Source organism: Oncorhynchus tshawytscha, linkage group LG10 (assembly GCF_018296145.1).
Source record: "Oncorhynchus tshawytscha isolate Ot180627B linkage group LG10, Otsh_v2.0, whole genome shotgun sequence".
Taxonomy (NCBI): domain Eukaryota; kingdom Metazoa; phylum Chordata; class Actinopteri; order Salmoniformes; family Salmonidae; genus Oncorhynchus; species Oncorhynchus tshawytscha.
In genome coordinates this window covers 63,162,285-63,306,463 of record NC_056438.1, presented here as the reverse complement: position 1 = coordinate 63,306,463, position 144,179 = coordinate 63,162,285, and the positions used below count along the sequence as shown (strand labels likewise).

General features: G+C 42.6%; 4 protein-coding genes and 2 long non-coding RNA genes across 14 annotated transcripts; 2 read left to right on the top strand and 4 right to left on the bottom strand.

The window, feature by feature from the left end:
• The first annotated feature begins 2,511 nt into the window (after window positions 1-2,511).
• On the top strand, window positions 2,512-5,407 carry LOC112260612 (zinc finger protein SNAI2). The gene is made up of 3 exons (XM_024435860.2): window positions 2,512-2,763; window positions 3,055-3,576; window positions 4,198-5,407. Exons 1-3 carry the CDS (start codon window positions 2,685-2,687, stop codon window positions 4,377-4,379), a joined length of 783 nt encoding a protein of 260 aa, XP_024291628.1. The 5' UTR covers window positions 2,512-2,684; the 3' UTR covers window positions 4,380-5,407.
• Window positions 5,408-84,251: 78,844 nt separating this feature from the next.
• On the bottom strand, window positions 84,252-87,522 carry LOC112260611 (ubiquitin-conjugating enzyme E2 variant 2). Of its 3 annotated transcripts, none has more exons than XM_024435857.2 (4): window positions 87,256-87,522; window positions 85,712-85,881; window positions 85,266-85,391; window positions 84,252-85,112 (listed from the first exon to the last, which is right to left on the bottom strand). In XM_024435857.2, exons 1-4 carry the CDS (start codon window positions 87,308-87,310, stop codon window positions 84,966-84,968), a joined length of 498 nt encoding a protein of 165 aa, XP_024291625.1. In that variant the 5' UTR covers window positions 87,311-87,522; the 3' UTR covers window positions 84,252-84,965. The 3 variants fall into 3 exon arrangements, with proteins under 3 accessions (XP_024291625.1, XP_024291626.1, XP_024291627.1); XM_024435858.2 differs by having other exon boundaries at window positions 85,733-85,881; window positions 87,256-87,511; XM_024435859.2 differs by lacking the exon at window positions 87,256-87,522 and adding an exon at window positions 86,104-86,256.
• A 303-nt stretch (window positions 87,523-87,825) lies between these two features.
• LOC112260610 (DNA replication licensing factor mcm4) lies at window positions 87,826-101,700 on the bottom strand. Its single transcript, XM_024435856.2, has 17 exons — window positions 101,551-101,700; window positions 100,874-100,980; window positions 100,632-100,787; window positions 100,099-100,262; window positions 99,869-99,970; window positions 99,636-99,731; window positions 99,391-99,486; window positions 98,987-99,125; window positions 96,986-97,206; window positions 92,266-92,386; window positions 91,009-91,268; window positions 90,264-90,629; window positions 89,923-90,050; window positions 89,297-89,504; window positions 88,739-88,967; window positions 88,291-88,424; window positions 87,826-88,131 (listed from the first exon to the last, which is right to left on the bottom strand). Exons 2-17 carry the CDS (start codon window positions 100,935-100,937, stop codon window positions 88,039-88,041), a joined length of 2,577 nt encoding a protein of 858 aa, XP_024291624.1. The 5' UTR covers window positions 100,938-100,980; window positions 101,551-101,700; the 3' UTR covers window positions 87,826-88,038.
• Window positions 101,701-103,070: 1,370 nt separating this feature from the next.
• Window positions 103,071-104,602, top strand: LOC112260608 (CCAAT/enhancer-binding protein delta). The gene has a single exon (XM_024435855.2). It carries the CDS (start codon window positions 103,312-103,314, stop codon window positions 104,233-104,235), a length of 924 nt encoding a protein of 307 aa, XP_024291623.1. The 5' UTR covers window positions 103,071-103,311; the 3' UTR covers window positions 104,236-104,602.
• Window positions 104,603-104,825: 223 nt separating this feature from the next.
• On the bottom strand, window positions 104,826-126,364 carry LOC112260609. 7 transcript variants are annotated; one of them, XR_006084343.1, is made up of 9 exons: window positions 115,063-115,917; window positions 114,246-114,697; window positions 112,205-112,281; window positions 111,916-111,965; window positions 110,948-111,017; window positions 110,547-110,771; window positions 107,098-107,190; window positions 106,382-106,472; window positions 104,826-105,304 (listed from the first exon to the last, which is right to left on the bottom strand). It is a non-coding gene; the product is annotated as an uncharacterized LOC112260609 (long non-coding RNA). The 7 variants fall into 7 exon arrangements; XR_006084344.1 differs by having other exon boundaries at window positions 114,246-114,336; window positions 114,500-115,916; XR_002955036.2 differs by lacking the exons at window positions 114,246-114,697; window positions 115,063-115,917 and adding an exon at window positions 126,029-126,364.
• A 4,963-nt stretch (window positions 126,365-131,327) lies between these two features.
• LOC112260607 lies at window positions 131,328-141,204 on the bottom strand. The gene is made up of 3 exons (XR_002955031.2): window positions 140,133-141,204; window positions 138,034-138,137; window positions 131,328-134,092 (listed from the first exon to the last, which is right to left on the bottom strand). It is a non-coding gene; the product is annotated as an uncharacterized LOC112260607 (long non-coding RNA).
• Window positions 141,205-144,179: the final 2,975 nt, after the last annotated feature.

The window sequence follows — 144,179 nt, the reverse complement described above, 5'->3', positions numbered from 1 at the left end:
ATGTAATTGCATTCAGCTTTGTAAGTGTATTGTGTTATCATGTAATTGCATTCAGCTTTGTAAGTGTATTGTGTTACCATGTAATTGCATTCAGCTTTGTAAGTGTATTGTGTTACCATGTAATTGCATTCAGCTTTGTAAGTGTATTGTGTTACCATGTAATTGCATTCAGCTTTGTAAGTGTATTGTGTTACCATGTAATTGCATTCAGCTTTGTAAGTGTATTGTGTTACCATGTAATTGCATTCAGCTTTGTAAGTGTATTGCCATTCTAATTATCAGTTTTATACACACTTGATATAAAGTGGAACCAATTTGAGGATCATAGACCTGAGAGTTAAAATGACCCTTATGTGAATGTGAACGCTATTAATTTTATGCTCCACATAGAAAGCCTTCCTAGTCATGATGTCATCTCACAGGTAAGTGCTTGATCCTCTTTTCACAAATTAGTTCTTGTCATTTCAGGTGATTTTCAAAATGATTGTTGATAATATTTATTTATAGAAAACATCACTTTTCTGCCCTGAACATGACCTGATTAGATTGAAGAGGATGCACACCAATATGCTTAAGCATCACATCCCCCTACAGTACAACCTGTGAGTAATGTAACCGGTGTGAAATGGCTAGCTAGTTAGTGGGGTGCGTGTTAATAGTGTTTCAATTGGTGACATCACTCGCTCTGAGACCTTACCCTGCAAGGGCTGCAGCTTTTGTGGAGCGATGGGTAACGATGCTTCATGGGAGTTGTTGATATGTGCAGAGGGTCCCTGGTTCGAGCCCAGGTAGGGGTGAGGAGAGGAAGCAATACTGTTACATTGGTGCCGTGACCCGGATCACTGGTTGCTGTGGAAAAGAAGTAGGCAAAAGGGGGTTGAGTGTAACTGGTGTGAAATGGCTAGCTAGTTAGCGTGGTGCGCACCAATAGCGTTTCAGTCGGTGACGTCACTCGCTCTGAGACCTTGAAGTAGTTGTTCCCCTTGCTCTGCAAGGGCTGCAGCTTTTGATGCTTCTTGGGAAGCAGTTGTCGATGTGTGCAGAAGGTCCCTGGTTCAAGCCCAGTTAGGGGCGAGGAGAGGGAGGAAAGCAATACTGTTACAGTAACACCTGTATATTGGGTATCCATGTTGATGTATATGTTGAAACCTGCAATTTTGACTTGTGTTTTCTCAATAAAGCTTTGTTTTAAGTGCAGAATAGTTCATCCAAAATCCCTTTGTGAAACATTGTTGCTTTCTTACCTTGTAAAAAGTAGGCAAGTTTACTTTGTGTTTTTGTTGTTGTTTTTTATTTAGAAAAAACTATATATCAGAAAGTACAACATAACACTCACCAACATTCAAACATGCAAAAATACAAACATAAATAAACATATGGAGCCGCACATCCATTTACAGTGTGTTGTCAGACAAATGTTGTTCAAGACAGCTTCATCCAACATGCTGGAACATTAGGTCGGTGACCACATTGATCAAATATTGAGCTATCCAACTAATTATGTACAATATATAATTTAGCCAGTAACAAAGACAAATTATTTGTCTCCAATTAGGTTTTGAAGATAATATAATTAGTTCACAATTCACTTTAAGTTAGCACCAAAATAAGATAAAACAAATCGGATGAATTTGCCAATCTTAATTCTTATGCTAACTATTAATATTCCTCCTTTGTTTTATTATTTTTGCCAAATAAAGCCATTGCCAAGAGTTAACTGGACACAAGAGGGCGTAGGGTGATACGTTCCCTTCCCCTCCTCAGTCTCAGCAGACTCGGAAGAGGTAAATGTGATTATGTTGTTGAGATTGACCTTGAAAACCAACTGAAGTTAGATTGACATTTTAAGGAAGAATACTTTATTGGATTATTGGAAAGGAAATGTATGACTTTCTGCCTGCATACACACCGACGTCAGAGGACGCTTCCCTGAGGAAAATCACATTCAATGACAATGTGAACAGAGTTTGTTTTCACCTTTTACTGCTTGTAATTTAGCTACATGTCATTATTGTATTGGGGAAATGGGAAACATATATTTTATAGGCCTGAATAAATAGAAAATCAAACGTGTGTATGCTGTAGCACATTAGGATCAATATAATGTAATACCATGCAGATGTTTTTACAATTCTATCCCTTATTAAATGAAATGAGTCCTCCATGTCATTGCACCATATATCCATTTCCATGCCTTCTGAGCTATGCAACACACAACGCTCATTACCAACAATCTGCACATTCCGATGATTGCACTGGTATGCATCCTTAGATCAGAGCTGTGCTTAGTTACACGCCCAAACACCACTACCACCACCACTAGTCCACACACCTCCCCACTCCACACACAAAACACCTGTTTAGTGTTTAGCAAGAGGGTGGGTCTTGACTCCGCCCATTACACATGTACGTGTAAAAAAATGTTTTTAATTGGTTTGAAGACCCCTGCTATGTAAATTCGTTTTGTGAGACTCCTCCCATGCACCTGATAGGGAGTATTTACAGCTCTTTACTGCTGCCTGCTGTACTGTTACAACAGCGCTCTCTGCACTACACGATGACACTTCACTGGACTACGCAATAAGGATTTCCGTCTCTGCAGTGATTTGTCGCGCCCTGAGGGGACCGTTATATTTACGAAAAAAGTTTTATACCACATTTTCAGTCGCATTTATTTTTCCAAGATGCCACGCTCGTTTCTTGTCAAGAAACATTTCAACTCATCTAAGAAGCCAAATTATAGCGAGCTGGAAAGCCCTATAGGTAAGCAACAGCCTTTTCTAAATGAATCGCTCAACCGATATATGGGTTACACTGACATGCTACAAAGTTTACAAATTGACTGCGGTCAGGCTATTATCCTGATATGTAGTTTCATTGTATCTCTATGTCAAAGTTAGTGTTACTTTGTAACTTTCTAATCCGTGCAATTCAGTGAGGCGATGTTATTCAGCTCTTTTTGAAGGAAATTATAAATTGACATATTATTATTACTGTGAGGTAAAAAGGACTTTTAATCACCTAAATGAATGTTTTCTTTATTTCAATTTTCAGTATTTATTTCACCGTATCTCTACAAGGGCCTTCCATTGCCAGTCAACCCTCAACCGGAGATCCTTAGCTCCGTAGTTTACAACCCTATCACCGTATGGACTACGAGCAGCTTGCCGTTATCCCCGCTTTCAAGTGACCTGTCTCCCATCTCTGGATACCCCTCATCGCTCTCTGACACCTCATCCAAAGACCACAGCGGCTCTGAGAGTCCCAGGAGCGATGAAGACGAGCGGATGCTTACCAAACTAACAGACCCTCATGGAGTGGAGGCAGAGAAATTCCAATGTAGTTTGTGTAAAAAGTCATATTCTACTTATTCTGGACTGCTGAAGCATAAGCAACTGCACTGTGACGCTCAGACGAGAAAATCATTCAGTTGTAAATACTGCGAAAAGGAGTACGTCAGTCTTGGAGCGCTAAAAATGCACATTAGAACTCACACTTTGCCTTGTGTCTGTAAAATATGTGGCAAAGCTTTCTCAAGACCGTGGTTGCTTCAGGGACACATCAGAACGCACACTGGTGAGTGACTAAAGATTGAGTGCCATACTGTACTGTAGCCTATACTTGGAAATATTGAAGAAGCTGCTTGGTGGGCTATTCCAATTTAGGATAACTGTGCAATTTATGGGATATATTATTTATGATAATGGGTTTTAACAGACTGTACATGTATTTATCATATACATATTGCAAAGTGTATTGCAATGCTGAAATTCCCTATGTGCCTGTCAAAACAGTTATGTGATAAGTGGTAACTCATGTTAAAGAAGGGGTTTTCACACCACTTTACAAGACTTGGGACATGCTTGTGTTGTTCCATGTTCTGGTTCATACTCTTCACTAAGTAGCCTAAAATATTCCTACTCCTATGTCAAGCCATATCTCATGCTTGACATAAAGTCAGGGAAGAAGGAATTTGGCTTTCCTCTAGTGATTCCTAACTTTTACAGTGCACTATAAGTGTAACTGTATAAGTCCATGCTCTAGTTAAGTTATTACAGTTTATGACAGATTATGGAGCAAATAGTTCATACAGTATTAGGCCTATGTCAGTTTAGTGGAGTGGATAGTTGTGTTTGTTTTGTATATCTTATCTGCCTGTGAATACTGACACATTTCTTCTCCTTTCCCCTCTGACAGGAGAGAAGCCCTTCTCCTGCCCCCATTGCAGTAGGGCTTTTGCGGACAGGTCCAACCTCAGGGCACACCTACAAACCCATTCGGATGTGAAAAAATACCAATGCAAGAACTGTTCCAAAACCTTCTCCAGAATGTCTCTTCTGCACAAGCATGAGGAATCTGGTTGTTGTGTAGTACATTGAGACTGCTGGAATGGGAGACAGTGTCACCGCCAGAGACCTCTGGTACTTTTTAGTCCTCAAAAACTGTTCAGGGGATATTACATACTGAGGCTTTGTTACCAAATATGCAAGACTTTCTTTGACTGACTGCCGGAATGACAATCCATTTAATTTCAGTGTAAAATCAAATACTCTCTGTCATGTGCTTTTCATTTTAAGAAGGTTTTTTTCTCCTATTGCAATCAGTGTTGAACTATACAGTATGTTAGTTATACCATGTGCCATTCTGTCAGTACATTTCATGTACTTTTGGGCAGGGCGCAACTTTGTTTTTAGAAGTGGGGGGGGACATAATTATCAATATTTTTTATCCAGTCGGATAAACACTCCAAACAGCCTACCCGACCGCTTGGAGGCGTCTGCATGGTCCATAAGCACACTGTTGCCTCGTTTTGTATCACATACATGTATCACATGTATCACAAAACTGGAGGGGGGAAAAAAATATGCATGTCCCCCCCGTCCCCAGGGAAAGTTGCGCCCATGCATTTGGGAAGTGGAGAGATATGAAATAATGTGCCTTCTCAAAGATTTTGATGTTCTGACCAATCTCTCTTAGAGGATATGTTTCTGCTTATGTCATATTCTTTTTATTTTCTTAAGAAACCACAGAGTTATTCCAAGTGGACATGGTTTATGGAAATAAATGATAGAGACAGAGCAGTGCACAGCCAATGAAATATTAGAAGCCATCATAACTTAGTGAACAAGTGCAAAGATGTATTTTTAGGGTGAAAGTATTACAATTCCTGCACAATCATGACACAGCAACTGTTTTGCTCAAGATAGCAATACTTTTATCAAGTGACTCACTTCGCCTTGGCAATTATGTAGTTTTTCTAAAAAATATATGTTGCATTTATATTTTTATATATTTGAATGTAAGTGTGAATAAGATGATTGTATTTTTGACAGTGTGAATTGTGATACTGAATGAATGATTTGATTATTTTTAAGATGCTTTTTAAAATAAAGGTTCATGAAATGTTTGTAATGCTTGATTTTATTTTTCTGTGCAAGGACTGTGAATAGTTTGTTATCAGGGATCCATCGTGGCATGGTGCCATGCACTTGCTGGATATTCTAGAAAATGTGTGATAAAATGTCTTCTTTATTTAACTTTATGAGATTAGTAGTCAAAGAAATATACTAAATCACATGTATCACATCATGTACGATGTCTATACCGTAGATTTTTATCAGTATACAAGTTCAAATATTTGTATTACTTTCTCTGAAACTACAAGCCTAGCATTACTATGGTAACAACCTTTTTGTGGAGTCATAGACAACTTTATATGGTAACTTTCCAACTGCTTCAAAGATAAACATACAACAGCAGAAGTCAGGCTCCTGCTCCAGTCTGCTTTCATGCTTTCATTCCATGGTGGAGGTGTAGAAAGAACGAAAGGTGACTCAACCCAGACTCAAGGCTGGACCTGCTCCTTGTGAACCTGTCCAAACAAACTTGAAATTTAACACATGCTGGCTATATTGATCAACACTCACTTGTTACACCCTTTGAGGGCCCACGGCCCTTCATTTTCCTGCCTGCAGCCAGTTTGACTTTTTAAATGGAAGAGCTGATGTCTCGTGGACAGCTATCTATTGTAATTCTAATTGGCCAATCAACTGGACCCCTCAGGGTTCTGTCTGTCTCTCTGTCTGACCATGTGGTGAATGCTCTCAGCCAGTGTGTTGATTGAATCTGTCTTCCTGCTAATGCATAAACTGATGTCTAATACTGAATGCTTAATTCACAGCAATCACTGCAGAGACACTTGAATAGTTTAATTCCCAGATTTGCATTATTGCTTTGACAACCTCCAAGGATTCTGGGATGTGTGCCACCAACGAATTCCTCGGGCTACATCTTTTACAGTCAATCAATCTATCAAATGTATTTATAATGCCCCTTTACATCAGCAGATGTCATAAAGTGCTATACAGAAACCCAACCTAAACCCCCAAACAGCAAGCAATGCAGATGTAGAAGCATGGTGGCAAGAAAAAACTCCCTAGAAAGGCAGGAACCTAGGAAGAAACCTAGAGAGAAACCAGGCTAAGTAGTACAATACCTAAAAGCATACCATTTGCACTGAACTCTCTCTAACAAGCCAGACTTTTTCAGTGTTCTGTAATTCCCAAAAGCTGCTGACCCGAGTGATCTGACTTGACAAACAGACACTTGTGCTCCTTCCTGGGTAATTTTGAAGGGCTGATGAGCTGGTCTTTCCTGTAGGTAGATTCTAAATCCATACATACACTATGAGTCATCATCAAGCTATTCCAGGTGCTATCCTGGGCTCCTCTGATTGGATCAGGTATGAACCAGGTGGCTCCAGGCTTTTATGTCAGACCTCTCTGTGAGAGAAGCAGGTGCAGGCACTGACATACACCACATAATATTATCTTATAGCTGTGGGGAATACAGTCCTGATTTCATGTTGAAATATCAGTAACATAGTGTATATGAGAGAATACGAGGAATATGTCCCCAAGAAATACTAATTAATCAGCTGCTCTTGGGTATACTCGAAATGCCACCATAAGATAAAAGCATGGTTTCTTTCTACTTAATGCACACTGCATTGTACAATGTTGTATTTTCAATGTAATATTTCCATAACTTGCCATCTCCTTCTCTTGTGAAATAGGGCCTACCATTTATTTTTATTACAATGATTATTAATAGCCTGGCTGATTTATCATCTGTGAAAAGGACATGCAATGCTTTTCATCCTGGCATGAATATTTAATGTAGCAGCTGTGGTGGTGGTAGGAGGAGGAGAAGAAGAGGTTTGCAGCATATGGCTATTATGGTAACGTGTGAAATCAAATATTTGTGGGGGGTGGAAACTGTTAATATCGGTAATTATCCTGTTGTGTAGGGGAGAGTGGGGTAAGCTGAGCCACCCTTGTTGCTAGGAAACCATACACAAAATTAATGATTTGACCAAAGATGTAGGTGGGGTCATCATTTCATGGAGTCTGTGAAAAAAGAAACCACATGGAAAAGGTGGTAAGCAATTTAGGTTAAAAAAATATATTTTAACCAAGTCTATGATTTTATTGTGTTACAGGATTCATGATGAATGTATCTAATCCAAAGTAGATCATTTTAAGATTGTTCGATACATCATTTGGGGTCTTCATTTTGAGGTCCTCAACCTAGCATGATAGTGCATCTTTTTATTTTATGTATTTTTATTTAACCTTTATTTAACTAGGAAGGTCAGTTAATTAAGCACAAATTCTTATTTACAATGATGGATTAAAAAAAGGCAAAAGGCCTCCTGCGGGGACGGGGGCTGGGATTAAAAATAAATTAAATTCAAATATAGGACAAACCACACATCACGACAAAAGATACAACACAACACTACATTAAAAGAGACCTTAGACGACAACATAGCATGACAGCAACACATGACAACACAGCATGGTAGCAACACAACATGGCAGCAGCACAACGTGGTAGCAGCACAACGTGGTAGCAGCACAACGTGGTAGCAGCACAAAACATGGTACAAACATTATTGGGCACAGACAACAGCACAAAAAGCAAGAAGGTAGAGACAACAATACATCACGCAAAGCAGCCACAACTGTCAGTAAGAGTGTCCATGATTGAGTCTTTGAATGAAGAGATAAAACTGTCCAGTGTGTTTGTTGCAGCTCATTCCAGTCGCTAGCTGCAGCTAACAGAAAAGACGAGCGACCCAGGGATGTGTGTGCTTTGGGGACCTTTAACAGAATGTGACTGTCAGAATGGGTGTTGAGGATGAGGGCTACAGTAGATATCTTAGATAGGGGGGAGTGAGGCCTAAGAGGGTTTAATAAATAAGCAGCAACCAGTGGGTCTTGCGACAGAGATGACCAGTTTACAGAGGAGTATAGAGTGCAGTGACGTATCCTATAAGGAGCATTGGTGGCAAATCTGATGGCTGTATGGTAAAGAACATCTAGCAACTCGAGATCACCCTTACCTGCCGATCTATAAATTACGTCTCCATAATCTAGCACGGGTACGATGGTCATCTGAATCAGGGTTAGTTTGGCATCTGGGGTGAAAGAGGAGCAATTACGATAGAGGAAACCAAGTCTACATTTAACTTTAGCCTGCACCTTTGATATGTGCTGAGAGAAGGACACTGTACCGTCTACCCATACTCCCAAGTACTTGTATGAGGTGACTACCTCATACTCTAAACACTCAGAGGTAGTAATCACACCTGTGGGGAGAGGGGCATTCTTCTTACCAAACCACATGACCTTTGTTTTGGACGTGTTCAAAACCAATTTAAGGTCAAAGAAAGCTTGTTGGACACTAAGAAAGTTTTGTTGTAGAGCGTTTAACACAAAATCTATCTGGGGAGGGGCCAGCTGAGTATAAGACTGTTTCATCTGCATATAAATGCTTGAGAGAGCTTACTGCTGCCTGAGCTATGTTGTTGATGTAAATTGAGAAGAGAGTGGGGCCTAGGATTGAGCCTTGTGGTACACCCTTGGGGACAGGCAGTGGCTGAGACAGCAGATGTTCTGACTTTATACACTGCACTCTTTGAGAGAGGTAGTTAGTAAACCAGGCCAAAGACCCCTCAGTGACACCAATACTCCTTAGCCTGCCCACAAGAATGGAATGGTCTACCGTATCAAAAGCTTTGGCCAAGTCAATAAAAATAGCAGCACAACATTGCTTAGAATCAAGTGCAATGGTGACATCATTGAGGACCTTTAAGGTTGCAGTGACACATCCATAACCTGAGCGGCAACCATCCTTGTAGCTGTGGGGGCTAATATAGTCAAAATATTTGCCTTGGTGTAAGTTGAGCCAATGGTCATAGGGTAAGTTGAGCAAATTGAAACGTTTTCTTCCCATGCAAGGCATCATTGACAGGATATGAGGTAACAACAGTGCCTGTCCAATGTTAAAAGTGTTTTTTTTTAAGTACAAAGAGTTTGTTAGGTGTTACGCCTGGGTTAAAAGATGCTTAAAATTATTAAAACACAAAAAAAGCTTTTTGGAAATAAAGATGGACGTTTTAAAAAGCTAGCAGTATTATTTAATTCAGTACAGAACAGTAAACAGTGCCAAGAGACCACTCTTGTTAGACAAGCTATGTTTTCAAAACTGTAATGTTTTACATGAATTCTGATTATTTCCAGGGATACACAACATCCTGAAATATATGTAGATATCTTTGTTAGAAAGAATATGGAGTGATGCTGAATGTAAAAAATGGCTCAAGTTACCCCACTCTCCCCTATAATTACCAAACCTGAAGATTTAAACAATGACATAATCATGCTCTGCATGACAAGGTTGAATCCATTTGATTTTAGGTGCTTTCAAAATAAATTCAGGACTCTTATTTGTTTGTTCTAGTATATGGTTAACCAATTCAAATCCATGTCATTGTCCTATAACATATGCTCTATATAAACACCACAGAATGTCTGACACAAGAACTAGAGCACTGACACACACATAGGGCACTGACTGCTTGGGATGGTCAGAGAGATGTGAGGGGGGCACATTCTTTGAAACCTGCTGACTTAATGGTGACTGAGGAGTATGGTTCCTCTGTGACCGTCAAGTGGAACAAATAAAGTTAAGGGTGTCCTCTGAGGCCTGATTGTCCAGCCAGCCACAGCGTGATCTACCAGCTCCTCTCCAAACCCTGGCTCAGAAGAATGACCTGATTGTGTATTCTCTGTTACTCCCTTCACCCGCCTGCAGGGATGCTACCCTGGCCTGTTTAAAGACCTCACACATCTTGTTAAAGAGCAACAAACAAAAAAAACGTATCTAGTTGAAAACAGCCTATGTGGCATCGATATGAGTCAGAAGCATTTATTCTATTGTCAAAATTGACTACAATGTGGTAATAGGATCATTTTGGTTACAATGTCAGTCTCGTTCAATACTGAGATTTGAAATATTATTAGGAAAAAAGGTTACGTCTCGGAACGAAGGGATTGTAACAATTTTCCTTGGGTTGGGTTTATGTCAGTACTGTCCACATGCCCAAAGCTGGCAGCAACCAAGTAATCATCAGTTCAGAGCACAGCTGCATACCCAGCACACTGACCATGTTAAATTTGGTTTGCCTTGGGATATCCTGATGGGCCTAGTTAGGGACCATCAGTAAATTACACAATGTACATGGGACAATATTTTACATTTCAATAGCTACAAATTTCAATGACATACATTTCCACCTCAAGCCAACTGTAAATGAAAGAAATTCATATACTGAAAAAAAATATGAAATCCACATGTAAATCCACATGTAAAGAGTCCTAAGTTTCATGACCTGAAATAAAAATCCCCAAAATGTTCCATACTGTAACGTGGACGCTGGGAGTCGGGAAGCAAGTGCAGGCGGTGAGTTTAATAATAAATGGAACATGCACCAAAACAAGAAACACAAGTAGCATACAGACATGAAACACATAGTCAATACTGACTGGGGAATGGAACTAAGGGAGTGACAGATATAGGTGAGGTAATCAGTGAAGTGATGGAGTCCAGGTAAGCCTAATGATAAAGCGCAGGTGCACATAATGATGAATGCCAGGACCGGTGGTCAGTAAACTGGTAATGTTGAACGCTAGAGGGTAGGAGCAGGAGTAGACGTGATACATACACACAAAACAATTATTTCTCTCAAATACACAAATTAGTTTACATCTGTTTGTGAACATTTCTCCTTTGCCAAAGTAATCCATCCACCTGACAGGAGTGGCATATCAACAAGTTGATTAAACAGCATGATCATTACACAGGTGCACCTTTGTCACACAACACAAAGCCACACATCTCAAGTTTTGAGGCACCAGAGCTGTTGACAGAGAATGTCATGTTTAATTCTCTACCATAAGCCACCTCCAATGTTGTTTTAGAGAATTTGGCAGTACGTCCCACCGGCCTCACAACTGCAGATCACATGTAACCACTCCAGCCCAGGACCTTTACATCCACATTCTTCACCTGTGGGATTGTCTAAGACTAGCCACTCGGACAGCTCTGGATCAACGTGTACGACAGCGTGTTCCAGTTCCCACCAATATCCAGCAACTTTGCAAAGACATTGAAAAGGAGTGGGACAACATTCCACAGGCTACAATCAACAGCCTGATCGACTCTATGTGAAGGAGATGTGTCGTGCTGCATGAGTATCACAACAGATACTGACTGGTTCTGATCCACACCCCTACCTTTTTAAAGGTATCTATGACCAACAGATGCATATCTGTCTTCTCAGTCATGTGAAATCCATAGATTAGTAAATGTTTTCAATTGACTGATTTCTTTATATGAACTGTATCTCAGTAACATCTTTGAAATTGTTGCATGTTGCATTTATATTTTTATTCAGTGTATATAAATATTGAAATAATTTCAAGGGATACTTCTGGTTTTGTCAGTGAGGTCCTTTATCTACTTCCCCAGAGTCAGATGAACTTGTGGAAATTATTTTAATGCCTATGCGTGCAGTTTGAAGGGAGTTACCAACTAGCCTTATAGCAATTGTTAACTAGTGTTAGCATAATGACTGAAAGTCTATGGTATCTGCTAGCAGATACCCATAGACTTCCAGTCATTGCCCAAACGCTAGTAAGCATTGGCTCACGAAACTACCTTCAACTTCCTTCAAACTGGACACAGAGACATAAAAATGATATCCTCGGGTTCATCTGACTCTGGGGAAGTAAATAAATGGCCTCATTACCAAAATCCTGAAGTATCCCTTTAATGAGAGAACTGAAAGGTGTGCAAAATGAAAATACTGTCCCATTTAAATTGTGTAATATATTGACGGTCCCTAACTAGTCCCACGGATACGCTATCCAATATCAAACCAGCTTTGTCATGGTCGCACACCAGCCAGTTGAAGCTAATTGGCTAAATAAGTTGGCTAGCTTGATAGCAAGCCTAGGCTATTTCCAGACACAGGACCTGGTTAGACCTGGTTAGACTGTTATCTAGAAGGGTGAGTGACTGTAACTGTGTATTGTTTTGGCAGAGTGAATGTACAAATGTGTCCGACGTACGAAAACACGCACAATCAAAGCACACCTCCAAGACCCAAATCTCGTTCTCAGTTGCATTTTCTAATGAGAACTATTAAAACTGAGGCTAAATCACTATATTCAGCCCCCCTTTCATATCAAATTGCACTATTACTTCCAACTGACTGTATGGATAGCTTTTTTCAATACATATTTTAAATTATTTCTGCTGAAAGTGGTCAACGTGTCTTGGGCTATGTTTACACAGAGCCCAATTATTATTTACATTTTTTCCACTATTGGAAAAAATGTAAATAATAATTGGGCTCTGTGGGTCTTTTGATCAATCACTTCAGATCTTTTCACATCAGTTATTTTTCAGGGCTAATTTGATTGGTCAAAAGACTCAAATTGGGCTGCCTGTGTAAACACAGCCTTGGTGCCTCAGACTCTTCAACTTCCAGCAATGTAGCAGGCTAGGTGTTAAACTTGATGTGTACATCCATGATTGTGAAAGTGGAGTGATGCCCTTACAACCAGGTCAAGGAATAATTTAGGTCAACATGTCGTTACAGAAGCTCTAAGAAGAGTTGGAATTGATGACGAACAATGCTATGTTGTTCCATTCAATAGGAGGCTACTCTGATATTTCCAAGATGCAGTTTCATTCGAACAGAGGTCAACTGTCGAAGGTCCTGTGATCATACGTAGTTGATTGTATTTCCTCCTCGATGTGCAAGTCGCAAAATCTCATGACTACAGCAAGAAAAGAGAACATTTCAGTAAACAACATATCCCTGTGGCCTTGGAGTGTTTGGCAGAGCTGAAACATGCCCTAAGTTAACCAAGACTTGTTCTTCAATGTTGTAGGCCTATTGATTAGATTGGTAGTGGCGTTTGAATAATGATATTGATTGTGATGGATTCTTACATCTATTTTAGTTCTATATGTTAAACAGGTTGAACGTAGACAGACTACAACTATTAATTAAGGCTTATTGAAGCCTTTATAACCATTTTACGAGACATACGTAGATGATTCAGAAATAATTCAGAACAAAGTTATGCTAAATAAAGGGTGACAAAATGGTAAATGTCATAATGAATTATGTATCTGACAATACTGTTAAATCATTCATTACAAAAGTTCTGACTGCTTCCATCTTTTAACCTGCACTGCTTCTGTGCTGAGTTTGATATCTTACAGTGAGACAGACTTGCCAAACATCAGTAACCCCCCCCCAACCTTGACAAATTGGTCTGATCCATCATGTGATCATGTGACTGTGACAACCCGAATCACATGTCACTTAACTAATTAGAGTGAATCTCATCAGAATGACATGTTCTTCGACTGCAGTATATCAGCTACCATCCCATCTCAACAGTAAATCCTAACTGCACAAAATACCCAGAGCAACTGATTCATTACTATTCATTGTGTTTAGTTAATGAAGTTTACTTTTAGATTAAAAGACACACAGAAATGTGTATTCTGGGATCTTTCAAGGTGAACTTCATTCAACTTCAATCAAGGTGTTTGGCAGTGAGGCCCTTCCACAGTATGTATACCTCTACTATTAGAATACTGACACACAGACCCATTAGATAGGCTACATGGAGCTTCACAATAATGTGTTCTCCACACATAGGTGATACAGTATGCCTGCTAAATGTGTGTTTGCCAGTTCAGATCTCACAGAGGACTATACCACCAGCCGCTGTGACTTGTACCCCGATAATTGCATCAGTTCATGTCCAAATGGGAAATGAAAACAAATTGTGAGAAATAAACCATGTTACTCTCAATACATATGCTATATTGTTTATAGACTACTTCTGCTGTTTCTTATGAAAAGATTTCAGGTTATTTAAGCCTTGTTCACTCTATAGGCCTTAATGCTTAAATCAGTTTTTCTTTTCAGATCCGTTTTAGCCACAGCAGTCAACTAAATAACAAGTTACAAGTGACAAATTGGACTTGTGTGTGTTCAGGCAGCAGTTATTTGCTGACATGGCTACGCTTAGTTGGCAATGTAACGACAGGTGTGTGCGCAGTGGTGTAAGCTGATTGGTGTTGGTACTTGTGCCTCCTCAACTCAGAAGTTATGTAGCAAGCTCAGGTAACAAAAATGCCTGCCATGGACGTTTCCCATTTGCTTTGAATGTTCAAAATCAAAGTATAAGAACACTTTTAAAGCCTCAAAGGATAAGATGATCCAACTTTCAAAATGAGTTATTTTTGTCTAGCCACAGCAGTCAACTATCTAGCTAGGTAGCGGTTTAGCTTTCTAGCACATTATCTAATTTGTTTCTAAACGATGAACAAGCTAGTTAGCTACCACATATTCTTGTCAAACTGTTAACAGAGTAATTAGCAAGCAACAGGATATACCAAATAACAGTCTAAAACCCACTTTAGGGCAAATAAATCAGATTTGACCTTTCAGAAAAAGTCACATGGCCAGGAATCAGATTAAAATCTGATTTCAAACCACCTATGGAGGTGGTTTGAAATGTGGCATGAAATATCTGATTCCATGTTGCTTTTTGGCTGTTCAGACTGCAGGCAAAATAACAGATCGTAATCAGATCTGAAGAAAAAATTGATTGGAATCACTTCAAACTGCCAATGTGAACAAGAATTTAGTGAAAAACTATTCTTGAAGTGTTTACATCCGTCTGCCAATGCGGTGAAGCAATACACATTATTTCCGAGCACATTGAACGTAGTATCTCCACTTGCAAATTCATCTTCTGCACATCTATCACTCCAGTGCTTAATTGCTAAATTGTAATTACTTCGCCACTATGGCCTATTTATTGACTTACCTCCCTAATCTTACCCCATTTGCACACACAGTATATAGATTTTTTATATTTTGTTATTGACTGTACGTTTGTTTATTCCATGTGTAACTCTGTGTTGTTGTATGTGTCGCACTGCTTTGCTTTATTTTGGCCAGGTTGCAGTTGAAAATGAGAACTTGTTTTCTTCGTCCATCATCATTACATTTTAGCGCTGATTATGTGGGTAGCTGCTTGAACACAAACCTGGTCATACAGTGACAGGGGTACAGGAGTGTAGCTGGGGCACGGTGGAGTGTGTGAGAGCATCCCCAGGGAGGGAGGCCGAGCCAGTGATCTAATTATAATGAATCAGAGCTAGGGAGAACTGCCTGGCTGCCTGGCCACTAGCCGCTTAGTAAGTGGTTCTCCTTTCCATTCCACAGCAACAGAATGCACAACTACAATTTACAAAACATTGTGCAGCAAAAATGTGTTTAGATTTTGATTCAGAATTAGCTAATGTTACCTTGAGATATTTGTTTGCAAAAGGTAACTGAATGTCATAAGCTAACATAGCTAGGCTAAACAGTTCCTAAAGATTTTCAAACACAGCATAGCATATGAACAGTGGGCAATTTATAATTGTTTAAGTAGACATTTGGATATGGATAAAATTTCCTGACGGAAATGGAGTTTGGCAGATTGATGCTTGCTAGTCTATAGAAGTAACAGGATCAAACCCCAGGGGAGGTCCCCTGGGAATAGTTCCCAGTCCCCGGCTTCCCGGCCAATTCCAAGGTACCAACATCAAAGAACATCTGTTCAGAGACAACAATATTACAGCATGACCTCTCTTGACTGAATGGGTAAATAGTGAAACAGAATGTGGCAGGGGCTTGAGAATCGCCAGCCCTGGAGACCAGCATGAAATCATTGGACCTCAGAATTGGATCAGGTGCAATTAATGTTAGAGCTCAGGTGCATCCTGTTTCCATTGATCATCCTTGAGATGTTTCTACAACTTGATTGGAGTCCACCTGTGGTAAATTCAATTGATTGGTCAACTGTGTGACCTGTCTATATAAGGTCCCTCAGTTGACAGTGCATGTCAGAGCAAAAACTAAGCCATGAAGTCGAAGGAATTGTCCGTAGAGCTCCAAGACAGGATTTCTGCAGCATTTAAGGTCCCCAAGAACACAGTGGCCTTCATCATTCTTAAGTGGAAGAAGTTTGTAACTACCAACACTCTTCCTAGAGCTGGCCACCCGGACAAACTGAGCAATCAGGTGAGAAGGGCGTTGGTCAGGGAGGTGACCAAGAACCCAATGGTCAATCTGACAGAGCTCCAGAGTTCCTCTGTGAAGATGGGAGAACCTTTCAGAAGGACAATCATCTCTGCAGCACTCCACCAATCAGGCCTTTATGGTAGAATGGCCAGATGGAAGCCACTCCTCAGTAAAAGGCACACTTGAAGTTTGCCGAAAGGCATCTAAAGGACTCTCAGACTATGAGAAACATGATTCTCTGGTCTGATGAAAACAAGATTGAACTCTTTGGCCTTAATGCAAAGCGTCATGTCTGGAGGAAAACAGGCACTGCTCATCACTTTGCCAATACCATCCCTGCGGTGAAGCATGGTGGTGGCACCATCAGGGTGTGAGGATGTTTTTCAGCATCAGAGCCTGGGAGACTGGTTAGTATATAGGGAAAGATGAACGGGGCAAAGTACAGAGAGATCCTCAATGAAAACCTACTCCAGAGCACTCAGGACCTCAGACTGGGGCGAAGGTTCCCCTTCAAACAGGACAACAACCCCGAAGCACACAGTCAAGGCAACGCAGGGGTGGCTTTGGGACAAGTCTCTGAATGTCCTTGAGTGGCCCAGCCAGAGCCCAGACTTGAACCCGATCGAACATCTCTGGAGAGACCTGAAAATAGCTGTGCAGCAACACTCCCCATCCAACCTGACAGAGCTTGACATGATCTGCAGAGAAGAATGGGAGAAACTCCCCAAATATAGGTGTGCAAGCTTGTAGCGTCATTCCCAAGAAGGCTTGAGGCTGTAATCACTGCTAAAGGTGCTGAATACTGCTAAAGGGTCTGAATACTTTTGTAAATGTGATATTTCTTTTCTTTTTTTTTAACATTTGCAAAAAAACAACAACAATTTAATCAATTTTAGAACAAGGCCATAACATAACAAATGTTTATATTTTTTTATTTTTTTATTTCACCTTTATGCACTGTATGTAACAAGAATAATGTCACAAATTTGTAAAACTTATGATATGTTAGGAATTCTATCTAGGTGGCTAGCTGGCTAATGTTAGCTAGGCAATGGGTTATGGTTAGGGTTAAGTTTAAGAGTTAGGTTAAAGGGTTAAGGTTAGGGTTAAGGGAAGGGTTAGCTGACATGCTAAGTAGTTGCAAAGTAGCTAAAAAGTAGTAAGTAATTGAACGTTTTCTAATTTTCTAAAATGCTAAAGTTGCCCATGATGAGATTCGAACTTGCAAGCCTCAGGTTGCTAGACGTTTGCATTATACACCCACCCAGACATCCCAACTAACCACTACTTTCATTTTGCTTTAAGTAACCATCTGCCTTATGTAACTATACCAAACGTAACATCTCATACTAATTTGGGTGTCGTGGACATACATTTACTATGTTACGTCTAGCCTATGAGACCAGGCTGGTTACTGACATTCTTAGTGCAATATGTGTTGCTCTCTTCTGGACCAACTGCAAGTTATCTACATCCCTCTTTGCCGCATATGACCACACTACTGGGCAGTAGTCCAGGTGCGACAGAAATAGGGCCTGTACGACCTGCCTGGTCAACTGAGATGTCAAGAAATCAGAGCAACGCCTTCTCATGGACAGACCTCATCCCATTTGATCAACCATTTAGTCTATGTTTTGACCATGACAGCTTGCTATCTAGGGTTACACCCAACAGATCCCAATAAATACTAAATACTACTACTATTATACAGACTCTGGGCATTGTGTTGAGCAGACAAGTCCCAACAGGACAGATACCTCCTGAGAAGCTGCTTCTAGTGGGGCTTGGCTTCGCAGGATTCATGCACCATCAACCAGATGGTCACACTTCTTCAGGAACAACATAATCACAGGTAATGTGTATTTTATTTTATTTAACCTTTATTTAACTAGGCAAGTCAGTTAAGAACTAATTATTGTTTACAATGACGTCCTACCAAAAAGCAAAAGACCTAAATAAAATGTACGAAAAAAAAAATATATATGTATATATAAGACAAAACACACATCACGACAAAAAGACAACACTACACAAAGAGCGACCTAAGACAAGGACATAGCAAGGCAGCAGCACATGACAACACAACTCATCATGCATTCAAGGTGATTTTTACTTGGAAAGCAATTAGATGCTATAGGATAGTGTACATGGTATAGTATAATGCAATTGTAGATGTAGATACACATCTTTAAGTTTCTTTGATTGTGAACTGTGCGTTTTCACATTCAAGGAGACATGATCCTGTTAACTTATTTTTATATTTTCCATTACATCAAACTTTTTCAATTGCAACAAATAGTTCACTCAGAATGAGTTAGTCATTAATTGTTTTTCAAAAGGGTTACAAGGACATGCATAACAAATAGAATATCTGAATAAATGTAACACATATAACCCAGTACAACAAGTTATTAGTCAGGTTAAACATATTAGGCAGATGCCTCTACAGAGAAACTTAATTAGACCTAATAATATTAGTACTACTAGAGAGCAGAGCTTTTACTGTAATTGCTATTATCCTGTTTCCTAAGAAAAGTGGAGAGTTGCAGCACTCTTATGTTTCTACGATAACAAACTAAAGGGGGTGGGGGGGTTACATATTTCTGTTCTACAAGTGGACATGTTGCAATTACAACACTTATAAACAGTGCATCAATATTACAATGAAACTTCCAAGAGATAGTTTGTCTTTTCAGTTAGTGGTCACAAATCTCGACTGCCATAAATATTCTCTTGTCATTGCTGCATTCCTGGGCCTACCACAACCTTTGAGGATTTGAGAAGAGATGACGTGGTCTGGCCTGGTCTGCTGTCTCTGCATCACTGCTCTCTCATTCCACTGCCCTGACCTCGAACGGAACCTGATCAAGCTGTGTCGTGAGCTGCAGAGAAAACAGACTCTGATAAGGGATTTGGGGAAGACAGATTGATGTAGAATAAACTCGGGCTTTATAGCCAACAACAAGTGCCATTTGGAATGTATGAAGAGATAAAGGTAATGACTTTCTGATGAATACTAATTTAAGCCTCTTAACTGAGCCTGTTCGTTTCCCTGTCTGTAACCAGGGATCATTGGAGATCTTTATCAATTAGACATGATTTTTCTTCCACTGTGTCACTACAATGAGTACAGAAGTGGAGACGATAGAGACACGAGGGCTTGTAGAAACTGGGGACACGTCATCATCCCACAACAGTCGCACTACTTGCCACAGATAACAGGAATGTTCCACTAAGACGACAGAGGGACTGGCAGGGCAGGCTGAACACAGGAGAGGAAACACCTTCTCCTGACCCATCAACGCCCAAACCTCCACGCCGCCCCACTGAGTCCTCCTACTAATCCCAGGTCTGGGCTATCTTCTCTGGTCAGCCAAGACAAATGGCTGTGTCTTCTACGGCTGGTGGTGGTGAAGCAGCAGGTGCTGTGGCTGTCAAAAGGCCCTTCACACCTCCCTTCCCCCCACTCCCTTCCCTTCTCCTGCTCACACCCCTGTGTGTATCTGTCCTAGCCACCAGCCATCCTCACTGCAGGAGGGGGGAGGAGGGGGAGGAGAGGGACACTCCAGGCCACTGCTTTGTTATCAGCATGCTGCAGCTTTGAAGTGAACAAGTGAAGGCCAAAATCTGGACTGTGTTTACTTGAAGGCATGAAGGCAGGCAAGTGAGGCATCCTCTTGTTGTTGTGTGTCAGGAAGGGTGAGCTGATAAAGGCAGAGGGGTAGAGTGGCCCTGGCTGTGGCTGTCTGTAGTATGATGATGACATGCTGAGGTAGGACAGGAGGAAAGGATAGGAGAGACCAGGGCCCATATTTATAAAGCACCTCAAAACAGGAGTCAGTAGATTTAGGACCAAGTTTTGTTTTTTAGGTCATAATGAATCAAATTACCTGGACAGGAGAGACCTGATGCTAGATCAGAACTCCTACTCTGAGACATTTTGTGAACACGGGCCTAGGACCAGGCAGGGTTGTGATGAGTACTGACTGGAGCTCCTCTTACTCACTAGGATGTGGTGGAGACAGATAGACAGGCAGGGGAGTTCACATTGGGGAGTGTTGCCTAGGTGGACATGATTCATAAAAAGGCAGTTACCACCACTACATTCAATGATATCAATGTTAAGAAGGCAACATCGAATATTGAAACTCTACCTGGCAACTGTACTCTATTGTGTCAACGATATAGACTAAACAATCCTTTTCATTCGTATGTATTTTGCTGTCAATAGAACATGTCCTATTCTATTATCCAATATGAGAGTGATTAGCTACTCATGGTAAATAGGTTAGCATTTGAAACATTCTGTATAATGAAGGCAATATCATAAAACAAGTAATTATATCCACTTTACTCCTATAGCAGAAGGCACAATATCCCTAGTGAGGGTTGATAATGAGATTTCCCCCCTTCTCAGTAGCCAAAATGTAGTATTTTTGTTGTCGCCTGGGGAATGCAGGAAACATGTAGCCTTGAGACTTCAATTTAATTATTTTAAATTATTGAATGTCAGTGCTTTATATTTACATACCTTGATATAATTCCATCATTAACAACAATAACATTGGTGTAAAATTGAATGAGATGGCTTCATATTTCTTATAGCTTCAGTTTGGACACAGGCTTGATGATGTCAGACAGCTAGTCTGAGGTCAAGGGTCAGATTCCACATCATCCCGTCCTGGTCATTAGGCCTTGTGAACGCACCCCCTCCCCCAGATACCAGCGCAACACATGGACCCTGTAATCTCTAGTGATGTCATCTAGGGGTCTGGACGTTCTTGCACCGCAAAGGCCAGATAGAACCATAGAAGCCCTCCAATCCTTGTTCACTTCAGTTGCTATTGCAGACGTGCTGCAAGCCCTCAGCGAGTTGGGTGCCAAGAATGTATTTATTTATTTTAAAATATATATATTTCACCTTTATTTAACCAGTTAGGCTAGTTGAGAACACGTTATAATTTACAACTGCGACCTGGCCAAGATAAAGCAAAGCAGTTCGACACATACAACAACCCAGTTACACATGGAATAAACAAACATACAGTCAATAATACAGTAGAAAAAGTATATATACAGTGTGTGCAAATGAGGTAAGAATAATTAAACCGAGCGTACATATACTTTAGGATGGCCTCTGTCATGGGTCTGAGCTGTTGAGGCATATCTAGATGTTGAGGGTCATCTCATCTGATGGTATATTTGAGTTATTTATGCTAATACCAAGCATTCATTTCCAATTGTTGATTCTGTATTCTTGTCAGTCGTTTAATTTATTTTATTTTACCTGTATTTATACAGGTTTTTATCATTGAGATAAAATCTATTTCAAGAGAGACCTGGTCTAAACGCAATCTAGTGTCACTTTGCTTTACAAACTACATTTTCATTGGCTTTAGTATTCTTATTTTGTTCTTTTTAAGTAATGTGTTGCCAAATAATAATTCCGTACATTTTGATACCACCACACTGTAGAACATACATTCTACATGTTAAATGAACTACCGTCAAGAGAACTTTACATTATATTTTTGTTGCCATTTAGAAAAGAACAAAGGATTGTGAATTCCCTTCAAACAATGCCTGATGAACAACAATATAAACCAGAGCTTGTAAAAGTGACAGTGAAATGGATTTCAAAGGGATCCCAGTGACAAGGGAGGAATCATCAAAGCCATAATGTCAATCTGATAAGACTTGTGCTGTTTTCATTTGTGAGTGTTTCTGCTTTAATCTCCCGCAATTGCTGATCTTCCCTTATCATGTGCAACACCGTCTGGAATTCCAACAGCTGATAAATGTCTTTGTCAGTAATGTGATGTGAGGAAAGAGTTAAACAAACAGACAGAAATGTGTGGAGCATAAAATATTCACAGCAAAAAAGTGATGTGTGGCATGTAGTTTACAGAAGTTCGTTGAAAAAAAGAAGCAGAAAATATGTATATTTTTGATGTGTTTTACGACTTTAATATTCCATAATGAAAGCAAAAGTATAAACTTATAAATAAACACAACATTAGCAATTTGGCTTTTAGAGTGAGGTAAATCTCCTGTGCGTTGATGTCAGGAGAAAGTAGCAGCAGCAGAAAGGCAATAGCTGACCTTGTCCTTCTCTGCTGTGGGTCTGTGGGTTTTGGTCCAGGGACAGGAACTCCCAGTACAGACACTGTGTCTGCGATCGACTCCACTACTTCACAGTAGAACGCTTTGTTCCCTGCCACCAAGGAAAACTTAAGACAACAAAAACACACACATTCTGGAAAAATGAACATTTGAGAATTTAAGAAGGGCCCGTTTCTCCTCAAAGTGTGCTTTGGTTTGGGTTTCAGTGGTAAATAATATTCCCCCTTTAGAAAGAGTAACATTTGGGAATTTCAGAGAAATATGTCTGCAGATAACATATGACCATGTTGTTAATAACCAATTAATCTAGGTTCATGGCCAGAGGTGATCGGTTGTGATGTCATGGCATGCCTTGATAAAATAAATGTTTTGGTATTACGAAAGGAACCACATAACCACATAGTGTCCCCAGACATATGCACTTTAACTATGGGGGGTTAGCTAGCTATGGCTTGCATGAGGAAATACCAATTGAAAACCACAGCACAGTCAAATAATGGTAGGGAAGCATGTCACTAAAACAACAACTCAAAGAGAATTGTAAGAAAATTGAGAAGTAGAATTGTACAGATAAAAAGATTTTTAAAAAACATTTCGTGAAAGGTCAATATAGGTATAGCAACTGAAGTTTGTGAGCAATAGTTGATTCCCTTCCATTTTGGTGTGTTGTTGAAATTTACCAAAAACGTGGCTGGGTGTTACAAAAAAATGAGTTCTCCAATCGTGTGTTGCTGCTGTTTCCTGTCAAGCTGAAACATGGCTCATTACATTTTTTTCAAGAGCGATGAATTCATCCCCTGAAGCTAAACAAAGTCTTCCCAAACTCCACCCTATTCTCAATAACAGGGTGAGTCATTCCAGCATAAACGCACAGTATGTTCCTACATTTTTAGAAAGAAAGGTGGGTAACAAAAAGATGCTATCCAGAACATAAGAGGGTTCTTTGCTGTCCACATAGGATAGCCCTTTGAAGAACCTTTTTGGGTTCCATGTAGAACCCTTTCCACAGAGGATTCTACATGGAACCCTTTCCACAGAGGATTCTACATAGGTAGAACTTAAATCCTTTTTTCTAAGAGTACATTGCCTTCAGAAAGTATTCCTACCACTTGACTTATTCCACATTTTGTTGTGTTACAGCCTGAATTCAAAATGGATTAAATAAATACAAATTCACCCATCTACACACAATACCCCATAATGTCAAAGTGAAAACTTATTTTTGGAAATGTTTGCAAATGTATTGAAAATGAGATACAGAAATATATAATTCACATAACTATTGCGATTACAGCTGTGAGTCTTTCTGGGTAAGTCTCTATCCATTGCACACCTGGTTTGTACAGTATTTGCCCATTATTCTTTTCAAAATTCTTCAAGCTTTGTCAAATTGGTTGCTGATCATTGCATTTTTCAAGTCATGCCATAGATTTTCAAGCAGATATAACTCAGCCACTCAGGAACATTCATTGTCTTCTTAGTAAGCAACTCCAGTGTATATTTGGCCTTGTGTTTTATATTATTGCTGAAAGGTGAATTAATCTCCCAGTGTCTGGTGGAAGCAGACTGAACCAGGTTTTCCTCTAGGACTTTGCCTGTGCTAATATCCATTCCATAAAAAAAATGTACCCTGAAAAACTCCCTAGTCCTTAATGATTACAAGCATACCCATAACATGATGCAGCCACCACTATACTGGAAAATTAGTAAGTTTATAACTACAATGTTGTTGATCCATTCTCACTTTTCTCCTATCACAGCCATTAAACTCTGTAATTGTTTTAAAGTCACCATTGGCCTCATGGTGAAATCCCTGAGTGGTTTCCTTCCTCTCCGGCAACTGAGTTAGGAAGGACGCCTGTATCTTTCTATTGACTGGGTGTATTGATACACCATCCAAAGTGTAATTAACCTCTGCTCCCACCCCATCTACCAATAGGTTATTTCTTTGTGAGGCATTGGCTGACCGCACTTGTCTTTGTGGTTGAATCTGTGTTTGAAATTCACTGCTCAACTGAGGGACCTTACAATAATTTTTTATGTGTGGGGTACAGAGATTAGCTAGTCATTCAAAATCCTGTTAAAAACTATTATTGCACACAGTGAGTCCATGCAAGTTATTATGTGACTTGTTAAGCAAATTTCTACTCCTGAACGTATTTAGGTATGCCATAACAAAGGGATTGAATACTTCTTGACATTTCAGCTTTTCATTTTCTATTAATTTGTAAAAATGTCTAAAAACATAATTCCACTTTGACATTATGGGGTTGTGTGTAGGCCAGTGACAAAACATTGAAATGTAATCCATTTTACATGTAGGCTGTAAAACAACAAAATGTGAAAAAAGTCAAGGGGTGTGAATACTTTCTGAAGGTACTGTATACTGTACAGTCCTACCATCATAAAAAATATATATAATACAATGTTGTGAAATCAACACCTTCGCAAGAGGTGTGTCACCTGCACTGATCTCTGCATGTCTTCTCTGAGTTTGCATAGCGAGTTGATTGGGGCGATAAATAGTTGGTTTATGAATCGTCCGGCACTCCCTCCCCACCCGTGTCTCAGAGCAGGTTATCTCCTCCAGCAGCAAGCTGCCACACGCCTCCTGCACCTGATTGTCTCATCTGCACATTCCAGACAAGAGGGCCAAACAAGCTGAGACACAGCACCCCAAAGACACTGATACACTTGTTCAGCCAGCCATCCGCAGGTGTACCTGCCCTCCTTTTCTCTGACTCTCTGCTGCTTCACCAGAGGTAGACGACTGGGCGTAGCTTGGTGGAGTGGAAGAACACTATGGCTAATCATTGAGAAGAAAAGAGAGGATGACAAATGACCTTGCAACCTCAAGGAGCGAGGTGGAAAAGCCAGAGGCAGCTTCTTTTTTTTTGTTGCTTCTGTTAATTACTTCTTTTCTCCATTCATTTTTATTTGCAAGAGTGCTCATTCAAGATTGATATTGTATGTGTTGTACACAGTGTGTTGAGAATTTTCATCAGGCTACTGTGTGTAGTAACCATCCTATCACATTTCAAATAAATGCACAATTGCCCTATGCAGTATGCGGTCTGACTTCCCCAGTTAGGCCCTTCGACTCTGAAATCTCCAATGGGATAGGCATAAAGGCAGGCATGAAAGCATGTGCCATTTAAAAAAATAACATTTTATCCGACCAATTGCACAGATCTGAATTTAATTTAATCAACCATCCCAAGCAAGATAAGGTTATTTCGCTGGCTCAGATGACTAGTAGATGAGAAGCATAACTTCTAGGCAGAAATCTGCCTCTTTTTCTTTTTTAGCTGAGTTCATTCATACACCTCCTCCTCCATTTCTGCCTCAATAGATTCAAGCATTTCTCCACTGTGCTGTTTACTCAGCCATTGAAGGAGGAAATCACAGGAACTGCGGCATTTTGATGATGTAATTGGCAGCAGATGGAGAGGGAGATGGGGATAAAGAAAGAGGATCGCTAAATAATATCTGTTTGGCATACATGTACCAGGGAGTTGTCAGGACATGAGGGGCAAGAGGACTCTTCTAAGACATCTAGCTCTAAGCTTCAATGCCCCAAAAAATGTACATAATATATTATACTGTGGCCTAGGGTGTGTTGGGGAAATCAGAGTTTAACTTGGTTCTAATATGGAGGCTTGCTACGGCAAAATAGTTGTTTTTTTGAGAAAGATTTTGTATTATCTCCAGCTGATCGTGGCTCATGCAAGGAAATGTAGAAAATGAACTGGATATGCTAATACAGCAGAACCACTATGTACTGGGCATAGAGTGCATTATCCGCCATTCCTCATTCACTCGTTAGCATCAGCTGAGCTTGAAGTAAGATTTCTCAGAATAACTTCTCAACCAAACTTGTCTTCTTGGAAACGCCCCCTATTTCTTCCAGTCCAGGGGCAATCCCCATATTTTCCCTGAAAGCCATTGCAATACCATGAAAACACCCCAAAAACAGGGTCAAGTAGGCTCTTTTCTATACCCTAGCCTGTTGACAATGGAACACTGAATGAACAACAAGCTGGGGCTGAGTAAGAGGATGGAGTGACTGAGGACACAGGCTGAGACCTGCTCCGGCATTAAGTTATGCCTTTGTAAAGGCTGAAGCACTTGCCTGTGGCAGGTGCAGGGAGCAGACATGACGAAGCTGAGCCGCTGAGCTGTTCCTATTAAGAGGTACCCAACATGTGGAATTGTCAGGACAAGTTAGAAACTCAGTCAGCAACCACCCGGTTCAATAAAAGGCCACTTGCACTTCCAAGCTTCAGCAATAACAATGGGAAAATCCCAGGATGTTTAACTTCACCAAACACTTGAAGGTTTCTTTTATTTGATCAAATAAAATGTTATTTGTCACATACACGTGTTTAGCAGATGCTATTGCGGGTGTAGCAAAATGCTTGTCATGTAATGTGAGTAAATAACACATAGTTATTACATTGTCTGGGAATGCTTTTACAATGCACTCTACAACAGTGGGGAAAAGTAGTATCTTACTTAATTTGTGTCATCTAGCCATTTGCCAAAATGATATATATAAAACTTTTGGATACTAAACAAATTAAGACAAAAGTCCAACAACAAAGCAGGAAGAGTACCTTCATGACCTTCACTGATCCAGTTCACGCAAGGGCCACTGTAGCTTAGTTGGTCCACTGTACTTCAACCCACATGTTCTCATCAGTGGTCACTGTAATATACCCATTCTATTCACCTAAATCTAATGTGCCATTCAGCTGACTTTGAATACCCAACATGTAATAAAGAAACAATTCAAATATTGTTGCCATCTCTCTCTGTAGTTACTGTGCTGTGAAAGGCAGGCACCTGTACCTGTACGGTGCAGTGAACCTCAAAGCTATGTAAGCAAGCATGTCCCATCGTGTTGGGAGGGATTCCTCTAATCACAGCCTGACAGTAATGATCTTTATGGAGCTGACTCTGAGGGGGAAAACACGAGTGAAAAGGTTAAACAAGAGCAATGTTTGTAGTTAAATAATATTTTAGAAGAAGCAGTGATGTGATTCATAAGGTGTTACTGTATACTCACAATTCATAATAGTGTGTTGTTATTTTTAAGTGCTGTGTGATGGACTTTGGGTTACAAAGCTATTGTCACCCTGTCTTTCACAGGCCCGTAGCCTAGTTGTTTTTGGGTTAGGGTTAGCTATGGCTAGGGTTGAGCCTATGTGTGGACATGAAGCTAGGGCTAGGGTTGGGTTTATGTCAGGGCTCCAGACTGCAACCATTTAGTAACATTTTGAGACCCATTGACTTGGCTGTGCGAGTAAAACATTTATTTGGTCGCACCGGTGCAAGTTGCACATTTTACATTGTCACCTCAATCAAAGCATCCTATTTTTTTGGCCAGATAAAATCCTGATTTGATCAACTGTATTATCCTCATGATTCCTGTAATGAAAGTGTCTGCCCTGCTGCTGTGCCTGGGCCCGGCTGCTGTAATGAGCAATCCTCAATTGCAGGAAAAAACACAACTTTGGAAGCAACTACTGTTGTCCATGTTAAAGAGAGGAGGATCTCAGCTTTCTGTAAGTATATTTTTTTTTCTCAACTCTCAATATTGAGTTCAAAACACACTGATTTACAATCGAGATATGGCTTTGAAATAAGGAGTGCACAAAATGCGAATAGGCCATAGCGAGATCACTAGGCCTCATTGGTTTATAGGTCTACTACTGATGCAAAGGTTTATTAGGACACCACATTTACTGTTAGATTAATACATAGGTACAACAGGTGTTATATTTAGAGAACGTTTTTTGTTGTGACCAGGCTGAGACACCAACTGAAAAGTGGGGAAAATGTTAGTCTGGAACCCTGGGTTATGGCTATGGCTATGACTATGGCTAGAGTTGTGCCGGGGTGTGGACATGAAGCTATGGTTAGGGTAAGGGTTATGGTTATTGCTGGGGTTGTGCCGGGGTGTGGACATGAAGCTAGGGTTAGGGTAAGGGTTATGGTTATTGCTGGGGTTGTGCCGGGGTGTGGACATGAAGCTAGGGTTAGGGTAAGGGTTATGGTTATTGCTGGGGTTGTGCCGGGGTGTGGACATGAAGCTAGGGTTAGGGTAAGGGTTATGGTTATTGCTGGGGTTGTGCCGGGGTGTGGACATGAAGCTAGGGTTAGGGTAAGGGTTATGGTTATTGCTGGGGTTGTGCCGGGGTGTGGACATGAAGCTAGGGTTAGGGTAAGGGTTATGGTTATTGCTGGGGTTGTGCCGGGGTGTGGACATGAAGCTAGGGTTAGGGTAAGGGTTATGGTTATTGCTGGGGTTGTGCCGGGGTGTGGACATGAAGCTAGGGTTAGGGTAAGGGTTATGGTTATTGCTGGGGTTGTGCCGGGGTGTGGACATGAAGCTAGGGTTAGGGTAAGGGTTATGGTTATTGCTGGGGTTGTGCCGGGGTGTGGACATGAAGCTAGGGTTAGGGTAAGGGTTATGGCTATGGCTGGTGTTGTGCCGGGGTGTGGACATGAAGCTAGGGTTAGGGTAAGGGTTGTGGTTATTGCTGGGGTTGTGCCGGGGTGTGGACATGAAGCTAGGGTTAGGGTAAGGGTTATGGTTATTGCTGGGGTTGTGCCGGGGTGTGGACATGAAGCTAGGGTTAGGGTAAGGGTTATGGCTATGGCTGGGGTTGTGCCGTGGTGTGGACATGAAGCTAGGGTTAGGGTAAGGGTTATGGTTATTGCTGGGTTGGAGGTTAGGGTAAGGGTGTGGACATTGTGCCGGGGTGTGGACATGAAGCTAGGGTTAGGGTAAGGGTTATGGTTATTGCTGGGGTTGTGCCGGGGTGTGGACATGAAGCTAGGGTTAGGGTAAGGGTTATGGCTATGGCTGGTGTTGTGCAGGGGTGTGGACATGAAGCTAGGGTTAGGGTAAGGGTTATGGCTATGGCTGGTGTTGTGCCGGGGTGTAGACATGAAGCTAGGGTTAAGGTGGAACTTTATTTTTATTTTGTCGAAATGAAAAGTCAACATAGTTACCTACACATTTCTTATAAATGTGTTATAACTTTGATACAAATATTTGGTTGTCAGTTTTCAAACTTCCTCTAGTCTATTTGTGCAGGTAGTTTCCAGCTGTCAGAGTGCTTCAGTAATCTGTACAGGTACATGTCTCCTTAGAGATTGAGTGACATCCCCTGCTTTAAACAGTGTTTTGTTTGTTGAAACCTGGAAGATGGACTGTGCTGCTAATCTCTTCTGACACCACCATGGGGGTGGATCTGCTATTCATTGACCCTAAGTCAACAGAACAAGGGAAGCAGAAGGGAGAGCACGCTCTTCAGTCTTTGATATTCCTTTATTTCTGGAGTCTTTATTTAACAACAAGGATTCCTAAATTTACATTAGAGTATGTGTGAATTTTTTTGTTCCTTTTTTTTGTTGCCTTTTTAAGAATAGAGCTGTAAAGACATCAATGGCAGGTCTACTAGTTAAAACGAACAAGTTCCCCACAGGTGCCTTGCAGGCAGAGAAAATAATATTGCTTGAAGGTATATTTATATTCATGTGATTGCATGTCGGATGGTTTTCATTTTATCTTTGAATTTCAAAAGCAGCATGAGGGTTAGACATCTCCCAGTACATCTCTCAGGTTTTATCATCACAGGCCCAAACAACTTCTGGATCTTACACTTCATAGTTTAGATCAAACTTGGTCAATTATCCTGATATCAACTTAACTCCTAGCCCTAGCTTTAACACTAACCTTAAATAATCATAACACTAGCTCTAACCTAGCCCACACAATTGCATTGAGTGACATTACTAGTCTAATGCACATGGTTTCCACTTAGCCATACTGTAATGCTTTATACATTTGATCAAATAATTAGCCCTTCTCTGATGCTGTCTTGTACCCTGTTGAATAAATCTGTCTTGAGTATAGACAGGTTAAACCAGCTCCTATCTGGAAGGCATCTTAATGTAGCCCCTGGCTATCTAGTGTTAGCATTTTAGAATCATAGCCTGTGGCGGAGAGAGAAAGGGTGACTTATTTTCAAAAGCCTCGAAGAGCTTTCAAACAGGGTGACAAAGACAACAACAACAGGAAGTAATTTTGTGAAGTGCCCAAGGCAGGTGAAAAGTTCATATACAGTAGCTTACAATGTTATTTTATCACTATTTACCTTGTCACAGTCTTTATACTTCTATATGAGAAAACTTTGTAAGTAGAAACATTGAACATGTATGACATAAAAAGTAGCTTGTCCATGTGGGCATATTGTAATGTCCCCATAACATAAATAGGACCATAAAACCAATAGCTGGCTGCAGTACCTTCACTATACCCCCCTAGCTATGTTCTGATTCACTTATAGGGCCATTTATGAAAATGATTAAGTATATTATCACCTCATTCCCTGTCCCTAGTCTTCCTACTTCATAGAGAGGTTAGCACTTTATATCTTTATATTAGCAACAGGCTATTACCATGTTATTATCACTTCCCTGCAGTAATGTGAAGCACTACCTAGATGGAATGTGGAAAGGGGAGACCGGAGGATGTCGGAGCTGCCTGGTAGCTCTTGTTGAGAAGTGGTTTAAATCCAGAGGTGATGACCTGAACCTGGGATTACCTGTCCTGGAGGGAGAATGGCATTAGCCCCCTGTCACCTCACCTCACGACCCACAACCTAGATCCTCTTCAGTCAAAATGATAATGTCAAGGCTTTACACACTTGATCACACACAAATGCACACGTGCACTCACAGTGGTTTGAGGTCAGCTTTTGACTTGCTAGAATAAAGTGTTATTGTTCAAATCTTCAGAGTACATTCCCCCACATTTTGATTAGTGTAATTATTTGATCAGCTCTTTTGAGAGTATAAAACAACATAAGGTCTGAGTTTATTGTAAGCACAGGCGTGTGGTGTGAGGTAGCCTACTGTAACTATATCATCCTGAGTAGGACATTTTTCCAAGTGCTTCACACCCACATAACTGTGTGACTCCTGTAATCATAATGATAGACAAAGGCAGGAGAGGAGGAGAGGAGAGGCAGGTAGCACTACCCCTAACCAGAAGAAAAGCCCTACATTCCAGGCTGTGATTCTGAGTAGCACCCACAGCAAGTTAAAACACGCTGCACTAAGCACCATCACTGTTTTAGTAAATATTTGTATAGTTAGTGGTGTTTGGGACAGAGGCATTGCTGTAGGACACAAAGATGGGTTCGGTTTCCCAGACGTTTTTGAATTGAATGGAAAAGTGGTACACCTGCTGAAGATCTGGCATAGCATCGTTAATAAAGTTTGTCTATTAGATGTATTCAAATTTGGCTGAAGTTTGATACTATTTTAATTTGTAAACTATGCTTTCGTACAGATTATTATATTATTGTAAATTCTAACTAATGACATACACAAAACATGAACAGTTCTTTGAATAGTGTAAATAAAATGTATCCTCAGATTGTTATTTTCCTTCTGTTAGTTTATTATCTAAATCTTCTATGAATCTTCTTCTTGTCTCTAAAAACATTTTTTTTATGGAGACTTGGAGGATCCAGAGACATTACAGACAGTCCAGCTACACCAACCAAGATACAGGAAGCACGGTAGATACCACCTGTCATTCAAATTCAAAACACCTGCTTCCTCAAGGGTGTCCATCGCCAGCTGTCTAGGCTGAGGAAGAAAACCGACCTCATATTCTTATTTGATTCAGGAAATATCGAGCTAACTCAAACCAGAACTACCATGACACTTCCCCACTGAACTGACACAAAACACCTAATAGTATAAATGTTTATAGTATCTTACATATCTTCTAATATTTCCCAAATTCGGGAATCCTCATCCCTTGCCAAGCTGTGCTCCTTTTTTCATGTTCAGCCCAGCTGCTCTGTTCAAGGCTGTGTTGAGCTGTGGCCCAACTGAATATTAATCCCACATAAGGATTTCCTCAACTCATAGCCAATATAATCATAGTAAAAATGCATCCAATTCCACCTGCATCCAGGGTCCATTTAGATTTACTCAACTCCTCTTCTAGCTGTACCTCTGTGATAATCATTTGAATGACAGAATAGACTTTTAACATGTAATATTCACAGTGAGAGGGACAGAGAGAGCATCATTGAGGCAGATTACTGAAATATGATTGGTCAGTCAATTGTCTTCCAGTTCCAGGGAATAATGGATCATAATACTAAATGATTCCCTCTACAGGTTTATACTGCTGTAGCTATGACAGAGACAATATTGTTGTTATGTGGCCTACCAACTGCACAACACATTTAGCTTTTAAACCCCAGCATCTGTATATGAATCCTATTTGGCTTGACTTGAACAATAAGAATGACAGTTGATATCATAATCTGGTCATGTGCTGTCTTTGTGTCACTTTATATTTCGATAATGTGCCAAATAATTAACACACACTTCTTGGCGCCGCTAGGGATGGCTGTCGATAAAAGAGATTAGGCTACAACTCATTTCTGATGTTTGAGATACAGAAGTTAAGAGAAAATATTTAGCATGTTTTAAACCCTGACAAACAGTGTTAAACCAACAGCTATTGGGTCAGTTAGGAGACAATCAGGAGAGCTCCCCTGAGAGTAGGTGATGGTGTGTTCTGTACCTGGATAGATAAGGTCTTATTGCCACCACCTGGAGCTGTGCTGTAGTACAACGCCTGAGGAGAATAAGTAATGAATGACTTTCTTAAAGAGAAAAAATAACTCCAGAACGATTCTTATTTTGGGACCCTTGTTGTTTTCACTCCATTAGATGGTTGTAAGAGAAAATGTGGGACGTTTCTCAGAGGTTACCCTACAGTTTGTAGAAATGATCACTAACAGTAATACTGCAAAAACGCTGGCTGGACCCTAACATATGTGCCTGGTGTCAAAATACCTCAGAGAATATTGACTTCTTGTCTGAGTTTCCCTTTTACTTGGGACTACAGGATATTGGTCATGGCATGGCAGCCTGTGGGGTGGGGTGACTGGGAGTGCCCTTATTGGGGGGCATGCTACAGTAGACACCAGTGATTCACTTGGTTGTTAGTAACATATCTATCTCTAGGGAGGACTAAACCACTGAGTTAGTCAACAGGGTTGGGTTGTCAAGTCAAAGGAAGAAATCTCAGTCAGAAGACCAATGGGCAGTTGAAACAATGACATAAGAGGCATAGAAGGTAAGTATGAATTGTAACAATTGGCTCTGCTCACTACAGGAAGCTGTAGTGAGCCAGGAACCAGGAAGGACACTGGCCTATGCTCTTCCTCTGCTGCCTCTTCAAAGATACATCAGCCTTGCCTCACCTTGTCCACCAGGCAGCAGCTCTTGAAAATGTACTCTGTTCTGCACACGATCCTGTTTTCTCTCTGTCACTGGCTGTCCATGTAGGGTGGTTTGCGCAACTCTGAAAGACCGGGGTAAAACGGAAGTTAGGGAATGGAGCGGTTTCAAAAGTGTCATAATAGATATGACTACTGGATGATAATGTCAATGACTAACGACATGATTTTAATTGGTCGTGTTCATGTTTCTTGTCCTGGTTGCATAATTAGCAACTACATGGGGTTTTATTGTTGTTTTCTGAGTGTAAAGTAATACTTATCAACTCACCTTTCACCTCCTATCAGTGACTTCAGTGCGGGTATTTGATATTCCTTAAGTTATTAATATTACACTCATTACCTTGCCCTTTACCCTGGTCTTATTTCAAACTTCAATAGCTACAGTATGTAGGCATGCTGCGTCAAAGTCACAGTAGGAATCATGTGTCATCAAGTCACTTGACTCAACAATCAGCATATTTTGCAATGTCTTTCAACTGTAATTGGAATCTGGGATTTGTGATCGCTGTCTGGTCATGACTAAAGCAAGGGCATCTTGTGTGACCACAGCAAGGCCTGTAGGAAAAACTCACAGTATTATAATACATGTAATAACTGTACGGTATAGAAATACAGTTTTGGGGAGAGTACCCAGTGATTACAGAAATAGAATAGTCCCAAAAGTGCCAACCCTGCCCATCTTGAACTCCAGTCAAGCTCAATCACACTAAAAGTATTTTAAAGACAACAAATACTATTTGAACACAGGTCTACTAGTTATACATTACTTTATGAAAAAGCAGAAGAATCTGTAAGGTCTCATTTTCTATAGGAATTCATGTGTTATGCAGCACTTTAGGTTGCTGTAGTAATGCAGCCTTGAAGAAAGTTCCCAGTATGATACAGTACATTTGGAGTAAATGCAGCAGCCTTCTCTTTCCCTTGGGCTGAGCCCCTATGAGCTGGTGTTCTGCTCTGCTTTGAGCTGAGAGGATGGACTTCCAGCTGGAAATGTTCTATTGGGCTTTGGTCCCATTTCCTATAATCTTTGCTTATTACAAACAGCCCTTCCTCAGTCATTCACATGCATTGCACAACTCACCACAAGGCCTTATATAAGGGAGAAAATAATATTGGGTACAAAAATCTAAATCATCATTATTATCGTTTGGATTGATAACTGTTCATTTGTTTTTCTAATGGCAGTAGTAGGGTGGCAGGTAGCCTAGTGGTTAAGAGCATTGGGTCAGTACCTTAAAGGTTGTTGGTTCGAATCCCTGAGCTGACTAGGGGAAAAGTCTGTTGATGTGCCCCTTGCGCAAGGTGCTTAACCCTAATTGCTTCTGTAAATCGGTAAGGATAAGAGTGTCTGCTAAATCAGGGTTTCCTGAACTGGGTGCACATTTTGGTTTTTGCCCTAGCACTACACAGCTGATTCAAATAATCAAAGCTTGATGATGAGTTGGTTATTTGAATCAAATCAAATGTTATTTGTCACATCTGCCGTGTACAACAGGTGCAGTAGAACTTACAGTGAAATGCTTTCTTACAGGCCCTTAATCAACAATGCAGTTTTAAGAAAAACATGTGTTGTGTAAAAAATAGAAAAAAAAGAAGAAATAAAAGTAACAAATATTTAAAGAGCAGCAGTAAAATAACAAAAGCGAGGCTATATACATGGGGTGCCAGTACAGAGTCAATGTACAGGGGCACCGGTTAGTCGAGGTAATTGAGGTAATATGTACATGTAGGTAGAATTAAAGTGACTATGCAAAGATAATACACAGAGAACAGCAGCACGTAAAAGAGGTGGGGGGTGCAAATAGTCTGGGTAGCCATTTGATTTGCTGTTCAGGAGTCTTATGGCTTGGGGGTAGAATCTGTTGAGAAGCCTTTTGGAACTAGACTTGGAGCTCTGGTACCGTTTGTCATGCGGTAGCAGTGAGAACAGTCTATGACTAAGGTGGCTGGGATCTTTGACAATTTTTAGGGCCTTCCTCTGACACCGCCTGGTATAGAGTTCCTGGACGGCAGGAAGCTTGGTCCCAGTGATGTACTGGGCCGTACGCACTCTGTAGTGCCTTGCGGTCGGAGGCTGAGCAGTTACCATACCAGGCAGTGATGTAACCAGTAAGGCTCTCGATGCTGTAGCTGTAGAACTTTTTGAGGATCTGGGGACCCATGACAAATCTTTTCAGTCTTCTGAGGGGAAATAGGTTTTGACGTGCCCTCTTCACGGCTGTCTTCATGTGTATGGACCATGATAGTTTGTTGTTGATGTGGACACCAATGAACTTGAAGCTCTCAACCTGCTCCACTACAGACCCTGTCTGTGTAGTGGAGAGGGTAGCAAGTTTTAAGTTCCTCGGCATACACATCACAGACAAACTGAATTGGTCCACTCACACAGACAGCATCGTGAAGAAGGCGCAGCAGCGCCTCTTCAACCTCAGGAGGCTGAAGAAATTCGGCTTGTCACCAAAAGCACTCACAAACTTCTACAGATGCACAATCGAGAGCATCCTGGCGGGCTGTATCACCGCCTGGTACGGCAACTGCTTCGCCCTCAACCATAAGGCTCTCCAGAGGGTAGTGAGGTCTGCACAACGCATCACCGGGGGCAAACTACCTGCCCTCCATGACACCTACACCACCCGATGTTACAGGAAGGCCATAAAGATCATAAAGGACATCAACCACCCGAGCCACTGCCTGTTCACCCCGCTATCATCCAGAAGGCGAGGTCAGTACAGGTGCATCAAAGCTGGGACCGAGAGACTGAAAAACAGCTTCTATCTCAAGGCCATCAGACTGTTAAACAGCCACCACTAACATTGGGTGGCTGCTGCCAACACACTGACACTGACACTGACTCAACTCCAGCCACTTTAATAATGGGAATTGATGGGAAATGATGTAAATATATCACTAGCCACTTTAAACAATGCTACCTTATATAATGTTACTTACCCTACATTATTCATCTCATATGCATACGTATATACTGTACTCTATATCATCGACTGCATCCTTAATGTAATACATGTATCACTAGCCACTTTAACTATGCCACTTTGTTTACATACTCATCTCATATGTATATACTGTACTCGATACCATCTACTGTATCTTGCCTATGCTGCTCTGTACCATCACTCATTCATATATCCTTATGTACATATTCTTTATCCCCTTACACTGTGTATAAGACAGTAGTTTTGGAATTGTTAGTTAGATTACTTGTTGGTTATTACTGCACTATCGGAACTAGAAGCACAAGCATTTCGCTACACTCGCATTAACATCTGCTAACCATGTGTATGTGACAAATAAAATTTGATTTGATTTGAATGGGGTCGTGCTCGGTCCTCCTTTTCCTGCAGTCCACAATCATCTCCTTTGTCTTGTTCACAATGAGGGAGAGGTTGTTGTCCTGGCACCACCCAGCCAGGTCTCTCCTCCCTATATGCTGTCTCATCGTTGTCGGTGATCAGGCCTACCACTGTTGTGTCATCAGCTAACTTAATGATGGTGTTGGACTCATGCCTGGCCGTGCAGTAATGAGTGAACAGGGAGTCCAGGAGGGGACTGAGCACGCACCCCTGAGGGGCTCCCGTCTTGAGGATCAGCGTGGCGGATGTGTTGTTACCGACCCTTACCACCTGGGGATGGCCCGTCAGGAAGTCCAGGATCCAGTTGAAGAGGGAGGTGTTCAGTCCTAGGGTCCTTAGCTTAGTGATGAGCTTTGAAGACACTATGGTGTTGAACACTGAACTGTAGTCAATGAATAGCATTCTCACATAGGTGTTCCTTTTGTCCAGGTGGGAAAGGGCAGTGTGGAGTGAAATAGAGATTGCATCATCTGTGGATCTGTTGGGGCAATATGCAAATTGGAGTGGATTTCGGGTTTCTAAAATAGTGGTGTTGATGTGGGCCATGACCAGCCTTTCAAAGCACTTCATGGCTACAGACGTGAGTGCTACAGGTCAATAGTCATTTAGGCAGGTTACCTTTGTGTTCTTGGGCACAGGGACTATTGTGGTCTGCTTGAAACATGTTGGTATTACAGACTCAGACAGGGAGAGGTGGAAAATGTCAGTGAAGACACTTGCCAGTTGGTCAAAACATGCTCAGCGTATATGTCCTGGTAATCCGTCTGGCCCTGCGGCCTTCAAATCAAATCAAATAAAATTTTATTTGTCACATACACATGGTTAGCAGATGTTAATGCGAGTGTAGCAAATGCTTGTGCTTCTAGTTCCGACAATGCAGTAATAACGAGCAAGTAATCTAACTAACAATTCAAAAAAAAAAAAACTACTGTCATACACAGTGTAAGGGGATAAAGAATATGTACATAAGGATATATGAATGAGTGATGGTACAGAGCAGCATAGGCAAGATACAGTAGATGATATCGAGTACAGTATATACATATGAGATAAGTATGTAAACCAAGTGGCATAGTTAAAGTGGCTAGTGATACATGTATTACATAAGGATGCAGTCGATGATATAGAGTACAGTATCAACGTATGCATATGAGATGAACAATGTAGGGTAAGTAACATTATATAAGGTAGCATTGTTTAAAGTGGCTGTGATATATTTACATCATTTCCCATCGATTCCCATGATTAAAGTGGCTGGAGTAGAGTCAGTGTCATTGACAGTGTGTTTAGCCACTCAATGTTAGTGGTGGCTGTTTAACAGTCTGATGGCCTTGAGATAGAAGCTGTTTTTCAGTCTCTCGGTCCCAGCTTTGATGCACCTCTGACCTCGCCTTCTGGATGGCAGCGGGGTGAACAGGCAGTGGCTCGGGTGGTTGATGTCCTTGATGATCTTTATGGCCTTCCTGTAGCATCGGGTGGTGTAGGTGTCCTGGAGGGCAGGTAGTTTGTGGCCTTGTGAATGTTGACCTGTTTAAAGGTCTTACTCACATCGGCTGCGGAGATCGTGATTACACAGTCGTCCGGAATGGCTGATGCTCTCATGCATGTTTCAGTGTTACTTGTCTCAAAACGAGAATATAATTTAGCTCTTCTGGTATGCTCATGTCACTGGGCAGCTGACGGCTGTGCTTCCCTTTGTAGCCTGTAATAGTTTGCAAGACCTGCTACGCCCAACGAGCGTCAGAGCCGGTGTTGTACGATTCGATCTTAGTCCTGTATTGACGCTTTGCCTGTTTGATGGTTCGTCGGAGGGCATAGCGGGATTTCTTATTTCTTAGTTTCCGTGTTAGAGTCTCGCTCCGTGAAAGCAGCAGCTTTCAGTGCGGATGCTGCCTGTTAGATCAGTGCGGATGCTGCCTGTAATCCATGGCTTCTGGTTGGGGTATGTACTGTACATACAGTCACTGTGGAGACGACGTCATCAATGCACTTATTGATGAAACCAGTGACTGATGTGGTGTACTAAATCACGGAACATATTCCAGTTTGTGCTAGCAAAACAGTCCTGTAGCTTAGCATCTGCTTCATCTGACCACTTTTTCATTGACCGAGTCACTGGTACTTCCTGCTTTAGTTTTTACTTGTAAGCAGAAATCAGGAGGATAGAATTATGGTCAGATTTGCCAAATGGAGGGCGAGGGAGAGCTTTGTACATGTCTCTGTGTGGAGTAAAGGTGGTCTAGAGTTTTTCCCCCCTCTGGTTGCACATTTAACATGCTGATAGAAATGAGGTAAAATGGATTTAAGTTACCCTGCATTAAAGTCCCCGGCCACTAGGAGCGCCACCTGTGGATTAGCGTTTTCCTGTTTGCTTATGGCCTTATACAGCTCATTGAGTGTGGCCTTAGTGCCAGCTTCGGTTTGTGGTGGTAAATAGACAGCTACGAAGAATGTAGATGAAAACTCTCTTGGTAAATTGTGTGATCTACAGCTAATCATGAGATACTCTCCCTCAGGCGAGCAAAGCCTTGAGACCTCCTTAGATATCGTGCTCCAGCTGTTATTTACAAATATACAAAGACCGCCACCCCTTGTTTTACCCGAGGCTACTGTTCTATCCTGCCCATACTGTGTATAACCTGCCAGCTGTATGTTATTCATGTCATCGTTCAGCCACAACTCTGTGAAACATAAGATATTACAGTTTTAATGTCCCGTTCGTAGGATATACATGCTTGTAGTTCATCTATTTTATTGTCCAATGATTTTACACTGGCTAATAGGACCAAGGCAAATTACCCACTCGCCGATGGATCCTCAGAAGGCACCCCAATCATCGTCCTCGATATCTCCATCTTTTTCTCCTGCAAATGACGGGGATAAGGGCCTTGTCTGGTGTCTGGAGTAAATCTCTCTCGTCCGACTCGTTAAAGGAAAAGTTGTCTTAGTGTGTAGCAGGGTAGTGCTAGGACGAAAACCAAAACATGCACCCAGGGGGGCCCCAGGACCGAGTTTGGGAAACCCTGTGCTAAATGACTAAAATGTCAATGTAAATGTAGTTTTTCATTGGGATAAGTATGTGTTGTAAAATGTCGCTTCAGTACAGTAGCAGTGATTATTCAGTAGTAGCCTAGCTGTAATGACAAAAGTAACTATCCAAATACTAATATTTGATTTAGTTCTTGTAGATTTACAGGTTACATAGACAACGAATTGGAGACCACTATTCACAAACCAATATGTTGGTTACCATGTTACTGTACTTTCCATTCACAGATTTGGTGTGTTATATTGCAAGAGACAAGACATGTGGACTCAGTCCATATTTGGCAGTAATGGGTGTGGGTGTATTCTTAGTCATATTGTTACTCAATCCAGATAGTTCAAATTGGTTTTCTGAAGGGTAAGGATCAGTGTCATTGCTGCATGAGAAACCAGCAGCAGCTATGAAAGATGTCTAGTTTATTCATTCCTAAGGATTTGGGTGTTGATTTAGTAAATGGATCAAAGCACAGTCAGACGACCATTTCATTATAACTGTTTGGGAATCATTTGGCTATGAGAACAATTGTTTTCAAGACATTGTTTTTATTTCTGTTAGCCATGAATGCATTTGAGACCCACAAATTACACTGGGGAAAAAAGCATAACATCTCAAATTAATAAAATGCTTGCTTGAACTTCTCAACATTCAGAGACCATCCAGAGAGCAGGCAGACAGGCAGCTAGACAGGACAGTAAGATAATGGGTAACTGTAATTACTGATCGGGAAGCCTCTCTGGCTGCTCAGTCAAAACCCTTCTCCAAATTCCATGGAACTCCACTCCATGAAAGTGTTCGACTATGTGTTCTGTACTCTGAAACTCTCCCAAGTACTAGATCCAAATCCATACTGCTATTAAACAGACAGATGGTGACAAGGTCGAGGGGTTCTAGCAAAGTAGGTCATATAATGTGTATGTATTCAGACCCAATGTATGGAAAATATTATTCCAACAAATGTAATAATAACAGGAATTCATGTCATTTGTAAAGCTCTTTTCTCACACCCAAGGCGCTGAATGTATAGAAAGAGTTGAGAAGTTCCTATATTTAGACTGGTTGGGTGGTATGTTGGCAGTTAGTCTAGTGTTAGTCATTGTGTGGATGGGGTTATTGGGTTCTGCTTCCTTAAATAGACAACATGGGTATTTTTTACAGTATCAACAAAACAAAAAAATCTACTACGAATGATTGGTTGGTTAGAGACTAGTAAAAATAATACATGGAAATGGAACACAGCAGAGATAGAGAGCTAGAAGAGTATACCGTGTAACCAAATAGTTGTGTGTACTCTAGACTGTGATTCTGGGTATGTAAAACAAAACAGAGTTTGCGTTTTTCTCTAACAAGACCATGGCGTCCCCACAACCGTCAGTGGGATCCACACTGGGCCCGTTTGCAGTAATCAGCCAGACTGTCTTGCTCTAATTGTTTCCAGATTTGTGTGGGAGGTCAGGGCCCCGGAGTGCTGATCCTTGCCAAGTTTATAAACAGAGCAGTGTTTCCAGATGGCCACTGGCTCCAGACTGGCTAGCAGGTTGATTGGGACCAGAATAATAACAGGTGGAGAACAGACAATGAATTCCTTGACACTTTACCTCCTCATATACACACACACACACACACACACACACACACACACACACACACACACACACACACACACACACACACACACACACACACACACACACACACACACACACAGGCGTACGTTCTCACGCTCTCTCTGTCCAACCTACACACACTTTTGACACACAAATAATTTTGATGCCGTCTCTCCCTCTTTTCCCCCTTCTCCTATGCATCAAGCAGAGCTAACACCAACACTACCAAGGAGCAGCTCAGAGGATATTCTGTCCAGTTAGCTTTTAATACATTTGAAAGCATAGATCAGACATTTATTGCATGTTCTAAAACCAATTCAGCTCATTCTGATTGAAGATTTTTCACTCTAAAGAAGTATGTATTAGAGTGCATGAATGTGTATTTCCTTGAGAAATTTGCAACCAACTGACTAGTATCGACTGATAGATTATACATTTAACTTGTGATTTTAGAATGCTTCAATCATTTAATTGTGCACATGAACTAAATTTGATAAGATTGGAATCCAGATGAAATGTGGACAGATTTCTTTATTTTTAAATACATGATTTAAATATAATCAGTGGGCTGCATTCGACCTCTATTAATATTTCAATATAAGTAAAAGTCTGCTGTTGCAATCCTGGAAAGCATTTACCATGACACACACACACAAGGTGAAGATTTCAGTAGCAAGCCCTCTGAAGACATTCACAGCAGCACAATCACATCAGTCTGCAGCCTCCTTTCTAAAATGTATAGTTTTCAAGTTTTTGTTTACAGAACTGAGTACTCCCATGGTCTTTGTAATGGCTTGAGACTAGAAAGGAGAGGGAGAGAGAAATAGAGAGAGAGAGAGAGCTTGGGGGGTTAGGAACCGAGGAGGAGGGGGGAGAGGGCGCCTTTCATCGGTTGTGCTCTGCTACACTTGCTGGGCCAAGGCTGGCCCCTGTTTTTCGGTCAGCATACTCCACTCCAGATGTGCGGAGGCTCCAGAGTGGCTGTCATGTACAGTAAATCAGCATCTGAGGCCTTGTCAATCTGTGGGGCAGAGCGCTGCGGTGTCGTCAGCCCCAGCCACTGGCATAAATGGACATTTGTACTGCCGAGGTCCTATGAGTCTTAGGGGTGGTGGTGGGGGGGGAGGATTTCCTGTATATGTAATTTAGCTTTTAGCTGCCATGTATACTGAAAAACAACTCATCTAAATCTTATTTTACAAATCATCAAATACATGGTTCTCAATCCACTGCAATACGTCTAACGGACAATTGGTGCCAATGTCAACAAAAAAATCTAAAGGGAGGTGGCAAGTAGCCAGGCAAGATGATGATGAACATTGTTGTGAAAGCCCAAAATGTCGTGAAAAAAAAAGAGAGATGAGCTCTGATTTAAAAAAGGATGCTGAGCAGACTCTGGAGTGTCTTCAGTTCAGACAGACTTTCCCCCACACATTCCAAGCCTACGGATTTTCCCATGCTAACTGCAAAGGGTCTGACTCAGCATGGTTAAGCTATCACTGAGACCATGTCATAGGAAACAAGCCATTGATGACTTACAGTGTGAAGCCAATACTAGTCTACAAGTTTTTATATTCTCATTGTATCTTCCCACCAGAGGCATTCTTTAAATCAAAGGTCAACCATGATGATATTGTGGCTCCCATATATAATTCCAAAGAATGATAAAGACGATGATATCCATGTATTGAATTAATAAATCATATATTTTTTAAATGTTAGATGTGTCATTCAGTAAACTATCACACTAGTCATCTCAGAGTCAGCTGTTAATGTAGGGTTTAACTATATCCTTACTTTAATGATAATTTAGGGTTAGAAAGGATTCCTGCTCTCTAGCACTCCCCATGTGTGCATGTTTTGCCCAGCGAGGACGGCCAGTCGGCCCAGCCACGCCTTAACCTTCTCCTCCCCTGGCTGACAGGCTATCACCGGGAGAGTAGGTTTCCTGTGGGATCCCCTCTGCTGTGCAGCCTACTGGGCATCCCTCTCCTCCCCCACCCCCCCTGCCAGTAACAAGCCAAGGCGTCTGAGACCTGATTATTTGCACTGACCCAGGTCTGTCCCCTCATGGCCAGGGGGCTAGCCTCGGCCAGGACACAGTTGCATTGGATCACATTGACATGGAGCAAGGGAAAGAGAAGGAGGGAGAGCGAGAGCGAGAGAGAGCGAGAGAGAGAGGGAAGGAAGGGTGAAGGGAAAGTGAGAGAGGAGAGGGAGGGGGGAAGAAAACAGGCCCTGGCTCCAGTCAGGCGGCCCTCCTCGGCAGGTTGATGAATGTCCAGAACTTCCCGATCTTTGCCACCCAAGCCAGCAGAGTCAGGCTACAATGAGTTACAGTCTCTGGTCTACAGCCCTCTCTCCCTCCCTCACCGAGCCCCGTCGAGCCCCCTCAGCCCCCGGCCTCAGCCCCCCGAAGCAGAGCTGGCTGGCCGGCCTCTTTCCATAAACACTGCGGGTCTATCCTCCATACCACTGCTTTGTCCACCTCTACCTCCCTCACCCTTTCAACCCTTTCATAGCCTGACTGGCCTGATTTTACCCAGGCAACACACACTGGCTAGGCTAAGTGCTAAGCCCACCACAAACTGACATACTGGACAGGAAAACAGGACACTCAGTTTGTATCCAATATGTTATTGGCAGGTTGCTATGATCCTAATGTTCTCCAGCTAAATGTTTACAAGAGAAATCCATCATACACCTGACACATCATATTGGCAGATTCTGAGATATGAGTGAAATGTATCTATCACAAAGACCGGAGATGTCTCCAGAATATCGATGAGGAGATAACAACGTCCTCCAAAAGTAAACAGTGTATCAGTGGGTTATATGGCAGAGAGATCCCACTTCGCATCTGCCTACAAAAAAAGTCAAATTGATGACAACAAAGTGCTAAGAAAGTGATGCCAAACAGGAAAGATCGGGAAAGCTAAGCTGTAGCCTTGCACAAGAATTAAGCCCCAGAATGAAACCTTTCCATTTAACTTTTTCCTATTGCTAAAGATTTCATTTTCCCAGAGTGCTAGCTACCCAGGGTAGATTGTCTGGTACAAGTTTAACTTCTTGAAGTCACAATTGATCTGTTCCTCAACACCAATGTTTCCACCTCTGCCTCTGCCAATACATAGCCTACATAGGGGACTTGCAAACCATTTGCTGCTCTCAGTACCAGCCAACCAAGGTCCTCCTTGGAGCCAGGAAATAGTTTTTTGAAAAACAAACAAAATTACTGGGAATGGACTAACACCTTACAGTTTTAGATTTTAGATGCAAAATAGACATGCTACTTATTGCCATGTACAGGGAACCACGTTATACCATTATGATGGTTATAAAACACCCTATATGGCAAGCAAAATGGTTAAGGTTTGCCCTCTGCTGTTACAGCTAATTGTACACATTCATGCTGAATGATTGAACATTTTAGATAGCATCTATGTTATAAGAATTCTACAGAGGCCACTTTAAAGTGCCAAACAGCAGTTGAAACAGTAACAAAGTGTTTCTCCCACCAATGTTTAGGTAAAAAGCTGAGTGCTGGAGAAATGTAATCACTCTCAAATTCAGAGCTATGGATGCAAGGAGTGACCATCAATGATATCAACATTATAGTTTGAACAATCTTTTCAGGCTATATAGTGTTTGTTTGCATTTATTTTATTTGCAAACATTGCAGTAAAACAAGCTTATATTTTGGGTTATGATGGGGCAAGACAGTTGAATTAAGCTCATGAGGCATTTCTTCAAGAATCAATGGGTACATATCAATTGCTGATTGCCCATATATTGCCCCTATAAGGTATACATTTTACTCAGTATCGATGTCGCATGGCAATACTATCCTCGTACTTCTTCAAGACTTATAAAAACTCCTCCCCAATAATAAACCAAACTTGACAGTCTTGTGTGTCAGTGGTGAAAAGAAAGATAAATTAACAATATGCAGTAGTTGAGAAAAACACGCCGCCCCGTTAAAAATGTAATCATTCCCTATTACAGCGAAAGCACAGTCATTACATTACCCAGCAATTGCGATTGGCAACACTTTTTTTGGTAATTTGATGACGCACAAATCTTGGTGCTCTTGGCAGGAGTTAGTCTGTGTGTCTCACATCCCTTTCCATGGACATGCTCAGCCAGGAGTCTACCCTGGAGTGACCCACGGCCTCTCAATCTCTGAGACTTTCCCTCAGTACAAAAATAGGATTATTTCACAGGACGGGGAATACAGATACCTTAAAAAAAGGTAGGGCCGTGGATCAAAAAACAAGTCAGTATCTGGTGTGACCACCATTTCCCTCATGAAGAGCGACACATCTCCTTCACATAGAGTTGATCAGGCTGTTGATTGTGGCCTGTAGAATGTTATCCCACTCCTCTTCAATGGCTGTGCAAAGTTGCTGGATATCGGCAAGAACTGAAACATCCTGTCGTACACATCAATCCGGAGAATCCCAAACGTGCTCAATGGGTGACATGTCTGGTGAGTATGCAGGCCATGGAAGAACTGGGACATTTTCAGCTTCCAGGAATTGTGTACAGATCCTTGCGACATGGGGCTGTGCATTATCATGGTGAAACATGGTGTTGGCGGTGGATGAATGGCATGACAATGGGCCTCAGGATCTCCTCATGGTTTCTCTGTGCATTTAAATTGACATCGATAAAATGCAATTGTGTTCGTTGTCTGTAGCTTATGCCTGTCCATACCATAAACCCCACCGCCACTATGGGGCATTCTGTTCACAACATTGACATCAGCAAACCGCTCGCCCACACAACGCTGTACACGTCTGCCATCTGCCCGGTACAGTAGAAACCAGGATTTATCTGTGAAGAGCACACCTCCAGAGTGCCAGTGGCCATCGAAGATGAGCATTTATTTGCCCACTGAAGTCGTTTCCAACGCCGAACTGCAGTCAGGTCAAGAGCCTGGTGAGGAGGACGAGCACGCAGATGAGCTTCCCTGAGACGGTTTCGGATAGTTTGTGCAGAAATTCTTTGCTTGTGCAAACCCAAAGTTTCATCAGCTGTCGGTGCGGCTGGTATCAGACAATCCCGCAGGTGAAGAAGCTGGATGTGGGCTGGCGTGGTTACACGTGGTCTGCTGTTGTGAGGCCGGTTGGACGTACTGCCAAATTCTCTAAAACGACGTTAGAGAAGGCTTATGGTAGAGAAATGAACATTCAATTCTCTGGCAACAGCTCTGGTGGACATTCCTGCAGTCAGCATGTCAATTGCACACCCCCTCAAAACTTGAGACATCTGTGGCATTGTGTTGGGTGACAAACTGCACATTTTAGAGTGGCCTTCTATTGTCCCTAGCACAAGGTGCACCTGTGTAATGATGACACTGTTTAATCAGTTTCTTGATATGCCACACGTGTCAGGTGGATGGATATCTTGTCAAAGGAAATGCTCACTAACAGGGCTGTAAACTAATTTGTGAACAACATTTGAGAGAAATATGCTTTTTGTACGTATGGAACATTCCCAGGTTCTTTTGTTTCAGCTCATGAAAGATGGGACCAACACTTTACATGTTGTGTTTATATTTTTGTTCAGTATAAATGTGTTTTTCAAATAATGTGGCCCGAATGAACTACTTCAATTGGAAGTATTTGAAAGTATTTTCAAATCATTTCCTATAAATAGCCTACAATTTGAAAGTATTTTAAAATACTTATTTGAAATACGATCTTCAAATACCTAGGTTACATGCATGATAGTATATTTGAGTCAATGTATTTGTGTATTTTCAAATACATGCCAATACTTTCAAGTTTTTTCACAAATACATTCCAATATTCAACTACTTGTCTGAAATAAAACATATCTGAATACTTACTTTGAAATGTATGTGAAAGTAATTTAGATATTAGAAATAGTATTTGAACCCAGGTCTGATTTCAATAGCAAGAAATCAAAGCAGAAATGTATCAGTTGCCTATTTATGTATTCAGCATTTGTCTACTTTTGCAGATAATCCACAATAGGGTAGGGTTGACCTAATTTACAAGACAGATGATCTTGCATGGTGGGTGCTGGGGGCTTTTACAGTTAAACGCATTTCAGTTAATCAACAGATAAAAGCATTACTAAAAAGACACAGGGAGGACCCTGTCTATCAAAGGATTCTTTGAGTGCTTTTTTCAAAGAAACCACTGTCTGCACACGAGGCTCATCCCATCCTTCTGTCTGTTCTCTTTAAACCAGATCTGACTTCCGTCCAAACCCCCCACCGACCCCCCCACTCCCGGTGTGGGAGACATTCCTACAGCAGGATGGTTGAATGGCAGCCCTGTTGCATGTCAGCCTAGGCGGCAGCAACAGGCAATTTACAAGGTCCCTGCTGTGTGGAACTGTGACCTGGCCCTCTGAGCAGCGCTCCCAGGTGACAAATAAAACACTATCCCTCACAGGAGTAGACCAGGCCCTAAAGTCTTCACAATGCTAATCTAATTGTAGCTCGAACTCCAAGTGGCCAGCTAGCACTTTAGTCCCCCCTCTCTCTCCCCCCGCTCTCTCCGCTAGCCATTCAGAGGACTAGGTACTGCTAATTGGGTAATAACGGTGTGTAATAAATTGGTGGTTTTAATGTGGGGCCTTAAATGGTCACTTAATGTTCATGTTTCTCACACAGACATTGTTCGGTAGAAAAATAAAAAGTTTTGGACCTTTTGGAAATATTACAAATGAAACACTACGCATAGGTTGTTCAACACCATTATTGGTAATGGTGTTTCGATGTGTTCTGTTTGACTTCCAAAAGGTGCCTTTACCAATACAGCACAAATCAAATGACCTTTGATTTGTCACATACTGTAAAGCTCTGGGCGTAGTGGGTGAGAAGTCCGGCGCAGGAAGCAGAGAGTACAGGGTAGTGCTATTTATTGCACACACGGCGAACATAAGCCACCCCACAAAACACAGGGAGCACACAAAACAAATGCCCCAAACACGGGGACTCAAACAGTCCGGAGAAAAACCCACGAACAAAACACGTCAACATCGAACGTGCTCAGAGCAACACAAAACCATCCGCACACAGAGCAGGCGGGCCTACTGGCTAACATAGCCCGACTAATCAGCCTACACGCAAAGCAGGTGAAACCAATAAACAGAAAGGGGAAAAGGGATCAGTGGCAGCTAGTAGGCCGGTGATGACGGCCGCCGAGCACCACCCGAACAGGAAAGTGAGCCACCTTCGGTAGGAGTCGTGACAGAGACCCCCAGACGCTCCATAAACGCCCTCCATACCCGGGACGTGAAATGGGGGCCTCGATCAGAGACGATGTCCTCCGTAATGCCGGAAGACGTGGGTAAATAGCGCCTCCGCAGTCTGTAGGGCTGTAGGGAGACCGGGCAATGGGAGGAGACGCAGGACTTAGAAAACCGATCCACAACAACCAGGACCGTATTGTTCCCCTGAGACGGGGGGAGATTGGTCAGGAAATCCACTGACAGGTGAGACCATGGCCGTTGTGGAACGGGGAGGGGCTGTAACTTCCCTCTAGGAAGGTGCCTAGGAGCCTTACTCTGGGCGCACACCGAACAGGAAGAGAAATAGAACCTAACGTCCTTAGCCAAGGTGGGCCACCAGTAAGTACAGATAGTAACGTTAGTATAAATCCCCTCACACGGTCCCCGCAGCCGGACAACTTTCTCACGGTTTCTGGAGGGAAATGCTGTAGGAATGCTCACCCGGTGTCGCTCATTCAGCCGACAGAAACTTTCAACCGGTTTTCCCCATTAAGCAACGAGTCGGAGTCAGAGGCCGAGCCTTCTCGTCTCTACTACTTCCGTTACGGGGTCTGAGACGCCGAAGCTTCCCACCATTAGCTCTGACAAATTGAAAACTTTAGTCATTGGCGACTCCATTACCCGCAGTATTAGACTTAAAACATCCAGCGATCATACACTGTTTACCAGGGGGCAGGACTACCGACGTTAAGGCTAATCTGAAGATGGTGCTGGCCAAAGCTAAAACTGGCGAGTGTAGAGAGTATAGAGATATTGTTATCCACGTCGGCACCAACGATGTTAGGGTGAAACAGTCAGAGGTCACCAAGCGCAACATAGCTTCAGCGTGTAAATCAGCTAGAAAGATGTGTCGGCATCGAGTAACTGTCTCTGGCCCCCTCCCAGTTAGGGGGAGTGATGAGCTCTACAGCAGTCTCACAACTCAATTGCTGGTTGAAAACTGTTTTCTGCCCCTCCCAAAAGATAGAATTTGTAGATAATTGGCCCTCTTTCTGGAACTCACCCACAAACAGGACCAAGCCTGACCTGCTGAGGAGTGATGGACTCCATCCTAGCTGGAGGGGTGCTCTCATCTTCTTTACCAACATAGACAGGGCTCTAACTCCTCTAGCTCCGTAATGAAATAGGGTGCAGGCCAGGCAGCAGGCTGTTAGCGTAGTCAGTGTAGTCAGCTCAGCTATCCCCATTGAGACCGTGTCTGTGCCTGAAACTAAACATGGCAGTGTTCGCCTTAGCAATCTCACTAGGATAAAGACCTCCTCCATCCCTGTCATTATTGAAAGAGATCGTGATACCTCACATCTCAAAATAGGGCTACTTAATGTTAGATCCCTTACTTCAAAGGCAGTTATAGTCAATGAACTAATCACTGATCATAATGTTGATGTGATTGGCCTGACTGAAACATGGCTTAAACCTGATGAATTTACTGTGTTAAATGAGGCCTCACCTCCTGGCTACACTAGTGACCATATCCCCCGTGCATCCCGCAAAGGCGGAGGTGTTGCTAACATTTACGATAGCAAATTTCAATTTACAAACAAAAAAACAACGTTTTCGTCTTTTGAGCTTCTAGTCATGAAATCTATCCTACTCAATCACGTTTTATAGCTACTGTTTACAGGCCTCCTGGGCCATATACAGCTTTCCTCATTGAGTTCCCTGAATTCCTATCGGACCTTGTAGTCATAGCAGATAATATTCAAATTTTTGGTGACTTTAGTATTCACATGGAAAAGTCCACAGACCCACTCCAAAAGGCTTTCAGGGCCATCATCGACTCAGTGGGTTTTGTTCAACATGTCTCTGGACCTACTCACTGCCGAAGTCACACTCTGGACCTAGTTTTGTCCCATGGAATAAATGTTGTGGATCTTAATGTTTTTCCTCATAATCCTAATTCCTCATAATCCATAATTGCAATTGCAACATATAATCTGCTCAGACCCCAACCAAAGAACATCAAAAGTCGTGCTATAAATTCACAGACAACACAAAGATTCCTTGATGTCCTTCCAGACTCCCTCTGTCTACCCAAGGACGTCAGAGGACAAAAATCAGTTAACCACCTAACTGAGGAACTCAATTTATCCTTGCGCAATACCCTAGATGCAGTTGCACCCCTAAAAACTAAAAACATTTCTCATAAGAAACTAGCTCCCTGGTATACAGAAAATACCCGAGCTCTGAAGCAAGCTTCCAGAAAATCGGAACGGAAATGGCACCTCACCAAACTGGAAGTCTTCCGACTAGCTTGGAAAGACAGTACCGTGCAGTATCGAAGAGCCCTTACTGCTGCTCGATCATCCTATTTTTCCAACTTAATTGAGGAAAATAAGAACAATCTGAAATTCCTTCTTGATACTGTCGCAAAGTTAACTAAAAATAAGCATTCCCCAAGAGAGGATGGCTTTCACTTCAGCAGTAATAAATTCATGAACTTCTTTGAGGAAAAGATCATGATTATTAGAAAGCAAATTACGGGCTCCTCTTTAAATCTGCGTATTCCTTCAAAGCTCAGTTGTCCTGAGTCTGCACAACTCTGCCAGGACCTAGGATCAAGAGAGACACTCAAGTGTTTTAGTACTATATCTCTTGACACAATGATGAAAATAATCATGGCCTCTAAACCTTCAAGCTGCATACTGGACCCTATTCCAACTAAACTACTGAAAGAGCTGCTTCCTGTGCTTGGCCCTCCTATGTTGAACATAATAAACGGCTCTCTATCCACCGGATGTGTACCAAACTCACTAAAAGTGGCAGTAATAAAGCCTCTCTTGAAAAAGCCAAACCTTGACTCAGAAAATATAAATAACCATCAGCCTATATCGAATCTTCCATTCCTCTCAAATTTTTTAGAAAAGACTGTTGCGCAGCAACGTACTGCCTTCCTGAAGACAAACAATGTATACGAAATGCTTCAGTCTAGTTTTAGACCCCATCATAGCACTGAGACTGCACTTTTGAAGGTGGTAAATGACCTTTTAATGGCATCAGACCGAGGCTTTGCATCTGTCCTCGTGCTCCTAGACCTTAGTGCTGCTTTGATACCATCGATCACCACATTCTTTTGGAGAGATTGGAAACCCAAATTGATCTACACGGACAAGTTCTGGCCTGGTTTAGATCTTATCTGTCGGAAAGATATCAGTTTGTCTCTGTGAATGTTTGTCCTCTGACAAATCAACTGTAAATGTCGGTGTTCCTCAAGGTTCCGTTTTAGGACCACTATTGTTTTCTCTCTTTACCTCTTGGGGATGTCATTCGAAAACATAATGTTAACTTTCGGATGACACACAGCTGTACATTTCAATGAAACATGGTGAAGCCCCAAAATTGCCCTTGCTAGAAGCCTGTATTTCAGACATAAGGAAGTGGAAGGCTGCAAACGTTCTACTTTTAAACTCGGACAAAACAGAGATGCTTGTTCTAGGTCCCAATAAACAAAGAGATCTTCTGTTGAATCTGACAATTAATCTGAATGGTTGTACAGTCGTCTCAAATAAAACTGTGAAGGACCTCGGCGTTACTCTGGACCCTGATCTCTCTTTTGACAAACAAATCAAGACTGTTTCAAGGACAGCTTTTTTACATCTACGTAACATTGCAAAAATCAGAAACTTTCTGTCCAAAAATGATGCAGGAAAAATGTATCCATGCTTTTGTTAGTTATAGGTTAGACTACTGCAATGCTCTACTTTCTGGCTACCCGGATAAAGCACTAAATAAACTTCAGTTAGTGCTAAATATGGCTGCTAGAGTCCTGACTAGAACCAAAAAATGTGATCATATTACTCCAGTGCTAGCCTTCCTACATGGGCTTCCTGTCAAGGCAAGGGTTGATTTCAAGGTTTTACTGCTAACCTACAAAGCATTACATGGGCTTGCTCCAACCTATCTCTCTGATTTGGTCCTGCCGTACATCCCTACACATATACTACGTTCACAAGACGCAGGCCTCCTAATTGTCCCTAGAATTTCTAAGCAAACAGGTGGAGGCAGGGCTTTCTACTATAGAGCTCCATTTTTATGGATTGGTCTGCCTACCCATGTGAGAGACGCAAACTATGTCTCAACCTTTACGTCTTTACTGAAGACTCATTTCTCCAGTAGGTCATATGATTGAGTGTAGTCTGGCCCAGGAGTGTGAAGGTGAACGGAAAGGCTCTGGAGCAACGAACCGCCCTTGCTGTCTCTGCCTGGCCGGTTCCCCTCTTTCCACTGGGATTCTCTGCCACTAACCTTATTACAGGGGCTTAGTCACTGGCTTACTGGTGCTCTTTCATACCGTCCCTAGGAGGGGTGCGTCACTTGAGTGGGTTGAGTCACTGATGTGATCTTCCTGTCTGGGTTGGTGCCCCCTCCCCCCTTGGGTTGTGCCGTGGCAGAGATCTTTGTGGGCTATACTCGGCCTTGTCTCAGGATGGTAAGTTGGTGGTTGAAGATATCCCTCTAGTGGTGTGGGGGCTGTGCTTTGGCAAAGTGGGTGGGGTTATATCCTTCCTGTTTGGCCCTGTCCGGGGGTATCATCGGATGGGGCCACAGTGTCTCCTGACCCCTCCTGTCTCAGCCTCCAGTATTTATGCTGCAGTAGTTTATGTGTTGGGGGTTTAAGGTCAGTTTGTTATATCTGGAGTACTTCTCCTGTCTTATCCGGTGTCCTGTGTGAATTTAACTTAAGCATGCTCTCTCTAATTGTCTCTTTCTCTCTTTCTTTCTCTCTCTCGGAGGACATGAGCCCTAGGACCATGCCTCAGGACTACCTGGCATGATGACTCCTTGCTGTCCCCAGTCCACCTGGCCGTGCTGCTGCTCCAGTTCCAACTGTTTCGCCTGTGATTATTATTATTTGACCATGCTGGTCATTTATGAACATTTGAACATCTTGGCCATGTTCTGTTATAATCTCCACCCAGCACAGCCAGAAGAGGACTGGCCACCCCTCATAGCCTGGTTCCTCTCTAGGTTTCTTCCTAGGTTTTGGCCTTTCTAGGGAGTTTTTCCTGGGGTTTTAGGCTGGGTTTCTGTACAGCACTTTGAGATATCAGCTGATGTACGAAGGGCTATATAAATACATTTGATTTGATAGTACTTCCCCCTGAGACCCCGCACTGTCCTCGCCACACCAGGATGACCCGAAGAGGGTAGTGTGTGAGCCCACCGAATCAATTGATCACGAACACCAAGAGGCACGTACTGTCGGACAGTGAGGAGGCGCAGGTTCCACCCGTAACTCCCGCTTGATGTCCGAGTCCACCTCCCATACCACCGGTGCCACCAGCCTAGAGGCTGGGAGTCGGATCGATGGGCCGATCCTCTGTGTCATAGAGACAGGACAGCGCGTCGGCCTTTGTGTTCAGGGAGCCTGGTCTATAAGAAATTGTGAACCTGAATCGGGTGAAGAACGTGGCCCACCTTGCCTGACGCGGATTCAGTCTCCTAGCTGCCCGGATATACTCCAGATTCTGGTGGTCGGTCCAGATGAGAAAAGGGTGCCTCGCCCCCTCAAGCCAGTGTCTCCACACCTGCAGGGCCTTTACCACCGCTAACAACTCCCGGTCCCCCACATCATAGTTACGCTCCGCCAGACTGAGCATCCTCGAAAAGAAAGCACAGGGGCGGAGTTTCGGTGGCGTACCCAAGCGTAGTGATAGCACGGCACCCACCCCAGCCCCGGCCTTGTCCATCTTCACTATGAAAGCTAAAGAGGGGTCCGGGTGCGCCAACACGGGTGCATCGGTGAACAGCGCCTTCAACCTATTGAAGGCTCTGTCAACCTTTGCCGACCACCGCAAACGCACCGGCCCCCCCTTCAGCAGTGAGGTAATAGGGGCCGCTACCTGGCCAAAACCCCGGATAAACCTCCGGTAGTAATTGGCAAACCCTAAGAACCGCTGCACTTCCTTCACCGTGGTTGGAATCGGCCAATTACGCGCGGCCTTAACGCGGTCACACTCCATCACCACCCCCGAGGTGGAAATGCGATAACCCAGGAAGGAGACGGCTCGGTTGGAGAACACACACTTCTCAGCCTTGACGTATAGGTCATGCTCCAGCAGTCTACCAAGCACCCTGCGCACCAGAGACACATGCGTGGCGCGGGTGGCAAAATAGATCAGAATATCACCGATATAGACAAAACACGGTTTTCCACTCGTCTCCATCCAGAATACGTAACAGATTATACGCGCTTCTGAGGTCCAGTTTTGTGAAAAACTGTGCTCCGTGAAATGATTCCACCGCCGTAGCGATGAGAGGTAGCGGGTAACTAAACCCCACCGTGATGGCATTTAGACCTCTATAATCAATGCACAGACACAGACCTCCCTCCTTTTTTTCACAAAAAAGAAACTCGAGGAGACGGGTGAGATGGAGGGCCGAATGTACCCCTGTCCAAGAGATTCCGTGACGTACAGTGGGGAGAACAAGTATTTGATACACTGCCGATTTTGCAGGTTTTCCTACTTACAAAGCATGTAGAGGTCTGTAATTTTTATCATAGGTACACTTCAACTGTGAGAGACGGAATCTAAAACAAAAATCCAGAGAATCACATTGTATAATTTTTTTGTAATTAATTAGCATTTTATTGCATGACATAAGTATTTGATACATCAGAAAAGCAGAACTTAATATTTGGTACAGAAACCTTTGTTTGCAATTACAGAGATCATACGTTTCCTGTAGTTCTTGACCAGGTTTGCACACACTGCAGCAGGGATTTTGGCCCACTCCTCCATACAGACCTTCTCCAGATCCTTCAGGTTTCGGGCTGTCGCTGGGCAATACGGACTTTCAGCTCCCTCCAAAGATGTTCTATTGGGTTCAGGTCTGGAGACTGGCTAGGCCACTCCAGGACCTTGAGATACTTCTTACGGAGCCACTCCTTAGTTGCCCTGGCTATGTGTTTCGGGTCGTTGTCATGCTGGAAGAGCCAGCCACGACCCATCTTCAATACTCTTACTGAGGGAAGGAGGTTGTTGGCTAAGATCTCGCGATACATGGCCCCATCCATCCTCCCCTCAATACAGTACAGTCGTCCTGTCCCCTTTGCAGAAAAGCTTCCCAAAGAATGATGTTTCCACGTCCTGCTTCAAGGTTGGGATGGTGGTCTTGGGGTTGTACTCATCCTTCTTTTTCCTCCAAACACGGGGAGTGGAGTTTAGACAAAAAGCTCTATTTTTGTCTCATCAGACCACATGACCTTCTCCCATTCCTCCTCTGGATCATCCAGATGGTCATTGGCAAACTTCAGACGGGCCTGGACATGCGCTGGATTGAGCAGGGGGACCTTGCGTGCGCTGGCACCCCTGGCACCCAGCCGCCGCTCCATCGTACTCCCTCGGGATCGCAAGACGAAGGGCGCCGGAGCCGGATGCGGGAGGAGGAGGAGGTGGACTCGTCGGAGGAACCGGAGGTGAAGAGAGGAGACCACTCCTCTCCCATTGGTCCATTCTCTCCATCATCTGATCCATAGCCGATCCTATCCGATGGAGGACCGTGGTATGATGGAGGTTACGGTCCGACTAATCAGCCTACACACAAAACAGGTGAAACCAATAAACAGAAAGGGGAAAAGGGATCAGTGGCAGCTAGTAGGCCGGTGACGACGAGCGCCGAGCGCCACCCGAACAGGAAGGGGAGCCACCTTCGGTAGGAGTCGTGACACATACGCCGAACACATAAGGTGTAGACCTTACAGTGAAATGCTTATTTAAGTCCTTAACCAACAATGCAGTTTTAAAAAATCTGTGTTATTAAGAAAAAAATATAAGAAATAAAAGTAACAAATAAGTAAAGAGCAGCAGTAAAGTAACAATGGCGGGGCTATATGAAGGGGGTACCGGTACAGATTCAATGTGCGGGGGCACCGGTTAGTTGAGGTAATATGTATATGTAGGTAGAGTTAAAGTGACTACGCAAAGATAATAACAGAAAGTAGAAGCAGCATAGTGGAAGGGGGGGGGCAATGCAAAAGTCTGGGTATCCATTTGATTAGCTGTTCAGGAGTCTTATGGTTTGGGGGTAGAAGCTGTTTAGAAGCCTCTTGGACCTAGACTTGGCGAAGCCACTTGGTACCACTTTAGAAGTCTCTTGGTACCACTTTCCGTGCGGTAGCAGAGGAAACAGTCTATGACTAGGGTGGCTGGAGTCTTTGACAATTTTTAGGGCTTTCCTCTGACACCGCCTGGTATAGAGGTTCTGAACAGCAGGAAGATTGGCCCCAGTGATGTACTGGACCATACACACTACCCTCTGTAGTTGCCATACCAGTCAGTGATGAAACCTGTCAGGATGCTCTCAATGGTGCAGCTATAAAACCTTTTGAGGAAATGAGGACCTATGCCAAATCTTTTCAGTCTCCTGAGGAGGAATAGGTTTTGTTGTGACCTCTTCACAACTGTCTTGGTGTGCATGGACCATGTTAGTTTTTTGGTGATGTGGACGCCAAGAAACTTGAAGCTCTCAACCTGCTTAACTACAGCCCCGTCGATGAGAATGGGGGTGTTCTCGGTCCTCCTTTTCCTGTAGTCCACATTCATCTCCTTTGTTTTGATCACGCTGAGGAAGAGGTTGTTGTCCTTGCACCACATGGTCAGGTCTCTGACCTCATCCCTATAGGCTGTCTCATTGTTGTCGGTGATCAGGCCTACAACTCTTGTGTCATCGGCAAACTTAATGATGGTGTTGGAGTTGTGCCTGGCCGTGCAGTCATGAGTGAACAGGGAGTACAGGAGAAGACTGAACACGCACCCCTGAGGGGCCCCCGTATTGAGGATCAGCGTGGCGGATGTGTTGTTACCAACTCTTACCACCTGGGAACGACCCGTCAGGAAGTCCAGGATCCAGTTGCAGAGTGAGGTGTTTAGTCCCATGGTCCTTAGCTTAGTGATGAGCTTTGAGGGCACAATGGTGTTGAACGCTGAGCTGTAGTCAATGAATAGAATTCTCACATAGGTGTTCCTTTTGTCCAGGTGTGAAACGCAATAGAGATTGCATCATCTGTGGATCTGTTGGTGCGGTATGCAAATTGGAGTGGGTTTCGGGTTTCTGGGATAATGGTATTGATGTGAGCCATGACCAGCCTTTCAAAGCATTTCATGGCTACAGACGTGAGTGCTACAGGTAGGTAGTCATTTGGGCAGGTTACCTTTGTGTTCTTGGGCATTGGGACTATGGTGGTCTGCTTGAAACATGTTGGTATTATAGACTCAGACAGGGAGAGGTTGAAAATGTCAATGAAGACACTTGCCAGTTGGTCAGTGCATGCTCGGAGTACACGTCCTGGTAATCCGTCTGGCCCTGCGGCCTTGTGAATGTTGACCTGTTTAAAGGTCTTACTCACATCGGCTGCGGAGAGCGTGATCACACAGTCGTCCGGAATAGCTGATGCTCTCAGGCATGCTTCAGTGTTCCTTGCCTCGAAGCGAGCATAGAAGTTATTTAGCTCGTCTGGTAGGCTCGTGTCACTGGGCAGCTCTCGGCTGTGCTTCCCTTTGTAGTCTGTAATAGTTTGCAAGCCCTGCCACATCCGACGAGTGTCGGAGCCGGTGTTGTACGATTCGATCTTAGTCCTGTATTGATGCTTTGCCTGTTTGATGGTTTGTCGGAGGGCATAGCAACATTTCTTATAAGCTTCCAGGTTAGAGTCCCGCTCCGTGAAAGCGGCAACTCTAGCCTTTAGCTCAGCGCGAATGTTGCATGTAATCCATGGGTTCTGGTTGGGGTATGTACTGTACATACAGTCACTGTGGGGACGACGTCATCGATGCACTTATTGATGAAGCCAGTGACTGATTTGGTGTACTCCTCAATGCCATCGGAAGAATCACGGAACATATTCCAGTCTGCGCTAGCAAAACAGTCCTGTAGTTAGCATCTGCTTCATCTGACCACTTTTTTACAGACCGAGTCACAGGTGCTTCTTGCTTGTAAGCAGAAATCAGGAGGATAGAATTATGGTCAGATTTGCCAAATGGAGGGCGAGGGAGAGCTTTGTACTCGTCTCTGTGTGTGGAGTAAAGGTTGTCTAGACTTTTTTTCTCTCTGGTTGCACATTTAACATGCTGATAGAAATTAGGTAAAACTGATTTAAATTTCCCTGTATTAAAGTCCCGGGCTACTAGGAGCGCCACCTCTGGATGAGCATTTTCCTGTTAGCTTTTGGCGGGATATACAGCTCATTGAGTGTGGTTTTAGTGCCAGCAATGGTCTGTGGTTGTATGTAACAGAGATGATGTTTGAATGTATGCCATCTGTGATGTTTATGTTGACATTCTACGCATCTCACCTGGGTTAGTTTATGGATTTAATTTCATCTGTTTTTTGGTCCTCCCCTTATCGAGCTGTGTTGTGTTTCACATACTGTAATGTGAACTCAACTTACTGAATTGTTGTTCATTTAGTCCTATGCTTTCTTGGTTGGGACCATGCAAGTCTATAATTTGTGAAATTACTGAAAGAAAAGAGTCAATTAAATTGTATCAATAGTTTTGCCTCAAAATAAGGGAGGCAAGTGGGCAAATGCTAGATTACAGAGTGTGGCAAAGGGAGATAGGTGGAGGTTAACTCAGGTAGTCACATGTAAAGCCAGACAAGACAAGTGCAGCTGCCATAGAAATAGAATCTCATTCCTGTTCTGTGGGCCCAGCCATGGTAGGTGTTGATGGAATGGTACAGCATAAAGAGATATTCTAGACTCGAGCCTGTAGGCCTACTGTACTGTAGTGATCAAAGTCTCAATCTGTTCTAAAATTAGACCAATAACAATTGCCAGAAACTGTAGACAGCTACGAAAAGTACAGATGAAAACACTCTGGGTAGATAGTGTGGTCTACAGCTTATCATGAAATACTCTACCTCAGGCGAGCAAAACCTTGAGACTTCCTTAGATATCGTTCACCAGCTGTTGTTTACAAATATGCATAGGCCCCCGCCCCGTTTCTTACCAGAGGCTGCTGTTCTGTCCTGCCGATGGAGTGTATAACCCACCAGCTGTATGTTCTAAATGTTGTTGTTCAGCCACGACTCGGTGAAACATAAAGATATTACAGTTTTTAATGTCCCGTTGGTAGGATATTTGTTCCTTCAGTTCGTCCCATTTATTTTCTAGCGATTTAACGTTAGCTATCAGTACGGAGGACAAAGGCAGATTAGCCACTCGTCACCTGATCCTCACAAGGCACCCTGATCTCTTTCCGCTATATTTCAGTTTCCTTCTCCAGCGAATGACGGGGATGAGGGCCTGTTCGGGTGTTTGGAGTATATCCTTCCCATCCGACTCATTAAAGAAAAACTCTTCATCCAATTCGAGGTGAGTAATCGCTGTTCTGATGTCCAGATGCTCTTTTCGGTCATTAAAGATGGTAGCAGCAACATTATGTACAAAACAAGTTACGAACAATGCGAAACAACTATCAAAATAGCATGGTTGGTTAAGAGCCAATAAATACAAATACATCTAACATTAATAAAGTCAATCATGTGAAGAAAAAAAATACATTCTCTAACCAGGTCAACAAAATGGTCCCAGTGTCCAATGAGAATCATTGTAAATAGGGTCTCTGTCCCTTGGATTAAATGGGCAGGTTCTCAGCAGGCTATCAAGGTTGTTAACGTTGGCTGTAAACCAAACCTCCCCTGGGGGTCAAAGGTTGAAATGTTCGGGCTTCAGAGAGACGCCAATGGGTGAAGCATGGCCAGGATTTACAATGAATCCTGACACATAGTTACCGCCAATGACCTCTCCCCAGCCCCAACCTCGGCCATCAGGGAGTTCCATTCTCAGGAAACACACACACTACACACACACAAAGGCAAAAACTCATGCCCACACATAACAAACAGACACACACACGTACGGACACACACGACGTAACAGAAAGCGGAGAAAGCACAAAGATCATAAGGAATAATCTAAAGACTGATGTGGATTGTTGTTGTCAGACTAACTCAAATTTACAGTATGGAATGATAATAACAAAGTCATTTGGTCATGAAATTTAAAACCATGACCATTGAAAGGGCTGGAAGAAATACTAGTGCCCCGACTTCATAATGACACCCAATGATGTAATGCTGTTGGTGAGTTACAGTTGTCAGTTAGGATTCTTAGTTGTTTCATCTAACAGAGATGATGTTTGAATGTATGCCATCTGTGATGTTTATGTTGACATTCTACGCATCTCACCTGGGTTAGTTTATGGATTTAATTTCATCTGTTTTTTGGTCCTCCCCTTATCGAGCTGTGTTGTGTTTCACATACTGTAATGTGAACTCAACTTACTGAATTGTTGTTCATTTAGTCCTATGCTTTCTTGGTTGGGACCATGCAAGTCTATAATTTGTGAAATTACTGAAAGAAAAGAGTCAATTAAATTGTATCAATAGTTTTGCCTCAAAATAAGGGAGGCAAGTGGGCAAATGCTAGATTACAGAGTGTGGCAAAGGGAGATAGGTGGAGGTTAACTCAGGTAGTCACATGTAAAGCCAGACAAGACAAGTGCAGCTGCCATAGAAATAGAATCTCATTCCTGTTCTGTGGGCCCAGCCATGGTAGGTGTTGGTGGAATGGTACAGCATAAAGAGATATTCTAGACTCGAGCCTGTAGGCCTACTGTACTGTAGTGATCAAAGTCTCAATCTGTTCCAAAATTAGACCAATAACAATTGCCAGAAACTGTAGAACAAATAGAAAATAAATGGACATCAACAACATGCCAGTCCAAGTGTATGAATTGGAAACCACAAGAATTTAGTCTGAGACAGCAGTAGGCCATCATTGTAAAATAAAAATTAGTTCTTAACTGACTTGCCTAATTAAATAAAGGTTCAAATTAAAATTTAAAAATGATAGATGGTGAATGATCCCATCCATGTTATCCAAAATAGAAAAGCCAGAATGACTTCAACGGGAATTACGGCCGACAGGGGAATTTCAAATAATGGGAAGCACAATAGCCACTGTGTGTGTATGTCTGAGATGCAGACTTGATAAGAGAAAATGCTTCATGAGAAAATGTGTTTAAATACCATTATAATAAAGTTCTACAGAGTTTTTCAACAGAAAGGCTGCACTGATCAATGCCCAAATGAAGCAATACATTAATCTGACGTTCCCTAAAACGTTTTATAAATGAAATTCCACAGACAGACGTATAGATAAGAAACTTAACAGGCTTTCCCTCTCAACTTCCTTTTTAATCATTTGGCAAGCAGCAGACTCTGGCAAGCACCTCAGTGTGCCTCTCTCTCCAGTGTGGTCTGCAGGATAAGAGAGGGATGATGATGATCTAGCAGCAAAGTAAAAGAACATTAGGCCCAGACCTTGACTGCTAGAGTGACGTGAGAGAGGGGAGAGAGAGCGAGAGAAAGAAGGGAGAGAGAAAGAGAGGAGAAAGCGAGAGAAAGAGGGAGAGAGAGCGAGAAAAAGAAGGAGAGAGAGCATGAGCGAAAGAGGGGAGAGAGTGAGAGAAAGAGAGGAAAGAGAGCGAGAGCGAGAAAAAGAGGGAGAGAGAGCATGAGAGAAAGAGGGGAGAGAGAGTGAGAGAAAGAGAGGAAAGAGAGCGAGAGAAAGAGGGGATAGAGAGAGGGAGAAGATGAGACAGCATCTTATCAGTGCATGGCTGGGAGCAGAGATTACATGAAACACACACCTGCTGGATCAGCGAGTTCTCATTGAACTGAACGGCTGCCCATCCAGGCACCTTGAATGGCAATAACACTAAGATTGAAAAGAGTGATTACAAATCACTCACCATGTAAATACATAATAAATACACAGAGAAGTTGGATTTAGTTCACATCATACAAGGGATTTGATTCCCCCATCTTAAATGGCGAGTCACCTATCATTCAGGTACACACTTAGAAAAAAAGGTGCTATCTAGAACCTAAAAGGGTTCTTCAGCTGTCCCAATAGGATAACCCTTTGAAGAACCCTTTTTGGTTCCAGGTAGAAACCTTTTGAGTTCCAGAGGGTTTTACATGGAACCCAAAATAGTTCTACCAGGAACCAAAAAGGGTTCTACGTGGAACCAAAAGGGGTTTGCCTATTTGGACAGCTGTAGAACCCTTTTGGAACCCTTATTTCTAAGAGTGTACTTCCGAATGCTCGTGTTATGGGACTCCTCAAAGACATTAACTCAAATGCTCTCACTGTGGTTCTATACTATTTAAACATCATTTACTGCTTGTGTGTATATTCATTGGTTTATTTCCCCCATGTGACAGCTTCATCACAAAATTGGTATGATCTATCATCTGTCTGACTTGTCTAAGTATTTCAGCACATATTGTAGCAAATGGCAAATATCTAGATGTCAAATTAGTCCACTAATTTGACATCTAGTAAGCTGGAACAGTTAACAAGTAAAACAAAAACACAGACTGTTATGTGAGCATAAATATGGAATAGTCAATCATTTCTGCTTTAAGATTTAGTATCAAATAATGTTTCTGGAGGGAATGATTGCCCTCTCGTCCCAGTGAGCAATGCCAGCGGAGGGAGCCCCTAGATGAGAGCTATTGTAAGAGCTGCTAATACGAACCAGATGTTAAACTTGTGTCCTCAAAATGAATGGGCCTATTGGGAAACCAAAGCTGGGTCTCCGGGGACATTCCAGTGAAGGCTAAGCTGATTGGTTCGTATTGAAACAACATGGCAAAGATAAGCGAAAGATTTTCAAGAAAGGGGGTCTCTGGACTCTGAGTCTAAAATAAATCGCTAGTGCTAAAGAAGGATCTTAGCTCATCCTCTAAGGAAAAAAGAGAGTTTTGCAAGTGACTGACACACATGATGACTGTGGGGCCAGGGAACCTCGGTCTAGGGCCCAGTTGTGGGCTGCTGCCTGGGCTGCATGGGAAGTGGGGAGCATCGGGGGCCCAGGCCATGCTTCCTTTGTGCCGATGTCACATAGCATAGAGGCTACAAGGCATTACTTTTTCCAAATTGTGATATTTATTTTCCCCGCATGACTTGGACTGACTGTTTTTGGAAGAGAACAGAACTCAGCTCAACTCAAATGGTCTTGTAAAAAAAAAGAGTAGCAGCAGCATAATGCTTTTGCTAATTCAATCTGATAGAAAAGCTTTCTAAATCTGTAATGGAAAGTACAACAGCTTCTCTGATGATACATCTTCTCTTTGTTTATTTTCCAACCAAAATCCAGACAGTATGTGAACAATGGAAGCAGTGTCATAGGGTAATACATATATATAAAACATTCATTTTTAAAATAGTTTAAAACCCATTATTCCCAACATTTCATCATCTATTTGAATACTAATGTTGTGTATTGTCTTTAAAACAATAAGAATAAGAATAGAAAGTAAATACATTTGACAATAGCTATTTATTTTCTATGATTACGGGTAACAAACTTAGATTTTATCAGACCCTGATGACTGCAGAATGATTTTTTATTAAGTCTGACTTTCCAAAAATCAATGTGTTTGTGGAGCCTCTCTTTACAGCCCGTTGGCAACAAGAGTTTGGATGGGCTTTTTCAACACAGGAAACAGCTCTGTGGTCACAGTTTGCCCCCAAACTACCTCTAGCAGACAACAGTCCTCCCCATATTATACACATTGCAGTTGTTGACATAAGCGTAAATTAAATTTTAAACAGCCTATGAATGTGTTATGTATAGGTTATGAATGTGTTATGAAGTCCTAGGTACCCTTCAAATGATCACTGATAATACAGCAAAGCTTTATGTTCCAGTGAATTAGGGCAGTGATTTGACTGTACCATCTACAGCTAAAATGGTTAAAAAAATAAAAATAAAGTCAAGGTCACAACAGTGACATGTTAATTAGCTTGAGGCAAGCATGTAGCTACAGTAGGTGACGTAGTTACCGCCAGTGCCATGTCTCTTCCGGCTCCCAGAGCTGTGTCGGTGCTTAACAGTACAAAGGCGAGGTTCTAAAAAGAGAAGCACACTTCTACACAATAGCTGGAAAGCAGGAGTGTGGCGGTGCTTTCCTCCGCCAGTGGGCTGGCCCGCCTGTTTTGTAAGCACTTCCATCCTGTGAAAGCCCCTGGTAGACCTCCACCTGCTAGCTAGGCCCAGGGAGAGAGGGAAGGAGAGAGGGAGGGAGGCGCCTGCAAAGCCAGCCTCTCCCCCTCATTTCACTGGCGCCAGCGCTCAATGGGCCCTGCACTTTGATTATTTGTGTTAACAGTTAATGTAGCACCACAGACACATGTGCCAAAGCTGGCTTCACTTCCTCATGCATCACCAACAAATGTGACTTTTATGAGTTCCTTTACACAGGGCCACCCCCTCCACTCCTCTCGCCAACTCACTCTCTCTCTACCCCTCCACAGACACCCCTCTACCCCTAACTCCTTCCACCTCTCTCTCTACCCCTCCACAGACACCCCTCTACCCCTAACTCCTTCCACCTCTCTCTCTAATCCTCCACAGACACCCCTCTACCCCTAACTCCTTCTACCTCTCTCTACCCCTCCACAGACACCCCTCTACCCCTAACTCCTTCCACCTCTCTCTCTACCCCTCCACAGACACCCCTCTACCCCTAACACCTTCTACCTCTCTCTCTACCCCTCCACAGACGCCCCTCTACCCCTAACTCCTTCCACCTCTCTCTCTACCCCTCCACAGACGCCCCTCTACCCCTAACTCCTTCTACCTCTCTCTCTACCCCTCCACAGACGCCCCTCTACCCCTAAGTCCTTCTACCTCTCTCTCTACCCCCACAGACGCCCCTCCAACAGACCTCCCCTCTCCACAGACCCCTAACCCCTCCTTCTACCTCTCTCTGTACCCCTCCACAGACGCCCCTCTACCCCTAACTCCTTCCACCTCTCTCTCTACCCCTCCACAGACGCCCCTCTACCCCTAACTCCTTCTACCTCTCTCTCTACCCCTCCACAGACGCCCCCCTACCCCTAACTCCTTCCACCTCTCTCTCTACCCCTCCACAGACGCCCCTCTACCCCTAACTCCTTCCACCTCTCTCTCTACCCCTCCACAGACGCCCCTCTACCCCTAACTCCTTCCACCTCTCTCTCTACCCCTCCACAGACGCCCCTCTACCCCTAACTCCTTCCACCTCTCTCTCCACACCCCTCCACAGACGCCCTACTCTACCCCTAACTCCTTCTACCTCTCTCTCTACCCCTCCACAGACGCCCCTCTACCCCTAACTCCTTCTACCTCTCTCTCTACCCCTCCACAGACGCCCCTCTACCCCTAACTCCTTCTACCTCTCTCTCTACCCCTCCACAGACGCCCCTCTACCCCTAACTCCTTCCACCTCTCTCTCCACAGACGCCCCTCTACCCCTAACTCCTTCCACACCCCTCCACAGACGCCCTCTACCCCTAACTCCTTCCACCTCTCTCTCTACCCCTCCACAGACGCCCCTCTACCCCTAACTCCTTCTACCTCTCTCTCTACCCCTCCACAGACGCCCCTCTACCCCTAACTCCTTCCACCTCTCTCTCTAACCCCCCGACTCCACTTGCTTGCTGCTTGGTTCAGTCCCAATCTTTTACACATCTTACATGAGGGTTATTTCTGGCTCCTCTGTTCCCAATGTTTGCATTAGTAGGAATACATTTCATGTCAATTTATGGTCGGTTAATACCACATACGTTTTTATTGAGATTTTCTCTCGATCCAGTTGAGAAGAAAAACCTTAAGCCCCCGCCCCTGAAAAACAAAAAGCTTCGGTCACATTTTCAAACAACTTTTCCCCCATTTGGATCATGCAGGGCTCATGAAAATAACTGCTGGAAGAATTAAAAGAATAAGTGTTTCATAGCCTACTTATTGTCAATTACAGGCAGTAAAAGTGCAGACAGTTTATTGAAACAGTTGACTCCAAGTTTTATATTATAATAACCATAAGGACTACTGAACCCTTGAGGATCACTGTACTCTGAGAACCAAAGTTTAGAAACCTAATTTTGAATGAATATCGAGATAAAGCTGATACTCTGGCTGCACATGTTCAGTTTCAGTGTAATGGAACAACTACTATATAAGCCCTCTCACTAAAAATCCCCACCCTCGGTTCTCAGTGGAACAACCCTCCCAAGGGTGTAGGGGAGAAAAGCATCTTGAATGACAATGTAAATGCCTAGTTGAACTCAGGCACTAGTACTTCAAGAGACTGGGAAGGGAACAGTGCTGAGAGTGCTCAAACTAGCCACAGCACACATGAGCTCATGCCAGAAATATGCTAGCAGAAGGCCACAGGAGCCATGGAAATATTTGGACATATTTTTTCGCTCCCTCTGCTCGTCTGCGATGATACCAACTGCATCATCTTTTATGGTTTAGAGGCGTTTTCATGTGGCTCGAGGGAGGCAGAGCGTTCAGAAGTTTGGTCTCGTGTTTTTGTCTTATGATATTGCATTTGAACCACTAAAAATTTGACCCATTGTCCCATAAGGTCGACCCATATGTCTGTTTGATTACAAACCCTCCAATCAACCATGATACCATGTTCTTTCATAACTGTCAATAATGAACATTGATTCAGCATATACCATAATGTTGCACAATGGAACAACAGTAAGGAGCTGCAAACTGTAAACATAGCGTCTGTTTGGCAGCTAGTTGTAAAAGGTCACCGTTTGACCTTGTTTGGTGTTTTCTAGTGTGTAGAGACTCCCGCTAGAAATGGTTATGAAAACATGAGAATTACATTGACATAATCCACTTTGCCCCCTTCTGTGGCAGATGGGGTTTAGTCTGGCCGGGCGCACCAATCCTCTGAGCACATGAGAGGTACCATGAAAATCAGTGCATCCATGTAGGTTTCATTTCCTTAGCAATGTGACTAATCAATGTGACTAACTAATGTGACTAAGGCTGCAGATAAAAAGAAACTGGAAAATGGCCCCGAAAACGGCCATTGCTGCCATGCTTCTAGCTCTTACGAAACTTTGCAGTATTTCTTTTCTGTCTGATTTCTTACATTATTAGCCAAGAAATTGTTTTGTGTTATTACATACAGCCGGGAAGAACTTTTGGATATCAGAGCAGCGGTAACTCACCAGCATTACGACCAGGAATACACCTTTCCCGAATCAGATCCTTTGTTTGTACCCTCCTGGGCAATTTAACTGATTCCAGAGCATGTTCCAAAACACCGCAGGCAGACAAGAGGTACTCTTTGGACTTTTAGTCTGACTCAGGACGCGCTCACCAACCACCGCTTCCGAGTATATTACTCGCTAATTTTCAGTGTCTGGATAATAAAGTTGACGAGCTCAGGGCAAGTGTAACGGCTGTCGTCAGTGGAAGAAGGTGAGGACCAAGGTGCAGCGTGGTAAGTGTTCATGATTTTTAATATAATCAAAACTGAACACTAAACAAAATAACAACTAGGAAGAACGAACAAGCGAAACAGTCCTGTCTAGTGATGACACACAAAACAGAAAATAAACACCCACGAAACACAGGTGGAAAAAGGCTACCTAAGTATGATTCTCAATCAGAGACAACTAACGACACCTGCCTCTGATTGAGAACCATACCAGGCCAAACTCAAAAACCAACATAGAAACACAAACATAGACTGCCCACCCCAACTCACGCCCTGACCATACTAAAACAAAAACAAAACAAAGGAACTAAGGTCAGAACGTGACAGCAAGGATTTCCTTCCAGAGAGACATCAGCAATTGTAACATACTCTGTTTCACTGAAACATGGCTCTCTCGGGATATACTGTCCGTACACTCAGTTGGGTTCTTAGTTCATCACGCAGACAGGAATAAATATCTCTCCGGGAAGAAGAAGGTCGGGAGTGTATGTTTCATGATTAACTACTCATGGTGTAATTGTGATAACATACAGGAACTCAAGTCCTTTTGTTCACCCGACCTAGAATACCTTACAATCAAATGCCGACCGTATTACCTCCCAAGAGAATTCTCTATGGTTAGTCACAGCCGTGTATATTCCCCTTCAAGCCGATACCGCGACAGCCCTCAAAGAACTTCACTGGACTTTATGCAAACTGTAAACCACATATCCTGAGGCCGCATTTATTGTAGCTGGGGATTTGAACAAAGGAAATATGAGGAAAACGTTACCGAAGTTCGATCAACACATTGACTGTAGTACTTGTGCTGCTAAAACACTCGACCACTGCTACTCCAACTTCCAGGATGCCTACAAAGCACTCCCCCGCCCTCCCTTAGGAAAATCTGATCACAACTCCATTTAGATCCTCCCCTCCTATAGGAAGAAACTCATACAGGAAGTACCTGTGCTAAGGACTATCCAACGCTGGTCTGACCAATCGGAATCCACGCTTCAAGATTATTTTGATCACGCGGTCTGGGATGTGTTCCAGGCCTCTGAGAACAACATAGACAAATACACTGATACAGTGACTGAGTTTATCAGGAAGTGTATAGGAGATGTTGTACCCATGGAGACTATTAAAACCTACCCTACCCTAACCAGAAACCGTGGATAGATCGCAGCATTCGCGCAAACCTGAAAGCGTGAACCATCTCATTTAACCATGGCAAGGTGACTGGGAATATGGCCAAATACAATCAGTGTAGTTATTCCCGATGTAAGACAATCAGACAGGCAAAACATCAGTATATGAGATAATGTGAAGTCGCAATTCAATGGCTCAGACACGAGACATATGTGGCAGGGTCTACAGACAATCATGGACTACAAAGGGAAAACCAGCCACGTCGCGGACACCGATGTCTTGTCTCCGGACAAGCTAAACACCTTCTTCGCCTGCTTTGAGGATAACACAGTGCCATCGACGCGGCCCGCTACCAAGGTCTGTGGGATGTCCTTCTCCGTGGCCGACGTGTGTAAGACATTTAAGCGTGTTAACCCTCGCAGGGCTGCCGGCTCAGACGGCATCCCTAGCCACATCTTCAGAGCATGCACAGACAAGCTGACTGGAGTGTTTACAGACATATTCAATCTCTCCCTATCCCAGTCTGTTGTCCCCACATGCTTCAAGAAGCCCACCATTGTTCCTGTACCCAAGAAAGCAAAGATAACTGAACTAAATGACTATCGCCCTGTAGCACTCACTTCTGTCATCATGAAGTGCTTTGACAGTCTAGTCAAGGATCATGCCACCTCTATCTTACCTGACACCCTAGACCCACTTCAATTTGCTTACCACGCAAATAGATCCACATACGATGCAATCGTCATCGCACTACACACTGCCCAATCCTATCTGGGCAAGTGGAATACCTATGTAAGAATACTGTAAATTGACTATAGCTCATCATTCAACACCATTGTACCCTCCAAGTTCATCATTAAGCTCAAGGCCCTGGGTCTGAACCCCGCCCTGTGCAACTGGGTCCTGGACTTCCTGATGGGCCACCATCAGGTGGTGAAGGTAGGAAACAACCTCCACTTTGCTTATCCTCAACACTGAGGCCCCACAAGGATGCATGCTCAGCCCCCTCCTGTACTCCCTGTTCACCCATGATTGCATGGCCACGCATGCCTCCAACTCAATCATCAAGTTTGCAGATGACACAACAGTAGTAGGCCTGATTACCAACAATGATGAGACAGCCTACAGGGAGGAGATGAGGGCCCTGGGAGTGTGTTGCCAGGAAAATAACCTCTCACCCAACGTCAACAAAACTAAGGAGCTGATAGTGGACTTCAGGAAACAGCAGAGTGAGCACCACCGTATCCACACCAACAGGACCACAATGGAGAAGTTAGAAAGTTTAAAGTTCCTCAGAATACACATCACTGACAAACTGAAATTATCCACCCGCACAGACAGTTTGGTGAAGAAGGCGCAATAGTGCCTCTTAAACCTCAGGAGGCTGAAGAAATTTGTCTTGGCACCTATAACCCCCATAAACCTTTACAGGTGCACAATTGAGAGCATCCTGTTGGGTTGTATCACCACCTGGTACGGCAACAGCACCGCCCGCAACCGCAGGGCTCTCGAGAGGGTGGTGCGGTCTGCCTAACGCATCACCGGGGGAAAGTGACCTGCCCTACAGGACACCTACAGCACCCGATGTCATAGGAAGGCCAAAAAGAACATCAAGGACAACAACCACCCAAGCCACTGCCAGTTCACTCGACTATCATCCAGAAGGCGAGGTCAGTACCGGTGCATCTAAGCTGGGACCGAGAGACTGAAAAACAGCTTCGATCTCAAGGCCATCAGACTGTTAAACAGCCATCACTAGCACATTAGAGGCTGCTGCCCTATATACATAGACTTGAAATCACTGGCCACTTTAATAATGGAACACTAACACTTTACATATTTGCATTACTCATCTCACTCTTAAAGTGGCCAACTGATAGAGACTTATATCCATCCTGCCCTGCGTTTCTAAAGTATTCGAAAGCTTGTGAACAAACAGATCACCTACTATTTCGAATACCACTGTATATTCTCCCCTACGCAATCTGGTTTCAGAGCTGGTCATGGGTGCACCTCAGCCACGCTCAAGATCCTAAACAAAATCATAATCGCCATCAATAAAAGACAGTACTGTGCAGCCTTCTTCATCGACCTGGCCAGGGCTTTCGACTCTATCAATCACCACATTCTTATCGGCAGACTCAACAGCCTTGGTTTCTCTAATGACTGCCTCGCCTGGTTCACTAACTACTTCTCAAATAGAGTTCAGTGTGTCAAATTGGAGGGCCTGTTGTCCGGACCTCTGGAAGTCTCTATGGGGGTGCCACAGGGTTCAATTCTCGGGCCGACTCTTTTCTCTGTATATATCAATGATGTCGCTCTTGCTGCTGGTGATTCTTTGATCCACCTCTACGCAGACGACACCATTCTGTATACATCTGGTCCTTCTTTAGACTCTGTGTTAACAACCCTCCAAACGAGCTTAAACGCCATACAACACTCCTTCCGTGGCCTCCAACTGCTCTGAAATGCTAGTAAAACTAAATGCATGCTCTTCAACCGATCACTGCCTGCACAGACCGCCCGACTAGCATCACTACTCTGGACGGTTCTGACTTAGAATATGTGGACAACTATAAATACCTAGGTGTCTGGCTAGACTGTAAACTCTCCTTCCAGACTCACATTAAGCATCTCCAATCCATAATTAAATATAGAATCGGCTTCCGCCTTCGCAACAAAGCCTCCTTCATTCATGCTGCCAAACTTACCCTCGTAAAACTGACTATCCTACCGATCCTTGACTTTGGCGATGTCATTTACAAATTAGCCTCCAATACTCTACTCAGCAAATTGGATGCAGTCTATCACAGTGCCATCCGTTATGTCACCAAAACCCCATATACTACCCACCACTGCGACCTGTATGCTCTCGTTGGCTGGTCCTCGCTACATATTCGTCGCCAAACCCACTGGTTCCAGGTCATCTATAAGTCTTTGCTAGATATAGCTCCGCCTTATCTCAGCTCAATGGTCACCATAGCAACACCCACCCGTAGCACTCGCTCCAGCAGGTATATTTCACTGGTCACCCCCAAAGACAACACCTCTTTGGCCACCTTTCCTTCCAGTTCTCTGCTGCCAATGACTGGAACGAATTACAAAAATCACTGAAGTTGGAGACTTATAGCTCCCTCACAAACTTTAAGCGTCAGTTGTCAGAGCAGCTTAACGGTTGCTGCAGCTGTACATAGCCCATCAAACCAACTACCTACCCCATCCCCATATTTGTTTTTCTGCTCTTTTGCACACACATATTTCTACTTGCACATCCTCATCTACATGTATCACTCCAGTGTAAATTGCTAAATTGTAATTACTTTGCCACTATTGGCCTATTTATTGCCTTACCTCCTTACTTCATTTGCACACACTGTATACAGATTGTTCTATTGTGTTATTGACTGTACGTTTGTTTATCCCATGTGTAACTCTTTGTTTTTGTAGCATTGCTTTGCTTTATCTTGGCCAGGTCGCAGTTGTAAATGAGAACTTGTTCTCAACTGGCCTACTTGGTTAAATAAAGGTGAAATAAAAAAATATATGTGTATACTGTATTCTATCCTATTCTACTGTCCAAATATTTAAATAATCTTAATTAAATTCCTTTACTTTAGATTGTGTGTATTGTTGTGAAATTGTTAGATATTACTTGTTAGATATTACTGCACTGTTGGAGCTGGAAACACAAGCTATTTGCTACACCCGCAATAACATCTGATAAACAGTTGTATGTGACAAAATAAAATGTTCTTTGATATGACAGATATGGGCCTGTTACTAAATAACAGGTGAATTTCATTGAAGAGAACAACGACAGCTTAATGTTGTGATGTTGTGTCAGCTCTGTGTCAATGCTTTGGAATAGTCTCTTGAAAAGAATAAAGGAACAACAAATCATGAAACATTAAATCAAAGACATTGGGAGGTACCAGAGACAGAGAAGCCTTTATTATCGTTCACAGAGCACGCAACGAGACAGGCAGAATGATGACCAAGCTAACTCAAGCCAAGCCCCGAGGGACAGTGAAGAGTCGTTCGTGGAGCTCTTCTCCTCGTATCCTTTCTTCACTCTTCTCTTCAAGACAAGCCCAGGGGGACAGTGAGTAAGGAGTCATAGGGGGGGAAGGCTCTTCTAATCAAGACAAACAGGACTGATGATGATCACTAGCTTCCATCCAACACAAAGCCCAGGATTCCCTCCTCTTCCTTCCCAGCATTGTCTGACATCCTGCAGGGTCAGGTTCCCTCTGTGGCCCTGTGGACGCTGCATGCCACAATAGCACCAACCAACCAACCAGTAGGCCCTGGGCATGGGGGGGGTGACCACGGGGAAAGACAGCAGCAGTCAGCTCAGCTTGATGGGATGTAACCAATGACTGTTGGGGATGTGACACACTTCTTTTCCTCAACAATTAACTACACTACAAAGCAAAACGCCTGACACGACATGAAAGTCTAACGTAACATTATAGTCATGATGGACTCTGGTTGACAGGTCTACAGTACTATGAAGACAAACTGTTTATCACGCAGTATGTACAAGTGGCCACATACTATTACATAATTTGGTGCTGAATATTAACAAAATGTGCTCCCCTTATAAATGTCCTTAAAACAAATATGGCACCGATCAATGCGGATATAGAATAACAAACATTTGAAACATAAGCTACATTATATAAAACACTGAGGGAAATGACATGATGGACTGAACCATCTCAACATGTTGCACATTCCATGTGGCGGTAGGGCTAAGAGAAAAGGAGGCTGGACAGTCAGTCTGACTCCTCCAGACTTTGGTTACCATTGCACACAGTCCTCCTCTCAATATTAATAATAATATTACTGATGGCACCGCGCTGAGAGAGCAGGATTAGTCTTTATACTGCAGGATGAGAGTGGCCGGCCGCAGCGCTCCCTGCTTTGGCTGCTATACATATGGGTTTTGACTTGACTTTCTTAAACACAGCAAAATGGGAAGTCAAACATATTTTTCATTTAAAAGCAATTAAGTGGATACCAGTCAGAATCACTGGCTCCAGCGCGCAGCGGAGCGAGGGAGTTTTTCTTTTTCTGGGTTTTATTACCCATTTCCTTTCCCCTTGCGCCAGCAGAAGGAATGCTCACTTTTCTCTCACTAAGCCACAATTCCAATGCCAGAAGCATACATACAGGGAGCACCATGAGCCAGTGTTTCCCTAAACATGTGAGGAGACAATATAAGGGCCCTCTAACACTTGAGAAGTGTTGTGTTCCAACATTTATAGTGAGGTAATTAGAAACATCCAGCTGTAATTTAATAGTTCCCGCAGAGTAGAGACATGAAGTCTAGTGACTTTCCTTCCATCCGTATAAATAGCTTGAAATGCAATAAGAACACAGCTCATTTGCTAATAGGCTATTTTAATTGATGTTTCAGACAGTATGTATGTTTATTATCATCATACAACATTGGCCATGAGATAGAGAACTTCCCTTTGACTAGCTGATATATCGTTCTATGGATTCCAATAGCCGTGAGCGGTAAGCACAATGGGTCAGAGTATACACAAGCTGACTGAAGCCTAGCTATCTGCATGATTATTGCACTCTGTCTGTGAAGTGCATGTCAATTGCCCAGGGAGCCAAGAGTGCAAGCAGACATGTGGTTCTAATCTGTCCCTTTTCTCACAGTGAGAAGAGGCAATTCATGTACTAGCTCACTGTAAATACAGCACTTAAAACACACAACAGACCTTCCTTGTTTTCACAGCACCACACATTTTATATGTGAGCAATTCCCCCATTGGGAGTAAACAATGCCATTTTTTGTCATCATCAACATCATTTTTTCACATCCAAAAAATAGATAAACAATTACCCTAATACTGGGAAATATCATGTTCTCTGTTGTTCCACGTTGCCATTGTTGTAACAAATACAGTCTGTGCATCCATTCTTTGAAAATGGGCCTCAAATTGCTTCAAGCTCAGAACAAGTAAATTATCTTTATTTTTTTTAAATTTATCTTTTTGTTTGTTTATTCACTTCAACTAGGCCTATTATATGTTCAGACTCAATTTGCACAAACTCAGCCTCAGACAATCATGGGTAAATCCTGTGAAATGTATACAAAAATGTGCTTCTGATAGACAGACATTCTCCATTTCCATTCATTCCTCCTATCCTGTAGGCTGTAAAAGAGCCAAAGCTTTTTACAGTACTGACAGACAGAAGACGTGACCTTTTGGCCCCGGGGGGCAGAAGGTGAGATCTCTGGGAACCCACTAAGGAGGGCTGGCTCCAGCAGCCAGTCTGTAGACTAGCCTCATGTCCTCCTCGCCGCATTCCTTCCCAACTTAGATCACTGAAACACTCTCAGGCTGCATTGAAATCAGTCACTCAAACCCAAACCAAGATTGACTAATTTCACACGCTTTGAACGGTGAGATACTGGTTGCCTGACTGCATGGCTGGAGAGCTGAGACTGAGAGGACAGAGACACTGTGGGTGTAAAAAGTGAAATAATCTCAGTATAAGCCTCCATTTGAGATTCCTGCAGAGAGAAAGAGCCTTGAGAAAATAAGAAAATGGATTAAATTGATGTCTTTGTTCAGCTGTTCAGAGCTAAAATTCAGATTAGAATGGTTAAAGAGTCAAGTGTGGATTTGCGGCTCCTATTATTAAGATGAATCTCTCTTAGGTTAAATACTTTATTATATGGAAAGCTCGTTGTACGACAGGTTAAATGGTCAATACAGTGCTGATAATCTTCAAACTGCTGCCTGTGCCACAGCTCAGCGGGGATGCCATTTTTTACCCCAGAATTTCTGGGGACCCCATTTATACAGTGGGGCAAAAAAGTATTTAGTCAGCCACCAATTGTGCAAGTTCTCCCACTTAAAAAGATGAGAGAGGCCTGTAATTTTCATCATAGGTACACTTCAACTATGACAGACAAAATGAGAAAAAAAATCCAGAAAATCACATTGTAGGATTTTTAATTAATTAATTAATTTTTATTTTTTAAATTTAAATTATGGTGGAAAATGAGTATTTGGTCAATAACAAAAGTTTATCTCAATACTTTGTTATATATCCTTTGTTGGCAATGACAGAGGTCAAACGTTTTCTGTAAGTCTTCACAAGGTTTTCACACACTGTTGCTGGTATTTTGGCCCATTCCTCCATGCAGATCTCCTCTAGAGCAGTGATGTTTTGGGCCTGTTGCTGGGCAACACGGACTTTCAACTCCCTCCAAAGATTTTCTATGGGGTTGAGATCTGGAGACTGGCTAGGCCACTCCAGGACCTTGAAATGCTTCTTACGAAGCCACTCCTTCGTTGCCCAGGCGGTGTGTTTGGGATCATTGTCATGCTGAAAGACCCAGCCACGTTTCATCTTCAATGCCCTTGCTGATGGAAGGAGGGTTTCACTCAAAATCTCACGATACATGGCCCCATTCATTCTTTCCTTTACACGGATCAGTCGTCCTGGTCCCTTTGCAGAAAAACAGCCCCAAAGCATGATGTTTCCACCCCCATGCTTCACAGTAGGTATGGTGTTCTTTGGATGCAACTCAGCATTCTTTGTCCTGCAAACACGGCGAGTTGAGTTTTTACCACAAATCTCTATTTTGGTTTGATCTGACCATATGACATTCTCCCAATCTTCTTCTGGATCATCCAAATGCTCTCTAGATAACTTCAGACGGGCCTGGACATGTACTGGCTTAAGCAGGGGGACACGTCTGGCACTGCAGAATTTGAGTCCCTGGCAGCGTAGTGTGTTACTGATGGTAGGCTTTGTTACTTTGGTCCCAGCTCTCTGCAGGTCATTCACTAGGTCCTTCCGTGTGGTTCTGGGATTTTTGCTCACCGTTCTTGTGATCATTTTGACCTCACAGGGTGAGATCTTGCGTGAAGCCCCAGATCGAGGGAGATTATCAGTGGTCTTGTATGTCTTCCATTTCCTAATAATTGCTCCCAAAGTTGATTTCTTCAAACCAAGCTGCTTACCTATTGCAGATTCAGTCTTTCCAGCCTGGTGCAGGTCTACAATTTTGTTTCTGGTGTCCTTTGACAGCTCTTTGGTCTTGGCCATAGTGGAGTTTGGAGGGTGACTGTTTGAGGTTGTGGACAGGTGTATTTTATACTGATAACAAGTTCAAACAGGTGCCATTAATACAGGTAACGAGTGGAGGACAGAGGAGCCTCTTAAAGTAGAAGTTACAGGTCTGTGAGAGCCAGAAATCTTGCTTGTTTGTAGGTGACCAAATACTTATTTTCCACCATAATTTGCAAATAAATTCATAAAAAATCCTACAATGTGATTTTCTGGATTTTTTTTTCTTATTTTGTCTGTCATAGTTGAAGTGTACCTATGATGAAAATTACAGGCCTCTCTCATCTTTTTAAGTGGGAGAACTTGCACAATTGGTGGCTGACTAAATACTTTTTTGCCCCACTGTACCCCCAAAGTTCCCCAAATTTAAGGGCACAACCTTGAAATCGGCAAATTTAGATTTTTACATCAACAAATAACTTTCAATTCACTGCATTTTCATCTCTTATCAAAATGAAACCAATAAATACATTTACTCAGTAAAATTATATTTTTCAAATAATCTTTATCAAAAAGAATTGTATATTGTACCATATAATAATCTGTACTCTTCATTTTTTGTTCCAAAAAAGTATATATTTTTTATTGTATATTGGCGAACTCGACTTTGAATATCACCTCTGTAAATCAACACATTTCACTGCACCTATCCTGTGTATGTGACAATAAAACATTATTTTTTATGGTGAATAGTATGCATAAATATATTCATGTGTGTGTAACTGAGAATTGGTGGAGAGCTCTTCAGATTTGGGTTGAGTAAATCAGTTACAATAAAGACTTCAGATTAATGACTTATAATAAAAGTATACTGGTTGTCCCTACCTCCCACTAGTATATTTGAAAAAGAAGCATCTAGTCATCCAGCCTCAGCAGCACACACTGTACTTGTCCAGACTGAAAATTATTTATTGCATGTTCGAATAAAGTATAAATAGCATTGTATTGTAATGGAAAATTACTAGTAAAAATACATGTTGACCTTACTCTGTTCCAGTGATTGCTATTCCATATACCAACCAACAGCATATGCACTCACCTCCATATGTATTTGGACAGTGAAGCAAACATTTTAAAATGTGGCTCTATAATCTATAGCATTTTGGATTTGAGATCAAATGTTTCATATGAGGCGTGACAGTACAGAATGTCACTTTCTGTTTTACCGTTTAGAAATTAAAGCACTTTATGTATCTAGTGTCCCCCCCATTTGAAGAAGTCATAAGTATTTGGTAAAACTTCACTTATAGTGTATTAGAGTAGTCAAACATTTCATATTTGATCCCATATTTCTTGCATTCAATGACTACATCCAGCGAAAAACTAGTTGGATGGGCATTTGCAGTGTGTTTTGGTTGTGTTTCAAATTACTCATAGTGCTACTGGCCTGGGACTTCCCTCAGAGTACTGTCAACCACTCCACAACCAGCATGTCACATCAGGTCAGACATTATACTATCAATACTTTCAGTAGGTTACCATCCCTTTAATACTATTGTACCATACTTCCCTCATTTCCCCATGCAACCATCACACCCTCTATGGACACAAAACCTGGTAAATAGAAATATATCAGCACACGGACCAAAACTACAGTACCAGTCAAAGGTTTGGACACACCTACTCATTCAAGGGTTTTTCTAAATGTTTACTATTTTCTACATTGTAATCTAAAAATCTATGGAATGACACATATGGAATCATGTAGTCTCCAAAAAACAAATCAAAATATATTTGGATTCTTCAAAGTAGCCACCCTTTGCCTTGACAGCTTTGCAGACACTTGGCATTCTGTCAACCAGTTTCAGGAATGCTTTTCCAAAAGTCTTGAAGGAGTTCCCACATATGCTGAGCACTTGTTGGCTGCTTTTCTTTCACTCTGCGGCCCAACACATCCCAAACCATCTCAATTCGGTTGAGGTTGGGTGATTGTGGAGGCCAGGTCATCTGATGCAGCACTACATCACTCTCCTTGGTCAAATAGCCCTTATACAGCCCGGAGGTATGTTTTAGGTCATTGTCCTGTTGAAAAACAAATGATAGATAGATAGATGGGATGGCAAATCACTGCAGAATGCTGTGGTAGCCATGCTGGTTAGGTGTGCCTTGAATTATAAATAAATCAGACAGTGTCATCAGCAAAGCACCCCTGCACTATCACACCTCTTTCCTCCATGCTTCATGGTGGGAACCACACATGCAGAGATTATCCGTCTCACAAAGACACGGCGGTTGGAACCAAAAATCTCAAATTTGGACTCATCAGACCAAAGGACAGATTTCCATCGGTCTAATGTCAATTAGATGGAATATTTCTTGGCCCAAGCAAGTCTTCTTCTTATTGGTGTCCTTTAGTAATGGTTTCTTTGCAGCAATTCAACCATGAAGACCTGATTCACAAAGTCTCCTCTGAACAGTTGATGTTGAGCTGTGTCTATTACTTGAACTCTGAAGCATTAATTTGGGCTGCAATTTCTGAGGCTGGTAACTCGAATGAACTTGTCTGCAGCAGAGGTAACTCTGGATCTTCCTTTCCTGTGACGGTCCTCATGAGAGCCAGTTTCATCATAGCGCCTGATGGATTTTGGGACTGCACTTGAAGAAATTTTCCAGATTGACTGACCTTCATTTCTTAAAATAATGATGGACTGTCTTTTCTCTTTGCTTATTTGAGGTATTCTTGCCATAATATGGACTTGGTATTTTACCAAATAGGGCTATCTTCTGTATACCACCCCTACCTTGTCACAACACAACTGATTTGCTCAAACGCATTAAGGAAAGAAATTCCACAAATGAACTTTTAACAAGGCACACATGTTATTTTAAATGCATTCCAGGTGACTACCTCATGAAGCTGGTTGAGAGAATGCCAATAATTTATTTTGATTATTTAAGTTTTTCGGATACTACATGATTCCATGTGTTATTTCATAGTTTTGATGTCTTCACTATTATTCTACAATGTAGAAAATAGTCAAAATAAAGAAAAACCCTTGAATGAGTAGGTGTGTCCAAACTTTTGACTGGTACTGTACATTCAAAGCCTTCTGACAAAATTATGGAATAATAGTGTTCTCTGTCTGGTTGCATTTCAGTCTCCACCGAGGACATCTTTTGAGAGAAATAATCAGTCATACTTTATTTGGATAGTCCTGATTTTGCCATCTTTAGATGCGCCAGATGGCCATACTTTCAACAAACTATCTGTGGATAAGCAACTACTTGCTAAGGTTACGGTTAGGTTTAGAATAAAGGTCAGGGTAAGGGTTAAGGTTAGGATAAGGGTTAAGGTTAGAGCTAGTAAATAGTTAGTTGAAATGTTACTGACAGTCTGTAGAGCATCTACAGGTGGACTATCCAAATAAAGTGTTACCAAATAATCCCTTGCGGGTGTCCAGAATGATGACTTAATCACATCAATTAATAATTTATAGCTTGTGCTTTGGACAGCAATTCAAAGACACAATGAGGAGGACACACGGTGACTGCTGGCTAACAGGCTGGCTGCACTGCACAACACGAGTAGCTAGTGCAATCATACTTCCCTTTGGCAATCAGTTCAGTCTAAAGCATGTCTCTTTCTTAAGAGTAATGTAAACATGCAGCAATGGAGGCCCTGGAGACAAACCTAAGCAGCATCACACTGCTGCCCCTGCCTTTTAGAACCGTCATGGCCCCTAGAGCAGAAACCACAGCTAGATCACCCAGTAGTATTATCTCACAGGTATATAGCTCCCTCTAGGGGATGATGATGTCACAGCGGATTTATTATAGAAGGGCTGAAGCTACAGTATGTAACAAGACGGGGTGAATCTTTAATCAGATTTCCTTGATTCGTCAAGAATTTGAATTTTTTTCCTTGATTCCCACTTTAGAGCTCCTTCTCAAATCACACCAGAGGGGAAGATCCAGGCTGGAGAGGACGCAAAGAATCAAGGAAAGATCATTGAGATTCAGTCCATCAGGGAGAAGAGATCCTCCACCAGGTCTTCCCAAAGCACCTTTTCAAATCTGGTTTCTTCCCAGCATCAGCACAAATGAACAGACAAATGATAAGTTGTACAGTAGTGACTCCATGATGAGTAAATCATACCAAAATATGGACTCAAGACATTGCTGACATTTTTCCTGTGTACTCCTCCAGTAGATATTTCCTTTGTATATTTAGGTTGCTTTAATGAGTTAATATGCTGTTAGTGAGATGACCATGCTGGTGTATAGTTCAACACCAGTGTTATTTACAGTAAAGGAAATATTCAGGAATGAGATATTTCTTTGTTTTCTTCCTCATCTTTTGGGATACCATTTACCCTTTTTTCTGCTGAGAATATATATCCATTGTTTATGTAAACCTATCATCTTGAGTTGGGATCTATAAACAAATACAGCAGAGAGAATGCATGAATACATTTAACAAAGGAAATGTTTGTGGTTATGCTGACATTGAGCACTCCCATACTGAGGTTATGTGGTGTGTGTGTACACTACGTGCATGTGTGTGTGATGTCCAGTCCACAACGATATGGGCGGTCTACCCTGCAGTGAATGTGATGCTCAGCCACAAGACAGTCAAGCTGCTCTCAGTCAGGCCACTGCAGTGGGGGAGATTTATGTGGTCAGGTCATGTGGAGGACTGGCACGGTGGACTTGCAGTCACTAACCATTACAATCACCCCCGAGTCTAACGTCACACAATCCTCTGTAACATGAAAGCTGTACTGTACTGATACTGACCCTCTCCTGCAATCCAGAGTTCTGACAGACAGTATAGGAAAAAGGTGTTAAATAACTGTCCAAAATCATGAATTTATCAGTATTGTTAATCAGAATGTATTGCCTTTAACACATACAGCTCATAACTGTATGAAGAAGAAAAAGGGGCTCGTAAAAACTCAAGCTAACGGATAGTTTTATAATTATCTGCTAATACAATAACTTGACTATGGCTTGGCAAATGGCTATTATACACTATCCAAATGGCCTGACATCCCCCTTGTAATTGTTTAGGTGCCAATTGCTAGTGGTTAATCCCCGAACCCCATTTAAAGCATGAAAGCAAATGTCTTAAGGTTAACAAGTGCCAAACCATTCTATAAAGCATTCTATACAGCATCACAAATGGAGATAAAAAGCTAGAAAATATATTGCTGATCTATGAGAATTGTTGAGAGTCCAAGGCATTATTCAGAATGTATTCAATATACAGTGGGGCAAAAAAGTATTTAGTCAGCCACCAATTGTGCAAGTTCTCCCACTTAAAAAGATGAGAGAGGCCTGTAATTTTCATCATAGGTACACTTCAACTATGACAGACAAAATGAGAAGAAAAAAAATCCAGAAAATCACATTGTAGGATTTTTTATTAATTTATTTGCAAATTATGGTGGAAAATAATTATTTGATCAATAACAAAAGTTTATCTCAATACTTTGTTATATACCCTTTGTTGGCAATGACAGAGGTCAAATGTTTTCTGTAAGTCTTCACACACTGTTGCTGGTATTTTGGCCCATTCCTCCATGCAGATCTCCTCTAGAGCAGTGATGTTTTGGGGCTGTTGCTGGGCAACACAGACTTTCAACTCCCTCCAAAGATTTTCTATGAGGTTGAGATCTGGAGATTGGCTAGGCCACTCCAGGACCTTGAAATGCTTCTTACGAAGCCACTTCTTCGTTGCCCGGGCGGTGTGTTTGGGATCATTGTCATGCTGAAAGACTCAGCCATGTTTCATCTTCAATGCCCTTGCTGATGGAAGGAGGTTTTCACTCAAAATCTCACGATACATGGCCCCATACATTCTTTCCTTTACACGGATCAGTCGTCCTGGTCCCTTTGCAGAAAAACAGCCCCAAAGCATGATGTTTCCACCCCCATGCTTCACAGTAGGTAAGAATCATTTCAAGGTCCTGGAGTGGCCTAGCCAGTCTCCAGATCTCAACCCCATAGAAAATCTTTGGAGGGAGTAGAAAGTCTGTGTTGCCCAGCAACAGCCCCAAAACATCACTGCTCTCGAGGAGATCTGCATGGTGGAATGGGCCAAAATACCAGCAACAGTGTGTGAAAACCTTGTGAAGACTTACAGAAAACGTTTGACCTCTGTCATTGCCAACAAAGGATATATAACAAAGTATGGAGATAAACTTTTGTTGTTGACCAAATACTTATTTTCCACCATAATTTGCAAATAAATTCATTAAAAATCCTACAATGTGATTTTCTGGATTTTTTTTCTCATTTTGTCTGTCATAGTTGAAGTGTACCTATGATGAAAATTACAGGCCTCTCATCTTTTTAAGTGAGAGAACTTGCACAATTGGTGGCTGACTAAATACTTTTTTGCCCCACAGTAACTGCTGCTGTATAATCTTCATCTTCCACAGATATTTCATTATAGATTGAGTAAAAAGGAATCCAGTTTGCAACATACAGTATTTCTCAAGACAGTGATTTTAATGTCAGAAAAATCGCAATGTCATAAACTTGTAATTTTCTCTAGAAGTTAAATACATGGGGTATTTTTTTCAGAACAGAACAGGCTTGAACATACGTTACAATTCAAAGAGCTGCAGAACAGAAACATTATTGGAATCGTGTCAAATACAGATATACTTTTTTAAATCCTTCAAAACTTGTGACACTACTTCTGGCCTAAAGCCATATTTTAATCTTCATCTGCATGATATGTCAACATAACTCCTACATTTTACTAAATTACAACTTAAATGTAGCTTTTGGTCAACTATTTATTTGTTAAAGCATGCCATCATACACACATTTCAATTATTTATTTTAGTCACCTGCCATTCGAAATATAAATTGTTTGACTTGGGTATACACTTGGTGCCATTCTTCTCTTGTAAAGCCAACTTGATACATCTCACGATCATAAAGTGAATGGTCACACTAACCTCAATAGAAGAGAAATAACTGTGTACACTTGTGGTCTTAAAAACGTAATTTCACTCGCAGTGGGGATGTTCTAGAATGACCATAGGCTAATTAAAAGGAATGTCCAATCTTGCTCAGTCTAAATTCTTAAAATAGTGGAGTGAGAATCATCACGATTGTGATGGCCTACACAATCATTTCAAGGAGAATACGGTTTAAGACAATAGGGGTCAAAAGTAAACAATCCATGAACAGTTAATTACTGTAGGTTTGTCCTTCTGGTGGTTGTGGAAGCTTCATATTCTCTTTGGACATCATTAGACGCCTTAACTCTTGAAGAACAACTTTAATGCTATAAGAGGTTTGCCATTTAGATAGAATTGGTATGCTACGTGTATCCACCTGAGAGAGAGAGGAGAGGCAAATTAGTGATCATCCTTTGATGAGCACTAGGCACTGAGTTTACCAAAAACACATGTACATTAATAATTATATATACATATTTAGACCTGTTTCATTTGTAAGGGCAAAAAATGTAAATGTGATGTTACTTACCATCCCATTGGAATTATTTATGCCATTCATGCTAACTTTTGTTACAAATCTAACAATTGGAGGTGATTCAGGATATTTAGGACCACATTCCACTTTCAGACTGTATATCCTGTTCTCATAATTAGTCTGGAAAACAAAACACAGAAACAAACATTGCTTGGTTCGGGTAATGGTGATGAGCTATGCTCATTACTGTGCCTGTCTTTGACTTACTGTTTTTTTTTTCTTAAAGCATTTTCAACAACAACATTTTGCCAAAGGGTGGTCTTAGAACACACAACTATTACATTTCCACTTCCTGGTGGAAATGGCACGGTGATGTGCTTATGTTACAGAGGTAGTTTGGTAATCAAACCTTGAGTGCGGTGTAACCTTGCCTGAGACTTTTGTTACTTTAGCTCAGCTGGCTAACACAGTCATGTGACGCGCAGATGTCTCTTACTTACTCCTGCTGCGGTCACACTTACTCGTGCCGGTCCGATGATCATGCCTGTCCACCGTGTTAGCGTCATATCTTCATCATCTTCAAGGCCCCAGCTGACTGTCCCATCTCCAACACCTTTCTGACCCTCTTCAAGCTCTTCCAACAAGCGAAAATTACGTGGAACTTTAACTCCTGAAATAAAAACAAGACAAGATTTTAAAAACTAGAAGAGGCAATCCTGGGGAGGGTTTGTCCATGCTACCCTCAACTGTTCATGCCACACAATACCATATCAAACTGCTCACGCAAGTTAAATGCAACAAATTCTTAGAACTTGCTATTTGCTTGTGGCTGAAAACAGGCAACCAACTGTCACTATCCCTTGTGCTGTATGTCACTGGAATGAATACTTACTTCTAATGGGTGATGTCAATGCAGGGTACCATTTCAACTGTACACTGATGGTAAAACATCAGTCTGACCTGGCATGAGCTTCCCTATCTGACCCCATGAAAGTTCATAATTAAGAGATCATCCTAACAGTCATGAACCTTATCTATATGTAGCCTATTGAACACTGGGTAATTAGTGATGATGGCCTGGACTAACCTCATCCTACATGAATCCAGGGGGAATGATGAGATTCAAAGATGCATATGTGCTAGTTTGAGTGGGTGTTGTGTTCTGGATCATTCTGTATGCCAGGGTGGAACCAGAGATATGGAACCCTCGTGCTTGGCTATGAAACATATGGGATGCAGCCGTCATGATTCCTCAAAATCCACCAGCGCAATATCAGACCTGATATGGGCCAACTTCCTTTATTCTTACAGGCGCAATACAAACAGCGAAATGAGAAAGGTAATGTATTAATAAAAATGGTTGCATAGTAAATGTGTGATATGACGTTTCCTTCAATTAATAGGAAACTTTGGTCTGGCATGCATAATAAACTGCAGCAACTTCACGCCCAACGGCTAGTATATACAAATCCAGTTAGCTACCTAGTACAACAGTTGCACGAGCGCTAAACCAGCTTCCTCTCCTTGCTGCATGTGAGTAGCTAGCGAACTATTATGAAAACCAGTGGTCTCTTCTAAAATAATGCAAGTTCTATTCGCTACTAACTAGCGAGTTTATTGTAAATATCTGCAACTTTATAACCAAAGTTAGCAAAGCACCCAAGCTAGCTACCTAACGTTACCGAACTACTGTACTAGCTAAACGTAAATATATGCTACTGGTGGTAGGCTAACTAAATTATCCTAATCCCAGCAAATATTTGCCAGTTTGTGACCAACTTTGTATAGATAATGAAAATATACATATAACATTCTGGTTTGGCTAAGTTACAGTAGTGAATACACCACTGAATTTTGCTAACTAGTCTAGCTAGCTAACGTTAGCCGCCACTCGATTGCTGGCTATCATGCTGCAAGCATTTCAGACCCCAGGTTTAGCTTCTAAACATTGTTTTCGTGTAAACAGCACATAGTATTTTTATATTCTATGACTCCAATTATATATTTAAATCTCTACATATTTCCCAAAGTGAAGCAGACAAACCTGAGGAGGCCGCCATCTTCTTCAGCCAAATCCAGAAGCACACAAAAAGTGCCATAAACGAGGGGTGTGTCAGGTTAGGTGTCTGCAGAAAACTCTCCCACCGGTTCCTTCCTCGTATTCGACTATACACTACTAGATTCTGGACAATATTTTAAGATGCATGTGGCTGACAAGGTGGTCAATAGCAGGAGGTGCGCATTACAGCTACAAAATAAGCTTAAGAATAATGCTGAGTATAGACACAGGACCTCCCTCAGCTGATACAGCCAGAAGAGGATGGACCACTCAAGACTAAATTTAGGGAGTTTTTGCTTGCTCTTTTTGGTCTATGCCGGGTAACTAACACCCGACTGCTGAGAAAGGTCTTTATAAAATAATATACAGTATTCCAAAGTGCAAACTACCGGTCACCATGGCACACCTTGTCAGAGTTGTGCATTGTAGCACTGGCATGTTTGTCATCAGCATTTGTCCTTGATGAGCATGAGTGAATCTGAGTCACCCTTCTCTGTTGGTCCAATGTTCATTGAAATATTACAGACAAATCAATAAAAATAATAAAAGCAACCCTCAAAACATACAAAAGCATTTATTTATTGCGCACCATAATAACATCCGAGACACCAAGCACTACCAGGAATCAAAGCATACAAAGCTAGCCATCATCATGGTCAAACATTCTTTACACACCAGTATTCAGTACAGAGAGAAAGCTGTTGCTACGGGGAAATACATGTGAATTCAATGACTATACAAGGAAAGAAGGGAGATGCGTGTATTTCTTTACAGCAGGCGAACAGTCTTTCCAGTGACAGTCAGATAGTCTTCATCTGCCAGGGCACGCAGAGCCTCTTCAAACATGTCCTTTGTTATTGCCTGAAAAAAAGATTAATAATTGGGTCAGATATACACCATATTCAGAAGAAAGATATGTATTTTAATTGGATGGCAGGCATATCTAAATATAGTTTAAAAGTTTTCCCGTATAGTTAGTTCTCATCAATAGGAAAAGCAGAGCTGGTAGGTACTACTTACGGCTTCAGACTGTCCTCTGAGGTCATCAAACAGCTGCTGGTACTTCATGGCAGGGATCTTTCCTCTGGACTGGATCATTTTCTTCAGAGCCTGGGCCACTTCCTCCTTACGCTTACGGGCCGTGGCACTCATTCCTGGGTTGAGTAAAAACAAGACAGGTTAATACTTGCTCCACAATACACATTTTTTAAGATACTGACTAAGGTTGGGTTTGCATAGTCAACCAATTCTAAACATTAAACATGGCATGACAGGAATTTGAAGAGCTGTCATAGCACTACACAGACGTTTTAGTCATTTAGCAGAGCGACTTACAATTAGTGCTTTCATCTGAAGATAGCTAGGTGAGACAACATCACAAATCGTATCAAGTCAATGTTCCCTTAAAGTATTTATCAGCAGCCAGTGCTAGTGGAAAAAGTGTTGTTTTAGACAAAGGCTTCCATACCAGTTGTGAGAATGGAGATGTCTACGAAGCCAGTCCTGGGGTCTGTAGCAGACTGCTTGAGGGCCTCACGGTGTAGTCTCTTGGCCTCCTCCACGTCGACCGTCTCCACCTTGTCAGAGAAGCGCACCTTGGCATGGGCCTCGGCCAGTCGGATCAGAGACTCCAGCTGCCTGGGGTAGGCAGACACCATCCCCCGCCCGCTGCCGATCTTCCTCATGTCCACATAGGCCTGGGAGAGAAAGATACCCATAGTCAATCCAATTTCTTTATAAAGCCCTTTTACACTTTTGAATGCTCTCGCATATTTTAGTACAATGTTTTGACCAGAAGGTCTTTGTCTGGCATAAACCTGGAACCAGCACTTCCACACAACTCGGGGCCAGAATCAAATATTTTCCTCCAGCAGCCAGTGGATGGATGACATTTGTTTACTAGCCAGTCACTGAATACTTTTTTTTTTACCTGTATTTATCTGGTGGCATGGTGCTAATGTCAGGCCCTGAAGTTACATCTACATCACAACCACTTAATTTGGAGCATTTTATTTAAATATCGTACTTCAATGAGTGCCTGGCTGGCTTCTTCGTTAAGTCTGGGGTTGATGTAAGTGCGAGCATATGCAATGTAGTCCTTCAGCACTGCCATGTCCAGGAACTCTTCCTCGATCTGCTCCTCACTCTGGTAGTAGAGCGCCACCAGGTGGTGAGCCAGGCGACGGTCGTACGCCTCGTCTTGAGGATCCAGCATCAGGAAGATCAGATCAAATCTGGAGGGAAGAAAATGGCATTTTGATTTGTTTGTGTGTATATACATATATGAATGATATTTAATACCTAACATACTTCAACCTTATTTACAACAGTTCATAAGAGTGTTGAGCCAGTAACCGAAAGGTCGCCAGTTTGAATCCCTGAGCAGACTAAGTGAAAAGTATGTTGTTGGGCCCTTGAGCAAAGCACTTAACCCTAATTGCTCCTGTAAGTCGCTGTGGATAGGAGCATCTGCTAAATTAGTCAAATGTAAATGATATGCATGTTGTGAGTGCAACATCTATCTATGCCAACAAGGCTCAGTCGTTTGGGGTTCAGTGGCCGCCAGTGAAGCGACCCAAATAGGATATTATTAACAATCAGCACCATATATCAACAGTGTTCAGGGCTGTTAAGCTATCAGGTAATATTTACCTTGACAGCAGTGTGTGAGGGAGCTGGATGTTCTCGATGGTTGTCTTCTTGGGGTTCCACTGAGACTCCACGGGATTAGCTGCTGCCAGGACAGAGGTGCGAGCATTGAGCTGGCAAATAATTCCAGCCTGCACAAAGAGAAGAGCTTAGTGAGAAACTACCCTGTCGTTCACCGTTACTAACGATCTATCAAAACAGAAAATAATCAGAATGCTTCTACAGTAGTAAAACTATTTAATCATTCTGTTAGCAACACCACATTCAAAACACAAATTTGGACTAGTCCTGAGCATTGCGCTGAAACTTCAGTCTCAACTTGTTTTGTCCTTCTCTAAACCCACCTTGGCAATGGAGAGAGTCTGCTGCTCCATGACCTCATGCAGCACAGAGCGTGTGCTGTCGCTCATCTTGTCAAACTCATCAATACAGCATATCCCGTTATCACTGAGCACCAGGGCTCCGGTCTGCAGTACAAGCTGCTTGGTCTCTGGGTCCTTCATCACGTAGGCTGTGAGGCCCACAGCACTGGAGCCCTTCCCAGACGTGTACTGACCGCGGGGCACCAGGTTGAACACATACTGCAGCAGCTGGGACTTGGAGGTACCGGGGTCTCCACAGAGCAGGATGTTTACCTCGGCACGGAAGTTACCGCGGCCTGTCTGGCTGAAGTCTTTACGGGTGCCCCCGAACAGCTGGAGAAGAATACCCTGTGGAAGAGAAAGTTTGTCCTGGTCATGACTTTAACTAAAATCTGAACGCAGGCAAAAATCAAACAATTGCTGCAGTAAAACACCCTGGGAAAAGAATGACAAACTTTATAGTACTGTTCATAGATGTTGCATAAAAGCAAAATTCACTAATATGAAAGACTGCAGTTACACATCCCTGGCAGCAGAGGACGCCACACTGCTATGGTCATCTGAAGGGATCGATGGGACAGTTGTCCTGTGGCGAGTTTCCCAAAAGCATTGTCGCACAAACATCTTATAACCACAGCAAGCAATGTAGAAAATATGATCTTAGAGCTGCAATGTTGCTTCTGGGAAACTCATCCTTGACTGATAGTTGATAACCATCCCCACTGACCTTCTTGATATCCTCTTGTTCGTAGATGCTGGGGGCCAGGGCGGAGGAAAGACGCTCGTACACGTCTGGTTTGGCGGCCAGCTCCTTCAGTGTCTGGACGCGCTCCTCAGTGAAAAGCTTCTGGTCTGAATCCTCATCCAGCCCGTGAAGGCGCTTCTCGTCCGTCTTACGGAAGTGGATGACGTCGATGTGGGTCTTGTACACCGACTTCACGGTGCTCTGGCGAGGGTTCTCACGCATAGGAACCGCTCTGTAGATACCTGTTGTGGAGATGAGTTTAGTAATGACGATAGTCATTTTTTGTTTACCATCCAATGTCACGTTACAGTGATGTACTCGCATCCTGACATCAAAAAGCTCTGCAGAAGGATAGCTAGCACTGTTGGGAGTCTCATAAATCTTGACAAACTGAGTGAGTGATCACCATAAAAATAAACACACAAGGCTGATGGCTATAGCCATGTTCAACAAGTATATTATTCTTCTGGTTTTATCAAGCTCTATTTGGGATATATTACCCTGCCTCGCTGGCTTGCTAGGTAATCAATCCTCTGACATCTGCAATATTGTAGATGATACCCATTTGATTACGTGTTTGTTTAACTTGCACAAGCTGCATTTTATGTTGCATGTGATCATATCCACTGCTGGGTAAACAAAGAGGTTTCTGATGAACTGCAAGCGCAACTTTCCATGACAAGGACAGAAAATGGGTCTATAGGACCAAACTGCAGTAAGTCACAGCAGCAGTATGCATGACTAGGGCCAATAGCTTTACCTGACACGTGACTGAACCAGGAAAACTAGGCCCATGGTTATAGGCTTTAAAGGGGCAATCTGCAGTTGAATCAATAAAGTAGTTTTTTTTTTTTTTTAAAGCTGAGGGATGGGCTTAGAGAAATGTAACCATCCAAGATATCAAAATTATAGCTTTAAGCATATTTTGAGGATACAGTGTATACAAAGATTGACATAAAACAAGCTTATATTTTGGTTTCTGGCAGTTCAACTAAGCTCATGAGGCACTTAAGTTATATTCCTCAAAAATCAATAAGTATATATAATTCATTTTACAATCAGAAAAATTGGTGTAGCAACTGCGGATTGCCCCTTTAACTAGAGCAGAGTCTTTCTTGGTCAGATCACATGGAAAGTTAAAACTCTTAGCCCTTCATAGCCTGTGTGACCATATCACCAACAGCAAAGCTATACAGCCATCGGTTCACAGCTATTTCTTTTGGGGGTCAAACAGCTCACCAGTGATGTTGATGCGGTCTCCTGGCTGTACTTTGTCGACCAGGTCGTTGTGAGCGTACACTATGGTGGTGTGAGGGGTCTGCCCAGCAGGCATGTCATCAGGAGACTCCTGAACTTTGATCTGAAAAAGAGAGGAGATAATTAAATCAGTGAGAAATAAAGGCGCTCTGCTTTAGTTGTGGCTGGGAATACACCAGTATTGTACTTGAACAAACCCAGGAAGATGAGCTCTAATGGGTAACAACCATTATCTCATCAGTTCTGTTCAGCAGCATCAAAGAAAAGTATATCTTCCATTGAAAGTAAGCAGACTGTCGTACAGTATAAAGTCATCCCCTCTCCTTGGTAGAGGGAGGTTTTCAAGGATCCACCTGTACCTGAATACCTGAGATCCGAGCGGGTCCGGATCCAGAATTCTAAATAATGTCAACGGTCTGGGTTGGATCTGATTGTCACGGGTATGTGTAACTTTAACTTAGCTGCAGGAGAGAGAGAGAAATTGTATACATTTATGCTGCTGCTCTTTTCATAATAGTGGTGCGTGTACCTTGTTGTTGGACAACCATAAGTCAAAGCGGCAATATGCTACAAATCATGTCACGTGCCAAATACAATGGGTGTAGACTTTACTGTGAAATGCTTACTTACAAGCCCTTAACCAACAATGCAGTTCAAGAAATAGTAAAGAAAATATTTATTAAATAAATTAAAGTAAAAAATGAAATAACAAGGCTATATACAGGGGGTCCTGACTTCCGGCGCCGACAGAGATGGCCGCCTCGCTTCGCTTTCCTTGGAAACTATGCAGTTTTTTGTTTTTTTTACGTGTCATTTCTTACATTAGTACCCCAGGTCATCTTAGGTTTCATTACATACAGTCGAGAAGAACTACTGAATATAAGATCAGCGTCAACTCACCATCAGTACTTCCAAGAATATGTTTTTCGCGACGCGGATCCTGTGTTCTGCCTTACAAACAGGACAACGGAGTGGATCCCATGCAGCGACCCAAAAAAACGACTCCGAAAAAGAGGGAAACGAGGCGGTCTTCTGGTCAGACTCCGTAGACGGGCACACCGTGCACCACTCCCTAGCATTCTTCTTGCCAATGTCCAGTCTCTTGACAACAACGTTGATGAAATCCGAGCAAGGGTAGCATTCCAGAGGGACATCAGAGACTGTAACGGTCTTTGCTTCACGGAAACATGGCTCACTGGAGAGACGCTATCCGAGGCGGTGCAGCCAACGGGTTTCTCCACGCATCGCGCCGACAGAAACAAACATCTTTCTGGTAAGAAGAGGGGCGGGGGCGTATGCCTTATGGCTAACGTGACATGGTGGGATGAAAGAAACATACAGGAACTCAAATCCTTCTGTTCACCTGATTTAGAATTCCTCACAATCAAATGTAGACCGCATTATCTACCAAGAGAATTCTCTTCGATTATAATCACAGCCGTATATATCCCCCCCCAAGCAGACACATCGATGGCTCTGAACAAACTTTATTTAACTCTTTGCAAACTGGAAACCATTTATCCGGAGGTTGCATTCATTGTAGCTGGGGATTTTAACAAGGCTAATCTGAAAACAAGACTCCCTAAATTTTATCAGCATATCGATTGCGCAACCAGGGGTGGAAAGACCTTGGATCATTGTTACTCTAACTTCCGCGACGCATATAAGGCCCTGCCCCGCCCCCTTTCGGAAAAGCTGACCACGACTCCATTTTGTTGATCCCTGCCTACAGACAGAAACTAAAACAAGAGGCTCCCACGCTGAGGTCTGTCCAACGCTGGTCCGACCAAGCTGACTCCACACTCCAAGACTGCTTCCATCACGTGGACTGGGATATGTTTCGTATTGCGTCAGATAACAATATTGACGAATACGCTGATTCGGTGTGCGAGTTCATTAGAACATGTGTTGAAGATGTCGTTCCCATAGCAACGATTAAAACATTCCCTAACCAGAAAGCGTGGATTGATGGCAGCATTCGCGTGAAACTGAAAGCGTGAACCACTGCTTTTAATCAGGGCAAGGTGTCTGGTAACATGACCGAATACAAACAGTGCAGCTATTCCCTCCGCAAGGCTATCAAACAAGCTAAGCGTCAGTACAGAGACAAAGTAGAATCTCAATTCAACGGCTCAGACACAAGAGGCATGTGGCAGGGTCTACAGTCAATCACGGACTACAGGAAGAAATCCAGCCGAGTCACGGACCAGGATGTCTTGCTCCCAGGCAGACTAAATAACTTTTTTGCCCGCTTTGAGGACAATACAGTGCCACCGACACGGCCTGCAACGAAAACATGCGCTCTCTCCTTCACTGCAGCCGAGGTGAGTAAGACATTTAAACGTGTTAACCCTCGCAAGGCTGCAGGTCCAAACGGCATCCCCAGCCGCGCCCTCAGAGCATGCGCAGACCAGCTGGCCGGTGTGTTTACAGACATATTCAATCAATCCCTATACCAGTCTGCTGTTCCCACATGCTTCAAGAGGGCCACCATTGTCCCTGTTCCCAAGAAAGCTAAGGTAACTGAGCTAAACGACTACCGCCCCGTAGCACTCACTTCCGTCATCATGAAGTGCTTTGAGAGACTAGTCAAGGACCATATCACCTCCACCCTACCTGACACCCTAGACCCACTCCAATTTGCTTACCGCCCAAATAGGTCCACAGACGATGCAATCTCAACCACACTGCACACTGCCCTAACCCATCTGGACAAGAGGAATACCTATGTGAGAATGCTGTTCATTGACTACAGCTCGGCATTCAACACCATAGTACCCTCCAAGCTCGTCATCAAGCTCGAGACCCTGGGTCTCGACCCCGCCCTGTGCAACTGGGTACTGGACTTCCTGACGGGCCGCCCCCAGGTGGTGAGGGTAGGCAACAACATCTCCTCCCCGCTGATCCTCAACACTGGGGCCCCACAAGGGTGCGTTCTGAGCCCTCTCCTGTACTCCCTGTTCACCCACGACTGCGTGGCCACGCACGCCTCCAACTCAATCATCAAGTTTGCGGACGACACAACAGTGGTAGGCTTGATTACCAACAACGACGAGACGGCCTACAGGAAGGAGGTGAGGGCCCTCGGAGTGTGGTGTCAGGAAAATAACCTCACACTCAACGTCAACAAAACTAAGGAGATGATTGTGGACTTCGGGAAACAGCAGAGGGAACACCCCCCTATCCACATCGATGGAACAGTAGTGGAGAGGGTAGCAAGTTAAGTTCCTCGGCATACACATCACAGACAAACTGAATTGGTCCACTCACACAGACAGCATCGTGAAGAAGGCGCAGCAGCGCCTCTTCAACCTCAGGAGGCTGAAGAAATTCGGCTTGTCACCAAAAGCACACAAACTTCTACAGATGCACAATCGAGAGCATCCTGGCGGGCTGTATCACCGCCTGGTACGGCAACTGCTCCGCCCTCAACCGTAAGGCTCTCCAGAGGGTAGTGAGGTCTGCACAACGCATCACCGGGGGCAAACTACCTGCCCTCCAGGACACCTACACCACCCGATGTTACAGGAAGGCCATAAAGATCATCAAGGACATCAACCACCCGAGCCACTGCCTGTTCACCCCGCTATCATCCAGAAGGCGAGGTCAGTACAGGTGCATCAAAGCTGGGACCGAGAGACTGAAAAACAGCTTCTATCTCAAGGCCATCAGACTGTTAAACAGCCACCACTAACATTGAGTGGCTGCTGCCAACACACTGACACAACTCCAGCCACTTTAATAATGGGAATTGATGGGAAATGTAAATTTATCACTAGCCACTTTAAACAATGCTACCTTATATAATGTTACTTACCCTACATTATTCATCTCATATGCATACGTATATACTGTACTCTATATCATCGACTGTATCCTTATGTAATACATGTATCACTAGCCACTTTAACTATGCCACTTTTACATACTCATCTCATATGTATATACTGTACTCGATACCATCTACTGTATCTTGCCTATGCTGCTCTGTACCATCACTCATTCATATATCCTTATGTACATATTCTTTATCCCCTTACACTGTGTATAAGACAGTAGTTTTAGAATTGTTAGTTAGATTACTTGTTGGTTATTACTGCATTGTCGGAACTAGAAGCACAAGCATTTCGCTACACTCGCATTAACATCTGCTAACCATGTGTATGTGACAAATAAAATTTGATTTGATTTGGGTGCTGGTACTGAGTCAATGTGCGGGGGTACATTTTACCTCCGTGTGTGGAAAAAGTTATGAGATATCTAATAAATGGAAGATGGAATTAAAATGACAGAATTCAAAGTGAAAAGGAATTACAGGCTAACAGACAGGCTGCTACTTAATATTTTGAATGGGGTGGTTTGTTATTGTGTAGGACGAGAAAACGCATGCCTTGATTGGCCTAGCTAGCTTAACTAGTTTCTCCTGGTTTGATGCAGTCAAGACAGGTACTACGTATTGGATGATAAATAACCTGGCTATGGGCAGATATTAGTCTACTGTAGCACGGGTCGGCTTGGTTGGTTGTCGTCTCTCCCACGTGTCACTTGCTCACACTCACAGTAGCCTACACACACAGCACGGCCCCTGGATCGACCAGGTCTATACGGAACGGCTCTAGTTGCAGATGGTGCAGTAGTTCATGTATTGTGCATGTATTATAAAAACAACTACTAGTGCCTTCTTCCTCTCCCCATAGCTCACCATCTGTTTGTCGGAGAAGGCAGAGCGGTTATGGATGAGGGCCAGGCTGTGGGTGGTGTTGCAGTTGCGGCACACTGCAGGTTCTGCGATGCGGCCACGGTCCACCTCCACACGGGTAGAGAAGGCACACACCTGGCACTGGAAGAAGGCCTCCTGCATCTCTGGGATCAGCTGGGAGGTCCTGATCACCATGCCGCTGATGGTGATCATCTGATCAATGTCTGGGAGGAGAGCGACAGCGAGGCAAGATTGTATTAAAAACGAATCATTAAGCACCAGACCTGGGTTCAAATAGATATTTAGTCCCAAATGTGCAAACCATTTAGCACTCTAGGACGCATGATCAAGTGCTTGAAATTGAAAGAAAACAAATACACAATCATATGAAGAGTGAATCATGTAACAGATTTGCATGAGTTGTTCAGGGAAGCTAGACATCCATAATATGACATGGCCTAGGCCAGGGGTCTCCAAACAGCTAGATCTTTTTCCCACATTGTTACGTTACAGCCTTAATCTAAAATTAAATAAATTTGTTTTTTTTTTCTCTCAATCTACACACAATACCCCATAATGACAAAGCAAAACCAGGTATTTATACATTTTGGCAAATTTATAAAAATATAAAACTGAAATATCACATTTACATAAGTATTTCAGACCTTTAACTCAGTACTTTGTTGAAGCACCTTTGGCAGAGATTACAGCCTCGGCCTTCTTGGGTATGACGCAACAAGCTTGGCACACCTGTATTTGGGGAGTTTCTCCCATTCTTCTCTGCAGATCATCTCAAGCTCTGTCAGGTTGGATGGGGAGCATCACTGCACAGCTATTTTCAGGTATCTCCAGAGATGTTTGATCAGGTTCAAGTTCAGGCTCTGGCTGGGTCACTCAAGAACATTCAGAGACTTGTCCCAAAGCCACTCCTGCATTGTCTTGGTTGTGTGCTAAGGGTCGTTGTCCTGTTGGAAGGTGAACCTTCGCCCCAGTCTGAGGTCCTGAGTGCTCTGGTGCAGACTTTCATCAAGAATCTCTCGGTACTTTGCACCGTTCATCTTTCCCTCGATCCTGACTAGTCTCCCAGTCCCTGCCACTGAAAAAGATCCCCACAGCATGTCATGTCCCTTTTACTTAGGAGTGGCTTCCATCTGGCCACTCTACCATAAAGGGCTGATAGGTGGAGTGCTGCAGAGATGGTTGTCCTTCTGAAAGGTTATCCCATTTCCACAGAGGAACTCTGTCAGAGTGACCATTGAGTTCTTGGTCACCTCCCTGACCAAGGCCCTTCTTCCCCAATTGCTCAGTTTAGAGCTGGCCGCCCGGCCAAAAACTGTCTTGGTGGTTCTAAACTTCTTCCATTTAACAATGATGGAGGCCACTGTGTTCTTGGGGACCTTCAATGTTGCAGACATTTTTTGGTCCCCTTCCCCAGATCTGTGCCTCGACACAATCCTGTCTCGGAGCTCTACAGACAATTCCTTCGACCTCATGGTTTGCTTTTGCTTTGACATGCATTGTCAACTATGGGAACTTATATAGACAGGTGTGGGCCTTTCCAAATCATGTCCAATCAATTGAATTTACTACAGGTGGACTCCAATCAAGTTGTAGGAACATCAAGGATGATCAATGGAAACTTGATGCACCTGAGCTCAATATCGAGTTTCATCGCAAAGGGCCTGAATACTTATGTACAGTGTTTATGCTCAGACCATCCAGTTTCATTGTTTGTCTATGAATATTTATAATATTATTAAGAGTAAAAAAAAAACAGAAGAAAACATCCCAAACCAGGGAAAATAATATATATATAATTTGATAGGGCCCCTTAAAGTTGTTAATTACCATTATTTTACCAGCTATATTGACAGACACAGCTATTGTACACCAGAGAAGAATGTGCCTATTTGAAAGCTATTTTTAAAAAGACGCAGTAGCTCGACATTTTTTTTGTAGCTCTCACACTAAAAAAGTTTGGAGACCCCTGGTCTAGACTATTACCTTCAGGGTTTAGGCTCCTCATGTTCCTGGTCTTCAGGGCGTTGTATGGCCGCACCTGGATCTGGTGTTCCAAGATGGAGTCTGGGAAACGCTCGAAGAACAGCTCGTTGACGGCCATGTCAAATGTAGGTATGACTTCCTGTGATACAGATTTAGGAGAAACATTATGAATCACCATTTATATTGGTATGCCCACATCATTAAATAGTGATCATAGTGTCTCTATGGACAGGCCCATGGTAATAAATGGCAGATGAATAATGAAAACTGCCTGTGCATGCCGTCACAATTGGATTTAATACGGTCATATGGGAATTTGTTTTAAACTTTGCATTCATAGCTCACTATCCTCCATTAATATTAATGTGCAAGACCATCTGGCACATGTATGCATGTTTATTTACCTGGGGGTAGGAGATGAGCTGCCTGTACAGGTCTGCATCAAAGGACTGCACATGGCTGCAGTTGACATTCAGCACAGGCTCACCAATCACACTGATCTAGAGGGACAACAGAAAAAGAAAATGAACATCACTGCAGAATGACAAGCAAAATGTTGCATTACTTTTCTCAAGAAAACCAAATACAAGATGAACTACAGGTAAATGGTTGATCACGGTTTTGGTGTCACACAGATGGGAGACCCTACCTCCTCCAGCTTCTGCATGTAGAGAGGCTCATTCAGGTCCAAACCAGCATTCTCATCCTCATTAGAAGTGGGGTCAATGAACCTCTGCAGGAATCTCTGTAGGAAAATTAACAATAGAAGCATTCAGATAACGAGCTTCTATCAATCTAAATAGATGTAACTAAACTTTTCTTTATCAATTACATTTACATTATTTATTTTTCTACACCAATGAAGGCACACAACTTCCATACCTGAAACTTCTCCTTGCAAGTTCCCACATTGACATCAGTGCCCCAGATAACCAGCTTCTGTCCCGCTGCCTGCTCACTGGCTACTGCACCATCTGCACTTGGCTGGTGGAGTAGAAAATGTCCTAAAGTGTTAGAGATTTGCTAATGGTAGTACCATTCTATATCTATGTAGCATTAGCACTCCTAGAATTCCTGACTATAATTCTCCATATAGGAGTTTCCCTACTCACCAGCTCTGTGTGGAGGTCCACCTGGGGGGCCTTCCTGGCAGAGCCCAGGTCAGGGCGCTGTCTGACTGGGGTGCCACGCACACCACTGCGGGGGGTACCCTCCACCCTGGAGCTAGGAGTCCCGTACATCAGAGGGGAGCTCATGTCCACCTCACTGGGGAGAACTGGTGAGAAGAGGATAGGACATTGACATGACATTCAGAGTGATATCATAGGGTCAGCATCTCAGTTCTTTCAAGTACAGTTCCAGTTAATTTTTTTCAGTTGTTGCACAAATTATCTGGGCCCGTATCCACAAAGCATATCAGAGTAGGAGTGCTGATCTAGGATCTTTCCATATAAAACTGATCCTAGATCAGCACTCCTATTCTGAGACGCTTTGCGGATAAGGGTCCAGATGTCAAAGCCTGGAGAAGTGTTTCCGTACCAGAAATAGCAATACAGCAGAAATAACATTTTTTTTGTAACTGCAAAAAGGGCTCTCAAATAGCATCCTGCAGCATTCTGTGTGTCAATGATGGTAAAGCAGTTACCTGAACGGCGTGGGCTGGAGAATAGAGAGGTGTCATGGACTGCAGGGCTGGCAATATCTGTAGCTGGAGATGTGGGCATGGCTGGCAGATCCCCGTTGGATGAGTCCTGACCTCGTCGCCGCTGGGAAGGAGGAGAGGCCAGGCCATCACTGCTGGCTACAGACAGAAAAATACATATCCAAGTCAACAATCAACATAACTCTGTAAATATGACTCAGATAACCTGTTTCTGTATAACTTACGAGTGACTGGAATGTCGTCCCTACTGCGCTTGCTTCCAACGGGAGTTGATGTTGGTGAAGACATCCTGAATGATCACAGGTCCTAGATATAAAATCTGGTTGAGTAGCTAAAACAGTCAAAAACAAAAGTTAAATACATGCATGCGTAATTTACTTTTACCAAAACATTATGCAACCAGCATGTAACATAGCTGAGTTGAGCTACAGTTAGATAATAATAACGCCAGACTAGTTGTTGGTACTTGCATCCTTTTGACATGTGCAATGACAGTGAAACAATGCATACTAGCCAGCTAACTAACAACATTAGCTAGCTAGCTAGCTAGCTGAACAGTTGACTAGAAACTCCCGAAAAACTTGTAAACTAGAAAGAACTAATTTATTCTCAATCCTAAACTAGCTACTTCCTCTAAATTAAGCATCATCATCCTAATCATGTTGAATGAAATAACATAATGGCTGGCATGTTCAAGACAACTGTAAACAGTAGCTAGCTAACGTTATAGCGTGCAGGACACTCATTTAGCCGAGGAAACCCAATAATTAGTGACTTTACTTTAACTCCCAAACGCATATAGGTCATCTGAATTATTTTTAATAGCATACAATATTAAATACGAAATTACCCATATCGTTAATTTATCTTCTGATACCATAGAAATATCTTAGAATCTTACCTTCTGTAGGATGTAGCTATGTCGTGCGGCTGCAATGAATTTGGCGCGAAATTGTGGTTGGTACGTAATATTCCCGGGAAACTTTGCACCAATAGCAAAGCAAAACTACTTGAGCGCTAACCATTAGCACTTGCACATCGAGGGGGTTCAGGTGTCAATGTCTTAGCTCGGTAAATACGGTTGTTAACATTTTTCATGAAGTACATTAATAATTGTTTTTGTTGTAGCCTTTAATTCTTATTTTCAGTACTAGACCCATTCTGTTCACTGCAATAACTGTGTGTGTACCTAAAATTGCTGGGTAATCACCCCTTCTGATTTCGTTTAGCCCTACATATATTCCACTCAGGGGCCATCGTGTCAATGTTTGCCAGAAGGTTGCATATGTGTCACTAGAAATGTCTATGTGTTTTGAATATCATCCCTGGAAAAATACTGAATGCATATCCGTGGGAACACATCAAACATGCAGAATTGCTCTTATTAGTAATGACTGCATTCCCTGCTATATAAAATACATTTATAATAATAATTTCCAGGGTCATCATGGACATTGAATTTCATTCACGTAGATAACTGCGTATTTTGAACTGCAAATGTTTAACACCAAATGTGTGATTACAAATATACTGAACAAAAATATAAACGTAACATGCAACAATTCCAATGATTTTGTTACAGTTCATATAAGGAAATCAATCAATTGAAATAAAATTATTAGGCCATAATCTATGGATTTCACATGACTGGGCAGGGGTGCAGCCACGGGTGTGTTTGGGAGAGCATAGGTCCACCCACTTGGAAACAAGGCCGACCCATTTTTTCCCCATTAAAGGGCTTTATTACAGACAGAAATACTCCTCAGCATGACCTCAAACCTCACTTGCCTGTTTGCAGGTGATTGATGCCCGTAGACACTTTTCAGTACACTACACACTGACGTCACGCGCGACTCCTGGCTGCAGTAAGAAAGCCATCTCCAAATGTTTTTTTTGTAAAATAATTATTTTGGATGCAGCAGTTGTTATCTAGAATGCTTATGCTCATTGGCATAAACTGTAGCAAAAGTTAGCCAAAGCGCCATGTTACTGGTTGAAGTTGAAGTGTTTTTTAAGCATAATGCAGTTGATTTGCGATTATGACACCCACATTATATTAAGCAGGACATTCATACGAGCCTTAACATCCAATTATAATCCAAAAGTAGTATGAAATGCACTCATAAACAACATGTAAATAGAGGCTTTTTTGCTGGCGTTCTATAAGAACGCCCCCGTGTTCTGCCACCAATTTGCCCGCATCGCCCTCTTGCGGCAATGTTTGCAAATACAAAGGGGTCTATAAACTCTGGTTTGGTATACGCAGCATGAAATTATGCACTTGTAAATCAATCCACTCGTAGTAAAGAGGGTGGCGTAGTAAAGAGGCGACCACGTGATTCAAACTCATCTCTACTGGCTTGTCAAAGGGGGAGTTAAACCTTTGACGTAAGCAGGGGAAAGTACAAAATACACTCCGCGAAATACAGACGCTTCAGAGAAGTTAGAAACAGGTCATTACCTACAGTGACTATGCAGCCACTATTTTAGGATAAACCTAAACACCACTTGAAAGAAGCAACGGTGTGGAAAATAAAAAGAAGCTCCATTTAATACAGAGTGAGCGTGATACATTGTTGCATTGTATCAAGCTTGTTCCAACTACTTGACTACTAACGAAATATATTGACGTCCGATCCCACGAGGGCAGAAAGCAGAGTTCATGTGCGACATATACAGCCTGGATTCTCAGTGCGTGTCTTCACAATGCAACATGAGTTGGGCGGTGGAGCCTATCAACTTCTACGACAATAAACTGAGCAGCGGTCTCCAGGGGGTCTGTAAACCCGGTAAAGGTGATCATGGCACGGCCGAGGAAAGCACCATGGCCGAGTTAAGTACAGCCCCTGCAATGTACGACGACGAGAGTGCCATCGATTTCAGCTCCTACATCGAATCGATGACAGCAGTGCCACACCTGGAACTCTGCAACGATGAACTTTTCCTTGACTTATTCAACACTGTGAAGCAAGAAAAGACCGATTTATGCATGTCAGCCTCGACTACATCGTCCAGCAACATGCAACATATGTCAAGTTGTTCAACCAACGCATACGCATTTGGAAGCCAAAAAGAGTTCGAGAGGAAGCTCAAGGGGGGATTTGACAAGGGGGCCTTCAGCGCACCGATCAAACAGGAATCGGACTGGAGCGACAGTGACATGTCCTCGTCGTTACCTTCACAGATAGAAACCTGCGAAAAGACCTCCGTGAGCCGTCTCATGGGACAACCAACTCCGCCAACAACCCCAGAGCCCATCTCAAGCCACTCCAGTGTCAGCTCAACCCAGTCCTCTCCTCGGAAGGTCGGCAAGGACAGAGGGAAAAAGAATGTTGACAGGTACAGTCATGAGTACCGCCAGAGACGGGAGAGGAATAACGTTGCGGTGAGGAAAAGCAGGGACAAGGCAAAGCAACGCAACGTGGAAATGCAGCAAAATATGCTTGAACTGGGTTCAGAGAATGACAGATTACACAAAACCATCGATCAGCTAAACCGTGAGCTCACTGGGCTGAGGGATTTCTTCAAGCAGCTTCCCAATCACAATTCCTCGTTTGTGGGGACCACGGGTGGGGACATCCGGTGACAAATTGTCACTTTCTAATGAACTGAACTGAGCTTTTGAAATACATACCTCAACAGACTTTTATTACCATCTGTGTAACAGATGCATTACAAACAAGCGTACATTTATGGCACTGGAAATGTACTGGAAACCGGAGGCCTACTCCCATATTGCTGCCATAATCGTTTTTGGGAAAAATGTTTTTGTATATTAAATTATTTTACCACTTCATTTACATATTGTTATACCAGATATGATACATGTTTTTATAATTCCAAACTTTGTATAAGAGCCAGAGCATGCTCACATTTTTATATAGTTTGTATAAAAAACTTGAAATATTTGTCTATATGGAATCTCTAATAAAAGTGCTGAAAAGTCATACAAATCATGGTCTATGTGTGTGTTTGGGATGCATAGATTATTAGTATACATCAGTGATTATAAATGACTTGGAATGGTTAAAGTGGGTTTTATTTGGATCTGTTGGTGCCAAGAATCTACCTCAGTTGGAGTTGGGCCACCTCTGTAGAATGACGTTTTCACGGCTATTTAAATAAAAGACCAGAAAAAGGTCAAATCATTTAAAAAAATGAAAAAATAACTATACATACACTAGCATAATACAATGTTTATTGACAGAGTATAAGTACCATTCATCTTCAGAAATATATTAGGAGGTAGATATTCAAGGAAACGCAGAGAAACGTGTGGCTATTTACAGCAAACAGGTATATTTTACAGTCACCAGTTGGACCCACGTGGGCCAAGTTCGACATATGTTGCTCCTCTCTGGTCTGTCAGTTCTAACCTTGGGCTGTCAGCTCCTGGGTCCTAACCCATCAGTAACACACAAACAGATCTATTTTTTCACCAATTATTCACATTCTGTACAGAGAGAGCTTGTGGGGCTGGGCTGAAGAGGCCTCAGTCTTACAGATTTATTTCATGGGGTCCCACTCCCCACTTTGACAGCCTCAGAGGCAGATGTCTTCCAGGCCGATGCACAGGGCAGGTTTCCTGGTGACCGCACGGATGTAAGCGCTGATGGGGCCCACCTCCCTCCCCAACACATTCTCCATCTTGCAACCTGGAAACTCCAGCACATGGGCAATCAAAACCTAACCATGGATCAATAGTCTTAGGATATGGTCTTACATACAAGTTAGACATGCTCAATGAGAACAAAAGTTGAAGCTAAGCTAACCATCAAATGTCAATGTTACTCGTATAATATAGTTTCTGACGACAAAACACAGTATTGTTATTATTAGATTGGTGGGGGGAAAACACCCAATGCAAAAATTCAATAGACAATATATGTATTGGATACGGTATGTGGTGCTGATCCACTTCAGTTAACCTGGGTTGCCCGGATTCTCAATAATGGATGTAAGCTAAGAATATACCAAGAATGCTTGATGGTATATGATGGTCAGAGCCATACATTTAGATATATGGCTCTGATGGTGGTATATGGTGAAACTAGTGGTTATATATTAGAAGGCAATATAGAGCCAACTTCAGCGACACTAGTATCATGTGGCTTCTCTTACACTATTGATCTGTGTGAGTGAGTGAGGCCATTGTTCTAAACAGATTGTCACGGATCCCTCCCGAACTTTCATTGCGCACACCTGGCCCCTATTCCCACTGATTGTATTTGTATATATGTGCCCTTTGTTCATCATGGTGCTGTCCATTATTGTTACAATGTACATTGGTGCGTGTGAGTACCTGTGCTGTGTGTTTTGGGCTTTTGTGCACTTGTGGATTGCGCAGATGATTACGGGTCTAGTCCGCGTGTTAATCATTGTGCGTGTGTGTATTTATTTGAGGTACTCCTCGCTCTTTTGTTTGGGTTTCAACCCTGTGTTTGTTTGGTGTTTGTCCCCGTGCCTTTACACGCCGTAATATGGGGTATAATTAAAAAAACTATTACGCATTCCTGCGCCTGTCTTCCAAATCATTGTTAACAACGTGACACAGATCTCTTATCACAGTCTAACTACGGGACATTGGACAGATGACAATGATGTCACTGTGTCAGCAAATATACTGAGTTTGTTCTGACACATGGGAGGATCCAGATGCTGTACTGGTGCACTTAACCATACTTAACTGAGAGATAAGCACTGTCTACATAAATAAAAGGAAGGTAATGTACCGTATATTACATAACAGGTGAGCGAGAGAGAACTCCCCTCATGGCCAGAGGCTGCAGAGTAACACACAGGCATGATGGTGCTCTGCTGGAGCTAGAAAACAGCAGAGAGAGAGAATAGTCACCATACTATGTGTTTGAATGTACTGGTCCATCAAACTACAGTTCTTCATGTATTACAGCACATGCATTATAAGAATGTTATAAGATATTATAAGCATGGACTTTATTTCAGAGCATTTTTTGACAGTTTCACTTTCTCATAACGATACAGTCAAAGGCTTTATTTGACAGCGACACTGTAAGAAAATACAGAAGTATGAGGATACCCTTAAAGTGATACGATGTTTTGAGCTCACACCTTGATTAAGATTAGATTTGATCATACTTCAATTTCTGCTACTATATGCATATACACTGCTATCACACATTGAAAATACAGACATTTGCCAATACACATTCACATAACTAGAACTCAAAATCACAGACTCTCGGCAGGGAATCACAAGCCACACAATCGAATGCTTGACTAGAGACAGCACAGACATAAGGTGTTATAATACAGATGATGACTTCACATTTCCCAGCCATCCCGAGTTCCCGAGACCCCTCTGGGAAAAATTCAGTTATTATATTCTATTGTATTGGTAAACCAATAATTCAAACAGTTTATTAGGCTTATCCACTATAGCTTATCAGCAAGTGCATTGAAGACTTACAGCTTTTGGGGTGCCATCTCCAAGCAGTCACTCCCACATAAGCTGCAGACTGGCCAGGAGTAGGCTGTCCTCATCCACACCAACTATCACACCCTGTAAACACCAACACAACCATCAGTACCAGCCAGAGAAACAAACCACTACAGGACACCACACTGACCAACCTGGTTCACATAGGCAAGCAACAAGGGCGGAAACTGGGACTTAGCGGTTTAATCATCTTATCAATATTACACTGTGGTTTGGCTTAAAAACGAAAGATATAACTAGCTCTGTGAGAAAATAAAAATGCAATTCTTATCTGTGAGATGATAAGGATAGCAAGCGTTTACTCCCTTAACCAAACTGACACATTCTCAGTTAATGGCCCGAGATGCGGCCAGGACCACACATGCACAACAACTTATGTAAGATACAGTGCCTTCAGAAAGTATTCACACCCCTTGACTCCCCCAAAAAAAATATTTGAGCCTCAATAAAAAATGTATTAAATGTAGATTTTGTATCACTGGCCTACACACAATACCCCATAATGTCAGTGGACTTATGTTTTTAGAAAATTGTACAAATTATTTAAAAAGTAAAAGCTGAAATGTCTTGAGTCAATAAGTGTTCAACCACTTTGTTATGGCTAGCCTAAATATGTTCAGGAGTAAAAGTGTGCTTTACAAGTCACATAATAAGTTGCATGGAGTCACTCTGTGTGCAATAATAGTGTTTAACATAACTTTTTTGAATGACTACCTCATCTCTGTAGCCCACACATACAATTATCTGCAAGGTCCCCAGTCAAGCAGTGAATTTCAAACAGATTCATCCCCAAAAACCAGGGAGGTTTTCCAATGCTTCGCAGAGAAGGGTACCTATTGGTAGAAGGGTAAAATAAAAAAAGCAGACATTGAATATCCCTTAGAGTACGGTGAAGTTATTAATTATACTTTGGATGGTGTATCAATACACCCAGTCACTATAAAGATATAGGCGTCCTTCCTAACTTAGTTACCGGAGAAGAAGGAAACAGTTCAGGGATTTCACCATGAGGCTAATGGTGTCTTTCAAACAGTTACAGAGTTAAACGGCTGTGATAGAAGAAAACTGCGGATGAATCAACAACATTGTATTTACTCCACAATACTAATTAAAATGACAGAGTGCAAAGAAGGAAGCCTGTACAGGATAAAAAATAATGTACACTGGTGTTGGTAACCAAGTTACAGTTTTGACTTAAATCTGCTTGAAAATCTATGGCAAGACTTGGCTGTCCAGCAATGATCAACAAGCAACTTGGCAGATCTTGAAGAATTATAAAAATAATAATGTGCTAATATTGTACAACGCTTTTTAAAAAAAGCTTTATTTAATTAGGCAAGTCAGTTAAGAACAAATTCTTATTTACAACGACGGCCTACCAGGGAACACTAGGCTACCTGCCGCCCGAGTATATGAGTGTAGATAAAGACATATTAAACCCTTTTCTATACTACAGAGCTGTACTGTGCTGGCCTGGTTACCATAGTTGCTGGAACCGTGCTGGAAAGGACAAGACCAGCTTACCCAGAAAGACTCAGAGCTGTCAAAGCTGCCAAAGGTGATTCTAACATGTATTGACTCGTGGGTGTAAATATTTATGTAAATGAGATATTTCTGCTTTTCATTTTCAATAAATGTGCTAACATTTCTAAATACATGTTTTCATTTTGTCATTATGGGTATTGTGTGTAGATGGGTGAAAAACAAATACATTTAATACATTTTGAATTCAGAATTCAACACAACAAAATGTGGAATAAGTCAAGAGATATGAATACTTTCTGAAGGGACCATAGATAATATCCAACTTGATTAAAAAAACTCTGAGCCTTCACACAGAGCCAAGGCAAGCTGCCAAAAGTTAGAAGGTACTTACGAGTGTAGATGAAGATATATTAAACCCTTTTCTATACTACAGAGCCAAGCAGAGCTGTACAGTGCTGGCCTGGTTACCATAGTTGCTGGAACCGTGCTGGAAAGGACAATTTGAAGAAAAAAAACTATCTGAGCCAGGACAGCATGGTTCAGGTTCGTGTAAGTAGTGTGATTCAGGCATTGGTGTTTGTTGTATTATTCTGCCAGCTGATCAAACATGAAAGACCAGTGAGAGAGTCCTGAACTAATCCAGAGGGTTCACAGTTTGATCCAACATGGAAGACAAGGGAAGGAGACCTGAACTAATCCAGAGGGTTCACAGTTTGATCCAACATGGAAGGCAAGGGAAGGAGACCTAAACTAATCCAGAGGGTTCACAGTTTGATCCAACATGGAAGACAAGGGAAGGAGACCTGAACTAATCCAGAGGGTTCACAGTTTGATCCAACATGGAAGGCAAGGGAAGGAGACCTGAACTAATCCAGAGGGTTCACAGTTTGATCCAACATGGAAGACAAGGGAAGGAGACCTGTACTAATCCAGAGGGTTCACAGTTTGATCCAACATGGAAGACAAGGGAAGGAGAGCTGAACTAATCCAGAGGGTTCACAGTTTGATCCAACATGGAAGACAAGGGAAGGAGACCTGAACTAATCCAGAGGGTTCACAGTTTCACCTTTGATCTCTGCTGTGACACAGGATGTTAACAGATGCAGCTAGTCGTGATTTACTCAACTTTCCCTACATTTGCACATAAAATAGGCTGTAGTGCAGACAGACAGTGAATGGATTTGTTTCCAGTACCTTAAGGGCTTACATTACTCTTTAGTTTGATTTGATCACTTAAAGGACAACTCCACCCAAATACGATATCTTTTGCCATTTGTTTCAATAGTACATTGTTGATATGTTGATTGCATGTCAGCAATCAAGTTTTCAAGATATGTAACTTTCAAAAATCATAAATCTGGCCCGTATTATGCATGATGGTCAGATTTCTGTGTTTTGAAAGTTACATATCTTGGAAGCTTGTCTATTATCTCTTAATTACCATTAGTAAATAGAGAAAGAGCAGCTTGTCCTGATTGATAAGTCATTCAATAAACACATACCAAAACATATTGGATTAATCCAATAAAAAGAACACAAACCAGGTCAATTTTACTCACAAATGACTTTGCATTTATACCAACAAGGTGTGAGTGTTATAAAGTTCATTCCTTGAATGATTTGTTCTTCAGTCCACAGCTAGCTATATTGGAGGGCCTTAAAAGGTTGTCAGAATCAGTGGCTCAACTGCTTGAGGGAAACTGTGAATAACAGCGGAAGAACACAATGCATTCGGCTAACCACAAGAACGCCTTTCTGTTTCTCACAAAGCAAGACATATAGATAGGCTACAGCCACAAAACACTCAAAATAACAACTGTTTGTCTTTCTGTAACAAAACAACATCTGGGCCAACCCTGAAAATAATTGATAAAGGAAGACAGCGTGACTTTCAAGCCACAAAGGTGAATGACGTGTACAGTATATATACTGACCCGAAAACATGCAAAGAGAGTTAGGTGGTGTTTCTGGGCTCAGAGGATCCAGCCTCACAGGCTACGGTAAAGCCTGGGCTGGGCTTGAGGTAGAGGCTGAGGTAAGTAGTGGGTCTGAGACAATGCTAGTGACCACGGGCCCACTGTGCTCTCAGTATCTGGGCATCACACAGATACCAAAGGCTGCACAAATGACTGCTCCACGCACAGGATCCACGCACAAACCTAAACATGGAGAGAAATAATGGCATAGCATCATAAAAAAGTAGTTTGAACCTGACATTGGAGGTGATAAATGACAACAACCTGGCACTTGTCTTTTCCTACTAGCACTGACTTTGCTGATATTTTCTTTATTGAGATAGTGTACTGACTACGACTGTGATATGTGGTTGTCTCACCTAGCTGTATTAAGCTGAATGCAACCCCCCGGGCTGCTGCTGCAGACTGACCCACATCACTACATTGAGACTGGAGGGGAGAGGGATGGGTGGAGAGTGAGAGATATAGTGGGGGATGGGAATAGGGGGTATCATTCATATATTAGCCAATATCATAATAAAGAGAACAAGAGAAAAGGGAGATGGGATCATTCATTACTGCAGATTAATAGAGAGAGAGAGAGAGACAGAGAGACACAGAGAGACACAGAGAGAGACAGGGAGGGAGAGAGAGAGAGACAAGAGATAGAGACAGAGCGAGAGTGTGTGTGAGAGAGACAGAGAGACACAGAGAGAGACAGGGAGGGAGAGAAAGAAATGGGTGTGAGAGACTGAGCTTACTTGGAAAATACAATCCTAAGTGTGCAGCACTCCCTTATGTGCTGCCTCAATAGACACACACACACACATACTGCTGACTCCAGTCCCTTAGTCAGTGTAAGACACTTATCAAGTGTCTTAGTGAATAAACACATTTCTGTCTAACTGTCAAATAAAAAGCACAAGGCTCTGCTGGTTCAGTGTGGTTGCTCTGATTCATTTATTTGATGACTGGCATGAAAAAGAGTGGTATAGACAGAAAGCATTGGACTTTGCCACTCACTTTGTTCTGGGCTATTACTGTTTCTCCCTCCCAGAGGTCAAAGTGTAAAGGTTTCACAGATCAATGGAAAAGAATGCCTGTTAGATATTTTAGTATGCACACAGATAGTGAAGGCTGCTCGCTACGTCAGTTGTTGCCTCTTGTCTTATCAACAGCCAGTTCAAATCACCAGCGTCTGTCCACCACAACAGGACGTGATCATGTTCCTGTCAACTCTTCAGTTGATTTACATCTACACGTCTCTAATAAGATACATATCACAGATGACAGTTTCTCAGTGATGTCTATACATTCTTATTGAATTCCAAGATGCATTTGAAAGTACCTGCATTTTATTTGTGGATGACAGCTAAAGCGATGGCTGCTCAGCTCACACTGAAACATATAACAGGTAGTTACTTACAACAATGCATATTTGATTTCTACAGGTTCAACAAAGAGTCAGAGTAAAGGAAAATGGTGTAATCTGGAGTTAACAACTCAATACACGTTTGGAGGAATAGTTGGGGAGGTAAAAACAAGGAGGAGAGACGAAAGCATCTCAAACTGTTGAGTTGGGTTAGACTTCAGTTCTGTGTGTGTGTGTGTGTGTGTGTGTGTGTGTCACTAGTTACCTGCAGTATGTCTCAGGGTTTGTTGTGTAGGAGGCAGGTATAGAGGGGATAAAAGCTGTCGACTTCCAAGGTCTTTGCTGTTTGAACACAAAAGAGATTGACTTCCGACACTGTTCAGAGGTGCTAAGTACTGTCGGTAGGCAAACGTTTGACAATCCTACCGGTGTGTCTGAGCTTTAATTCAGTCAGTACAGAGAGTTTGCATAGGCAGTTTCTTATGCTCACATAAATGAACCACAATACCATGGGTTCTCAATATAAATTACAGTGGTATCACAGGTGGCCAGACTGTCAGGTAAGAGTCTGTTATACCTGCGAGAGAGAAGATGAAGAAGACAGTGAGGTACAAGCTATACAGGGAGGGAGGTGCAACAACATCACAGTTCATTTCACTTCTATGGAATCACAGATCTGTTAAGGCAGGGCACTTTATAGTTTTACAGAATCAACAGAAAGCATGCTGAGACTGGTGCGATACACACCTCCCTTTATCACTATCAATCTCACACACACTGAAAAGTGGAACTTAGAACAAACACCCTATGTAAATCACACACAAAAACAAGTATGGCTTCTATTGGTTTCAATTGACAGTTTTGATGGCTGAGGGTCTGGATGTCGCAAAACCTGAAAAAAAGCGATAGCATCCCCACCCCAAAACCAAACTGAATTAAACTTGTCCTTTTTGAGTTCAGGACCACCAGTTAGTCAGTGTGTGAAAGGTGGAGTTGACGTTGCTATTCCTCCTCATGCTGTCACTCAGTCTGTTGTTAGGAACCAGTTCCCCAGGTCCTAATCACAGGGTATCTGTGTACATAACTGGCTCTGCAGCCCAGGCTGGTCCAACAGGTCAGGGTAAAGACTGAGCTCACCTCACACATTATTTTGTTACTGAGATCTGAATGTAGCGTTATTGTAGCTTTCTACATGTGGGAGTATGTGAGTGCTGAAAAGGGGGAGTCAAGGACAACACTAACATTTATCTTAAACTGACTGTACATCATTACATCAGCGTTATGTAATTGTTGATTTAATGATGGTTAAAATATGGAGGTTTTTAAGTGCCAACAAATTATTAATAACACTTATTTAAGCCTTGATAGAGAGGCTTTTTAAAAGATTGAACACCAGCTATTGTATATGACATGGATGTTTTCTTTTGCACAGAGTATAAGATGGTGGCTACATCTGTTTGGTGCAATCCCAAATTGACTCCTAACTCCTATGCACTTCTGGAGATCTGAGAGGATTTAACAGGTGTACGTAATATGGTTATCACACCACCTTGACCTCTGATAGGCTAGGTGGAAGTTTCACCGTATTGCTTTCACCTGTCCAATCCTCTCAGATCTCCACATGGGCACAGGGCTTAGGGGTCGATTTGGGATTGGGCCTTTGTTTTTGCTCCTGAAGGTGATATATCCATCATGGCTGACTGTAGACAACACCCTGCGAAATTATGGGATGCACTCTAACCCCTCCTCTAAATGTCCCCACACCAGTTCCTAAACTGTTACTAATCTGAGCTCCTGACTGTGGAAAGTAACTCATAGGATCAGTGCGTGCACCGATGATGTATCACTTTACATGTAAACATGGGACAGTGACATGGCAGGATGATCAGTGGGCGGCCATCTTGAACTCAGGATGGAAAGTTCTTATGAGAGGTACATAGGTTAAATGAGTGCAGTGGAAACTGTCCATGGCTTTCATATTGGCGACACATTTGGCAGCTATTGATCATTCACAGTTCACACCTGTTTTTGTAGCTTTAGCTTCAGGCTCGGATATCAGATATAACAGGCCTTAGTCCAGAGCTGTGTTGGCCCTGCTAGGGAGACTTGCAAATAATCACTAAAATCTTAATAAATACATGTGTACAGGAAAATACAAACCTTGAACTAACAATAGTCTGTAGCCCTAAGTTGAAGTTCAGGTGAAACGGCCTACATTAGATGGTGTGTATGTGTGTGTCTGTGTGTGTGTGTGTGTGTGTGTGTGTGAATCTGTGTCCGTAGGTGTGTGTGCGACTCTCTCTGACCTCCTGGTGTAGAGGTGAAGGAGGTCCTGGCAGGGTGTGGAGCTGGACCACACTGAACATCCCCTAGCAGTCCGGGACCAGCTCACACAGCCTGGGATCAATCCACATAGGAACAGGGAGAATGGAGGGAAATCAATTGAGGGTTGCAAGAAAAGGTTGTCGTTTGCCAGTCCATTGACTATCATTTATAATCTGTATTCATATAATAATTTATGTTGGTGATGGCGTAAGAATATAATATTAATTGAACCAACATTCTGAACCAAACCCACTGCTTTGAACCAAACCACTGCTTTGAACCAAACCCAAACCCTCTGCTTTGTGAATAGGGTTTATGTTGAATTGTGTGAGGTTGGTGGCTGGTTTGACAGGCTGGCTGCTGAGAGAGAGGACCTTTGGCCTAGTAAACAAGATGTGCTGCTCTGCTACTGCATACTGCTGCTCCCAGCAACCTAGGAGTAGAAGGACATAGCAGGAGGAGTTACTAGTACTCACAGAGAGATATCAGAGGGAGTTAGCAGGAGTAGTTACTAGGACTAACAGAGAGATATCAGGGGGAGTTAGCAGGAGGAGTTACTAGGACTAACAGAGAGATATCAGGGGGAGTTAGCAGGAGGAGTTACTAGGACTAACAGAGAGATATCAGAGGGAGTTAGCAGGAGGAGTTACTAGGACTAACAGAGGGATATCAGAGGGAGTTAGCAGGAGGAGTCCGCAGGAGGAATTAGTAGGAGTTAATATGAGGAGTTAGCAGTAAGTTTTGGCAGAAGGAGATAGGAGTCAGCCCTTCAAGTCCAGACACAGCCCCTGTACTTACCAGTCCTAAGAGGGAGGTGAAAGACAGGTTAAAGACAACAGGGAGGGGACTGCTTCTCTTCGTGCTCTATGCCCTCCGTTAGGAGAGAGGGAGGAAAAATAGGGGGAGGAGGAGGAGGAGAAGGGATAGGCTTGTAACAGACAAATGTTCAATTTTATTTTCCAGACATTAGGAATGTTTTGAGTCTGTTGGTTTCTATTCTAGTCACATGATTGGATATATAAACGGTGTTGGTAAACATTGGTCTGTCTGTGTTCATTTCAAGGGACCTGAAAATATCTCACTACATTCTTCACATCACATTACTTTCCTAGGGAACGGTATAGTGTTAAATTAAGGTGTTGTTTTAACTGGTTTGGTAATTGACAATTACCAATCTAAATCCTACTCAAGTATAGGAGACAATGGATGAGTCCAATAAACAAAGAAGAAATATCAGTCTACTACACTCTTTGGCAAAGTTTCAATTACTCAATAAGGCAAATAAGGTAATCATCATCCATGCTTATACTGTCATTATTTATAATAGTATATACTTATCAGAAAATAGTTGTGACAATTTTCTTTTAATAATATTTTTTAATAAAAAAATGTTTGTTTTTTAAAATACACTGCATATACAAACTTACACTTACGAACAACAATTACAAGACGCACACAAAAAATAACTACATCTATTCTGCCCAGATCCACATGTTCACACCCCTATCCTTAGTGCCTGCATTATTGTTTGCCACGTTGCCTAACACTGTATCAATTTGTTTTTCCTTGGTCACCCATGCTACAGTTGAAGTCGGAAGTTTACATACACCTTAGCCAAATACATTTAACCTCAGTTTTTCACAATTCCTGACATTTAATCATAGTAAAAATTCCCTGTCTTAGGTCAGTTAGGATCACCACTTTATTTTAAGAATGTGAAATATCAGAATAATAGTAGAGAGAATTATTTATTTCAGCTTTTATTTCTTTCATCATATTCCCAGTGGGTCAGAAGTTTACATACACTCAATTAGTATTTGATTAGCCTTGAAATACATCCACAGGTACACCTCCAATTGACTCAAATTATGTCAATTAGCCCATCAGAAGCTTCTAAAGCCATGATATCCTTTTCTGGAATTTTCCAAGCTGTTTAAAGGCACAGTCAACTTAGTGTATGTAAACTTCTGACCCACTGGAATTGTGAATTATAAGTGAAATAATTTGTCTGTAAACAATTGTTCGAAAAATTAATTGTGCCTTGCACAAGGTAGATGTCCTAACTGACTTGCCAAAACTATAGTTTGTTAACAAGAAATATGTGGAGTGGCTGAAAAACAAGTTTTAATGACTCCAACCTAAGTGTATGTAAACTTCCGACTTCAACTGTATATCAATATTTCAATAATAAATCATTAGATATTTATACGTTTTTAGTCCATGTTTTTTCAAGATGAGTGATGAGACGAGAATCATCCAGCCCATTAGCTATCTCACTACTCCCCCATGTACCATGCCTTGAAATGAAGCAGACAGACGGATTAAAAGTAAGTTTACATTGTAATACTTCTGACAGCTAACTTTTTAGCTCCGCCCACAACTTCTGGACTTTTGTGATTTAAAAACAAACAAACAATGAAGGCAGGGACAGAGAAGCAGTCTAATATTAAATTGTTTACAGTGACACTAAATATAGTGTTGACATGTCTCCTGTTACAGCTAGTATGTCTTTGTGCTGTGGTCAAGACATTTGTGCATCTTAGTGCATATTAGTTACCAAACACATATTTATAGCTACATTCATTTGGAAGATTGATCATTTTGGGTGGAACTAAATAAAAAGACCCCCTACTCTCTGATTTAAACTGACAATCACTTCTCATTTTTGAATGTTAACAAAATTGACCTGAAATCAGAGTCTGATCCAGAATAGCTCACTTTGTCCACAATGGCCAGTCTAAACAGTCACAGTTTTAGAGTTAACTGTGGCACAAAACTTAAGCCAAAACAAGTTTAGAATTCTGTCGACAGCAGAGCAGGTTCAAACCTGAAGACCTAAAGTGAGTATATAGAGATAGAGTTGGGGAGAGGGGTGAGAGAGAGGAGTCTCGTGGTATTACCATCTTGACATAAACAACCACCCACTCAGCCTCTAAACTAAAACTATCCCCCATTCAGCCCCTCTTTTTAGCCTTCTCCAGAACCACTTCCTCAAACAGTCACAGGCTGATTTTGGGAATTTGTGAGCAATCACAGGAATTCTCAGCAACTCTGGGGTTCTTCCAGGAATTAAGATCCATTGAGCACACATACCTCCTCACACATTGACTCACCCACACACCACTTGGCAGGCCCCACAGTAAGTAAGCGACCCACACACTAAGAACACAGCCGAGAGGCCTCATTGGCAGGAGGTGTGGAGGCGGGATTCCTTCCTCTGTGCAGTCCACCAATCATGTCACAGAGTGTGATAAACATGCATGTAACTGGATCCCTGCAGCACATTGTGTTCCCTGCTCTACTGCGAAAATACCAACCCTCCTCCTCCTCTCCTCTCCCTCTTCTCTCTCTCTCCCTCCCTCCCTCCTTCTCCTCACTCCCCTCCTCTCCCCCTTCATCCTCTTCTCCCACCCATCTTGTCCTCCTCTCTCCCTCCTCTCCTCTCTACTCCTCACTCCCTCTCTGCAAACAGTTAATCTTCTTGTTTATTCAATTCCGAATTTACTGGAACTAAACATCTTCTTCTTCGAGCATAAATATAATCCTGGATTCCTCTGTCCCGTGTGTATGTGAAAGGAACAGTCTATAAATCCAACAACAACAGGACCAGAGAAAATTAGCTGAACAGAAGAGTGAGTCATATATATTGGGGACATAGTACAAGGTCTTCAGGTCACCCATCCTACTTCCTTTAGCCAGACCAGAGACAGGCAACTTCGATGGGGGTGGGGGCAACAAAAAAATCTGAACTCATCATGAGGGGCCACAGTGGCTCGCGGGTTTGCAAACCCACATCCATACCCACACATGCAGTCAGGGCCGCCCCTAGCCTTTTGGAGGGTCCTAAGTGAAATTTTGTTGGGCCCACCTTGTGAGAAAAACACTTAGCGGCCCCCCTCTTGCCAGCGGAGAGATTTTTTTTTTTTTTACGTTAATTTCCTGCAATTCTACACAGTTTGCCATAGAATGGAAAGAAACATTTGCAGTTTTTATATAATATCTTAGTGAAAGTGACTAACAAAATCAATGGGGTCCCCCCGGTCAGTAATCCGACCATGTTTACTACAATTTTAGATAGCTTGCCACTAGACTAACTTACTAGTATAAAAAATGTTAGCAGACAAAAAATGCTTATGTACAACCGAACGTCGAAATTGAAGCTTGTGTATTCTACTATTCTAACTCTCAACAGTAAGTTGAGACCACGACTGAGTTCCAAAAAAATAACAAATATATATATTTTTTTTGAGGGGGGGGCTTTATTCGTGGGCCTACAAAAGGGGGGCTGCGACGGCCGCCAGTTGCCCATCCCTGAGCTAGATGACTTAAGGGGGCCATTGGGCCAGACTAGGCCTACATTGGGTTATAGACTAGGCCTACATTACACTAACATACAGTACCAGTCAAAAGTTTGGACACACTTACTCATTAACTGGCTTTTCTTTATTTTTTATATTTTCTACATTGTAGAAAGCTCCGCTCCCAATCCATCAATAATACTTGCTCCGCTCCCAATCCATCAATAATACTCCGCTCCCAATCCATCAATAATACTTGCTCCGCTCCCAATCCATCAATAATACTCCGCTCCCAATCCATCAATAATACTCCGCTCCCAATCCATCTATAGTATTCCGCTCCCAATCCATCAATAATACTCCGCTCCCAATCCATCAATAATACTCCGCTCCCAATCCATCAATAATACTCCGCTCCCAATCCATCAATAATACTCCGCTCCCAATCCATCAATAATACTCCGCTCCCAATCCATCAATAATACTCCGCTCCCAATCCATCAATAATGCTCCGCTCCCAATCCATCAATAATACTCCGCTCCCAATCCATCAATAATGCTCCGCTCCCAATCCATCAATAATACTCCGCTCCCAATCCATCAATAATACTCCGCTCCCAATCCATCAATAATACTCCGCTCCCAATCCATCAATAATACTCCGCTCCCAATCCATCAATAATACTCCGCTCCCAATCCATCAATAATACTCCGCTCCCAATCCATCAATAATACTCCGCTCCCAATCCATCAATAATACTCCGCTCCCAATCCATCAATAATACTCCGCTCCCAATCCATCAATAATACTCCGCTCCCAATCCATCAATAATACTCCGCTCCCAATCCATCAATAATACTCCACTCCCAATCCATCTATAGTATTCCGCTCCCAATCCGTCAATAATACTCCACTCCCAATCCATCAATAATACTCCACTCCCAATCCATCAATAATACTCCACTCCCAATCCATCAATAATAATTTCTTAAAACAAACACTAAATAGAAAAACAGAACCAAGATTCCTTCAAATATTGCATTACTACACCCAAAAAACATGACAACATTATCACTTCAGTTGACTAAATGGAAACAATATTTTAAAATTGGGCAAATTCCTATTACTCAACACTGGACACTGAATAACAGGCTCAAGCAGAGAGGCAGGCAGGCAGGCAGGGGCATAATCACCCGAGCCACTGCCTGTTCACCCCGCTGCCATCCAGAAGGCGAGGTCAGTACAGGTGCATCAAAGCTGGGACCGAGAGACTGAAAAACAGCTTCTATCTCAAGGCCATCAGACTGTTAAACAGCCACCACTAACATTGAGTGGCTACTGCCAACACACTGTCAATGACACTGACTCTACTCCAGCCACTTTAATCATGGGAATCGATGGGAAATGATGTAAATATATCACTAGCCACTTTAAACAATGCTACCTTATATAATGTTACTTACCCTACATTGTTCATCTCATATGCATACGTTGATACTGTACTCTATATCATTGACTGCATCCTTATGTAATACATGTATCACTAGCCACTTTAACTATGCCACTTGGTTTACATACTTATCTCATATGTATATACTGTACTCGATATCATCTACTGTATCTTGCCTATGCTGCTCTGTACCATCACTCATTCATATATCCTTATGTACATATTCTTTATCCCCTTACACTGTGTATGACAGTAGTTTTTTTTGGAATTGTTAGTTAGATTACTTGCTCGTTATTACTGCATTGTCGGAACTAGAAGCACAAGCATTTCGCTACACTCGCATTAACATCTGCTAACCATGTGTATGTGACAAATAAAATTTGATTTGATTTGATTTGATAATCTGAAATCCCAGACCTCAATGCCATATCCTTGAGCCCCCCACCTGAGCCAGCTCAATCTGGTTGTGGACTATTGAGGCTGAAGCCTGTGCATTGTGTTCCAATGTGTGCGTGCATGTGCCTGTGTGTGTGTTTCCTATGTTTATCAGCGGTAGCAGCATGGCAGGAGCAGAGGTGTCAAATTACTACTGCCGGTCAGGTGACAGCTTAGTCAGCTGACCGGGACTCTCCCCTTCCTTATACCCTAACATACCACTCCAGTCCTCACGTGTGCCTCACTGTGTTCCCAACGCACAGACACACAGACACCCCGCCCCAAAAACCACAGCCGTACTTTTCAGCAGCAGGATAGAACAAAAACAACAGGCCAGGGAAGGGAACAAAAGGTCATATACTACATGCATGCGTAAGGCAGACAGGCCAGGATTGGGCTGTACTGTGCTAGTGTGTTCATTAACCAACACGACAAGACTTTAAAGTCACCGGGAGTACTAAAAGTAATAAAGCATCGTAGCGATTCAACAATATGACTCCTAAACAAACATAATACTGCAAATGGCCATGCTCTCACATCCCAGCACTATTCCTTCCAGTGCAATTTGTATATATATATATATATAACGACCATCCCTTCCATTTTGAGCTCCAGTCCAGGGTCCATATTCAGGCAACTGTCAAGCCTGCCTAAAATAAAAAAAATAAAAAAGCTATCCCCTAAAGCAAATAGCCATTGCTCTCTGAACAACAGAATTAAATGGTCATATGGGGGTGTAATGAGATAGCCGATGTGTTAGGCGATTCGCTTCTCATCACTCATCTTGAAAAAAAGCGTAATAAAATGTGGAAATCAAATAATTCATTAACACAATGGAAAAATCAAATTATTTATTATTTAAATATGGAAAGTGCTTGGACAACGAAGAGAAACAAAATGGTGCGGTTTCAGACCATGTGGCAAACAATAATGCAGGCACTAGGGATGTGGGTGTGAGCCTGCGGGTCTGGGCAGATGAGAAGTAGTCATGTGTGTGCGTCTGTAAGTTGCTGTTTGTTTGTATTTGGTGTGAAAAAATATATATAAAACATTAACAATAAAACTTTATAAAAATCAATAAATGGAAATTGGTTTCATGTAGGCTGCCATTTAATCAAAGGTTAGAGTGGGCAATACTGGGCATCCCCTCCCTCATCTCTGGGATGCTGCAGCCCAGCCAGGCCCCAACGGGACCCTCCCTAGAGCTCCACAACACAGCATGCTGTCTTTAGTTCCAGAGAATTGGCCTGGTGGAGCACGACTCACAGCACAGCAGGGCTGGATTAAATTAGAAATGTTTGTGTCCTTTGTCAAGCAATGCCATATGGCTGGAGAGTGGAGACAGAGAGAGCCCTCTGTGGAGGGGGTCTGTTCAGTTAACAAAAGATAGAAACTTAACTGGGGCACATGTTGCCACCAAGGAGAGCCAAGGCAAATGTCAGAGAAGAGGCAGAGAAACTTGCTGCAGAAAATAATCATTGAGGGTATGGTTGCACATTTTGAGGAATATTCAGAGGTTGGAAACTTTCCGTAGGAATTAACGGGAATATATGGGAATTAACGGGAATATATGCAAATTAATATTCATACCATTTAAATGTAGATGTTTTTTTCCATTGGATGTATTTACCATATCATATGGAGACAGAAACATAAACCTTTTACCTTATCATAAATGATTAAATCCTTCCAATATAAATGTAAAAAACTATTTAGTTACAAATTTAAATTTAATTAAATGAGTTGACTCTTCACATGGGAGGATTTCACTGAACAACAAAAGAAAGGGAATACTAAATGATCCCCAATGATCCATAGCATTAAACATACAGTACATCTGTAAAATGATAGTCTATAAACTAAAGCTTTGGTTGTCTTACTCTCAGGCTTCCATGTCTTCTCCCTGGACCTCCTCAATGTCCACCTCTTGAATATCAGACTCTGAGGCCTCATCTTCTCTGCCACTTTCCAACCTTATTGAGGATGGCTCGTTGTCAGGCTAAAAAAAGCCCAAAATTTGCCCGGATGGCCACCAATTTTTCAACCCTTGTATTGGTCGTCCTGTTGCGTGCTTTGGTCTGTGTGTTCCCAAACAAGGCCCAGTTGCGCTCTGAAACAGCTGATGTTTGTGGGATTTGGAAGATGATGGAAGCAACAGGGGAAAAACAGGGGAAAGCCTCAGATCCACAAAGTCCCTTCCACCAGGTGGCTGATGAGATATGTTGGCACGACTACCATATTGCATCTCCATCCCAAAGCCCTTGCTTGGAAGTGTACTTCGCCAGACTGCCAAGAACCTTGCCCTCATCCAGGCCAAGGTGGCAAGACATGGTAATGATGACACCATAGGCCTTGTTGAACCAGACAGGGTGCTCTTGCCAGCATACTTGGGGTCCAACATGTACGCTGCGGCGTGTGTGGGCTTCAGACAGAAGTCTTCACGCTTTTTGATGTACTTCAGAACTGCAGTTTCCTCTGCTTGGAGCAACAGTGAAGATGGCAGGGCAGTACGGATTTCTTCTCTTACATCTGCAAGCAGAGTCTGAACATCAGACAGGATGGCATTGTCTCCCTCAATCCGTGCAAGGGCTACTGCTATACTGCCCTACCAAGCAAAAAGGCAAAAAATGTGTTAATGTTTAGTAGGGCAGTATAGGTTTCAGGTGTTTCAGGCTGCTTAACACGCTCTCCCAAAATACATCATCCTGGAGGATCCTCTTGATGGGGCTGTCAATATCAGCAGACTGTGATATTGACATTTCTTAGAGAGACTCCTTCCCCTCCAGGAGACTGTCAAACATGATGACAACAACACCCCAACAGTTGTTGCTGGGCAGCTTCAATGTGGTGCTCTTATTCTTCTCACTTTGCTTGGTGAGGTAGATTGCTGCTGTAACTTGATGACACTTCACATACCTAACCATTTCCTTGGCTCTCTTGTAGAGTTTAGAGTGTATCCATTGTTATCAGTGCCATGATGTCCTCGAGGAGCAGATTCAACGCATGAGCAGCACAGCCAATGGGAGTGATGTGAGAGTAGGACTCCTCCACTTTAGACCAAGCAGCCTTCATGTTCGCAGCATTGTCTGTCACCAGTGCAAATATCTTCTGTGGTCCAAGGTCATTGATAACTGCCTTCAGCTCATCTGCAATGTAGAGACTGGTGTGTATGTTGTCCCTTGTGTCCGTGCTATTGTAGAATACTAGTTGAGGGGTGGAGATGATGTACTTAATTATTCCTTGCCCATGAACATTCGACCACCCATCAGAGATGATTGCAATACAGTCTGCTTTCTCTATTTTGCTTGAATTCTGATGAACTCTGCATCCAGGAAATTAGTAGATAAACCATGTCTGGTTGGAGGGGTGTATACAGGGCAAAGAACATTCAGATATTTCTTCCAATACACATTGCATGTGAGCATCAAAGGTGAACCAGTTGCATACACAGCTCGAGCAAGACATTCATCAGCATTTCTCTGAATACGTTCCTCCATTGAGTCAAAAAAATGTCTGATTCCAGTAGAACCATGAGCTGTTGCTATCGATAAGGTGTCTGATTCATCATTTTCACCTCGAATAGAAGTAGAGGGACATTTGTCAGAGGTTGCTTGTTGTGAGCGCTGAGGGAACTTTATGCACTTGGCCAGATGATTCTGCATCTTTGTTGCATTCTTCACATATTATTTGGCACAGTATTTGCAAATGTACACAGCTTTTCCTTCTACATTAGCTGCAGTGAAATGTCTCTACACATCAGATAGTGCCCGTGGTATTTTCCTGTAAAGATTTTTTTAAATGAGTAAAAATACAATTCCATGTAAAGATAAATAGTTAAGCAGTTAGATTAAACAAATCCTTTGTAAGATAAATGTTTTAAAATTAAACGTGTCACGTCTACTCCCTCTTCAGCCTCTAGGTCACCAGGTTGCTCGTTATGGCGCACACCTGTCACCATCGTTACGCGCATCTGTGCATAATGACACTCACCTGGACTCCATCACCTCCTTGATTACCTGCCCTTTATATGTCACTCCCTTTGGTTCCTTCCCCAGGCGTCACTGTTTCTGTTTCATGTCTTTGCGTTGTTTGTGTTTCTTCCTTTGTATTATGTTTCATTTATTGATTAAATTATTCACTCCCTGAACTTGTTTCCCGACTTCCAGCGCACACTTTACAAAATGTATGGAAACAATTAACACTCCTCAGTTAGCAGGCTCAAGCAAGCTAAAACCCACATGATAGCAAAAACAAACTGGCAGAAATTGTTAACAAGTTAGAAATTATTTAAACACACTTTGCTGTAAGCTACTATTTACTAGTTAACAAAAAAAATCATGTATGTCATATAAAATATATTCACCCCACCCAGTTTTGTAATCAAAACTTACCAGAAAGCATATTGTCCTTGGCTCAGACAGTGTAGTAGTGTGGGCTCAATAGCATCTCATTAGTGTGCAAGATATTGAGAAGCAGCTGTACATGTGATGGAAGAATGCACAGTGCATGCAGAGGGTTACAATTCCATTGAATTGGGGATAGTTTAACCAAAATATGCCACAAGACCTAGAATTACCTGATGTGTATCCCACAACAAAGGTTAACTGTTGTCAGCAAAATTTTGATGAATTTAAGCAAAATTCCCGGGATTAACTTCCCTTGGAAAATTTCTAGAAGGTTTCCGACCCTTTGCCACCCTAATTGAGGGAATACATTTTCCATGTGGTCGAAAACCAAAATGATATTATACAGTTAAATTCAATCAAATTCAGAGGAGGAAGTACATGGCCTACATGAGTAACACACAGTTTGAGCTTCAGTAACAAGAGCACCAGATCTCAAAAAAGAAGAAAAGAGCGGATGGGAGATCATTGGTTCAAATCTGTCGAAAGACCATTAAAAAAAAGAGCTGGAGGGGTTTTGTACAACACGATAAGATGTGACGTCTATACTCTACCTGCTTTTGCCTTTATGGAGCGGGATCTGCCAGGGGTAACGTAAACCCTCTGGACTACCATCTGCACCAACCTAGCCTGGCCCCTCCCAGGAAGGAGTCACACCCCACGCTTTGTAAAGTGCAGGGCAGACCATCAAAATGATATGATAAATCAAACCTAGGTTCGCAGCAATAGAATAGAAAATAATAGAACTAAATAGAACTTTATTGTCCATCCAAGGTCAGATATGTGCCAGTAAATGTAATGGCATTCCTCCTCTTCATCTGAAGAGGAGTAGCAAGGATCGGACCAATACGCAGCGTGAGAAGTGTCCACAAACTGAACACGACAGAATACAAAATAACAAAGTGGATAGAAACGAAACAGTCCCGTGTGGCACTGACACAGGAAGCAAACACCCACAAACCAAAAGTGAAACCCAGGCTACCTAAGTATGATTCTCAATCAGGGACAACAATTGACAGCTGCCTCTAATTGAGAACCATACTAGGCCGAACTCAAAACCCCAACATAGAAAAACACACATAGACTGCCCACCCCAACTCACGCCCTGACCATACTAAATAAAGACAAAACAAAGGAAATAAAGGTCAGAACGTGACAGTAATGAAACCCAAGCTACCTGGTTGACAGTGCTGTCTCCCTCTGGTGAGTTCTTGTTGATCTCCAGCTTGCCAAACGATCTGGTCAGACAGTATGGGATGCATCTCTCTCTACTGGAACCAGTGCCCTGGTGAGGGACATGCTGGCTTGTTTGGTGTCAGAGTAGACCTTCTGGCTGAAGTGTGTTTTGAGAATAATGGTATTGGGTTCACCCTCGATCATGAGACTTTGACTGCAAAGAGTGGAGGGGGGGATCTGTTTGAAATACAGTTCATAATTCCAAACTGACATAAAACTACAGAAGGAATTTAAGGTAGATTATCTGTAACATAAGCAATATTGAGGTTTTAAGGGGTGTGGAAAGGGTTGAGTAAACATATAGAGGGGACTAGGGGAGTTCTGTTCTTGCATAAGACTGCAGGCAGAGGCAGGAAGTCTGAAGAAGATGTATGATATCAAATGTAGATAGATTGATAAGAAGGCAGCCACCTCCACCTCCATTGGTCTCCTCACTCTCTAAACACCCTCCCCCAGGCACGTAGCAGGTTCAGGTGGGTTAAACGCCCTCATGCTCCATGGAAAAATACAACTGAACTGATAAGTTCGGAATCTTTCACTGTATATAAACGTGCCTTTTTATTTTCCAGAACAGTGAATTCAAACACGGGCTGCTCAGAATAGTGTGAGAAGCAAAAGCCCGACCAAACGTATTTCACAGTACGATCCAAAACTCTCATTCAGAGAAAGTCGAGCCCTGGTTCTTTGCTTCTTTGCTGTTCTTTTGATGACATGCTCAATTTAAATTCTGAGTGATAAACTACAGTGCATTCAGAAAGTACCCTGACCCCTTGACTTTTTCCACTTTTTGTTACGTTAGAGCCTTATCCTAAAATTGATTTAAAAAATGTTTTCCCCTTATAAATCTACACACAATACCCTATTTTTTTAAATGTCTTATTTATTTTACCTTTATTTAACCAGGTAGGCTAGTTGAGAACAAGTTCTCATTTACAACTGCGACCTGGGCATGATAAAGCAAAGCAGTGTGACAAAAACAACAACACAAAGTTACACATGGGATGAATGTAGTAAGATTAGGGAGGGAAGGCAATAAATAGGTCATAATGGCGAAATAATTACAATTTACCATTAACACTGGAGTGATAGATGTGCAGATGATGATGTGCAAGTAGAGATAGTGGGTGCAAAAGAGCAAAATAATTCAAATAACAATATGGGGATGAGGTAGTTGGGTGTGCTATTTACAGATGGGCTGTGTACAGGTACAGTGATCGGTAAACTGCTCTGACAGCTGATGCTTAAAGTTAGTGAGGGTGATATAAGTCTCCAGCTTCAGTGATTTTTGCAATTCGTTCTAGTCATTGGCAGCAGAGAACTGGAAGGAAAGGCGGACAAAGGGGGTGTTGCCTTGAACAGGGTTAACAGGGTTGAACAGGCTAGTAATTGGGGTTGCAACAATTTCAGCCGTTAATTTTAGAAAGAGTGGGTCCAGATTGTCTAGCCCAGCTGATTTGTAGGGATCCAGATTTTGCAGCTCTTTCAGAAAATCAGCTATCTGGATTTAGGTGAAGGAGAAGCGGGGGGTGCTTGGGCAAGTTTCTGCGGGGGGTGAAGAGTTGATGGCTGGGGTAGGGGTAGCCAGGTAGAAATCATGGCCAGCTGTAGAAAAATGCTTATTGAAATTCTCGATTATCGTAGATTTATCGGTGGTGACAGTGCTTCCTAGCCTCAGTGCAGTAGGCAGCTGGGAGGAGGTGCTCTTATTCTCCATGGACTTTATAGTGTCCCAAAACCTTTTGGATTTAGTTCTACAGGATGCAAATTTCTGTTTGAAAAAGCTAGCCTTAGCTTTCTTAACTGACTGTGTATATTGGTTCCTGACTTCCCTGAAAAGTTGCATATCACGGGGGCTATTCGATGCTAATGCAGTACGCCACAGGATGTTTTTGTGCTGGTCAAGGGCAGTCAAGTCTAGGGTGAAACAGGGGCTATATCTGTTCTTAGTTCTACATTTTTTGAATGGGGCATGCTTATTTAAGATGGTGAGGAAAGCACTTTTAAAGAGCAACCAGGCATCCTCTACGGACGGGATGAGGTCAATATCCTTCCAGGATAGCCGGGCCATGTCGATTAGAAAGGCCTGCTCGCTGAAGTGCTTTAGGGAGCGTTTGACAGTGATGAGCGGTGGTTGTTTGACCGCGGACCCATTACGGACGCAAGCAATGAGGCAGTGATCGCTGAGATCCTGGTTGAAGACAGCAGAGGCGTATTTAGAGGGGAAGCTGTTCATGATGATATCTATGAGGGTACCCATGTTTACGGATTTAGGGTTGTACCTGGTAGGTTCCTTGATAATTTGTGTGAGTTTGAGGGCATCTAGCTTAGATTGTAGGACGGCTGCGGTGTTAGGCAAATCCCAGTTTAGGTCACCTAACAGTACAAACTCTGAAGATAGATGGGGAGCAATCAATTCACATATGGTGTCCAGGACACAGCTGGGGGCTGAGGGGTGTCTATAACAAGCGGCAATGGTGAGAGACATTTCTGGAAAGGTGGATTTTTAAAAGTAGAAGCTCGAACTGTTTGGGCACAGACCTGGATACTATGACAGAACTCTGCAGGCTATCTCTGCAGTAGATTGCATCTCTGCCCCCTTTGGCAGTTCTATCTTGTCGGAAAATGTTGTAGTTGGGGATGGAAATGTCTGAATATTTGGTGGCCTTCCTAAGCCAGGATTCAGACACGGTTAGGACATCAGGGTTGGCGGAGTATGCTAACGCAGTGAATAAAACAAACTTAGGGAGGAGGCTTCTGATAACATGCATGAAACCAAGGCATTTACGGTTACAGAATTCAACAAATGAGAGTGCCTGGGTAGTGCTGGGGCTAAAGGGCCTGGGTTAACCTCTACATCACCAGAGGAGGAGGAGGAGTAGGATAAGGGTATGGCTAAAGGCTATAAGAACTGGTCGTCTAGTGCGTTGGGAACAGAGAATAAAATAAGCAGATATCTGGGCGTGGTAGTATAGATTCAGGGCATAATGTACAGACAAGGGTATAGTAGGATGTGAGTACAGTGGCGGCCTAGGCATTGAGTGACGATGAGTGAAATGTTGTCTCTGGAGTCACCAGTTAAGCCAGGTGTGGACTCTGCATGTACGTGTGGGGGTGGGACAAAATAACTATCTAAGGCATGTTGAGCGGGGCTGGGGGCTCTACAGTGAAATAAAACAATAATAACTAACCGAAACAGTAGTAGACAAGGCATATTGACATTAGGAAGAAACATGTGTAGCCGAGTGGTCATAGGGTCCAATGAGCAGCAATAGGTGAGTCAGGGAGCCATTCGGTAGACGCTACTACGCTAGGCGAGCGGGAGACACGGCGATTCAGAAAGCTAGTGGGCCGGGGCTAGCAGATGGACCTTCGGCGACATCGCAACAGAAAAGCCTGTTGAAACCACCTCGAACGATTTCACCGGCAGACCAGTCGTGATTGATCGGCGGCAATAAAGGGTCCAAGCCAATTGGCAAAAGAGGTATTGTAGCCCAAAAATTAGCTGGTAAACCTCTTCGGCTAGCCAGGAGATGGGCCTAGCTCGAGGCTAGATCAAGACTAACTGGTACTTGCTTCGGGACAGAGGCGTTAGCCAGCAATAGCCACTCGGTTGAGGCCAGCTAGCTGCGATGATCCGGTGGAATGGTTCAGAGCTTGCAGCAGGAATCTGGTGATGTAGTAGAGAAAAGCAGTCCAATATAATCTGGGTTGATGTTGCGCAAAAACAGGTTATTATTCGAGATTTTAGCAAATGTATTAAAAATAAACTCTTGAAATGTTATATTTACATAAGTATTCAGACCCTTTAATCATACTTTTTTGAAGCACCTTTGGCAGTGATTACAGCCTTGACTCTTGGGTATGACGCTACAAGCTTGGCCCACAAGTATTTGGGAAGTTTCTCCCATTCTTCTCTGCAGATCCTCTCAAGCTCTGTCAGGTTGGATGGGGAGCCTCGCTGCACAGCTATTTTCAGGTCTCTCCAGAGATGTTCGATCGGGTTAAAGTGGGGCGGCAGGGTAGCCTAGTGGTTAGAGCGTTGGACTAGTAACCGGAAGGTTTCAGGTTCAAACCCCTGAGCTGACAAGGTACAAATCTGTCGTTCTGCCCCTGAACAGACACTTAACCCACTGTTATAAGAATAAGAATTTGTTCTTAACTGACTTGCCTAGTTAAATAAAGGTAAAAATAAAATCTGGGCTCTGTCTGGGCCACTCAATGACATTCAGAGACTCGTCCTGAAGCCACTCCTGTGTTGTCTTGGCTGTGTGCTTAGTTCCAGTTGGAAGGTGAACCTTTGCCCCCAGTCTGAGGTCCTGAGTGCTCTGGATGAGTTTTTCATCAAGGATCGCTCTGTGCTTTGCTCTGTTCATCTTTCCCTCGATCCTGACTAGTCTCCCAGTCCCTGCCTCTGAAAAACATTCTCACGGCATGATGCTGCCACCACGCTTCACCATAGGGATGGTGCCAGGTTTCCTCCAGATGTGACACATGACATTCAGGTTCAATCTTGGTTTCATCATACCAGAGAATATTGTTTCTCATGGTCCTTTAGGTGCCGTTTGGTAAACTCCAAGCGGGTTGTCATGTGCCTTTTACTGGCTTCCATGTAGCCACCCATCTAGCCACCATAAAAGCCTAATTGGTGGAGTTCGGCAGAGATGGTTGTCCTTCTGGAAGTTTCTACAATCTCCACAGAGGAACTCTGGAGCTCTGTCAGTTTGGCCGGGCGGCCAGCTCTAGAAAGAGTGGTTCCAAACGTCTCCCATTTAAGAATGATGGAGGCCACTGTGTTCTTGGGGACCTTCAATGCTGCAGAAATTTTTTCGACACAATCTACACAATCCTGTCTCGGAGCTCTATGGACAATTCCTTCGACCTCATGGCTTGGTTTTTGTTCTGACACCTTATATGGACAGGTGTGTGCTTTTCCAAATGATGTCCAATCAATTTAATTTACCACAGGTGGACTCCAATCAAGTTGTAGAAACATCTCAAGGGTGATCATGGAAACATGATGCATCTAAGCTCAATTTCGAGTCTAATAGCAAAAGGTCTGCATACAGGTATTTCTGTTTTTATTGTTTAATACATTTGCCAACATTTCTAAAAATCTGTTTTCACTTTGTCGTTATGGGGTATTGTGTGTAGATTAATGAGGAAAACAACTCATTTAATCAATTTTAGGATAAGGCTATAACGTAACAAAATGTGGAAAAGGTCAAGGGGTCTGAATACTTTCCAAATGCACAGTAGGTGCAATGATAGCTGCAGTGAAATGAAATTATTATATTTTTGGGGGAGACTAATCATGGAGAAACATGTGGTGTTCCTTTTATACCAGGAGGACAAATACTGAGAAAATAAACTTTTTTTAAATCAACAGTCAAGTATTACAGCTCGTAAAGGGGATTCACTTTAAGCTTTCCTGAACGTTAATATACCAAGAAATATCCAGCCTTTAAAAACAAGCAATCTTATTTAGATCGCATCATCTTTATTATGTGGATAAGGCAATGTTCTGACTCAATTTTTTTAATGTTGATGTGGCACAGGTAATAACAACATGGCTTATAGTTGACTCAGAGACAACCACAGTCTCTGTGGATCCAGCTAGACCTACATGTTCCAGCCTGCCTCTGACTGGTGATATGATAGAGGAGGCAGGATAATTAATCACACTTCATAAAAATGTAGGTTACAGGTGCTGTCAATATAACAAATTAGCAATTTCATGTAATCGAGTTCACTTAGAAAATAATATGTTATCTGCTATTCAAAAGGTGTACATTTCTGTTGTGTCGAATCATCATGAAATGATCAAGAATAGACTCATGTTTGAGATGTTGGCCAGAAGTGAACAAGTGCACACACTCTAGCTACACACGTGTAATGTTTTAGTTATAGTTTAGCCTATGATTTCTCAATGTTAATAAACCCTCTTAATATAAAGGGTATATAGAGTGCCTCATCACACTCAATCAGTGTCAGTATTAAGGTTTCAAAGACTCCATATTCTAAATTGAATCTATACCTAAATCGCTCAACTATCAGTGATAAAGGCTTTCTTGGAGGAACAACAGTACATAAAGTGTTACCCTGCACAGTGCAGGTGACTGTTGGGAACTAGTACATGTGTCATCAGACAGGTAGTTAAGGAGCGGCTGCTGTCGTCAGAGCAAAGGTGAATAATGCTGGCAGGTATTTCCGCTCCACTGTCTCACAAGGAGTGGTAGGCGGCTAGGCGGATGGAGGGGCCCAGTCAGTGAAGGAGTATGGGGGTGGGAACCATTCACATGTCACACAGGAAGCTGGTAGATAAGAAATAGAAATTTAACCAGCATCGAGGATTCTATGAATTACGTGCGTTTACCCCTTTTGGACGTTCTAAAAATCTCTATATCAGCAAATAGGATATTTTGAGTAAAGTTGGGGGGGAGGGTATTTAAGGAAAATTTGTAGGCCTATATTTTAATTTACAAAATAAGACAATGGCAAGGACCATGAGTAGAAAGAGCATTCAAATAAATAAATACATTTGTTTATAAATGCTGAAATTATTTTGCTTTCAATAACAGTCAGCGGGAGACTACTGTTCTCTACTGCTGGTGAAAATAAAACTGCTCTAATAATTCTAAATCAATGATACATTACACAGTGTGTGTGTGTGTGTGTGTGTGTGTGTGTGTGTGTGTGTGTGTGTGTGTGTGTGTGCGCACATTCGTGTGTGTGTGCAGCAGAGCAGCATGTGTTTTCAATCCGGTCCTTTTGGCTTCTTCCACATAGTTCCCAAATGCTCCAGAAAATAATCCCAGTGTGTTTTTTCCCAGGCCGGCTTGCTGGAAATGACCTAACTACTCTACTGCCAGGAAGAGGAATGTGAAGCATCATTCCCTGGAGCAGCTGGTGACGTCAGAGCTTAGAGTAGGCCCCTGGGCTTCCAACAGGCCAGTCCCCAGTCGGGATATTCCAAAGCTGACAATAGGCCCCTGGGCTTCCACCAGGCCAGGCCCCAGACTGGATATTCCAGAGGTGGCCGCTGGACTCCCAAAGTAAACCCTCAACAGCTGGAACCAGCCTCTGCCTTTCTCCTGTTCCAAAACAACCTCACACGCCCCAACTACTCTGTGTGTATAACACTACTGCACTGCACCAGAGGGCTATTGGGCCTCACTAGCCGAATAGTGTTTCCCGTTACAACACATTTTAAAACAGAAAAGTACTGGTAGGCCTATATAAAAACATATAAACTGGGTTCAACGTGAGATATGACCATAGCTTTACTGCATGAGGAGGATACGTGCTCGATGATAGATGACATAATGACTCTGGCATTTCCCGTGCCATTAAAATTATAACATGACACCATAGCTGTGCATTACCAATACTGTAACTACTGCAGACTGGTGCACTCTCACCATGGTGGGTACACATCGATGATGTCTCTAGGTTCAGGCATGAGCTGGGCAGCTGTCTCCTTAATAAACAGTACCAGGATCCGGGCTCTGCTGCTGGGAGTGGTGAAGGTGGAGGGAGGGGGTCTGTGGTGGTCCGTAGTGGGGGAGTGGTTCTGGTTAGCTATGGTGGTGAGAGGGGGTCTGTTGTGGTCTGTAGTGGGGGAGTGGTTCTGGTTAGCTCTGGTGGTGAGAGGGGGTCTGCGCTGGTCCGTAGCAGGGGGGTAGTGCTGCTCACACAGGGCCAGCTGCATGCAGCTCGCCACCTGGACTGTCAGGACCTCCAGAATCCTAGGCAATGTAGGAAGGACAAGAACAGCACAGATGGTGTCAGTGTCTGTGTGGGGCACGTTGTATTGCAGGGTTGGGGTCAATTCAGTTTTCAACTGAGGAAGTTGAATAGCAATTCCAATTTCTGAATCAGAAAAATCAATCAACTTTCACTGTCAGTGTCACTCATGATGTAATATCTCTTATGGCGAGAGATGTTGTGAATGAATAAAGTACACTACCATTCAAAAGTTTGGGGTCACTTAGAAATGTCCTTGTTTCTGAAAGAAAAGCAAATTTTTGTCCATTAAAATAACATAGAATTGATCAGAAATACTGTGTAGACATTGTTAATGTTGTAAATGACTATTGTAGCTGGAAACTAATTTTTTATGGAATATCTACATAGGCGTACAGAGGCCCATTATCAGCAACCATCATTCCTGTGTTCCAATAGCACGTTGTGTTAGCTAATTCAAGTTTATAATTTTAAAAGGGTATTGATCATTAGAAAACCCTTTTGCAGTTATTTTAGCACAGCTGAAACTGTTGTTCTAATTAAAGAAGGAATAAAACTGGCCTTCTTTAGACTAGTTGAATATCTGGAGCAAAGCATTTGTGGGTTCTATTACAAGCTCAAAACGTCTAGAAAAAAACAACTTTCTTCTGCAACTTGTCAGTCTATTCTTGTTCTGGGGAATGAAGGCTATTTCATGTGAGAAATTGCCAAGAAACTGAAGATCTGGTACTACACTGTGTACTTACTCCCTTCACGGAACAGTGCAAACTGGCTCTAAACAGAAGTGGGAGGCCCCGGTGGACAACTGAGCAAGAGGACCAGTACATTAGAGTGTCTAGTTTGAGAAACAGACGCCTCACAAGACCTCAACTGGCAACTTAATTAAATAGTACCCGCAAAACACCAGTCTCAACGTCAACAGTGAAGAGGCGACTCCGGGATGCTGGCCCTATAGGCAGAGTTCCTCTGTCCAGTGTCTGTGTTATTTTGCCCTTCTTAATATTTTATTATTATTGGCCAGTCTGAGATATGACTTTTTCTTTGGAACTCTGCCATTTCCCAATGTTGGAAGGTGGGCCCCGAGTGACAAAGTTTGGGAACCCCTGCTTTATTAGACAGCAGGTGAATACAGGAAAGAGTGAACTGAGTCCTCTTTCTGTAATAAACTAATGAATCAATCTAATCAAGTGTGTGTGAAGAAATAACATAAATGACAGACACACCTACAGTTAATTCCTGTGAGAATGAACACAAACAGGGGTCTTATAGCTCAAGCTAGTCATGTTCTAATAACTGCCGTTATTATTGTTTATGAGAAGTTGCTCATAAATCAACGCGAGAAAGTTAACAAACAAGTGCCAACAGTAGTATAGCAAGATCCAGGAAAACCAAATACTCACTAGATGTCACATGACACTAAAAACCAGTGATGGGGGGAAAAAATCAATACAGTTACATTTCGCTTTATTATTTTTGTACAATATTACATTGATATGACTCCAAGTATCGGTTTGTACAAAACAATTATAGATAGCGTTAGCTAGCGCATTAGCTTGTTCTCCATCTTCTTTTTAAATAGTGAGCCAAAATGTTTTCAGCACCATTATTACCCTGACTGATCGTTTTCTCAGGCTCTCTTTTGTCTATCTGCAACAGATATACAGTGAATTCGGAAAGTATTCAGAACCCTTTTTTTTCTCTCATCAATCTACACAAAATACCCCATAATGACAAAGCAAACATTTTTTGTGTGTTTTTTTTTGCAAATGTATCACATTTACATAAGTATTCAGACCCTTTACTCTGTACTTTGTTGAAGCACCTGTGGCAGCGATTACAGCCTCGACTCTTCTTGGGTATGATGCTACAAGCTTGGCACACCTGTATTTGGAGAGTTTCTCCCATTCTTCTCTGCAGATCCTCTCAAGCTCTGTCATGTCACCAGGGGTATTTTCACAGTCCCCAAATGCAGAACAAATTCAAGAAAGTGTACAGGATTATATAGAGCCATTATTGCATCTCATATTGCTCAAATGAACAGAAAACCTGGTTTAAAAAATAAAGATAAAGCAACACCTCTTCCCTATTTGAACTAGATAGTTTGTGTGTATGTATTGGTATTGATATGTAGGCTACGTGTGCCTTTTGAAAATATTTTTTAATTGATGTAGTTCTGTCCTTGAGCGAGTTGTTCTTGTCTATTAATGTTCTGTATTATGGCATGTTTCATGTTTTGTGTTGGACCCCAGGAAGAGTAGCTGCTGCTTTTGCAACAGCCAATGGGGATCCTAATAAAATACCAAATTGGATGGGGTGCATCGCTGCACAGCTATTTTCAGGTCTCTCCAGAGATGTTCGATTGGGCTCAAGTACGGGGTCTGGCTGGGCCATTCAAGTACATTCAGAGACATGTCCTGAAGCCGCTACTGGGTTGTCTTGGCTGTGTGCTTAGGGTCGTTGTCCTGTTGGAAGGTAAACCATGACAACATTCCCACAGCATGATGCTGCCACCACCATGCTTCACCGCAGGGATGGTGTCAGGTTTCCTCCAGATGTCATGCTAGGCATTCAGGCCAAAAAGTTCCATCTTGGTTTCATCAGACCAGAGAATCTTGTTTCTCATGGTCTGAGAATCTTTAGGTGCCTTTTGGCAAACTCCAAGCGGGCTGTCATGTGCCTTTTACTGAGGAGTGGCTTCCGTCTGGCCACTCTACCGTAAAGGCCCATAGGGAAGCACAATTGGCTCAGCATCGTCCGGGTTAGGGGAGGGTTTGGCCGGAGTAGGCCATCATTGTAAATAAGAATTTGTTCTTAACTGACTTGCCTAGTGAAATAAAGGATACATTCAGAAATGTTTTTAAAAAGTGTGGAATGCTGCGGAAATGGTTGTCATTCTGGAAGATTCTTCCATCTCCACAGAGAAACTCTGGAGCTCTGTCAAAGTGATCATCGGGTTCTTGGTCACCTCCCTGACAAAGGCCCTTCTCCCCCGATTGCTCAGTTCTCCAAACAAGTTGTAGAAACATCTCAAGGATGATCAATGAAAACAGGATGCACCTGTGCACAATTTCGAGTCTCATAGCAAAGGGTCTGAAAGTAAATAAGGTACTTCTGTTTTAGTTTTTCCACATTTTGTTAACTTACAGCCTTAGTCTAAAATTGATTAAATACATTTTTTCCATCAATCTACACACAATACCCCATAATGACAAAGCGAAAGAGGGTTTAAAAAATGTTTGCAAATTTATAAAAGTCAATAAAAGTCAAGGGGTCAGAATTTTTTCCGAATGCACTGTATAGTGAGCAATATGTTTGGAACATCAAAATGCAATAACATCGAAGTATCAAATCCCAATACATATAGAATCGTGAGAATCGCAATACACATATTGGCGCCTAAGTATCATGATAATATTGTATCGCGAAATCCCTGGCAACTCCCAGCCCTGCTAAAACTCTGCGAAATTTGTGCTAACTCTTTGCCTGAACATTCTATATTCATGTTCTTCTCTCACTCCGTCAAAAGAAAACCAAGTCATCCGTACTGACTGAACGTGAGTTGGAAAAGGTGGGCGTTTTTTGTGTTGTCTTTTTCCACGATCAACTGTCACGTTACAATAGTTGTTCAACCTAATTATCTAAGAGCCAATGACATTGAGTGACAAACTTGTGCTCCGGTTACACCATGGAAAGACAAAAAGCAAGTCAGCAAGCAGAGCGTTTCCTGTCACCTACATACTGGCCGCGACCAAGTTCACTGTTGCCGCAACCAGCATTTCCTCCATGCGCCCTCAGTCTTCACGAGACCACGAGATCAGAGCATAAAATCATGCCCGCTTGAGAGAGAGCATAAAATCAAAGTTCATTTTGAACCCTAAACGGAGAGTAGCTAGCGTATGTAGGAACGTGTGGTAAGAACGAGGACCCTTTCATAAGCACCACTAGGTTTCTTTCCCCACCCTGCACAATTCTGTTTTGTAATGCAAATGCTAATGTCTGTGCTGTTCTAATAACCCATTTCTGTGATCATGCAAGTGGCTACAACAGTTTCATTTGACTTCTGTATGTTGTTTCCTTCTTTTTACATGCATACTAAAGGTAAAAAAAATATTTAGGTGTTTCTCTATATTACATGTGGTTACAGTAAAGTCAGATGGACTGGTGCGTTTGGTTGGTTGTTTGTACATTTGTTGTCTGTATTACCTGTGGCTGTTGTAGTAATGTCAGAGATGGACTGGTGCCTCCAGAAGCTGATGGTTGACCTCTGTCTGCACTGGAGCCTGTTCAGTCACTCCGCCAGGCCGCCCCTGCAGGAAACGACACACAGACCCCACCTTCAGTATCCTCAACAATACTGTATAAATAGCACTCAATTCAGGTTGAGGTACTTTAAATGGATTTGTGAAAAGTTCACATACATGATTCTGTACATGGAACTGTAGAATTTCAAAAGAAAGTAAGTAGCTAGGCTAGTAGTTACACTCTGTGGAGAAAGGATGTCTTATCTAAGGGTCTTAACTATGATAGTGACGTGGTACCGACATGATGTCACCCAGGTAGCCGTTTGATCAGCAGCATCGTCCTGGAAACATCTGCAGACCTTGTGTATGTTTGTGTGCGTGCCATGCAACGATGATTATTTCCCTTGCATTGTTTCTCAATATCCAAGATCTAGCTTATTATGAGAGAGATCATACAGTTGAAGTCGGAAGTTTACACACACCTTAGCCAAATACATTTAAACTCAGTTTTTCACAATTCCTGACATTTAATCATAGTAAAAATGCCCTGTCTTAGGTCAGTTAGGATCACCACTTTATTTTAAGAATGTGAAATGTCAGAATAATAGTAGAGAGAAGGATTTATTTCAGCTTTTATTTCTTTCATCACACTCCCAGTTGCTCAGAAGTTTACATACAGTCAATTAGTATTTGGTAGCTTAGTCTTTAATTGTTGAATTGGGTCCAACGTTTCGGGTAGCCTTCCACAAGCTTCCCACAATAATTTGGGTGAATTTTGGCCCATTCCTCTTGACAGAGCTGCTGTAACTGAGTCCGGGATGTAGGCCTCCTTGCTCGCACACGCCATTTCAGTTCTGCCACAAATGTTCTATAGGATTGAGGTCAGGGCTTTGTGATGGCCACTCTAGTACCTTGACTTTGTTGTCCTTAAGCCATTTTGCCACAACTTTGGAAGTATGCTTGGGGTCATTGTCCATTTGGAAGACTCATTTGCGACCAAGCTTTGACTTCCTGACTGATGTCTTGAGATGTTGCTTCAATATATCCACATAAATGTTCCTACCTCATGATGCCATCTATTTTTTGAAGTGCACCAGTCCCTCCTGCAGCAAAGCACCCCTACAACATGATGCTGGCTCCCCCGTGCTTCACGGTTGGGATGGTGTTCTTCGGCTTGCAAGCCTCTCCCTTTTTCCTCCAAACATATTGATGGTCATTATGGCCAAACAGTTCTATTTTTGTTTCATCAGACCAGAGGACATTCTCCAAAAAGTAAGATCTTTGTCTCCATGTGCAGTTGGAAACCGTAGTCTGGGTTTTTTATGGTGGTTTTGGAGCAGTGGCTTCTTCCTTGCTGAACTGCCTTTCAGGTTATGTCGATATTGGACTCGTTTTACTGGGGATATAGATACTTTTGTACCTGTTTCCTCCAGCATCTTCACAAGGTCCTTTGCTATTGTTCTGGGATTGATTTGCACTTTTCGCACCAAAGTACGTTCATCTCTAGGTGATAGAACGCGTCTCCTTCCTGAGCGGAATGACAGCTGTGTGGTCCCATGGCGTTTATACTTGCGTACTATTGTTTGTACAGATGAACATGGTACCTTCAGTCATTTGGAAATTGCTCCCAAGGATGAACCAGACTTGTGGAGGTCTACAATTTGTTTTTCTAAGGTCTTGGCTGATTCATTTTGATTTTCCCATGATGTCAACTACAGAGGCACCGAGTTTGAAGGTAGACCTTGAAATACATCCACAGGTACACCTCTAATTAACTCAAATTATGTCAATTAGACTATCAGAAGCTTCTAAACAATGACAACATTTTCTGGAATTTTCCAAGCTGTTTAAAGGCATAGTCAACGTAGTGTATGTAAACTTCTGACCTACGGAATTGTGATACAGTGAATTATAAGTGAAATAATCTGTCTGTAAACAATTTTTGGAAAAATGACTTAGTTTGTTAACAAGAAATGTGTGGAGTGGTTGAAAAACGAGTTTTAATGACTCCAACCTAAGTGTATGTATGGAAAATGTTAATTTTGTCTTCAGTCTTCAAACCTTTGAAATGTCCTTTTCTTTTTGTTGGAGTCCTATGGGTCCTTGGAGTTCCTGTCTGTATGTTTCTGGGGCGTCTGCCGCACTGCCAGAGTGGACCTGACCCAGTCAGTGACCGACCATCTGCTGCCCTCTCCCTCCCCAGTCTGCAGAGGACACTCAGCAACAACCCCAGCCTCCGGTCTGCAGAGGACACTCAGCAACAACCCCAGCATCCAGTCTGCATAGGACACTCAGGAACAACCCCAGCATCCAGTCTGCATAGGACACTCAGCAACAACCCCAGCCTCCAGTCTGCATAGGACACTCAGCAACAACCCCAGCCTCCAGTCTGCATAGGACACTCAGGAACAACCCCAGCCTCCAGTCTGCATAGGACATTCAGCAACAACCCCAGCCTCCAGTCTGCATAGGACACTCAGCAACAACCCCAGCCTCCAGTCTGCATAGGACACTCAGGAACAACCCCAGCCTCCAGTCTGCATAGGACATTCAGCAACAACCCCAGCCTCCAGTCTGCATAGGACACTCAGCAACAACCCCAGCCTCCAGTCTGAATAGGACACTCAGCAACAACCCCAGCTTCCAGTCTGCTCTGGGTCAGGGTGTCATTGCTCTTTCCTTCTCCCTCCCCATCAGACGGGTAGTTGGAGATGTCAGTGTCTGCCATTGGTCTATTATTAAGAGCTTTACACATCATACCATGATATCAATGTAATATGTTCATTCCAACTGTCATTGTTTTGGCAGGTCTTTTCCTTCATTCAAATATTTGATCCAACACTTGGATGCCTTTTATGTGGCATATTATTGCAAATCAAGTATTATGTACAATAGGATCAAAAACCTCTCTTAAACTGTCATCAATGAGGATTAAGGAACTTATGTGGAATTATAAAGGGTGGGCACAAAGGAACATGCTGTTACACTAACAATAACAGAACACTGTGTTTTACTACTGTTTTGTTCGGCACACACAGCACACCTGGATATAGGTTCCCATGTGGAAAAATCCAAGACACTCTCTCTCCACCCTGTCATGTGCAGACAAGACCAGCATACCAGCCCCCTTCCTTGTCAGCCACCCACCCCACCCCAGTCCCCTTCCCTGTCAGCCACTCACCCCACCCCAGTGCAGCCTACCAGCCCCCTTCCCTGTCAGCCACCCACCCCACCCCAGTCCCCTTCCCTGTCAGCCACTCACCCCACCCCAGTGCAGCCTACCAGCCCCCTTCCCTGTCAGCCATCCACCCCAGTCTACCAGCCCCCTTCCCTGTCAGCGACTCACCCCACCCCAGTGCAGCCTACCAGCCCCCTACCCTGTCAGCCACCCACCCCAGCCTACCAGCCCCATTCCCTGTCAGCCACTCACCCCACCCCAATGCAGCCTACCAGCCCCCTACCCTGTCAGCCACCCACCGTAGCCCACGCAGCAGCAGCCCAGCAGCACGCTTTCTGATTTGAATCAACTTGGCCCTGCTAGGCAGAGTGCCAGCAGACGTCACACTCTAACTAGCTACAGAGAGCAGGAACACGATGTTCCTGGCTTGTCCTAAAAAATGTGTTCATTTACCCTGTCTGCACTGAATGCATTGGAAGTAAGTACACAGCTCACACAGCTCTCCCTCTCTCTCGACCTATGAGGGCCAGGACCTGCCTCCTAGCTAGCATGTTGTTGCTGAACCAACAGTAGTAAAAGGCTGCTTTATAACCCTGCTGGCACCGCCTAGATGTGGTACTGATGAACTTATTAACCCTGTTGGCTGCAAAAATGCTGCGGCGGACCTGGGTTCAAATGCCATTTGAACTCTCTCTTTCAAATAGTTTGAGTGATTGCTTTAGTGCCTGCCTGGAGTGCCAGGTGGGCGGGGCTTGTACTTTTGGGACCTTTTTGGTTCCATTGCAACCGGTAAGCTCAATCAAGTGCAGTTATTTGAAATGATCTCAAATTGTTTCTGAACCTAGGTCTTGGCTTTGGAAGATTATGCTTGGGTGTGGATTTGCCTTCATCTGGCAAATGGCTAACTCTCTGGCCGTGAAATACATTGTCACCATGCATGCTCCTTTTATCTACCCACCACAGAGTTCTAGAACAATAATACAAATGAAAGAGCACTACACTAACATGGCAAACACAGATAAAGTGAGTCAGCCGAGCCGTGTGTTTTGTTTCAGCTTGAAATGAAACAATGCATTTGAGATCTCAAAATCTGTATCCTGTTAGATCCAATTTGATTTACTATCGGCAGTAACCATCCCATCCACCGCAGAGAGTAGAAAACGACTAACCCTTACCCTACTGACCCAAACTGTATTCAAAGGAAAGGGAAACTGATAGCCACTGAGTAGAATGGGATGTGGAAACACTCGCTTTTAGTTTATAAATAATGGCCATCGTTACGTCTGCATCCATTCATGTCAAAAGTAGTAGTTTTCACACTAATAGAGTGCCTTCAGAAAGTAGTTACACCCCTTGACTTTTTACACATTTTGTTATGTTACAGCCTGAATTTAAATTGAGATTTGTGTCACTGGCCAACACACACACAATAACCCATAATGTAAAAGTAGAATTGTGTTTTTAGATATTTTTACCAATTATTTAAAAATGAAAAGCTGAAATGTCTTGAGTCATTAAGTATTCAACCACTTTGTTATGGGCAAGCATAAATAAGTTCAGGAGTAAACATTTGATTAACAAGTCACATAATAAGTTGCATGGACTCACTCAGTGTGCAACAATAGTGTTTAACATGATTTTTAATGACTACCTCATCTCTGTACCCCACACATACAATTATTTGTAAGGTCCCTCAGTCAAGCAGTGAATTTCAAACACAGATTCAACCACAAAGACCAGGGAGGTTTTCCAATGACTCACAAAGAATGGCACCCATTCGTACCCATTTGTGGGTAAAAATGAAAAAATCTGACATTGAATATCCCTTAGAGCAGCAGTTCCCAAACTTTTTATAGTCCCAAGTACCTGCGTAATTGCGCAACTTATTAATCAGAGCCTCAATTCTGTCCCGCACACTGAATATATTTACGGAGAGTCCCTGTAATCCTAGATTCAGATCATTAAGGCGCGAAAAAACATCACCCAGATAGGCCAGTGGTGTGAGAAACTCGTCATCATGCAAGCGGTCAGACAAGTGAAAAACATCACCCAGATAGGCCAGTGGTGTGAGAAACTCGTCATCATGCAAGCGGTCAGACAAGTGAAAAACATCACCCAGATAGGCCAGTGGTGTGAGAAACTCGTCATCATGCAAGCGGTCAGACAAGTGAAAACCATCACCCAGATAGGCCAGTGGTGTGAGAAACTCGTCATCATGCAAGCGGTCAGACAAGTGAAAAACATCACCCAGATTGGTCCAGTGGTGTGAGAAACTCGTCATCATGCAAGCGGTCAGACAAGTGAAAACCATCACCCAGATAGGCCAGTGGTGTGAGAAAATCGTCATCATGCAAGCGGTCAGACAAGTGAAAAACATCACCCAGATAGGCCAGTGGTGTGAGAAACTCATCATCATGCAAGCGGTCAGACAAGTGAAAAACATCACCCAGATAGGCCAGTGGTGTGAGAAACTCGTCATCATGCAGCGGTCAGACAAGTGAAAATTATGGTCGGTAAAGAAAACTTTAAGCTTGTCTCTCAATTCAAAAGACGTGTCAATACTTTGCCCCTTGATAACCAGCACACTTCTGTTTATGTTGTATGTTGTAAAAGCATTACATGGTCGCTGCCCATATCATTGCATAGTGCAGAAAATACACGGCAGTTCAGGGGCCTTGCCTTAACAAAGTTAACCATTTTCACTGTAGTGTCCAAAACGTCTTTCAAGCTTTCAGGCATTACCTTGGCAGCAAGAGCCTCTCGGTGGATGCTGCAGTGGACCCAAGTGGTGTCGGGAGCAACTGCCTGTCATGGCTTTTGCGCCATCAGTACAGATACCAACATGAGCTGCAGCTACGTTTGGCTACATACGGACCATGAGTGGAGTAACGGTTAATGTGATTGGATGTTAATTATTTGACAAGGCTACC

What these genes read in the sequence shown, in the direction of transcription:
- LOC112260612 (XM_024435860.2), top strand. Translation starts at nt 2,685, where the DNA reads ATGCCACGCTCGTTTCTTGTCAAGAAACATTTCAACTCATCTAAGAAG. An exon ending in CGAGCTGGAAAGCCCTATAG is followed by an intron (nt 2,764 to 3,054) that starts GTAAGCAACAGC and finishes TTCAATTTTCAG; the next exon opens with TATTTATTTCACCGTATCTC. An exon ending in ACACATCAGAACGCACACTG is followed by an intron (nt 3,577 to 4,197) that starts GTGAGTGACTAA and finishes CCCCTCTGACAG; the next exon opens with GAGAGAAGCCCTTCTCCTGC.
- LOC112260611 (XM_024435857.2), bottom strand. Translation starts at nt 87,310, where the DNA reads ATGGCACTTTTTGTGTGCTTCTGGATTTGGCTGAAGAAGATGGCGGCC. An exon ending in GAAGATGGCGGCCTCCTCAG is followed by an intron (nt 85,882 to 87,255) that starts GTTTGTCTGCTT and finishes TTTTTATTTCAG; the next exon opens with GAGTTAAAGTTCCACGTAAT. An exon ending in TAAATAATTCCAATGGGATG is followed by an intron (nt 85,113 to 85,265) that starts GTAAGTAACATC and finishes TCTCTCTCTCAG; the next exon opens with GTGGATACACGTAGCATACC.
- LOC112260610 (XM_024435856.2), bottom strand. Translation starts at nt 100,937, where the DNA reads ATGTCTTCACCAACATCAACTCCCGTTGGAAGCAAGCGCAGTAGGGAC. An exon ending in AGCTCATCTCCTACCCCCAG is followed by an intron (nt 99,126 to 99,390) that starts GTAAATAAACAT and finishes TCTGTATCACAG; the next exon opens with GAAGTCATACCTACATTTGA. An exon ending in TCAGAGGACAGTCTGAAGCC is followed by an intron (nt 88,132 to 88,290) that starts GTAAGTAGTACC and finishes TCTTTTTTTCAG; the next exon opens with GCAATAACAAAGGACATGTT.
- LOC112260608 (XM_024435855.2), top strand. Translation starts at nt 103,312, where the DNA reads ATGTGCGACATATACAGCCTGGATTCTCAGTGCGTGTCTTCACAATGC.